Source organism: Ambystoma mexicanum, chromosome 11, assembly GCF_040938575.1.
Source record: "Ambystoma mexicanum isolate Mex_15411 chromosome 11, UKY_AmexF1_1, whole genome shotgun sequence".
In the NCBI taxonomy this organism is placed as follows: domain Eukaryota; kingdom Metazoa; phylum Chordata; class Amphibia; order Caudata; family Ambystomatidae; genus Ambystoma; species Ambystoma mexicanum.
Window position 1 is genome coordinate 140,681,362 of NC_090934.1, and position 144,179 is coordinate 140,825,540.

The window sequence follows — 144,179 nt, forward strand, 5'->3', positions numbered from 1 at the left end:
GTCATATAGGCGGAGTCAGTATATACTGTCACTTCCTCATCCTCAAATCTCTACAGTGTGACGATGAGCACCATTAATTCTGCCACCTGTGCTGAACCATGTGAAGACAGCCTTGCACTTGTCACTACTTCGAATTCACCATTCTTTTTAACTTTACTACTGCCATCCCATTATGCCTTTCTCCCACTGTTTGGACCATAAATTAAGAGAACTTCCTCCCCTCCAAGAGCATTTTCTCTAAGATGGGGAATATCATCATAAAGGTCTCTATACATTGTGCAGTCATGTACATAGCCCTCCTCTCCTACTGGTTCTACTATACATTTCACTAGATTAACTATTCTACATCTAACCATTTTGATTGCTGCACTCAAAATAATCCGCTTGTATTCTGCCGCTCTTTGTATAGTCAATGTACTTTTGTGTTTCTCCAATATGGCAAATAAGGAATGCTTGACAAATAACGTCATTGAGCACTTGATTATAATACTTGCAGCTTTTTCAATCGCGAAAGCAGCAGCAGCTTACGCTTGTTCACAAGGATAATGTCCTTTCATTGCTGGGTCCAAAATCCCACCATAATAAGGTAACGGTTTGTGTGCATGTCCTAATGTTGTCTTCTGCATAAGAACTACAGTCATTACTTCTCCATTTGAATGTGAGAATAAGAAAAACTGTTAGTTGTAGTCGGGTATTCCCAACACAGGCCTTTTTATTTCTTTGAATCCTTCAGTCATCTCATCTGTCCATGTTATCTTATTTCTACATATCTGTGCTTCCCTGAGCCCTTTTCAAAGTGTTTGAATATATGTACTGTCATCAAAAACCCTGGCCCTACAATAATTACGTAGGCCTAGGAATTGTTGCATTTCCCCTACTGTTTCAGGTTTTGGGGTTTTCATGTTTGCTTCTGCTCTCTCAGGTGTCACCTTTCTCCCTTCTTGAGAGATCAGATGTCCTATGTACATGACCTCTTCCTGACAGAATTGTAGTTTTTCCTTGTCTACCTTTTATCCTTTCGCTGCTAGTATTGTCATTAGTTGAACTGAGTTCTCTCTGCACCTTTCCTTTTTCTCACTGCACACTAATATGTCATCTCAAGTTGTACGTATTAGGTCCAAATGAAGAACCCTATTAAAGATGGATGGGGACTCAGAGTACCCCTGAGGTAATCTTGTATGTTTACAGCACTGGTTCCTATACTAAAACGAGGTCCAATCTTGTGAGTCTTCATGAGGAATGAAAAGAAGGCATTTTTTAAGTCTATGACTGTACAATATTTGTTTTTAGCTGGGACGTTACATAATATGGAAGCTGGATTTGGAACGAAAGGAAACTCTGCTTCGACAAACATTTTAGGTGGCAGAGATCCTGAAAACATCTTCACAATCCCATATGTTGATTTCCTCACTGTGTACACAGTCGAGTTATGTGGGGATTCCGATGATACCAATATTCCCTGCTGTATTAAAGTGAAAATGGTCTCAAATATGTCTTTATCTGCTTCTCGGGACATGGGATTCTGTTTTGCGTGTGGCAAAATTGCTCCTGGTTTAAGCTTATTTTGACAGCCCCTGCTCCACTTAAAAGCGCCACTTCATATGGACTATTAGTCCATACAATGCTTGCCACATTTTCTCAATCTTTCACGAAGAATGGTGGCTTCTTTTGTTACCAGTGCTATTCTCTGTAGTATTTATCTTTTCTCAATTTCCATCCAATAAGTGAGACTTATGAAAAATACTAATTCATCATCTGGATATTCATCTCTAAACAAATCTTCGTCTGTTAAATCTGTTAGTCTGTATCCTTCCTTAAGGGCTATTAATTTTCTCCATGCTCTTCCCTCATCATCTGTCCCATGAACAGCCACCCTTTCCTGTTTACTGAAGCTACCTCTAGCTCTGTGGTGATGACCTGTCATTCTTCATCATCCATACATATTTATGGCCTAAACAATACTTTGTCAGGTATTCTCGACACTTCACCTATCAGTCCAGGAAGCCATGTCAACAAATAATTTACTCCATACAAATATATTTCTGGGTCTAATGGGACCCCTTAAAATGCCCTTTGGCCTGTAAAAGCTAATATAAATTCTCTTACATTTATGTAATGTATCCCTGGAGTGAAATACACTATCCCTTTGTCAGTGAAAGATATCATCATGTTGAGTTTTATCATGATATCACATCCTAGTATATTAACTGGTGTCTGCCGAGAATAAAATAGTGGCATAGACACGGCATGTTCACCTATAGAACATGGTGTCACAGTTTATTGGATGATCACTCTCAACTCATGGAATTCCCCCCAATGAAAGTGTTGCACAACAAAACTCTTAGCAGATTCAAATTTGTTTAGGCTTCCAACCTATATAACACCATTCAACAGATACCCTCTGTATCACCAATGAGCTAGAAACCAGGCTGGTGTATAGAAATAATAATGTATATTTATTCAAATGGTCTGCCATTAATAATATACAACAACACAAGCCACCAACTCCATGGCACAACACAATAATCACAAGTGCAATTTACTTGCACCAATTGGCTGGCATGTATTTCTTATTAGACTTTCAGTTATCAAACACAGGTTGAATTTTAAGTCAAAACACACATAGTATTTCTTTCCACATTAACAGAGAGGACATTTTAAAAACACACAGCTATTGTTTGGGTTAACACAATGCTCTTCTCTCCCAGCAACTCCCGCCCCCAGGCATCAGTTATATATGACAACTTAGCTTGAAGGCAAGGTACATGGAGTGTCAGTATAATGGCAATTTGAAATGCAAGGTCTGTGAAATTAACTCAGTGGGAACATCGTTTTGGGACAACACATTCAAATGAGTTTGGCCAATTTGGAATGAATGGGAAAATGTTTTGGGGCAATTAGTTCTGACAGGGAATGCAGGGTTCTGGGGTTGTCATTTTGGGGACACAAGCATATCCAAATGATCAGCAGGGTTACACAATTAAATTAAAGACTAGAGTAATTTACTGTGCAAACTGTGTTATGTTGCAAACATATCATGCAACTATGGACCAAACATTCAGCAGTTTCCTGGATATTAGTGTAATACCAGACGGCATCTAATTGTTGACAAATCTTTTTAGCACATACTTGTGTTGGGCCATGAACCATGGTGACCATAGCAGTGACATAGGCATTGGGTAGCATCCATCTTTGCTTCTCATTATCCACCCAACAACCCTCATTGTCTAGACCCGCTGGACCCTCAGCCCACTGTTTGATTTCTTTTGGAGTAGCTTCAGCCTGAATTTATTTTACACTGCTAACCCCTTCATCCATCATGCAAGTATCAGTAACCCATCTTGCTGAATCGAGCATGTACATTTTTTAGTGCAAATCAAAAGCAGTCTGTTTGGCTATTCTGTCAGCAAAAGTGTTTCCTTTTCCTACATCGTCCGTCACTTTCTGATGTGCAGCACACTTTATTATTGCTAGTTGTGTAGGAAGCGCAAGTGCTGATAGCAACCGGACTATCAGAGTGCCATGTTGAATTTTTGTTGCATGTGAGGTCAAGAATCCTCTCTCAGCCCATAGTTGGCCAAAATTATGAACCACCCCAAATGCGTATTGGCTATCTGTATATATGTTTACACTAAGCCCTTCAGAAATTTCACAAGCTCTGGTTAATACAATAATCTCTGCAACTTGCGCAGAGTTATGCAGAATTTGTTTACTCTCCACAACAGTGCTTAATGTTGTGATTGCATAAAACGGTAGCTATATCATCCATCAGTTTAAAACAGGAGCCATCACAGAATAGCTCTCCTTGTGGATTCCTTAAAGGTGTATCAATTAAATCAATACTGCCCTTTGTTTCTTGTTCTGTAATAAAGAGGCAATCATGTGACATTTTGTCACTGCAATCCTTCTCTTGTGTAGAAGGCAATATTTCAGCCGGATTCAATGAACAACATCTCTTAATTTGAATATGTGGAGCAAATAGAATCAGCTCGTACCTTGTTAGTCAAGCTGATGTGAGATGTTGCCTCTGCGTTATGTTTATTAGAACGTCTACAGAGTGGGGTACTATCATGGTTAAAGAGTGACCTAAAACCATACCCTCACTTTGTTTCACGGATACAGCAGCTACAGCTTTCAAACATCTCGGCAAAGAGTCTAAAGTGGAGGAAAAATAGCCATACAGTCTATTCTTGCCCCCATGTTCCTGTGTCAAAACAGCCAAAGCACATCCATAACGTTACATAACATTCCATAACGTTCATGCACATACAAAACAAAGCCTTTTTTGTCATTTGGTGTGCCCAAAACTGGTGCTGATCATGACGCAGCCTTAAGGAAATTGAAAGGTTCTGGCAATCAATGTTCCATGGTAAAGGCAAAGAAATGTCCTTCTTTGTCAGTGCCAACATAGGTTTTATCAACAACAACAACATTTGGGATCCACTGTTTACAATATGAGGCCATGCCTATTAAAGCTCTGACCTCTTTCTGGTGTATTTGAAACAGACATATCAGAGATGCTTTGTAACTGTTCGGGTGTCAGTCTTCTTCCCTCCTTTGAAAGGAGATAGCCCAAATAGGTGACCTCCTGTCGACAATACTGAAACTTCTTCAATGAAGCCTTATGCCCATGTTCTGCTAAATGAATTAGCAGCAACACAGTGCCCTCTTTGCAGGCATATTCAGTATCAGCAGCTAGAAGTAGATCATCAACATATTGCAACAATGTGCAATTGGAATGCAATTCGAGCGTATCAAGCTACTCTTTCAATGCTCTACTATAGATACCTGGACTCTCAGTGTACATTTGCGGCACACGAGTAAATGTGAACGAGCGTCTCCCTAGGGTGAACGCAAACAAATATCTGCTATCAACATGCACAGGGATACTAAAACAAGCGTTTTTCAAATCCACAACACTAAAATGTGTAGCGTGGCTGGAATCATAGTCAGAATTGGGGTGACATCGGGTACAATCGGAAACTGTGGACCAACCACCTTATTAATTGCATGTAAATCAATAATAAAACAAAAAGGAATCACATTACCCCCTTTCTTATAGACTGGTAAAATCGGACTATTATACACACTCCCTGCAATTTCTTCAATTACACCTCGGTGTACGAAATCAGAAAAAATACTTTCAAAGCCTGTTCACCTTCGACCGAAATCTTATACTGCAGAATACGCAGCAATTTAACACCTGGTTTCAACACAATTTTAACTGGCTCAACCTGTAAAATTCCAACATCATTGCCATTAACTTCCAATAAACATGTTGTTAACTTATTCAATTTAGTTGGTAAAGGCATAGATAAAAATTGTGGAACGGAAGTTTGTTGGGGCGATATCGTTAAGTACACTCCATCTGGAGAACAGAAAATCACAGCATTCAATTTCTTTAATAAATTCCATCCCAACAAATTTTCGCCACAATTTGTTGTCAATAGAAATGGACAAGAATCAGTAAATGGTCCCAGTGAAATTGGTACCGGCCAAGAGACCGGACTAACCACTGCATACCAGAGATGCCTACAGCCCTGACAGTGGAATATCTGGAACCCATGAATGATTAATAGAACACTTCTGTGCGCCTGTATCTATCAAGAGATGCTCCCTATTCCCCACCTTCATTTCAACATAGGACCCTTTCTGATCGATGGGAATAGGTATCGATTCCAGACCCTGCTTCAGGCTGTCCTAAAGGAACAGTATGTCATCAGATACAAAATCCTCAATTCCTTGTGGCAAAATATTCCCAATACTAACACTCTGTTGCTGATTATCTTGTGATGCTGTCTGTTGGTTCTGTGCAAACTGATTTCTACCAGGACCCACTATCCCAGGACGGCTTCTGGATCATCTACCCATGGCACCATATCTACTATGACCCTCCTGTCTACAATATGCGCACTGGTTTATGTGTACGGGACCCAGTTGTGCGCCACCCTGTGATGTAACTTGGCCTCTGAACTGTGTATTCCCAGCTCTGGCTCCTCTAGCTATCTGCTGCAATAGCACTCTAGTCTTCAGGTCTCCTTTCTTCTTTTCCACCTTCTCCTTCTCTGTATTAACCCTATTTTCATAATACTGAGCCATGTGTAACACTTCAGATTGTGATTTCGCTTGCCACACACTCTCAGAAGTCATGATCTGTGATTGGATTTCAGGCAACAATCCACGCGCAAACTTATCAACAAATAGCCTCTTTCCTGGCTCTGTACTTCAATCTTGACCACTAAAATCCCAAAATACTTGCTCAAATCTGTTAAAATACTCTGTCGTACCTTCTGACTTCCTTTGCATGCAAGCCGTAAGCTTATCCCATATAATTCTTTTTTCAGGAACCAGAGTTTTTAATTTAGTCACTATTCTGTCTGGCAACATCAATATCACCTGTGGCGGTTTTGCACCGGCATTCCTTTCCCCATCTTCTCATACTAAGGCAACCCATGCATAACCCATCCCTGTCTGATCATCTACAGTTCTAATCTGCTTCCATAAATCAGCAGGAAGGATCACGGGAAACATCAAATCTATATCATCCAGCGTGAAAACTGATGAATGCAAGACAGATTCAATTTCTTTATAAAATCCTGTTGGATTCTTCCTAATATCTGGATTTGATTGCCTAATGGTATTCACATACTGTCTAGAAAATGGGACATGGACAAACTGTGAGACATAATGTGCTTCAATAGTGGTGGCAGGTGTTCCTGCTGAAGCATAAGCAGGAATCTCTACTTTCAGAACAAATGTTGGAGGAACCTCCCTCATGGGCAAATTGTAAAGAAGACAAATCTGAACGTCTATTAAGCAACAAGGCTAAATCAAGTGACAAAGGAGTCAATGCAGTATCAGGTGAAAATGCTCTTTTATAAACAACCATCAAATCTGCGGGACAACATACCTTTTTCTTTATAAATTCATCTTGTAAATACTCAACCATCACCTGTAACACTTTCCTTTGCATTGCCGGAGCATACTGACTAAACGTGTCACGCACTTCAATGGGAGAAATCGAAACATCCGAACTCCATCTAAGAGCGTCTCTTGTGCAAATGTGCATTTCTTCACTCATTAGTTTCAATGGAGGAGGAAATCGTTTCTGCACATATGAAGCCTGCCGACCATTATCATCCATCTTATCTTTCTGTAAGCAATCTAGCTCCCTTTTAAACTCAAATACCTTCTCTGCATGCTCATATACTTTTGCCGCAGTGTCCCTTGAGCGGGCAGGGACATTCAAATCCCTCAACCCCTGTGGGACATTCATGTCTGTCAAATCACTCCATATATCAACTAAATACGTTCCCATCCATTCTATCAAAATATTCTGTTCAGGAATACCCCCTTGATCAGAAATCGCAACTAAAACAGCCGATTCATCACCCTCTTCTATGTACTTTTTAGCCCGCGTATACAATTCTCTCTTTCTGTCTTTAGATACTGCCACGAGTCACTATTCTTGGATCAGCTCCTGCCCCTTCAACCACTACAGCTGGAGCAGAACCACCTGGAAAAGAAGGTTCATACAATTCTTGTTCAATAGGTAGCGAGGCAATACCGCTGCTGTTGCAGACAGAATTACGGGGACGGCAACTGTTGGCACGGGTGGAGGTGCAGGAGGGGGAACAACAATGGGAGGAAGAGGAACAACAATGGGAAGAGGAGGAACAACAACGGGAGGAGGCACATATGTAGGTGGTGCAGTTGAAACAGACTTACGTTCATTCAATAATTTATTAATTAATTCGTCTGATGTATGAAAATCCTGAGAGGGATATATCTTTTGCACATCTAGTTGAAAAGCCCTGTCCATACCTCTAATGGATTCTGACTGATTCTGCTGATGATGCAATAATGCTTTCCCAGCATTCGTCATGCGTCTACACACATGCTTTTCTATACTTTTGTGTTGCTGCATAGCTTCCTTGCTCCAATCTCTAACTGCATCAAAAGCTGCACACCTAGCCTTTTTTCTCAACAATACAGATTCTTAATGCTCTAGGCGGGCAATTTCAAAACTACCATAAACTGGCCACTGAAGTTCGGCAACATGCCTGATCTGTCTGTGCCAAATAGCATTAAATACAATAGCTCCCAGGCATACTTACAATACATTAAATAAGCCGGCGACCCTTCGGGTGGTGCTGGTTGGCCATGTTTCAAAGAATGTCTTTCCCTGCGGAAACAAACCATGCAGCAGGATTACAATTTCCCAAGCATAGTTAAATCGCGATCTTATCTGGCTACGTTTGCTTCTGCAGAGACAACACTGGCAACAGATATCAGGATTTTTTAGGAATAGGGGTACGACTCACCTGATTTCAAATGAATCCAAGGGTCCAATCGGACATCAAATCATTGTGGCTGGTGTTTTCGACAAGCATGCCTCGATACAGGGACCCTCGTCATGATACCCACTAAACGCTGCTCACGTCCAGGGATTGGGCGTGCAGTACTGCAGAGGAATCGCGTCTCACTTTGCAGGGTGCTCCGTCACTCTCTGATCCTGATCCAGTAGACACGTCTTCATCTAGTGATGTGGCATCGATCGTGAGGGTCCCTATTCGGGCGCCATCTGAAAGATTAAAGAATATCGAGGCTTAATACCACATAATAGAAATACGCCAGTCATGACTCCAAAGGTACAATGTACTATTTATTAACAGGCAGCTGTCTGGCTCTCAACACCTCACAATGTGTGCAAGCAGTCACCGTGAGATGAGAGACTGCTGGACATTTGAAAAACAAAAGTATTTATACAGGTTTTCCACAATCCTGGACACATTGTCCGGCCCCTCTTCGTGTAATACATTTACCTAGGTTTCATGGCCTATCCACATAACTAAGTCATGCTTAAACATCTTTGAATAGTTTGTTGTTTTCCTTTCACATGTTTTCCAAATATAAGACACAAAGGTAACATTTCTTATTTTGCTCGCTTATATTTATCTATCATTTGTTCTTGAGTTTAAAGTCAGCTTAGTTTCACGGAGCGAAAACAAAGATTTCTGCAAGAAGAGCACGTTCAACTATTCATCATTCTACTTTGCTGTTTGAGCGGAGAAGGCACTATTGGAACAGATGGTATCTAAATTACTGATTAGTACGGCTTTTGTTTAACTCCAAGGTTTCTCAGTGTAGGACAAACAATCCACTTTAGCAGCTTCAACATTCTTATCTACGTTGACGTCATGGAAACAGTACAAAGTTCATTTTGCTCTGCTGGAGCCAGCCAAAAACACAATTCTAAACATGGGACAGAAAGCAAGAGTCGATCAAAATGGAGGATAACTCAAAATGGCGGCGTAGTCAGCCTGTTTCAGGTGCAAGCAATGCAATTTATAGTGTGATGGGAATGTGCTTAAGCCAATCGTTTCCTATCAGGCGGTATTCATGCAAAATATACTTTTACAATGACACTCACATATTATGAATATTTCCATGCTACAGATTAGACATATCTCATTCTGTCCCTCCAACTAATCTGCCCAGTTACATCTGATAGGATAAGGAGTTTAGAGATCCAGATTATGGATGATGAAGGGAGGAGAGAAAAGCATAATTTCAAATTTCCGTGTTTGTTTTTCTCTAAATGTTACATCATGGCAACTATCTGCTCCTTAAAGATAACTGCATCGACATGTATAATTTTGAATTCTACATTTTATGGTGGATCAATGAATACTAATTTGATTTTGGCATGACCCTCCTGGAAGAAGCTATTATTTTTCGTGGTTTGTTCCTGAGCTGAAATAATTACAAAAATGACACTTCCCAATCTAAACATTAATTTTTTTCCTCTGAATGATGAGAAGGCAAGGATCATGATTTTCTTCCTAACTGAAATGCTATACCTCACATAAAATTAAGAGATATATAGAACTGGCAGGACATTTGTGATCTGTACTATGTGTGCTGGATGAGATCACTAAGATGCACAATTCTGTTTTTATTAAGGAAAAGGAGTCCAATGTTAATCAAATGGCAATGCATACTATGGAGAGTCGTAGTTTCATATTCCAAGCCAATCCACCCAGTTCTGTTTTACTCAAAAACATGTGACCTGAACATCTGCTTATCAGTACTGTCTGTTTCTAAAACAGTCTTTGAAGATCCATTAGCATTCTCTAAGAAGCATTTTATCGGGCTATGATAGTCTATGAGGTCAATTCATCTGGCCGGCTTATCTGACCCTTCCCCAATTTTTATCTAACTCTTTGTATTTCTTTTGCATTTCAACCTGAAAACCAGAGTTTCTTGGTGGGCCCAGCCCAAAGTTCTTGAGGTCAAGGTTTAAGAGGCACAGACCTTTCAGTTCAGTGGGGAAACAAGCTGCATCCATAATTCTGAAAGGATAGCATTTTAAATCGATGCAATGGGCCTCATTACGACCCAGGCGGTAAGTTACCGCCTGGGCCGTGACTTTACCACCATGGCGTAAACTACGTTTACGCCATGGTGGTTGGCGGACTTACCGCCCCATTCCGACCTTGGCGGGGCGGTAAGTCCCCAATCCCCATTTACCCTTCCCCATTCCCATTTTTGCCCCATAGGGCATAATGGGAGTGGGGAAGGCGTTAATTACGCCACCGTAAATTACGGTGGCGTAATTAACTCCATGGTCCCTTAGCGCCATGGATTTTAACACCTGCTAAAAGCAGGTGTTAAAACCGCCATGGCGCTAAGGGACCTCGTAATCAGGCGGTAAGGGTCGGCGCTGTTTACGCTGCCGAAAACCGCCTGGGTCGTAATGAGGCCCAATGTGTTTAACATGTAACATTTTGTATTGCATCAGGGCCTTCCGTCCAGGAATGTAATCTTTCTTTGATACAATAATTAAAAAGATATGAGTCTCACTTTCAGTATTATTTACACACAGGCCACAGTTAACATAGGAAACTAGTGTTAACTTCTACAACAAGTAGGCCTCTCCTTTCAAATTATGTCATTTTGAATGTTGAAAGGTAAGTGTTTTATTTGTGAGAAATGCAAAGTGCTTGGCTTTAATTTAGATTTCTGAATCACAGTCTTGTGCTGCATTGCCGTCAATGTGACATGCTATTATCTGTCTCCTTAAATTAAATGGTAGCTTTTCATATTTTATGAAAACAGCATTTTCAGCCACAACTGTCTTTTGCAATGTATTGGGCACATCCATCAGTTTTCATTTCTCAGGCACATTTTCCTTCACATGAGTGCTTGTCCATTTTGATAATGTTGAGACAGGACCATTTTTGGTCCATCACTAAGACTTAACTCTGAAATCAATATTTGAACTCGCCTGCATATTCCAATGTATTTCAACATCATCCAGCTTCATTCTCACTATTGGGCCTTGCATAGACTCTCATTCTCTGTGATTCAGGGCTGAATTTAAACCCCACAGTTGTATTTGCTTCAGTAATAGGAACCAAACATGTGGCCCCAGAGAATCCCTGTGCATTCATGGCAATCCCAGATATTGGGTACTTTCCCTCTCGAACACATGAACGAGTTGGTCCAGTGTCTACAAGGAATGAACATGTCTCCCCTCCTATCATTACACTGACCCTTTGTTCCTTTTGTGGGTATGGTGTCATTGATAGTACTGAACACATCAGGTTGCTCTGTTGGCTTTCCTATTGTGGATATAAATTCATCCCTGTACCCGTAAAAGGATTCCCTCCCACTACTGTCACACTCCCTATCCTGGGTGTGGACGCTTGTGGGGCTCCTGCATTCACCTTCCTTTGTGGCACCATTGCTTGTTGCATTGGAGCATACTGTGGTTGCTGTGTCTGTACTTGTGTCTTCATGGGTACTTGCAGTGGTTTTCCTTGTGGCATTTGTGTTTTGCTGAGGAATCTGCTATGTTTCCTGTGTTTGTGGTGCGTGTGACTGATACTGCATGTGATTTTGGGCGTAATACTCCTGTGGCTCTGTGTTATACTGCAGAGAACAGCTCATCCCCCCTCCTGGAGATTGACAGTATTCTTGCATGCCTCCTCCTCTGCTTCTACACGTTTAGGCTATTTGTCCTGTCCTCCTACAGTTCCAGCATTGTTTTGGCTGTCCTCCATTTAATCCCCCCCTTGAGAGTTTTGAAAATGTCATTGTCCTCTAGACCCATTCCCTCTACCTCGTGGCCAAAAGTTGTATCCACTTAGATCCATAGGGTGCACAATATTGTTTTGCTGTGCTGACTGTACTTCTTGTGTAGCCACACCTTCACCGCTCGTCAATACTGCTCCTTCTATAGTGAACTTCGAAAACAATTTCTGAACTAACTTTGCTTCCTCCTGCTTTCTATTCTTGGATTTCTTCTTATTTTTCTCTTGCAACAATCGACAATAGTGTATGATAGTCAACTGTATTTCTGCCCATGACTTTGCTTCCATCCATACCTGTTCCTTCATCTGTGACATAAAATATGATAAAACAATGCTACTGTTTTATCCCATGGTTCTTTCGTCTCCAGATGCCAATGTTCTTGAATCTCCTGAATAATAGAAACAAGATCTTCATACGCACTCATTTTCATTGTCATAATCACACCCACGTCTGATGTATCATGTCTCTAAGTGCCCTCAAATGGCGCTCCATTGTGTATCATGTTTTGTGCTGTCACACTCACATATCCTACTCATCTCCAAATGTCGTCAGCTCTCTCCCCTAAAATAGCTGCCAGTATGCCTTTTACGTCACCCACTGCTAACATCATTCCCGCTGTCATTCTTTCTTACTAATACATCAATTTTCCTGCACCTGCAGTCAAACTAGGCAGTTTACATTTCACATTCTCTTTATACATTTGTGGCCACAAAATATATTGTGGTCATCCTCCCCCTTTCTCTAATAACAGGAATTGTGTGAATCTTGGTCCAAAATGATATTCATATTCAAATCATATTCACCTACACTTTGTGTCTTCCAGATAGGGCTAGTTTCGCCTGTTTATCTTTGCCTGGCAAGGACCTTAGTCTACTTACATAAAGCGGGGACATATCCCCTGCACTACACGACCGCGCTGATGGTTGTTCAGAGTATGGTGTAAGTTCTGGTGTCTTTTCATTCCAGTCTTCTAAGTCTGACCAGTTTATCCCTCTCTCTTTGTCTGGGTCTATTGAAAATGAACATGCCTCTTCTCCTCGTACTCTCTAATTTTCCTACCTTTCTTTATATAACATCATTATATCCCGACTGGTATGGCTATTTTCCTGTCCCTCATCATCAAGTTCCAGTCTGCTTAGGGACAGCGTAATATGCTTGTCCATGATTATGACATCTGATTTACTTCCTGCATCTTTCGGTGGAGACCCTTCGATACACCCTCTGGTCTCGTAACCATCCTTCTCTCTCATCTGTCTATATAGATCTCCATTCCTTTTCTCTATACCTTCTGCTTCATGCTCATCGGCCCATGTTTTTTCTCTCTCTTCTAATCTCTCGTTCTCTTTTTTCTGTTCTTCGTACCTCCTTCGTTCTTCCTTTCTCTTCCTCTCTTTTTCCTTCTCTTTCAGCTTTCATGTTCCTTTTCCCTCTTCCCTTTTTCTTCTGTTTCTTCTCTCTCCTTAACATCGTCAATTCCTTTTCCATCTAATTTTAGCAATATCTGTCCTCCCATTCACTCATTCTGTACTATTGTCATTCCACTTGCTCTGTCTTTCTCTCTTTTCTGTCTTTTGGATTCCTCTACTATCTCTATCTCTATCTTCTATCTCTGTCTGTCCCTTCTCTCATCACACTCCTTATGTTCCTTATGTTGGTTGCATGTGGACATATATTTACATTCTTTACTCTTGCTGTCTTCGATGTTGTACTCTGTTGTACTCATTATTGTAAGCAGCTGCTTTTAATTCCTTTAGAAGATAGATTCCCTGTTTGTCTTCTGTTGAGCTATCATTTTTAGGAGGAGAAAGAGGAGTCAAGGGTATTATACCCTCCTCTTTATGCTGATTAAGCATCACTCCTTTTCAGGCAGATCTGTTACATCTTCAATAACTCTAAAAGATCTAACCTTTTCTGTAGCATCTTCCCTTTGTTTGGAGCATGCAAGTATGTGGTCTTGTGCCGCAATATTGTTTTTGATAACAAACGTTCTAAAGGTCACGGTATAAGCAAATTATTATTCGTGCCTTTTACCCACTCAGTGTGGTATTTCCTAATCTTAGGTGTATATCTCATTAGTGTCCTGCATAGCTGTAAAAGGGGAGTGTCTCGCATAATGACAAGTCATTGTTAACTGTCAATACTTACCAGCTTTTTTATGTTTATTATTTAATTTAATCACACCACAACAATCACTTTAGACCCGCACTATCAATCCTTGCTCATTTCCAAGACACAATTCTCCAAACAATTTCTAAGACCACCCAACAATATCCATTGTATCTCTTTGTTTATGGTTCTTATCGATTCGTACTATCCTATTTTCTATTTTTATTGATAATTTAAGAATTATTTTATTCTGTTTTTTTCTCAAATGCTACCCTCATAGGTTTGATTGGCCCGATCACTTGTTTTTCTAGAGTCTAATAATCTGTTGAATTTATCACTATCATTTTTATAGTTTAAAGCCTACAATCTACTTTATTGCCACTAATACAAAACATGTACATTTTTTACACTGATATATATATATTTTTTTCAAACCCTCAAATATGTGTGCACACTTTTTCTACAAACCTTTTCATACATGTATCTCATCTCTATTTTACTCCATTTTGGAGTGTGTTGTGCACCCTTCTTTGGCTGTAGCTGCAGTAATCCCTTAACTAATACTCTGTTCAGAGTTTGGTGCGCTCCCTTCGCCTCCTTGAGGACAGGTATCTAGGTATCTCCTTTTTCCTAAATAATTCCTGTTACGTTCCACCACTATGCACTACAGCCCCTCCCCTTTTATTTGCCACTTTCAATGTTTGTACGTACATCCATTGTTCAGTTTGAGCCCTACAGTATCGACTCTTCCCCAATAGACCACTTCGCCTTCAGTCCATGGGGGCGCCTGCTCTGACCGGACAGGAATTTCTTCAAAGAGGCACATGCCCACCATCTCTGGTCACACGTGTTGTACTACCGCTCTCCACAGGAACCTCTGCAGTCTTCCAGCTGGTGGTGGAAGATGTCAAGAATCTGAGCTTCTGAATCTGAACTATCCGCACCCCCATCAAAATGTACAGTAGCACCTTTGCGTGTTACTATGTAGAATGGGATTACCACAATAAATCATCTAAGACCCAAATAACTGGACAGACTCAAAGAATATGGCAAAATACTACTTTATTATCAGCTCAATAGTAGGAAAACCTGGCGGGCAAATCAAATAACAGCTCACACACTCTCGGATACATTTAGATTACACAAAAGCTTTACACCTCAATGTACTTCAGCTATGATATCATCATACGTGGAAAATATTAAAACCTATTAGATGGAGGGATTGGTTAGGGGACATATTACACAGCCACGGTAGTGGTTGTGTAGTTATGGTTAAGTTGCTGTTTCATAGGAAGAACACTTTTTTGGCAGCTTATAACTTCGCTCCCCCTGGACGAATCCTCACCAAACTTTGCAAAAAAAGTATATGGGCCACTCTGCAAAGTTTGGTGATGTTTGGTCCGGGGGGGGGGACATTTATAGGGGGTTCCCAAAACTTCTTTTTTCCCATAGACTGAATGGGGGAAAAACATTGCGCATGCCTACAGGCCAAACCGCTGGACAGAATTTCACCAAATTTGCGGCAGGAGCAGCGGCATGGTCCCAAAAGCGTGCTTTTGTAAATTTGGTGAAAATCGTCTAATAGTTTTCTTTAAAACTATCAAAAAGTAGGTCTGAAAAAATGTTTGATATCTATGTCCACTCTGCGGTCACACTTCCCTGTTTGCTCCACGGACAAGAAATCGATTGGCTAATCCATAGCATCATGTCTGTGTACATGTGGCGCTTTCAATGATTAGTTGTGGAACAGCATGAAGTGCGTCAGATTTCTTCGCTGTCTCTGCCATCTTTTGTTCATGTTTTGTTGTACACGGATATCGCCGGTAACACATACAAAACAAGACACCTATGCACTTGTTATATTTATGAAATACTGTTTCCGAAGGTGAGCTTTAATTAGCTTGGGATGGAATGTGGCAGCGCAATCTCAAAAAGTGGTGTTTTCTTGCCACCAAATTCATACAGTAAAGTGGAAGTTGGCGCTCAATGTACGGCGACCAATGCCTGCATCTGTGTTACAATGTTTTCAGATTAATATTGCAGTCGGACTGGCGTACTACGTTTTGAAATCTATGCCAGCCACCTCGAGTGTTTGATGGAAACAGTGGTTCTGGAGGCGTATGGGAGTAGCGGTTCTCATGATTGGATTGTCATATGTTGTTGCAAAGTGAGAATGTATCTGCCTTCGGAGTGAAGGTCAGTTGATTTGCTTTTTTGGTTGCGAGCTCAGTAGGCCCACGCATCCAAGTCAATCCATAAGGGGCTATTGTTTTTTGACCTTGAGTGAAAGGGAAACTTCAATAGATATGCAAGCAATGAAAGCTTGGAAAATAATATCATTTGATAAGGTTATGTTTTAAAAACGTTTGTAAGGAACATTCGGGCCTCATTACAACTCAGGCGTTAAGGGTTAACGCCGTCGTTAACCCTTAACGCCTGATTCCGATTTTAACGGCTGCTTTTAGCAGCCGTTAAAATCCATGGCGCTAACCTGCCATGATGCTAATTACACCACCGTAATTTACAGTGACGTAATTAGCGCCTTCCCCACTCCCATTATGCCCTATGGGGCAAAAATGGGAATGGGGAAGGGAAAATGGGAAATGGGGATTTACCGCCCCACTCACCTTGGAATGGGGCGGTAAATCCGCCATCCACCATGGTGTAAACATAGTTTACACCATGGTGGTAAAGTTGCCGTAATTACCGCCTGGGTCGTAATGACCCCCGAAATATCAGTTCATGAAGATTCTTTGATGCGAACACAGTGCTGTCTGACTGCAAAAAACAATGGAGGCTGTCAAGATCATGTAAGTTTAATTTTGACGACTCTACACCGACCCACATTTTAATTTTATATTAGCAAACACTAATTGTGACAATGTAACTGCAGTATTATCTTTTTGCACAGTTCTAATTTTCCTCCAATAACAGAGAGGGCACATTGTTCGCGTTTGCAGGCTATGACTAGAGTCACCTTTGTTGACCGTTATTTCTTCTTCTTTCAAATGTTATGCTTGCCCACATAGCTTTGTGTATCAGTTTGCACGTTCTTTTGGTCTTGTGTAACATCAAGACATGTAATTTTTTCTTGCTTATCCATTCATGTTGGCTTCATATCTGAATTACCATTTCACTGTGTTGTAGAACTGCTGTTTTTCGGCCTTTGTAGGTTGTCACTATATGTACCCATGGTCAACGCTAATATTTCCTTAAAATGTCATGTTTGTCCACTTCCTTTTGTGTACTACTTTCCACAATATTTGTGTCGGTTTTTTAAAAAAATTCCTAAAGGTTGGTTATTGACACAGATTTTCTCTTACGTTTTCCGCCTAGCTACATCTTGCCGTACTGTGCATGCCATGGTTTGCAGATGCTGAGTGACGGCTTCTTTCAACGCCAGATGCAACTGCTCGTGATCGGCTGCCTGTCCATTATAATGTTATGGGATGACCGGCCAGGCCCCCTCTGTCCCTATGCTGAACTAGGCATTAGGAGTGACATAACCTCATTTATGGTGGTGTAAGGCAACGGTCATGGCGCCGTCTTGGAAATACCTGTGGAAACAAAGCGGGTACTTTAACAGAAACGCATACTTTGTGTATGCAAAAACAACTGTGTGTGTCTCACCATGAACATTGTCAATGTCGGCCTTAGCACCATTGTTACAATTTAATTGGAAATGGGATTAGTCCGTTAGTCTCTGACAGTTGTTTGTTAAATAAAAGTACTTTGCAAATTCTAAAATGTTAACGTTTTCTTTTAAAATCCTGTGTATCATTTCTAAATGTAAGGTACCACGTTATACGTCGCTGTATGTTTATTTACAGGTTCTGCGTCACGGCACGTACTGTTGCTTTTTGGAGGCTGTCATGGAAAGCGAAGAGGGGCAATGTATGTAACAACCACTTTACCTTTCTATGGTGGCCATCTTGAAAAAGGATTTTGTTTTGTAATCGCAGTATGTTTATGTACAGGTTCTGCGTCTCGGCAAGTACTTTTGCTTTTTGCTTGATGCTATGGAAAGCGAAGAGGGGCCATGTATGTAACAACCACCTTTCCTTTCGATGGTGGCCTCTTGAAAAAGGATTATAACCAGAAATCCTATTTTTCCGTAGCACACGTTACTGCTTTGCACATCTATACTATTACTGACAAATCTTATTGCGTCTATATCCTTTACTGAGAAATATAAAGTACATGGAGTGAATGCGATTTAAAAAATATATATATTTACATTGTGAAATGTGGTTGTTAACACAACATTTACTTTGTTAGCGGATGGCTTTTTTTTTGGTAGGACTGCTAATAAGGCGATTTGAGAATGAAATGAGGAAAGACGCATCAAACAGTGATATGGCGGGGTGGGTGGCCGGTGCAAAAATATTATGCGTTTGTTATTTCTAAGGTTGGGGCAGTGTTTGTCATGTTCCTTCATTACAGTAGTGCTGCTGTTTCTTAGGGAGGAGGGATGGCCTTAGCTGATGTCATTTTCAGATAACTAAAACATTTGCTAAAATTATGTAATGTGTACTACATTGTTAATGGCTGACTACCAATACGTGTTGGCGCTGTGCAAGGCAAATGTTGCAGGTGGATGTTCCTACATCAATATAAAATCTGTTTCCACATTGTCCACAAGGCAAACATATTACTGTTAAGTGTTTCTGGATTCTGGGATACGTTACAGTGCTGTACACCAGCATATTGTTAAGTGTCATTCTCCGCAAGGTGTTTAAATAAGTCAGAAGTTGCTTTACATTATGGTTATGTGGCACTATTACAAACCAATCATCTTTAGCAAAAAAACTTTGCAAAAGGGACGGTATGGTTAAGTTGCTCTACTAAAAACCTGATAAATTGAGTAAAAAAACGTTGTTAAAGGGACGTTATGGTTAAGTTGACCTACTAAAAACCCGTAAAATTCACTAAAAAAACTTTGTTAGAGGGACGTTAGTAAATGCAAATGTGATTTCATCAGTGATGTCATCAATGACATTTGTGATGTTATCTTTGATGTCCTGGGTGTTAGTGTTAGCAGTGCACAGTGGTGCAGGCAGTTATGGTTGCTTAGCCTACCATAACTGGTGAATTTCAGGAGTTTTTCTGTTTTACTTTGAACAATAATGTCACATTTATAAAGTTTTTTAATGAATTTCACAGGTTTTTAGTAGTGCAACTTAACCATAACGTCCCTCTAACAAAGTTTTTTTTTAGTGAATCTACTTATAGTTAAGGTATGTGATTATAACATGATTTGCTGCCACTCATCTGGTAGGCACACCTTGACCTTCCCTTTAGCTACAGATAATACAGATTATAGCAGAGTAACAGAAGCAAATTGGACTTTGCAACAATGTATGTTCACCATTGCATAGGCCCTCGTGATTGGTTGGCATTGTTTCCCAACCATGGATATTCGGCTCAATAGCAGCATGTAAGCAAAGTGAGCCCCAGGTGCGAGGAACACCTTCAGACAACTACCCACTTTGATCAATTATTCTACCATCTCTTATCAGTTAGGCCCTCAGACAAGGCTTCTCCTTTGTAGTTGACCTTGCTGGCTTTTCTCTTCTCCAGAAGTTTTAGGGGAGTCAAGGTACATTACTTTCTTCATCTGAGGCTTATGAATAGGCCTCGTTTTCTGGTCTTCTGCCATGTATGAGGAGACCATGATTATGCTTTCTACACCTTAAATTGTACAATACTTGGCATTTGCAAATGTTCACTCATTTATGTAATCTAAGAATCTAAGAGAAATATGGCCTGTGTGCATTGCTTATCCTTGTTGACTCCCTTTGTACCTTGCAGTTGCTTCTTGCTGTGGCATCCTTGATCTTTAACCAATAGCTATAGCGTTTCTCATATACTCAATGCGTTATTGGGATGATACCTGGTGTCATGCACAGTGTCTTCTTGTTCATTATCCAGTATGTCGGAGGTGAGGTGCTGGGCTCTATTGATGACATGAACATCTGCTTATCTACAGGTCACCAACACCCCCTGATATGAATCCACTCCCATGTGATCCTCACGCATAATATTACCTCTAGGGTCCTAGCAGCTGCCTTTTGCAGGCCACATGAGAGGAGACCCATACCACGGTCTTAGTGATGTTCTCACTGGATTCACCATAGTGAACACTGATCTTTGCTTACTAATTTTATTCTTCACTTATAATGTCTTCATTACTGTACGCGGTGGTGCATATGTGGGATTAGTATACCCCGCTGCTGCTTTTAATGCTCATAATGGATACAATCCCTGTGCTTCTGAAGATGTTACACTACTCGTGGGCAGAGGAGGAGGAGCTGTGGGTGCTATGCCCTCTTCATCATGCTTATTAAGCATCCATTCTTTAGCAAGTGGCTATTTTCCATAGTTTCAACATGACTAGCCTATTCTGTAACTATTTTACCTTATATGTGGCATGTAAATAGGTACACCTGTGTTGCAGTACTGTCTTCAAGTGAGTGCCTTCTTGTGGGCTGGGCATAAACATTTTGCCCGGCATGTCCCGCATTCCACTGTGTGTGTTATTTAATGATTTTGTCCTTATACCGGGGCAATGCTTTGCATAGGTGGATAATGGGAGTGTCTCTCATGATAATACGCTTCAACCTAACTTACTAATACTTACACAATTTTATTTAAATTCTCACTCGCCCTTTTTTGCCTGCCTTTCACACCCTTTCCCTAATAATGCTTTTCCACAAATTAATACTTCTGTGCCTCTCTCTCTCTGAGACCATGCCTCCTGTGTCAATCAATGCTTCAGAGTGGCACAACAAATGCCATTCATGCTCTGAAAAGCCCCACCTCACTGTTCCCTTCAAACCTTCTGAGTGACACTACAACCATCATGCTCTAAGAAGCCCCACCTCGCTGCTCCCACATCGGACCACCCACATCCGTCCACACCACAACTTCACGTCCTCCATAATATTTACCAATATACACAAAAGTCCACTTCTACAAAGCCTAAGCTATTTTACAACATAAGGCTGGCACATTACTACACAAATAAATACACTATGGCCATATGCTCAACTACTCGTGAGGTATTTGTCTCTTCTTTTTATTACCCCGTAACAAGGTTTACCAGGTGATCATTCCTGACCCTTGTCAGAAGCTATCTCCTTTATTGTTTCTCTCTTAATTTCATCACAATTCCCCGATATACAAACAATCCACTTCCCCGTTTTGCCATGCCCATGTCAAACTTACATCTAAGGCTCTTCTGAAGGTCTTTGGTATCGAGTCTCCCCTAACAGCCAGCTGTCCTCCGCCTTACAGGGTTCCTGGCGGGGACCGGACTTGACTTTTCTCCAAAGGGACTCCTGTTGACCTCTCTCTGTTATGTATAATTCTGCTTTCCACAGTCCACCTCTGCAGTCTTCGGGCCACAGCGGGGAACCCTCGACAATGCAATGACTCCGAGCAAATCATCACCTCTGCTACCATATGTTAAAATGGTCTGGAAAGTCCAAAATTACACAGAGATTCTGGAGCCAGTTCAAATTGGACACATTCATGGAAATAGACAAAGTGTAAGGCAAAACCCAGCTTTATTATCAACAAAATAAAGGAGGGACAGCATACTAGCACAGAATTCTTGTCACTCTTGCTGGATACATAAAAAACAATGGTTTTTATTTTCAACATTTGTCGTAACTTACATTAAACTATAATCTAAGTTACCAAAACATACAGGCAACAGGGATTGGTCAATAATGGTGATTACTTATACATTCTATAGGGGTTACATTTCAAATTGGGTAATGTTTGTCTATTAAAAACTTTATTTAAGTAACTGGCAGACAGATCGCGCCCAGTGTTGTGCCACACACACTTCTTTTACAATATAAGTACATTCATTGGTTAACACTTCATTTGACATTATACACATCAATCTACTGTTTGTTGATAAGGTAGTCCCTGAATGTGCCCCATATGTCCTTGGGTCTACTTGTTGTGATCATTGTCTTGACATACCCTTCTTCCCTTTTGTTTACATAGGTCATTTCCCTTAACCATTCCTGCCCAGTAGGCACTGTTCTGGATGTCCATTTCATTAAAAATGCATTTCTTTGCAATGATGCAGCCCATATTAAACAATCTACGTGTTTTGGTCGAGACGTTGCCTATGTAGCCAAGAAGGCATTTCAAGGGTAGGAGCATAGGTGGTATCCCAACCATTTCATGTAGTGTCTTTGCAACCTCCTGACAAAACTGCTTTATCATAGCATCCAGGGATGGATGGATGCCAATTACCTGGCCCGGGAAACACCAGCAAGCCTGAATTCTTGCTGGTGGGATCGAGTCAACGCCTGGGTAATTTGAGAGCAGATACACGATAGTCGTTAGCACAATCCAGGTGAGACCCTGGGTTATAACGCTCTGGGCCCACCTGGATTGTAACTTGAATATGAAAAAACATGTTTTACAGATTAAAGCGGCATGTGCCTACACGATAAATCTCCTACAGCAGATTACAAAATATCTATCCCCAAAGAATATATTCATGTTGACTACTGCACTTATAAATTCACAATTAGACTATTGTAATAGCCTCCTTGCTGGTACCTCAAAAAACAATCTGAAAATCCTGCAGGTGGCCCAAAATGGTGCTGTTAGAGATGTTTTTGGTCTAGCAAGAAACGACTGGTTCACCAATGCTCAGTGGTCCCTTCACTGGCTACCGGTCACCCATCGTATCTACTACAAAATTCTGACATTGACTTATAAATGTCTGGCAAACATGGCCCTCTCCTATCTTTCAGAAAGGTTAAAGAAAGTCCCTGTTGAATGATATCTCCGCTCTAATGCTCATGACACTCTGTCTCTCCCCAGACACAAAGTAAAGAACTTTGGAGGCACTAGTTTTAATGTCCGTGCCCCATGTATTTGGAACTCCATTTCTCTACACCTGAGGAATAACCAAGATATATAAGGCTTTAAAGCAGCCATTAAAACACTAACATTTTATTGCAATGATTAGACTAATGCTACCCACCTTGTTATACCCTGGATTCTTTACCATGGATCTCTCACTCTGGGCCTCTTGATGTACATCCTTTCAGCCTACTCCCAGTTCTCCTTACTTGTGCGCACTAAGGTCTCCGGGCATGTTGTGTCCTAGAAATATTAGACAATGAAATGGAAATAGGACAATTCCAAACAATTCTAAAACATATGGATCGAGTCTGCCCCTTTACCGCTGCATTTCATGCATTTATCGCCTGTGTTATGAGAAAACCATGCAACCCTTGCTGGCATGTATTGTAGCTGGTCCAATACTTTAAATAGTATACATTGTAGACACGCATTTAGTGAGACGTCCTTTGTTAGGAGGCAGAACCTCTGCCATGAAGTCTCGCCTATACTCACTCCCAGTTCCCTTTCCCATTTTGCCCTCACCTTATTCTGTTGCCCCTGGCCAGTCTGTATTATCCTGCAGAGCATAGATACTTGTCTTCTCTGCTCTACTACTAATATTTTAGTGTCTATGCATTCAGTGGTCTCTGGTTCCTGTGGGAATGATGGCAATTTCATCTGCACTGCCGCCCTCTTTCGACAACATTGCAGCAATTTTACTGGGCCTCCCCCAAGTTTGGCTATATACTCCTCCCTAGTTACAAACCTCCCATCAGAGAATAGGGCACCAAACCTCATTATTCCTTCAGGATCCCAGGACCTCTGCACATCCAGATCGTACTTTGGGGGCAGTCCTGGACAATTCCATAATGTAATCTTGCCACTATAGGGGGTTATTAGTCCTAAATTTCTAAACACCCTCTACCAGGCATTTACTGTTGTGCGTACTGGATCAAATGCACATTAATCAGCGTACCTGTCCTCAAGAATGACCACCTTAATGTTCGTTGGGGCTGCCCCCGACCGTTACAATGCTAAGTGCACTGGACCAGGTGCTGGTGTGTACCAATGTCCTGCCTACTGAGCCTGTGCCACCAAGTAATACAGTTTGAAGTCTGAGGCAGCTAATCCCACTCTGTCATACAGATCTGCCAGCCTTTTCCATCTCATACAGGGCAACCCACATGTACTGCACCACCATTGATTGAGGTTTCTCAGAGAATCTGTGGCCTGGCCATAACAGGATTGTGGTGAAATAGTACAGTAGTTTGGGGACCACTATCTTCTTTAGTAATGACAATCTGCCGTACAAGGACATGGGAGTCTGGCCCATAATTTCAGTTTTATCACTAATTCGTTAAAATACGTCTCATGATTTTCTTCATATAACATTTGCTGTTTGTGAGACACCTTCTCTCCTAATTATTTAAGACTAGTTGGGGCCCATTTAAATCCCATTAAATCAATCAGTTTGGTTGTACCCTCGGCAAACAGGAATAATTTGGATTTTGTGGCATTTATTCTATATCCTGAGTGTGTTGTGAACTCGGCCACCTCCTCCATTACTTTTTAAAGATTCTCCACATGGTTCCACAGATACAACAAACTGTCATCTGCATATAAAGAGATGATCTTAGTTGGTCCCACTATGTATATCCCCTTGTGTCTGTGCCGTTCCTGCATACGTCAAGCAAGGGGCTCTATGATGAGTGCAAATAGCACAGGGGAAAAGGGGCATCCCTGTCACGTACCTCTAGCAAGTGGGATTGTCTGGGATATTACCCCATTGGTTCGGACATTGGCAGTTGGACTGACGTAGAATAACCTAAAGTACCTAATAAAATTATCTCCCAGCCCATTGTGTTTGAGCACCCAATAGAAGAATTTCCAAGATACCGAATGGGCTTTTTCAGCATCTAAGGAAGCCACTTCTGCCTTAGCTCAGGGGTCTATCAGTGAGATCATACCAAAGAGACATCGTAGATTGAGGGCTGTTGACCATGTAGGTATAAAGCCTGATTGATTGATCTGGGTGCACTAACTGTTGCATATATGGGAGGAGTCTATTTGCCAACACCTTGGCAAATACTTTTGCGTCTGCATTGATTAATAACAATGGGCGGTAGGAGGTCGTCTCGCCTGGTGGTCTCCCTGGCTTAAATAATAGCAATAGTACGGCTTCCGACAGCGAGGGTGGTAATCATCGATCCTTGACTGACTCCTTCGAAACCTTGAGTAATCGAGGGGCCAGGACCTCCTTGTATGTTTGGTAGAGCTGAATCCCCAGTCAATCGGGCCACAGGGCTTTGCCTGAGGCTAATTGAGTGATTGCTTCCACTATTTCAGTTGCCTCTACTAGTTAATGAGCTCCTCTATGGCCTCAGCAGGGAGACACAGGGAGGTGCCCTCTCTTAGGTATTGAGTTATTTCCTCTCTTGTGCTCGTGTCTATGTTTGCATATAGCGCTGTGTAATACTTCTGGAATTCTTCATTAATTGCTTTGGCCGTCATCAGGAATTGGCCTGCAGTCCCCTCTATCAATGTTAAAATCTGAGCCCCTCTCTCGCCCCTCACCACTCTTGCTAGCATTCACCCAGGTCGGTCACCCTCTCCATATCTGCAAGTTTGGCTTGGTTTAACCATATGGCGCACCTCCCGGTCTGGTAGTTCGTGGAACTTCATCAAGTTCCATTTAATGACCCCTAAAAGCACTTTATCTTTAGTTGCACCATACTGATTCTCCAACTTAGGTAGTTCCTGTTCTATTACACCCAATTCCCATCTAGTGTCCTTCAGCACCCCGGAGGTGACAGAGATCAGTGTGCCTCGCAGCCATAGTTTGAAGGGTTCTCAGATCGTGGTGTATCGTGGCACCGTTCCCTCGTTCACATCAAAGAACCCTTCTATTTTCTCTTGCAGGGAAGACACTAGCGCCTCTTCCAGCAACACTGACTGTGACATCCTCCACATGGTATGGGGCCTCTGTGTTTCATTTAATGATAACCACTGGTGAGTGGTCAGAGAGGGTGCGCAGGAATATCCTGCTGCCCCGCAGCCTCTGTGCCCACTCCTCTGAGAGCAACCACAGGTTGATCCAGGACAACGCGTCAGGGACCGTCGAGTAGTATGTGTATTCCCCGTTCTAGGATGTTCATTTTCCCATACACCGATTAGCCCGAGCTGGTTCATGATATGTCTAGTCATCTGGACCGCTATAGTGGGTTTGCGCAGCATAGCATTTGACATGTCTCTGGCCACGTCAATGATTGTGTTAAAATCCCCTCACCATATGATGAGGGCATCCGCCTCTTCCGCAAATATTCTGGATTTGTGACTATAAAAGTCTGGGTCATCTATGTTTGGTCCATACGTGTTTGACAGTGTTACTTTTTGGCTCAGTAGTACCCCTTTGATTATTACATATCTTCCTCCAGGATCTACCTGTATCTCATTGGCTTGGAAGGGTAATGACCGATGCACCATAATGAGTACTCCCCTTGATTGGGATGAATAGGAAGTATAGTATCTGTGTCTTCCCCATGTATGTGCAAATCCGTTGTGTAATGGTCCCAATGCGTGCGTTTCTTGCAACATTAGTATCTTGGGGGAATGGCGGTCAATATATGTTAACACTTTTCTGGCTTTGATGGGGTTGTTTAGGTCACATATATTACAGGACATTAATACTATTGGGTCACTCATCAGCTTTCTAACTGTCTGTGCTTTATGTATGCATGTGTCCCCATACATATGCCCGTCAACTTTTGTAGAACCAAACTCCCTGTTATTCCCACCTCTCGATCCATTTCCCTTAACTGCCAAACGGGGGCATATGCACATTCCCCTCCTTTTCCCCCCTCCCTCTCCATCAACCCGTACATGATGATGTATCCTCTTTATAACCTTGGAACTTTCCTGGGGCACGCTGTGAGTGGCCATCTCGTACAGTCGCGAGCCTGGCGGCTGTTTGCCACAGCTTGCTTTAACAGTTTCTCATGCTATATTGTTCTGTTGTTTTGTTAATTCTTTGCAGCATCTTCATGTTCAATCTCCCATTTCATTCCATCCGACCTCTGCTCTCGGGTCATGATTTTGATCGTTACCATGTTCCTTTGTTGGGAGCGGAATCGATGCCTCCAATATGTGTCTGAAGGATTTTCGAAGAAGTGCGCCCTGCCAACATGTTGGATATGCAGCTTTACGGGGAACATTGGGGCATATGGAACGTGTACAGCTCTCAATAGTCTTATTCCTGGGTCGTATGATCTTCTCAAGACCCTGACCCTGGCCGCAAAATCTGGGTAAATATGAATTTGCTAGATACATACCGGAGAGTTCCTTGTTCCCTGGATAATTTAAAGATGAGGTCTTTATCTCGATAGTTAATTAGCTATGATAGTGTGCGACAGGGGCTCCAGGTCTAGGCACCGGGTGAGGGTGCAATGTGCCCGTTACAGCAAAAACTGAATTGAAAATGCGGCTGCTCTGAACAACGTTTTTAGGAGGTCTTTGGTGAACTGTTCCATGGGCCCTTTGCTGGCCACCTCGGGCACTCCTACAATGTGTATGCTGTTTCGCATTAAGCATGATTGGAGATCGTCACATTTGCCACATACTTTTGTTAGCTCTGCCCTTAATTCTGCGATGTCGCAGTCATGCCGGCCCGCCTTGTCCTCTGCTTCTCCAATTCTGGTTTCTGCTTCATTGATATGGCTGGTTTATTTCTCTAGTTTTGATTTCAGTGACCCAATAGTTGCCACTATATCATCCAACTTGACATTTACGGACATTAAGCCACTCTGCATGGCCATCATTAACTGGTCCTGACGGGCATCACCAGGCATGTTGCTTTGGCCTCCTTCCTGTCCTATTTCCACTGGTCCAGGGGCCGCTGTTTGGGAGCTCATGAATAAATCCATTGGTCCACGTTTCTTTTCTGCCACTTTTGTCATATTGCCAAATTGTTTTAGAGCGTTCTTTATGGTCTCTTGAGTGCCACCAGGTGCCTGGGCGTTCTGTGTAATTTCTCTAATATTAAAGTCCTGCTGTCAATGCCACAAGCCCTGGCTGGTGATCACAATTAATTGTCTATCAGTCATAGCCTCTCTGTGTTTGTTTAGTGATGTGCGTGATGCCCCCTCTTCCCACTAAGCCTTTCCTTTCAGGCTGAATGGGGTATCACTGGAACCAGAAATGACAAATGGACAATTATTTCACACCTGGGGAGCCGGTAGCATGCAGCTCCAGTCTGACTCAGCTGCCTGAGGAGCTTGGACCCTGTGGCGCCGCCGTCCAGGTCCCGGTAGGCCGCACCAGCTAACTCCTGATCTTCTGTACGTACAGGGTCTTAGGCGGTCGTCGACCCGATGAGTCACTCAGGGCCAGAACACCACCAATGTCTTGTGGTTTTCTGCGTTATGATCGTCCCAGCTCCCCAAAGCCGCCTAGTGGGATATTAGAGATCGGGTGGACCCTAGGATTGTGTATCTGTTTGCCACTGGCATCCAGCTCCCAATTCTAATCCCACAGATTATGGCACTTCACTGACTGCAGTCCAAATTCAAAGGATTTAAGAGGAAAATGCATACGTGCACTGGAGCACTCTTGTTTCTTGTGCCTCTTAATTAATATCCAGGTTTTGGCACCCTATGGCACCCCAGCTGTCCGTTATTGCCTTCCAGTACGTGTCTTTTGTGCTTGGATTTAATGTCAGTGACTAATATTGTTTATCATGGGAGGAGTGCCACCCCTCTCATATGCCTGCCTCTGCCGTGTCCGGTGGTTCCACGCTGTAATCCTGGCTTCCCCCTCATAGGGAAGTTGGATGTAGCCGAGGTGTGTGTTGCGGGTTGCCTATCACAGGGTTGCACCATGGAGAGCGGCTCACCTTCTTCCCGTCTTCCACTCCATTCTCACTTTTGCAGGGTCTACGGCTTCTTGTATTGGAGTTGGTGAGTCCCTGGAGCTCACCCGCCTCCCCATGCGTATTCCCCAGTCTGCTGTGTCATTACCTCACTGGTGCAAAGGCCAGGCGAGGTAAGGAGCAGGCTTTGGTGTCTTCCAGCCACTCCCCCTGCTGGGTTGCTCTTGTCACGGATAAAGGTAGCTGCTTCTCCCGACCGGGTCAGGCTAGGCCTCCGCACTGGCCAACTCTGCATAGGGCCCATTCCTCCTTCCTGCTGCACGGATCGGTTCACACAACACCTTTGGCCCCCGACGCATTCCTTCAAACAACATTGATTCCGGCACTTAATGGGTATTTATGCGTTTAGGATAATGTCGGGGATGGAGCTCGCTCTCAGGCATCCATTCCTCTCGCTGCTCAACAGCGCCCCCGGGTAGCGATTGTCTGATGGCTTCTCATGCGACCACCTCTAAATTGATAACAGTAAAAAGACATAGGGCCTCATTATGACCCAGGCGCTCCCATAATGAAGGGTGCCGGTACGGGACCGGCACTGTTCATTACGGGATGCCCTATTACGAGGTCCCCTTGCAGGACCCGCTCAGAACGTCTGGTAGGACCAGAAGTCCTTAGTGGGTCCCGCAAGGGGACCAGGGAGCTAATAACGGTCCCGTTATTAACGGGCCCGTTATTAGCTCCCTCCCCATTCCCATGGAGCCCTATGGGGGATCAAATGGGAATGGGGATGGGTTTTTTCAATGAATTACCGGGTCCTCCAAGGTTGGAATTGCCAAGTAACTCCTCCTTGAAGGAACCCGGTATGGAGGCAGCCATGCCCTTATTAAGGGCATGGCTGCCTCCATAGTCGTAATGAGGACAATAATCTCTGCAATATATAATTGGCTGCCATCGTACTTCATGGGCAGCCTAACATTGGAGATTTTCATTGCTTGGTCCCTCACCAACCACCCTTGGACAACTGACAGGTTGTCAAGACATGAGCCAGGCAGGAGTAGGAGGAGAGATGTCCACGGACTGCTATCATTTCAATTAAAGAAGATACCATACCTCATTTCTAGGCCATGACCCAGGGTGATCTCTTTGTATTTGGCCTTGTATGGTGTCCTGTGTCTGGGGATACATGTAAGGAGTAAGGCAGGTGTCCTATCTGTGTTCATTGCTAATGAATAGACAGTGTTCTTCAATTATGGGCCACGTGTGATGCAACCATGTTTGGAATTATTTCACCCTTCATTTATTGGGAGTTTAGCCAATATTGATATGAGTGTTATGTTTTCTCTTGCCACTGGGGACACTCTTGAGTTATTCTTGATGGAGTTTTTTGGCTTATAGTTGTCCTGCACCTGCCTCACAAAAGCTGGTCGTACTCTTATAAAACTTTACAAACATGTACAATGGCTGAGGGTGAATGGCTTAAAGGACATGGCTAATGGGCCCAGAAGAAACCTATTTGGACGTGGATACTGGCTCTATCCGAGGTCAATAGCTTGTGAGCCCCAAAGAAGTATAGTAGAACAAAACCCTTCAAATTCAGTGAAAAAGCTTTAGTTAATAGAGGGTTAAGGTGCTCAGAGGTAATTGTTAAGCGGCTTCACTTCAACACTACAGCTAAGTCAATGCCTAGTCTGGGATGCTGAGGAAAACGCTTATTGATATATATTTAGGTCCAGTTCATGTACTCTGGATGACAACCCTTATATAACACACCTCTCTTTGAATCTCCCTCACCCCACTGAGCCAAGAAGTAGGTCTGTTTTGCAAATTTAAAAGGTTTATTTGAGAAATATAAACAATATATATATATATATATATATATATATATATATATATATATATATATCACACTTCTATAAATAAATTGATAATGGATATTACACTTGTGAATATGAGCAGTAATCAGCAAGAGGTAACTTATGAATAGGAACAGAAGAATAAGGTGGGAAAGAATGCTTTATATGGTTCAAGGAAACGCAATGATGAATGAAATGCAGTACAGAAAATAACTTGATATGGCTTCAACAAAAGTCAATGTAATCACTTTTCCCCTGGTGGCAATTCACCCCCCCCTATATGCAATGCAAGGAGATGGAAGTAACACACTCAGTCTTCGGGAATACAATCAAATACAATACAGAATTCAGTCCCCCCCCGACCCCCCCCCAGCAAGCTTAGAGGAAACAGGCAGAAGTTTGAAACACAGGCCCAAAATGCTTTTAAATGTGATGGCAATGGATGGGAAAATGTGCTAACTGATTTTAATTCCCTCTAGAGATTCAGGGTGAGTGAGACATGCTTGTTGGTATTAGTTCAGGCTCACTTTAGCAATGCTCTATGAGTTATTACCAGGTTGCAAACGGATTTTTAACAAAGGAAAGAATGGAGCTGCTATTTTGACAAGTGGAGAAATTGAGCCAAAATCACAAATCGCGGTAAATTTTCGCGAGTGCGTAAATCCCGATCGCAGAAAAAGTATAGGGAGTAGGAAGTCGGTGCTAGGTTCGTTGGAAAGCCTAGAATCACAGCTTTAAAATGAAAGTTTCGTTCCTAGCCCAAACGGTTCCAGAGAGTAAAAACGATTTAATAAAGGTAGATTTTCGGATTTAAAGTAAAACTCAAAATGACAGGTGACAGCTTGCAGCTGCAGAATTGACAGGTGACAGTTGTGCAGCTATAAAAATGACAGATGACACAATTTCTAGGAGGCAGTTCTACTTAGGTTAAAATAGCTTGAATTAGATTATTTTAACTAAGAGATTGGTTCTGCACAGTTCTGCTAGGTACTCACAATATAAATTTGAACTAGGCCTCGTCACGGATCTGGTCAACACGTCCGGCGGCGGTTCTGTCTGCTCGGCGGGTCAATCAGGCACCGGTTCTGCTCACAGCGATCCGGATCTCTGGTTCTGCTCACAGCGGTCTGGGTCAGCTCTGCTCTGCTGGTCTAGCCTCTCTGGATACAGCGGCCTCTGGTTCTGGATACTGCTCTGCTTTCCGGTCCGTATCAAGTGGATTCTGGATGTAACACTGCTTTCTGGGTACTGGCAAAAGTTCTTGGCATAAGAATTCAGACAGCTCGCCCGGCTGTGGAATAGTTTGCAAATGATTTTAAGGATGCTGAGGCCTGCTGAGAAGAGTTCTCAGTTTGTGGGTTTAGGCCCTTGCTTTAAGTTCTGAAGTAAATTTCTGGTCTCTGAAGATTGATGGATGTGAAGTCTGGAGTCTCCCGGCAGAGCGTCCCGCAGAAAATGGAATTGAATGTCTCTACCTGTCCCAGCAGTCTCTTTTTATGTGTTTTGGAAGTGGGTGTGTGCGTGGCATAACTGAGCCTGCCCCTCTCTACTTGTCATTGGCCCAATTCTCCCCTCTCCCATGATTGGGGGAAGGAAATGGATTGTCATCATGATGAGGTCTGTTTATGGGTCAGAGGATCAGATCCTCCCCTGGTCAATTTGCCCACAAATCTATATTTGATTCAAATACATATTTCCCAGATACACAATTTGTTGAAATTACATGTACACATTATATATTCCTTATGGTCCATGCTTGTCCGCCTCTGATCTTCCTGGGGGCTTGCATTAAAAAATGACAAGATTTTGCGCTTTTTGACTGGCTTAACAATATCGAACATTTACCATAAATTACACACATGTGCGCAAGGAGTATGGACATTAATTGATGAAGTGTCAGATTTTTAACATGCAGACATTTGGAGTAAGACCTATTTTCCGCTAGCAACCCCCCAGCATACACCACAGGGTCCTAACACCTCTTAAAACGTGCACAGAAAAATCACAAGAATAATGATATTACTTATATAATTCTGACAAGTCCGTACTATGAATTATCCATCTTTTTTTTAAATTATGCTCTGGTCCAGATGGGTGTGGTTTAAGTTCCAAAGCACATGGGGGAAGCTTCTGTCTGCCCCCGCCTCCAGCTCGGGTGGCTCCCAGAGGCACTTCTCCTCCCACTTCTCCCAAGAGGAAGCCACTTTACGGCCCCCCCAATATAACATTTGCCTGAGTCCAGGACAAGGCTTTGTTCAACCTCCTGCGGTGCCCCTCCCCTATTCTAATCAGAGAGGTGTCAACTCCTTTTGGTGGGGAAGCAGGATGCAGCTAGGCCTGGGAAGAGTGGCTAAGCAGGTTTCTCCTGTCGGGGGTAGTTGTCAGGCAGAATTCAGCTAAATGTCACTTTAGTTCCCAGTTTAAATCAAACTTACAATTTTTCCCTATACATTAAATAATTACTTCCTTCAAGTCATTTCAGAATATAGTTTTACATTGTATCCACCTCTTAGCAAGTCTTTCCTTGGTCTGGTTTGGGTTCCTCTGTTCAGTTTTACACAAAGGTCTGGTGGTTTTAAAACGCCGGCTTTCTGATAGTGGTGAGTACCGGTATTGCAACCATTTTTGGGATTAAGAAAATGAATCCCCCACAGTTCTGAGTTGCTTTTTGGCAATCAGCATTGCCATTCCCAATGGTTTCAGGCTACTGTGTGTGTAGCCCAATGGTGGTTTTAGGCAGTGCCCTCCTGTGCTCACAACATAGGCAAAAATGGGTGGCAGCCTATTCTTCATGTTTTCCCTGTGCACTCTCTGGGGAGTTCTGGCCATCATGATGTTTTCCATGCCAGTACTGCACAGTTTTATGGTAGGGCTTGGATGCATGGAAAAAACATCCCACATGATGCAACAAAACCCTTGAAATTCAGCGGATGTGGGAAGTGATGACCATCTTAACTCTGTCATCACTTCCCACATCCGCTGAATTTCAAGGGTTTTGTTGCATTAAATCTGATCACCTTAACTCTGTCTTAACTAAATATTTTTCACTGATATATATAATGCTAGTACCTAGCATTGTTAGGTTATGGAAGATTGTGTATGGGTTTTAGAAAGTTTATTTTGAATACATTTTAAACCCTTCCATACATTCATTTAAAACAAATAGAATGGGCTGATTCTCAGAGATTCACGTGTTAATATGTATCTGTATTTCACACATACGCAGAACTAATATACATCTTTTATACGAACTGTGCATGTACTTGCAGATGTCAGTTTCATACACAACTATATGTATGAAAACTAACATCAGTCCGGACTGACTTTTATGTCAGATTACATATGTATATGACACTTATAGGAGATGTACATTTCATGCATGTAAGAAATGTATAACACCAATGTGATGCTGACAAAATAGTTAGACCACACTTTAATGTGAGTGCTTATATACATCTAGGAGGTATATATGACATGAGCAGAATGAATGAACATCTTATGAAAACCTGTACACGTATGTGTAGAAGATGCACATGTACAATAATGTACGTATGGAAACTCACATCAAAGTCGGGACTGACTTTGATGCCATGTTTCATGAGATGTAATATACGTGTATGTGTGAACTATACCACTCCTAGTTGGCTCCCGGACACATAAAAAAAACATGAACGTCAAATCACACTTTAATGTGAGTTTTCAGACGTGTAGAATGCATTTCATGACTTTAGACTAAACACTCATATGCTATTTATACCCCACACACTCATATAGCACACACTTACATACAAAATACTCATACGCTTTACACCATGCACTCTTATGATACACACACTAATGACATGCAAGGTAATGGCACACGCTCTTACACTAAGCGCTTTTAAGATACACACACACACACACACACACAAATAACACTCACAATTAAGACACACACTTAAGACACATGGAATTATGACACCCACACTTATGACCCATGCTCTTATGACACATGTTCTTATGACACACACTTATGACACTTACAATTGTGACGCTTAAACTTGTGACCCACATACTTGTGACACATACACACACTTATTACGTATTTACGAAAGGGTCTTACAATGCATACACTTACACCATATGCTCATACGCCACACACACTTCAGGCAAATGCCTTTAAACCACAGAGTATTATGACACATGCTCAGAATCAATGTACATTTACAGAAACTGTACACGTACCTGTAGCAGATGTACATTTCATACATGTTCGCTAATATACGTATGAAAGTTCACATCAAATTCAGGACTGACTTTGAAGTCATTTTTCATATGTATATGAAATGTATAGCAGATGGTGCCCTTTGTGCACATGTACAAACTGTAAATCAACTTCTAAATGTATAAAACCTCACCTCAAATGGACACCTCACTTTTACTTGAGGCTGCATTTGTACAGGAGGTGTATCAGATATGTGCATTTCATATGACTTCATGCCAAACACTCATACGCTACATATACACACACAAGCCAAACACTTACACACCAAACACTCATGTGCCTTACCCCACACACTCTTGCTACACACTCTCTTATGACACATACACACTACACTCATGACACACTATTATGCTATCCAGATGACTACTTATTGAAGGACTAAAAGTCATGTGCATAATGGATGGACATCTTGTTCACAACTGGACTTTAACATGCATACGAAATGTAGGTTACATATATGTACACTAATATAGATATAACATCTCGCAGCAAAGACAGGAGTAACTTTGATGTGCATTTTCATATGTATATAAGAGGTATAAGAAATGTAAATTGCATACACCATGAGACCGATTCTCAAACATGAGCGCAAATGAAAAAGGCGTAGAGGATGTGCTTTTTTCCTCAGCGCTCATTGCTGAAAAGTACAGGTCACCTTATTCTCAACAGTGTCCTGCGCAGTTCAGAAGGGGCTGGTCAGAGGCGCCAAGATGTGCATACAATAGTCTCAAGAGCCGCACTACACACCCTAATGAATGACAGGCACGTGGTTGCTAGGAGCACATATTCGGGGCAGTCTCTGTGAAATGATCGAGAAAAAAAAGCATTTCCACCCCTTTTTCGGGGATAGAAATGCAAGTTTGACAGCTGCAGTTTAAACCGCTTCTGTAACATTTAAAGAAAAAAGCATGACAGGATTAGAAATGACCCTGCTATGATTTGCTCCTCCCCCTGCGCCTGTTGGCAACGGGCACAGGTAAATGACGCATTTCTGCGCATTTAAAGGCATATCCTGTTTCTCAATTCAGGGTGTACTCTTAAATGCGCAGAAACACTCTTTCCCTATGGCTGGGCGAAAAGAAAATCTGAACGAGCACCTCTAAGATGTGCTCATTTATATGACAGGGGCGTTGCTAGGGGGGGGCTAAAGGGGCTATAGCCCCTGATCTTTTGGTTGTAGCCCCGGATAGAATCTCAGGAGCTACAGCCAAAAGTCTAGCTAGCCCCCAGTCCCAACAGTTCCGACATCAGCGTAGCCCCGGGTCTTTTCCAGACCTAGCAAATCCCCTGTTAGATGACCTTTGTGAATTGGGCCTCTACTTTTTTAGCTCAACTGAAAAGATGCGTTAGCTCATCTCCTCGCCACCACTAAAAAAAGGTTTCGAGGATCTGGCCCACGGACATACACTCACATGCTGTACGCCATACTCCCCGCAAAAAGACACTGCTTTAGATATTAAAACTAAGTTTTAGAGAAAGAGCTAAGGTTACTCTATCAAAAACGAAAGTATTTAGACAGTGCAAATAAAGTATTTAACATACAAACACTTAACAAATGCAACCGTAAAAGCACAACTAGAAACACTCACTCCACACCACTACTAATTACTACATACTACTGCAAGTTCAACCACAAAACTACAACTAGAAACACTCACTCCACACCACTACTAATTACTACATACTACTGCAAGTTCAACCACAAAACTACAACTAGAAACACTCACTCCACACCACTACTAATTACTACATACTACTGCAAGTTCAACCACAAAACTACAACTAGAAACACTCACTCCACACCACTACTAATTACTACATACTACTGCAAGTTCAACCACAAAACTACAACTAGAAACACTCACTCCACACCACTACTAATTACTACATACTACTGCAAGTTCAACCACAAAACTACAACTAGAAACACTCACTCCACACCACTACTAATTACTACATACTACTGCAAGTTCAACCACAAAACTACAACTAGAAACACTCACTCCACACCACTACTAATTACTACATTCTACTGCAAGTTCAACCACAAAACTACAACTAGAAACACTCACTCCACACCACTACTAATTACTACATACTACTGCAAGTTCAACCACAAAACTACAACTAGAAACACTCACTCCACACCACTACTAATTACTACATACTACTGCAAGTTCAACCACAAAACTACAACTAGAAACACTCACTCCACACCACTACTAATTACTACATACTACTACAAATTCAATCACAAAACTACAACCAGACGCACTCACTCCATAGCACTATGAATCCAACTTTATCACTCACTTAGGCTTAATCAGTAGCATAGCCAAAGTGAGTGTGACGATTGGATTGGTTACAGGGAGATTCGCGGGTTTCCTATGCAAAGCTATATAGGAGTACAAGATTGTGGTAGGAATTATATATATGCATTTGTCTAAATGAATAGGAGTTTATTAGGAACAATCTCCCACAAAGACGCCCTCCCCAATGGGTAGTCATTTCCAAGTGGTGTGTTTTACGGTTGTACCATCCTCAAAGAATTCCTCTAGCAATAACCCCCGCGTTCGGGGGGCACACATGGCCAGTAACGGCCTGCAAGCGCAACCCTGGCGTTGCAAGGTTCTCGACCGGGGCTCAGGCCTCTTACCAACCCAATGAGCCTCGAACACAGTGGTGATCACTATTCGCACTCCGGGGTTCCATCCTGGATGCAGACAGTTTAAAAAAAAGAATACATCCATGGGAGATGGACTCTTCCCATATTGAACATGCCCAATCTCCCATGGAAATAAATAAATAAAAATATGCTGGATGCCATAGAAAAAATGTAAAGGAAGTAACGACCTTTTCTATGTCCATGGTGGTGTCATCTGAGTGATGTGGATGGGTGGACAGGAGGACGAGGGCTGCGCAGTGAGCAGGTACGTTTTTTGGGTGGGGAAGGTTGAGGGGGGATGATGTGGAGGCCAGTGAGCTGATGCAGGGGGCAGGTGAAAAGGAGCCTGTTGCACCGGCAAAAACAACATGGCGGACCTCCGAGGGAGGCACTTGTGTGGCTTAGAATGCTGGTGATCAGTGGCAGATTGGCAGGACGCACTCGCCTGGGTGCAAATACAAGAATGCTATAATCAATTGGAATTGGTTATTTACAATGCGTTTAATACCCTTAGGTTTCTAAGCGTGGACCGGGGATCGAACCTGTGCTGCTATGGCCTGAGCTATCCTCCCAGGACTGTTTTAGGATCAATGGGAAAATGCATCCAGACCATTCCTACTGGAACTTTTACAAGAATATGTGGAGCCCGTTCTATTGTCTCCAGAGGATCGCCCCGGGGCAGTGCTCGCCTTGAAAGCAAGACAATGCCAAGCAACACAGGTTCGATCCCTGGTCCTGCGCTTAGAAACCTCTGGGTATTAAGCGCGTTATAATTAACCTATCATCTCATATAAGAATTGTAGTATTGGACTTTTTGACCGTGCACCCTGGTGTTTCTTGTGGCCTTGTAAAAATCCACAGGAATCCTCTAGGGACCAAATAAGAACTTCTTGTCAGACAATGATCACTCCTCTGATTTGCACGCACATCTACGTGGCTCCTCAATAAACCCTCTTTTTATGAGGAGAGCCCTCTCTTGCAATTGCCCATCACCTGACTGTTCACAAAGGGAAAGGGGGAGGGATTTTTGCATCCTCCCATCCTTATCAAGTCTTCTAATCGAAACATATTATTTCTCGAGAGTTCTTGATATCATTTACAAATCAATACAACATTATTTAAATGCGGAAAGGAAAAACGCAATCACTCGCAGGTCGTAGATAAACTCGTCATGGCTGCCAGAAATAAATGTTAGTGTTCCGCGGTGGCACTTGGCGCACGCGGGCTCATTACAGATGCGTATCATTTGGCTCCGGTCCCATCCCTTCCAGCTCGTTATAAATATGCAGCCGCCGCTGGCGCTACCCCAATCATCTCTGCAATCAGAGCTTTTAATTAGGTTAATTAAATTGTAGCAAACCTCGCAGGGACGCGGTTCAGCGATGCTGATGAGGCAGCCCAAACAGACCCTAACTCTGGCTCTAATGAAGGTCCTGCTGGCGCTAATGACGGCGCATAACAAACGAGCGCGTCCCTCGAAAGGGGCGCCGGGGCTCCTGTTGGAGTAAATGATGATGTGCGTGCGCCAAGCCCCCTATTTCTGGCTCGGGGTCCGCCAAGCCAAGAGACGCCCGGGGAATAGGCACGCGCGCTAAATAATGGATGCCTCCGCCTCTTCGGGAGCCGGCGGCTTAACTCTGGCGCTTGCATATGCTGAAAGTGTGCGCCGAACAATACATATTTTGGTTTCCACGCACTTGAGACCTAAACCACCAGACATACAAGAGGTGATAGCCGTGATATGCACTTGCTGTGTATATTTTCTTACTTTTACGCACAGAACGCTGCTCAGTCTACCACGAAATCCCATCCACAGCGTGAACATATACAATTAAAATACAGTGCTTGCTGCAATGGAAATGTCCTTATTAATGCTGCATGTATAAATATACATACAGCGCTGTGAATTGAGCAGTCACTGAAATAACAATCACTTGCAGCCTGATGAAGGCTAGAATCGAAACATTGTAGTGTAAATATACCTTTTGTTCTAGAGTGGATTGATCTGTTTGTGCAATTGCTTTATTGGATGCATGTATATATTTAGGGGCTGATTCATGGAATTTTCGTGCCGAAAATAGACTACTTGCGCGCAATCTGCGTGCTCAACTCTGTCGATTCATGGATTCGAAATGCGTGGGACTATTCCCGGACTTGTGTGGATTTTGCGCTGGCCAGGCACGCCTGTGCAAGCCATCGAGGGCCTTGCGCGAGACTCCGTGCAGTGGGTGGTTCTGCGCAGAGGGCTGGGAAGGGGGCTGAACACCAGAAATGGGGACTAACTTGCAAAGAAGTGGACATTCTGAGGGACGGCTTTTAGGCATTTCCTCGCACGCCCACTATTGTGCAGCAAGAGACATATTCATGGAATTGATCGCGCAACGTCTAGGCTGGGAAATGCCCACGCAAGTCGTTCGTATGATCCGCCACCCGAAGGCTGGCGTAAGTACACTTAAGCGTAGGATTTCCAGCGCGCAGGTGGGATTGCATGTGTGACGAATCCACTTCCAGGGCACCAGTGGGCCAGGGATGAATATCGGCTTCTAAACCATCAATCAACCCCAAACATCTAGTACATCAGAAGAGATCCAAATATATTGGAGTACACGTGAATTATAAACCTCCTTGTCCAATTTTGGTAACGTGGACGGAACGGCAGGGTTATCTCCGCAAGCTAAGTAAAACAGAGCTGATGCTATGTGGATCCAAGTGTTCCCACGAAAAGTTGGGACAGGAATATCTCAGTTTTCATATAGATGGAGGCCTTGTCCCAGTGAATGAGAAATAAAAAAACACTGGGTACCTTTATGGAGGCTTCCTAAATGGTGATGCGCATGTGAACTATACTGTTAGGAATTCTAACTATTATCTTCAAGTCCTGAGACAGATTTGCCCTATGATTTCAAGGGATAATCGAGAAAAGCTGGTGCGTGCGATTATCTTACCACAGCTTGATTATTGAAACTCCTTGTTAGCAGGAGTTAGCAAGCAATGCTTTTATAAGCTGCAGAACATTCAAAATGAAGCAGTGCAGATCATTTCTAACATCCCCCGCAGAGACTCAGTTGCCATGGCTCGCAGAGAACTTCACTGGCTTGCCGTGGTGGCTAGGGTTCAGTTCGAAATACGGACACTGGGACATGAATGCCTATTTGAGATTGACCCATGTTATCTAAAGGAACAACTGGAGATTTATAAGCCCAGTAGGAGTTTGCATTCTGAGGAGACATGTACCTTTAGGATTAGCAGGTTTAGGAGAGTACTGGGAAATGGTCGTTCCTTCCCTATTCGGGTAGCACATGCCTGGAATGAGTTTCCAGAGTTACGGAGGAAAGAGAGTAACTATTTTGCCTTCAGGAAACAACTGAAGACCAGATTATTTGTTTAGGAAAGATTTTTGATTCTTGATTTTCTGTTTCTGGTTTGTCTACCTGTCTGCCTTTAGCGCCTGGATGCCCGAGGACTTTGACACTCTATACATATATAGAAATAGAAATAGAACGGTCGTGGATCATTGGCTAGTTGCAACACAGCAAAAATACAATTATTAACTAATGATAAAAGCGACTGTCTAGTCAAGGTTGTATACAAATATCTACTTTATTATTCCTGCAACAGGCAGTTCTAGCACACTACAAATACGACACAGCAAGTAAAGGAACGCAGAGGACAAACAGTTTCACGAAGGAAAGGGATGCACTCTGGATACTGACAGGAGGGTAGTTGGTAAAGTAATTAGTCTTACTGTTCAAGATTGTTTGGTTTCAGCACCAAGGGAGCAAAGGGTCCTAACTGTCTCTAGGGGCCTTAGGAGAAGGTCCAAGGGGTCAGAACCACAATGTGCCTGGTGCTGAAGAAGTTCTTGGTGCTCAACAGCGTCAAGGGGGTTCCATGGTGCTTTGCATCCCTTGAGACAGAGTTAGTGGCGGGAGACAGCTGCCCATACCAGGAGGCAAGCAATTCGGCATGCAAGGCTGGATGGACGTCTGCAGGCTGTCCAGCCCGGCGGCTCTGGGCCAAGAATTGCGGTCTTTGTGCTGGTCGGCAGATCTGGAATACTGGTTGAGGCATCTCGGATGGCTCTGTTGACTGCAGCATGACAACAGTCAGTGTTGCAGCCAGAGGCGGGTCAAGGACTCGACTGTCTCGAAAAGGTCCTTAAAAGATGGACACTGCATGATGCTTGTGTGGCACTCATCCTAGCTTCTTCGCAGGGCTTGTGTCCTTTCAAAGCGGACGGCCCAAAGCTCAGGAGAGTGTTTTGCAGGCAACAGTCTTATCTTTAGTTCAGATACTCTCTGGCTCTTCCCACCTAGGAAGCTTGCTATCAGAACCTAGTAGGGCATACTGTGTGCTGGGTTTGTCCCAGTTCTGGAGCTACTGGATGGGTCCTCTGAGCCCGGTATCTCCCTCTGTTCTCTGGCAGATGTTTCCGTCTTGGAACTCCTGGCCTTCCTTCACTGGCGGAAGATGTAAGGTAGACTGTACCTTCAGCTAGGGTCCAAATGAGTCCTCCTTCTTACTCCTTTCAAAGTCTTCAGATGATCACACCAACAATCTTCTGTTATGCATGAGGCCAGGACCAGAGTGCTCTGCAACAGGACAGACAAGGGGGTGACAATCTATACCTAAGTCCCACCCATCTCACTGTCTGTTGTAGATCAATGTGTCTCTCTGCTTAACTAAGCCCTCTGTGATTCTTGATGAAAGCCCAGGGTTCCCTTGAAGTTTGTGCTTGGAGCAGACATCCTGTCTCCCCCAAACCACATACTTCTCCCCTCTGAAATGTGTCAGCTCTGCAGGGGTTTGCCTATGTTAAATAGTGCACCCAGACATGCATTTCACTGCCTTTCATACAGAGGGGTGGGAACTAGCTTCAAGTTGACACATTGCATACCACAGGGGTGTTAGCTCCGCCGTTTATGCTGTCTATTCCAGCAACCAAGCCCCTTCAGGCTTGCTTCAATTATCTCAAATTAGTATGCACTGCCTCCAGCCGGAGGACAACGGAAAGCATATTGTTGGGTGTTCTGACCCACGTTTGGACTATTATGCTACAACAATTGGTGCTGTGGGCTTAGGAAATCCAAGATGGCCGAAAAAGCCCACATGTGCGCCAGAATCTATGAAAACCGCGCAGTTGTGCACACTAAAATGGTTGCCTAACTTGCCACCCACCAGTGCGAGCAGGATGGGCCGGGGTGCCATGAGTGAAATGTGTGCCAAAGGAAAAACCGCACTTTAAAATCACCTTTTGTTTCTCTGAATGTCAGCTCAAAATGCCTATTTGCAACACATCCAAAAATCTCACTGAACACCAGCGGACATCTGGCAGAATAAAGTCTTGTGGGCATACAAAATCTGGAAAGAGGATGAGCCTAAAACAAGGTTATAACAAGACTGGCTGAGCTGTGGATTTCAGCAGTTTAAGTAAATTTGGACTGAAAGACACTAAAAATCTAAATGTTTAAATTAAATGAGTGACCTACTTTTGAGTGTCACATAGGTTGCAATTGTTTAAATGTCATAGTTTTGAACTTAGAATCAGCATTCTAGCTGCATATGTAAACATTGTCTTGACTTAAACTGGGGAACAAAAAGTGACATTTTATCTGAAACCTGGCTTGAGAAACTGAATTCTGCCTGACATCTACCCCCACAGGAGTTGAAAACCTGCTCAGCCACTCTTCCCCTGGCCAAAAGGAGTTGTCACCTCTCTGATTAGATTAGGGGTGGAGCAGCTACAGGGAGTTGAACAATGGGCCTTCCAGGGCCCAGGCAGATTGTTTATTGCAGGTGTCGTAAAACAGCTTCCTCTTGGCAGAAGCTGGGAGGGGCAGGGTCTCTGAGCTTGGCAGAAACTGGAAAGACTGGTTTCTGTACCATGTGACCTGAAAAGACACACTGTTAGAACACCGATTCCTAGTACACGTTCCCGATTACCCGACAGACTTTCGGGAGTTAGAGTAACGAGGAACAGCAACAAGCGTTCCCAAGGTTTATTTCGAAGGCATTGGGGGTTGCCATGGCGACGATGGCCACTACTACGTCTACAGTCACGTATCGATCCGGTTTCCCGGTCACGTGACTCTCGCGTTGTGGTCACGCATATTTAAGTCCGCCCCGTTTGCTGCTTCGGTGCTTCTGATTGTTTTCTTAGGATTACTTCTTTGGCGCTTGATATTTTTGGATCTTGTCCCGTCTTGACCTCTTGCCTGTCTTTTGGAATTGCTCTTGTCTTGCCCTCGGTACTTTTGCTTCGAACCTTGCTACTTACCTTGCTGACCCGGACTTCCTTTGACCTCGATTCTTGCCTCCCCCCTTGTTTTGGCTGCTTTCCTGGATCCGACCCACAACACTCGGAGTGCTTCTCTCAGTATACTAAAGGAAGGATCAATCTCCTTAGGCGTACGCGTGCCGGCGGGAATAGGATACAAGTGCTGGACTAGAGACTGCCTTTAGCACTTCTGGATTGTTCTGTACTGCCTAGGCGTACGCGTGCCGGCGGGAATAGGATTTGCACGGACAGATACTACCACCTCCTTGGATTCCGTGAGATTAACTTTCATCTTCATTGCTTCCTGTCTTACGGAGATACAAGTAAGAATCCTTATTTTGTTCCTTTTTCTAGTATTGGTTCGTTTGCATATCCTTGTCTTATCTAGTCCTTGTATCTTTACAGAAACTGTCTACTTCTCAATTGTTGTCATTCTCAAGTCGGAAATTGCTGCAACTACTCTACTGTCATCAGTGAGCCTTCAATCTGTCCTGCGAAATCCGTCAGGAAAGAAGTTGCAGCCTTCAGGAGTTCCGGAGGGTTCTGTTTCTTCATCAAAACATCTTTCAACCAATTGACCGCTCAGATTGTTTACTTTTACACAACTGAGTGTTACATTGGTGGGAAGAATATACTACTGCACTACGGGGTCAACAGCTCCTTTCTCCAGGCGCTTACCCTATTAAGGTTCACGGTTCTGACAGAATCAGAAGCCTTTAAAATGGACACAGCCAATGATCCTTTGGCTACTCTGGTTCAATTAGTGGCTGATTTACGTGCTGACATGCAAACTGCCCATGATGCTACTCATCGCCGTATTGATGATATTCAAGCGGGATTAAGGGTCGGCGCCATTGAACCTCCATCCATTGCAGTGGCTTCCGGGTCTGGTACGGTCGGTGCTCAGGCCAGGGCAGACCCGGTTCCGGTAGTTATGACTGCACAATTTCCGTTGGCTCCTCCCGAACGTTTTTTGGGCGATCCAAAAACCTTTAGAACGTTCATCAACCAATGCAGACTGCATTTTCTTTGCAGACCTACATCGTTTCCCGATTCAACTACTAAGGCTGCTTTTGTATTGTCAAACCTAGGGGGTACTGCTGCAGTATGGGCTAATCCTCTCTTGGAGCAAGGTAGTCATTTGTTATTTGACTGTGACGCTCTTATAGAGGCGCTTACGAGAGTTTTTGACACTCGATACAAATCTCAGACAACCGATTTGGAGTTACTGAATTTGCAGCAGGGCGATTCCTCGCTATTGACGTACCTGGCTAAATTCAACCAATTGGTTGCGGAAACCAACTGGCCAGAAGAAAAGAAGGTAGCCCTGTTTTATAAGGGTTTGTCAGACTCGCTCAAGGATGTTATTGCAACGGTACCTGTGGTTCCCGTCTCCTTTTCTGACTTTTTGGATCTGGTTCTTCAGATCGACGCCCGCAGATCAGAAAGGAAGGGGGAGAAGAAGATATTACCCCCGGTTCCTGTTAGTCTGACAAATCCGGTTTCAAGTAATGGGGAACCGATGCAAATAGGGGCCATAAGAGGACCACTCTCTAGTGAGGAAAGAGAAAAGCGTAAAAGGAACAAATTATGCTTTTACTGTGGTGCTTCTGATCATTTCTTGAGTCTATGTCCCAAGAAACCCGCTAAGTCGGGAAACTCCAAAGCCCGACAATAGAGGGAGCCCCTATGTCGAGCATTGATCTTCCGGGCTCCACTTTCGCAGTTCCTTTCTCTATTAAAGTCGTCCTTGCATCTCCGGACGGCGAAACCTGGTCTTCTGAAGCGGTTTTAGACTCTGGGGCTACGGGGAATTATGTTGATCTCCAGTATGTGAAAGACTGGAACATTCCCCTGATACCAAAAGAACAACCCGAAGTGGTCAACGCAGTTGATGGGACCACACTCCTCTCAGGGTTGGTAACGGAGTCTACAGTGCCCTTGAATCTAGTCATAGACGATTGTCATAGCGAAGTCATTTCATTCGATGTCATTACTGCACCACAGTTTCGACTAATTCTGGGTCTACCATGGCTTCGGCTCCACAATCCTTTAGTGGATTGGGTTGCTGAGTCTGTTTCGTTTACCTCAGCTTATTGTTTAGGACATTGTAGTCCATCAATCCAAGTGAAAAACAACCCATGTCAAGCCTTATTGGAATCAGTCTCAACGGTAGGTGGTATTGTCAATACTATTTTACCCCCAGAATACAAGACTTTCTCAGATGTCTTTGACAAAGGCGAGGCAGAGAAATTACCACCTCATCGTGCCTATGACTGCCCCATAGACCTGAAGGAGGGAGCTAGAATCCCCTCTGGGAGGATTTACTCCCTTACTTTGAAGGAAGATGCAGTATTGAAGGAATATTTGGACAAATCTTTGGCTTCTGGTTTCATTCGCCCCTCCCGTTCTCCTGCTGCATCTCCCCTGTTCTTTGTTCCGAAAAAAGAGGGGGATCTGAGACCCTGTATAGATTATCGGGATCTGAATGCAGTCACGATACGGAATCAGTATCCCATACCACTGATTTCAGTTCTTTTGGATCAACTAGGATCCTCAGTGATATACACCAAGTTAGATCTCAGGGGTGCTTACAACCTAGTGAGGATAAGAGAGGGGGACGAATGGAAAACTGCATTCAAAACCAGATACGGCCTTTTCGAATATTTGGTCATGCCATTTGGGCTGTGTAATGCCCCTGCCACATTTCAACATTTCATCAATGATGTATTTCGGGACATGATTGATCGCTTTGTGGTCGTCTATTTAGACGATATTTTGATATATTCTCCTTCTCTGGAACTGCATATTCAACATGTTACGGAAGTACTTCAACGTCTGCGTAAAAATAAACTATACGCAAAACTAGAGAAGTGCATTTTCCATTCCACTTCAGTGGAATTTTTGGGCTATGACATCACTAACCAGGGTGTTCAAATGAGCCAAACCAAGGTCAAGGCTGTATTGGAATGGCCCGTTCCGATTACACTAAAAGCCTTGCAGTCCTTCTTGGGGTTCGCAAACTTTTACCGGCGGTTTATCAGGCATTTCTCTAGTATTGTGGCCCCACTTACTACTTTAACTAGTAATAAGCATCCGTTCCAATGGAATCCCGAAGCACAAAAATCATTTGATACACTTAAAGAAGCCTTTACTTCAGCTCCGGTCCTTCAACATCCAAATGTCAAACAACCATTTGTTGTTGAAGCCGATGCGTCTGATGTAGCTGTGGGGGCAGTTCTCTCCCAGTTTTGTCCGGACACAGGGGTTCTGCATCCTGTAGCTTACCACTCACGCAAGCTGACTCCGTATGAGGTAAACTACACTATCACCGAACGGGAACTGCTAGCTGTTCGGGAGGCTTTTACAGTTTGGAGACATCATCTCTTGGGAGCAGAAACTCCGATTCAAGTGTTCACGGACCACAGAAACCTACTAGCCCTTCAATCTTTGAAATGCACTACTGCGCGCCATGCACGCTGGCATGAATTCTTCTCTATGTACAACTTTGTACTGACATACCGTCCGGGGTCATTGCACTCCAAGGCAGACGCCCTATCGAGACTGTATGAAGACCCAGTACATCGGCCACAGGAGGGTCGGTTACTTTTACCCAACAAGGTTGTCTGTGGTTGCACATTGCAACCATCCCTTAAGACTGCCATTCAGCAATGGGTCGCAGAAAAACATCCGGAATTAGAGGAACTTAATCTGGATGTTATTCAGTCCTTGCCATATTTGCAAGGTAAAATTTATATACCAGATTCTCATACCCGCAGAATAGCTATATCTTGGTGCCATGACTCCATGTTGGCCGCACACCCCGGTCATCGGAAAACTTTGGAATTACTCAAGCGTTGGTGTTGGTGGCCTTGCATGTCAAAAGACATTGTGTTGTACATCGCAAACTGCGCAGTTTGCGCTCAATGTAAAACCGCCCCGGCCAAACCCATGGGTCTTCTTCAACCTCTGCCAGTACCTGCTAAACCCTGGGTTATGCTTTCCATGGACTTTGTTGTGGAATTACCATTGGTTGGTGGTTTTGACACTATTTGGGTCGTAGTCGACAGCTTTACGAAACTGGCCCTTTTTGTGCCTTGTCGGGGTCTTCCATCCGCCACCACCCTGGCTGATCTGTTTTTACGTAATGTCTTCAGATTTTTTGGCCTTCCAGAAATCATAATAACAGACAGGGGTACACAATTCACCTCTCGCTTTTGGAAACATCTTACTCAGTCCTTGGGTATCGACGAGAGGTATTCTACGGCCTACCACCCGCAAACTGATGGCCAAACGGAGCGACTCAATGCCACCATGGAGCAATACTTAAGATGTCTTATTCTAGAACACCAAGAGTCCTGGTTCTCTGTTTTATCTATGGCTGAGTTCGCCTATAATAATTCCATGCATTCTTCTACGGGGGTCTCTCCTTTTTATGCCATGTATGGACAACATCCACGCTCCCTACCTCTGGATTTCTGTATATCTTCAGATTGTCCAGCGGTCCAATCTTGTCTTAGAGACCTGACGTCTTTGCGTAGGAGCATTTTGGAACACTTGACACATGCGCAGGAACAGGCTAAGAAGTATGCCGATCGTCATCGCCAGCCAGCACCACAGTATACTACGGGCATGCGTGTTTGGCTCTCTACCAAAAATCTCAATATCCCAGGTCGCAAGACTTTGTTACCTCGCTTTGTAGGCCCTTATGTTGTCAAGGAGGTGATTAATCCCCTTGTGGTTAAATTGGAACTACCCTCTGCCTGGAAAATACATCCCGTTTTCCACGTGTCTTTAGTCAAACCTTGTTCTGAGCAGGTGAGGTTACCTGTCCGTCCCCCCCCCCTGTTGGTACAAGGGGTGGAGGAATACGAGGTCAATGCTATCTTGGGTACTAAAATATCTCGTGGTGTACGTTTGTTTTTGGTGGATTGGAAGGGTTACGGTCCGGAGGATCGCACTTGGGAACCCGAGTCCAACATCCATGCACCAGTGCTATTATCCGAATTCCTGAATTCTCAAGGTCTGAGGGGACCTTTGGGGGAGGATACTGTTAGAACACCGATTCCTAGTACACGTTCCCGATTACCCGACAGACTTTCGGGAGTTAGAGTAACGAGGAACAGCAACAAGCGTTCCCAAGGTTTATTTCGAAGGCATTGGGGGTTGCCATGGCGACGATGGCCACTACTACGTCTACAGTCACGTATCGATCCGGTTTCCCGGTCACGTGACTCTCGCGTTGTGGTCACGCATATTTAAGTCCGCCCCGTTTGCTGCTTCGGTGCTTCTGATTGTTTTCTTAGGATTACTTCTTTGGCGCTTGATATTTTTGGATCTTGTCCCGTCTTGACCTCTTGCCTGTCTTTTGGAATTGCTCTTGTCTTGCCCTCGGTACTTTTGCTTCGAACCTTGCTACTTACCTTGCTGACCCGGACTTCCTTTGACCTCGATTCTTGCCTCCCCCCTTGTTTTGGCTGCTTTCCTGGATCCGACCCACAACACTCGGAGTGCTTCTCTCAGTATACTAAAGGAAGGATCAATCTCCTTAGGCGTACGCGTGCCGGCGGGAATAGGATACAAGTGCTGGACTAGAGACTGCCTTTAGCACTTCTGGATTGTTCTGTACTGCCTAGGCGTACGCGTGCCGGCGGGAATAGGATTTGCACGGACAGATACTACCACCTCCTTGGATTCCGTGAGATTAACTTTCATCTTCATTGCTTCCTGTCTTACGGAGATACAAGTAAGAATCCTTATTTTGTTCCTTTTTCTAGTATTGGTTCGTTTGCATATCCTTGTCTTATCTAGTCCTTGTATCTTTACAGAAACTGTCTACTTCTCAATTGTTGTCATTCTCAAGTCGGAAATTGCTGCAACTACTCTACTGTCATCAGTGAGCCTTCAATCTGTCCTGCGAAATCCGTCAGGAAAGAAGTTGCAGCCTTCAGGAGTTCCGGAGGGTTCTGTTTCTTCATCAAAACATCTTTCAACCAATTGACCGCTCAGATTGTTTACTTTTACACAACTGAGTGTTACATTGGTGGGAAGAATATACTACTGCACTACGGGGTCAACAGCTCCTTTCTCCAGGCGCTTACCCTATTAAGGTTCACGGTTCTGACACACACCCCTGTAGCCAGAATATGGTTTTAGAAAAAGATTAATAACTCATAGTACGGACTTGTCATAATTATTTAAATGATGCCATAATTCTTGTGATTTTTTCGGTGCACATTTGAAGACGTGTTAGGACCCGGGGGTATGTTCAGGGGGGTTTTAGCGGAAAAGAGGATATTACTCAAAATGTATGCATGTTCAAAATCTGACACTTCATCAATTAATGTCCATACTCCTTGCGCACATGTGTGTAAATTTGGGTAAATGTCCGAAATTGCAAAATCAGTTAAAAAGTGCAAATGTTGCCATTTCTGAATGCAAGCCCCCAGGAAGAGCAGATTTGGACAGGGTATACCTCCTGGGATATGTGATGGGTGCATGTAATTTTAAACAAATGTGTACCTGTGCAAATATGCATTTGGGTCAAAATATAGATTGTGTGTAAACTGACCAAGGGAGGATCCTCTGACCCATAAAACCTACAGCATCACCCTGACTCACAGTTCCTTCCCCAATCATGGGAGAGGGGAGAATTGGGCCAATGGGCAGTTGAGAGAGAGGCTGGCTCAGTGATGCACACACACCCACTTTCAAAAACACATAAAAGCAGACAGTCAGGACAGATAGGGACCTTCAATTTCCACTTGCAGCTGGAAGCTCTGCCAAAATTCATTCCATACCTTACCTCCATCAACCTTCAGAGAGCCAACACTTAGACTCCAAGATAAACAGAGACTAAAGAACCTTAACCAAAAAGGCCACTGCCAGCAAGAGTATTTGTCAGCAGGCCTCAATATCTTTTTGCAACTGAACTCTTCAGACAGCCGGGCGAGCCGTCTGAATTTTGTCAAGAACTTTTGCAAGAACCCGGTGACAGAAATATCCAAAGAGAAGGCAGGACCCGACCCAGAGAACCGGTGCCTAGCAGAACCCAGGACAGGAGTGCAGTGCTGACCCAGAAAGACTGTCCGTGGCCAGAAAACTGGTGTCCAGGGCAGAGAGCAGTTCCAGAGACCAGACGCTGTGTGCCGAGATCGTCCGTGGCGCGACCCAGATCTTCTAAAATATTTTGTGAGTAATTAGATCAGATTGTGCCAAACCAAATCTCTTAGTTTTAAAATAAATCTAATCCAAGCTATTTTAATCTAAGGAGAACTGTCCTTTGCAAGCTGCACCCCTGTCATTTGTTAATTCTGCAGCTGCACAACTGACACATGTCATTTTCAAAGCTTCACTTGTCAAATTGAGTAACTTTTAAAGTTGCAAATCCGAAAAACAACCTTCACAAAATCGCTCATATCTCCGCGACCGTTTGTCTTAGAGACTTGCAGTAACTTTCACCTGGAAGCTGAGATCCTAGGCTGTCCTAGGACCCCAAAACGTTAGTGCTAGTCCTTGTAGTTCCTCTGTAATCGCGCCCGGTGCACTCGGAAAAATCTGCCGCGATTTGACATCTTGCCGCGAATTGAAAGGTAGCTCACGTGTAAAAATCTGCAGCTGCTTGCCTTCCGTTGCAAAAATTCGTTTGCAACCTGACAACCATTCATAGAGCATTGCTAAAGTGATCCTGAACTTATTCAAAGTATATTTCACTCACCCTGAACCTCTAGAGGAAATTAAAAGCATTTTAGCATATTTTTCACTCACTTCATTGCCAGCACATATAAAAGCATTTTGGGCCTGTGTTTCAAACTTCTGTAGTCTAAGCTTGCTGGGGTGAACTGAATCACATTTGATTGCATTTCTGAGAACTGTGTGTGTTCCTTCCATTTCCTTGCATTGCATAAAGGGGGGGGAGTGCATTGCCAGAGGAAAGTGATTACATTGTTTTGTTGAAATCATATTGAGTATTTTCTGTATTGCATTTCATTCAACATTGCATCCATCTGAACTTATATAAAGCATTCTCTACCGCCTTATTCTTCTGTCCCTATTTACCAGTGTGCTACCTTATCCATTTCATGTCAACTCCTTAGTGATTATAAAGAAGTGTTCTAGTGCCAGATTCTCCGTTGTTAATCTTTATCATATCAGATTAAGTGTGATATTCAATTATTAAATTATTATAAAGTGTGATACATATATATATATTGTTTAAAGTCTCAAATAAACCTTTTAACTTGCAAAACAGAACTACTTCTTGGCTCAGTGGGGTCAGGAGGATTCCAAGAGAGGGGTGATATATAGGGGTAGTCATCCAGAACGCATGAACTGGACATAAAGATATATCAATAAGGGTTTCCATTCAGTATCCCAGACTAGGCATTGACTTAGCTGTAGTGCGGGATTGAATCCTCTCACAAATTGGGGGCTCGGGCCGGACGTTTGGGTTAGATCTATCACTTGTGCAGATTAATACAGTGTGCCAGCTGACCAGATACACATATCCGGTCGGATCACCACGCTGTGTTACGCTGTAAAGCACTCCTCAAAGGAACGCTCCAAGGAAACGGTCTGTTTTGCAAGAATAAAATACTAACTCTTGTAAGTCAGGAAGGAAATCAAATTTCCAGAATGACGACACTCGTGGACATGAAAATAGCCAGAGAGCACCTCTTACATAAGCTATTTGTGAGAGGTGAATGGACCGAACAGGGCCAGGATGCGTGGTTGCAGGCAATCACACAACAGGTCACTGAAACAGGGTCAGATATATATAGAGATCAGGGTCCCTTACATGTGGCCCTGAGTGAACTATACATGGCCCCTAAGGCCAAAGATGAACACGATAAGATTGTTAATATAGCGGCATACCTGTACCTATATATGGGAGACATGCAGGATAGATGTGCTGAAAGCCAAAATCTGGCAAATAGGCAACAGATGGCGTTAGAGAAGGTCCAATCTGACCTGGTCTCTTCTGAGCAGAGGCTGCAGAGGAGCCAGGAGTCAGAATATGATAGTAGGCAGTACATCTTTAAAATAAAAGAGGATATGGACATCCTGCAACAGGAAAAGGCAGAACAGGATACCAGATTTCTGGCCTTGCAGAAGGAATACCAAGAAGGTTTGGACTCCCTACTGCAAAACCAGAAAAAGCTGGAGCAACAACTGGCCTTCAACAGGGTATGTGCTGAGCAGGTAGTCACCCTGCAAGGCCACCTAGATAGAGTGAAGGCAGAGAGCAACAAACTAATTCTGAAAGACCTGGATACCCAGGCAGAGTTTGATCAGGAGCGCCAAAAAGCTGGTGCCTTTCAACGGCAGAGGGATGACCTGGCAGCACAGATGCAGGCTCTCAGTCAGGAAAGAGACACTTTAGGCCAGGAAGTCTGCCACTTAAAAAAGGAAATTGAAGAAAATCACCTGGCCCTCCAGGGGCTGGGTGACCTCCAAAAAGAAAACCAGAACTTGGTAGAGCACACCAGAAGGGTGGAAGAGGCTCTGGCAAGAAAGGAGCAGGCCAGTAGGGATGGGACTCAGGAGGTAAACCTCCTGCAGCAAAGACTGGCCCAGTTCTCCAGGACCAACCAGGAAGCACAGAGGGAAAATGAGGCCCTCTGTCAACACAATGATAGGCTCCAACAACAGGTAGCGATGCAGGAGAGACTGATAGAGTCTAGTAAGGCCTTAACTGAGGAACTGAAGGCACAAATGCAGGCTCTTGCATTGCAACAGGGAGCAGGGGCGGATAGAGATGAGGTTCGCTGGGAAAGGGAAACTCCGGAGCATAACCTCAGGAGCCCTAGTACCAGAGGCCCTCATACCTCTCAGTCCCTGGACTCTGCCACCCCCATGTTCCCTGGCGCACATGAGCACCGGGCCACAGGGATGGCAGACTACTATCCAGACAAAAGTATGGGGCTCATAGGCCAGTACCACCCAGGTATGGAGGGGCGGGCATCCGGGTATGGGCACCCAAGCACAGTGCAATTTAGTGGGGAACCCCAGGAGAGTAGGCCCATTAAGGGCATTCTGAAAACCTCTGCCCAGTTAGGTCAGTGGGGGGGGTACCCAGCAAATCCTGGCCGCAAGGAGGGATCTGAAGACTCCTCTGAGCACCACAGGAAACAGGAGACCAGGTCCCCACATTCTGCCAGCCATTCCCAGGCTCGCAGAATCCGGGAAAACCTGGAAGATCTGACGGGAACCTCTGGGAGCAGTGCCTCTGAGTCAGAAGAAGAAGGGACCAGGGTTACCCGAACCAAAAGGGCCAGTAAGGCAAAAAGGGCCTTGCTTAAGGACCCCTTAAAGCAGATTAAGGCGATCAGGAGCGTCATCACGCCTTACCATAAGAACGCTAAGTATTCTGTTTGGGAGCACTTAGAGTTGTTTGAGCAAATGATGGAGACTTTCCATTTGAAGGACAGCCAAAGCTGTATTCAATATGTAAAGTGGACCTTCTCCCCGGAATACTCCAGTTTCTTTGCGGGGCTGGAGGACCAAAATCATTTAAGATGGTCCACCTGTAAGGCGGCCATCTTGAAACATTTTTCTGTTCACAGAAATCCTCAAGAGGCTCGCAAGGCAGCCTACAATTTGCAATGTGGGGAGGATCAGGCCCCACAAGAATTTGTGCAAGAACTGAAACGTGCTTTTGCGCAGACCACCAGAAGGGTGCGCACAGACAGTAGAGAATTCATTAATACATTTTTTCATGCCTTGCCCAAATACATAATGACCCAGCTCGTGAGGGATTTTCACGAGAAAAGATCTTTAGACTGGGTCATTGAACAGGCTACCCGGATCTATGAGGTGCAGAAACCGGTAGATAGCAAAAGTATGGCCAGAAAAACCCCAAAGCCAACAGCACCCCTGCTGCTGTCAAGGTGGCAGAGGTAAAGGTCACCCCCGTTTTGGATTTGGAGATGGGGGGGCCTAAAAACCTACCTGCACCTAATAATCCTAAACCCAGAAATCCCTCGGGACAGTCACAGACAGGGAGCCAGGGAGGCAGCCCCACAAATGGAGTCCCTCGCTCTCCTGATTATGTAAGCCCCCGTTACAAGGGAAACAAACCCATCCTGGGTTATGTGTGGACTCCTCCAGCCCAAGGGGGGATCCAGCCAAGCACCTATCCCAGGGAACTTCCCTCCTAACTTCCCACAGGAGGGCAGAAATTCTCCAAACCCTGGGCAGAACTTCTTCCCCAGGTATCCACCCAATTTCCAACCCCAGAATCATCCATCCTTCTTTCCCCAATTCCCTGAGCCCAGACAACCGAATCCGGGAGAGGGGAGGCCAAGGGTGGAGGGGTATCCAAATCTTCCCAACCAGGGGTACTACCAAAGAAGGGATAGCTACCCTTCCCGGGATCAGTCCAGGGGAGAAAACAGGGCCCCGTATCAGCCTGAGCGGGTTTCCCAGTTAGAGTGCCAGGTTCAAAACACGGGATCTGGGTCACATACTGAGGGCTCAGCAGAACCCTCAGATCGGCATGCCGGCGCAGAACGCACCCAACTCTGGACCTGGTGCTCCAGAACAATGACGGGGGAAGCACCCCGATAAATCACTGGTTCCCAGGGAGGAGGCACAAAGGGAAGGGGGGTGTAAAGCCTTGGAGGAAGCTTCCTTTCTCACTTGTAAACAGCCCCTGGAAACCCAGGAACCGGAAACAAAATCTCTTGCCCCTGAAAGTCGGCCTCCTAAGGAGCAGAGGTGGGGTAGGAGAAACAAAAGACCCAAACAGACTCAGTTTGAGGAGGAGGTACAGGTCTTTCAATTTGAGGGAGAGGGATCCTCAGAGGATCCTGGGAAAAGGATCTTCTCCTTCAGAGAGGGGGGAACTCCTCCCAAAGAAAAATGGGTCCCTAGGGATGCAAATCCAGACTGGGGAGATGTGGAGACTGAGCTACAGCCACCCACCATCTCATCCCAGAACCCACAGCAAGAAAATCCCCTGGTTCAAACCCATCCTGGTGACTGCCTCCAAAAGGGGGGGGGGGCGGCCCTGAACCGGAGCCAGGGGAACCCACAATGGCTCTGATCTCCAGTTGCCAACTTTTTCTTTCAGATTCCCAAGGCTCTCCACCAAATTCTGCCCAAATTTCTTCTCTTGCAATGTCCAAAACCAGAAAGTTAGCCCACCAGTTGTCCAAAAATGTGCATTATCTGTGCCCCCTTGAGGAGAAGGAGGGAAGATATTATGCCCCGGTACAAGTACAGGGGCAGGGTACGATTTCAGCGCTGGTGGACACGGGATCTCAAGCTACCCTTCTGTCCAGAAGGGCCTTTGACGAACTGAATGCAGGAAAGGGACAGAATTACCAAATTCCTCTCACCTCTCTTCCTGGACAACTGCAGAACTTTGACGGGAAGGAAATTCCCGTTGAGGGGACTGCAGACTTGAACATTAAGATCGGGCGACACAAGGTGAAACACCCGGTCATAGTAGTGACCCCAGAGGGCACCCCTTGTTTACTAGGGAATGACCTCCTGAGAAGGTTGTCACCCCTAATAGATTGCGTAAACAAGGTCCTCTGGACCCAGACTAGCCGACCAATAAAATTAAAACAGAGTGTCAACCATGTTAGTTTAAACAGCACCTGCCACATGGTTGAACAAAAATCTGACCAAGTAGAATTTCACTTCCAGAATAACCAAATTCCAGACATGACAGTAATAGCAGTAGGACAACAGACTGGTGATGGGGGGTCCTCTCTATTTCTGAAAATCAACCTTCCTTCCAGTTTAAGGTGGTATTCCACACTGGAAGGAAACACCCTGAAATTCTTTACTAATCCACAATCAGAAACTCCCACTCCTATAGTCCAGAAAGAGGTGAAATCAGCTCAGAGCCTGGCTGATATTCAGCAAATTGGAGAGCAGTTGTTCATCCCTGTTCAGTTAAATGATGGGAAGGACTCTGTTCTCGCTCGAGTGTGCGTGAACAATGGTAAGAGCTTCATCAGCGAAGCCCTGTTTCGCCAACTCCCAAAAGATCCAGCCATTCCCACCTTCAAACTGATAGACAAATGGGAAATGGACCTGGAAGCACCTAATTCCAAACATCTCCTGCCAAGCAGGTGTATGCTCAAAATCTCCATTGGCAACAAGAGCATAGTCCACAATTGTTGGGTCGTGCGAGACGTCGCCGCCGCCTTTTACTTAGGCAGTGACATTCTCAATCGCTTTGCCATTAGTTTGGACCTAATAAACTTCAAAGCTTGGTCCCGATTAGCAGATAATCCCATGGGCTTTGATGATCCAGAAAAAGCATTTAGGTCAGCTCAATTGCTACCTTATGCAGTTGAAATTCAGATTAAAGAGGAAGTCACCATCCCAGAAAGGACCCAACAATTCTTCCTGGAAGTGAAATTTTAAAAGAGGACAACATTTGAAAAACCCTGATGCTTACATACATCTAAACGCTTCTCTCCAACAGCAAGGGTTGGGGGTAAACCCAACTCCATTAGTCAACATAGAACATGACACCATTCTAATAGAGGTGGATAACAGCGACTTAAAGAGTATTACTCTAGCCGCAGGCACCATTATTGGAATGGCGGTTGATGACCGACATTTTTCCATCGACTTAGGAAATGAACTGTTAGGACCAATCCCCAAGGACTGTTTTGACAGTGACAGTGATGACAATACAACACCAAACAGGATTTTTACCCGGCATGGGGGGAACTTCCTGGTGTACACTTCCTGCCCCTATGGTAAGGAAGATGTGACTTGTGACTTCAGGAGGGATGAGGTGATTTTCCAAGTCCATGAGGGCTGCCTTTCCCACCTGAAGACTCCGGTCCAAATCAGCACTCTGACCAGGGACTTCTCCACCAAGCTGGAGGAGGCCGCGGAGATAGCCAAACCAGAAGTCTTTCCAGGCTTCAGGCAGATAGTGGAAGAGAGAGTCAACCTAGCTGATGCCTGTGTGACTCTGGAACAAAAGCAAAAGTTGAAACAAGTTTTCTTGGATTTCCAAGATCTCTTTGCGGTAGACTCATATGACTGTGGTCGCACTGGCATCCACACAACAACAATCCCCACGGACCCTGGCATGACTCCTGTGTTTGTGAAGCAATATCGCTTGCCTCTCGCATCAATGGAGTCCCTTACTAAAATAATTAAGAACCTTGAGTCCCGGGGAATAATCCGTCCAGTCCACAGCACCTTCAATAATCCGGTGCTGGGAATATTGAAGCCAAACGGCCAGTGGAGACTCTGCGCCGACCTCAGGGAGCTCAACAAACGGGTCCATACTTCCCGATGGCCTCTTCCCTACATTGACCAAGGGCTGGCCCAGATCCAGGGGTCACAGGTATTCACTGCAATAGACCTGACCAATGGATACTGGACCGTGCCTGTCAGCAGGGAGGACCAATACAAACTGGCTTTTACCTTTGGGGGCCAGCAGTACACATGGACCCGGACTCCCTTCGGATACCTTAACTCCGGTAATGAGTTCAATATTTTCCTACATAAGGCCATGCCCGACCTGGGTGCGAGGGGTAACCTGGCTTATGTAGATGATGTCTTCATCAAAAGCTCAACTGTTGAGGAACACATAGCGGAGATCCGTTATGTTCTGACACAGTTGAGGGCCGCCGGAGCAAAACTTTCCTTTCAAAAAGCACAGTGGTGCAGAACCTGTGTTAATTTCTTGGGGCATGAGATTACTCCTCAGGGTCTCTGTCCCCAGGAAAAGAAAGTGGAAGCACTTCAGAAACTGAAAGACCCCACAACTCTGCGGGAACTAAGGAGCCTCCTTGGACTGACTAATTACAGCAGAAAGTTCATTGAGGGCTACGCAGAGATCACCAGACCCCCGATTCATCTCCTGAAGGGGGGGGGGTCAAGTGGGAATGGGGTCCAGAACAAGCCGAGGCAGTAAAACAACTCAAAAGAAGCCTCTCAAAAGCGCCTTGCCTAGCTTACCCTGTCAGAAACAAGGAGTTCTTCCTGGAGACGGGGTTCTCTAATACGTGCTTGACGGCAGTATTATACCAAAAACATGACAAGGTCAATAAAGTAATCTCCTATGCGAGCAAAACGTTATCCTCTGTGGAGGAAAAATTCAACGATTGTGAGAAGGCACTCCTGGCAACGGTGTGGGCATTGAAGAATTACCGCCCGTTTATCCAGGGGGAACACATCATAGTGGAGACTCCACACCAGCCCCTGCAATATCTCCAAAGTGATAGAATCCGGACCGGAAATGTGAGTAATTCCCTAATTACTTCCTGGATTCTGTCAATGCAAGGCTTTCCTGTGGAGGCCAGATATGGCCAAAACAAGAAGAGTCCCCTCGCGCAAGGTCTGGCTGACTTGCATGATTGTGCCAGAGAAAACTGTCTCGAGGACGAAAGTCTAAAAATAAAGGACAACATGGAGGCATACCTTAATTCCCCCCACAAAGTCTTTGAAGAAGACAAGTGTGAGGGAATGCCCACTGTGTATATGGATGGATGCTCTTACCATGTTGACAACAACGGGGAGAAAGAACTGGTGGCTGGCGTAGGGAATGCATGGGTGAATGAGTCCCCAGAACCCTCCGCTGGATACAAAATTGGTCCCCGAAGTAGTCAGGTGGCAGAATTGATGGCTGTGCATCAGGCCATCCTCACTGCTGTCCAGCATCAACTCCACGAACTGGTCATAATCACAGATTTGATTATGTACGGAACGGGTTCGTGGAGCACCTGGTTAATTGAAAAACCAGAGGCATGTTATGTGCTAACAACAAACCCTTGAAACATGGGAAGTTGATCCAAAACATTGATGATCTGGTCACCTCGAAGGGAATGACCATCTATTGGAAGAAGATCAAGGGTCATTCCAAAGTAGAGGGACCAGACAAAACTGGAAATGACTTAGCTGATCAGCTGGCCAAAACCGGGGCCATCCAAGGGGATCTAATTGAAATTGAGTCCCTGTTGGGGGAAATCCAGGTCACTGCTATCACTAGGTCCCAGACAAATGCTCACAACGACCTTTCAATTGCACAATGGAGTAAGGAGACCCCTGATGCTGATTTGATTACCGCTCAGAAGGGGGATCCAATAATTGGTAAATTTTACCAACACCTTGAGGACCCTGAGAACTTTCCCCTGACGGATACCGATTATATTGGGAAAGAGGACCTAAGAGTGTTGATGAAATGTCCAAAAATGTTCCGAATCCAAACGGTTTGTTGGTAAGGAAATCCAAAGCTGGCCACGATCAGTGGGTGGTTCCTACCTCATTCCGAAGCCTGATGTTAAGTCACACCCATGATGCGGCCACCGCCGGTCATAGGGGGTTTCACACAACATTGGAAATCTTAAGAGAGGTTGCATACTGGCTACACATGGGGCAGGACCTCGACCAATACTTGAAGGGGTGTCTTGTGTGTGCACAATTTCAGCCATCATCCCTCACGCACCGCGCGCCTCTCCAAAAGCGGGGGATGACACTGCCATGGTCAGATTTACAAATCGACTTTGTAGGCCCTGTGATTCGCTCTGCTCGGGGGAATAAGTACATGTTGACTGTGACATGCTTGTTTACCAAGTGGGTGGAATGTCTCCCAGCCCCAAACTGCAAGGCAGAAACGGCAGCTGCCTTGATGATTAACCACATCTTTTCCCGTTTTGGTCTTCCTCAAAGGATTGAGTCAGACAGGGGTAGCCACTTCACCAGTGAAGTAATGACAAAGATGTGGGAGATACTGGGGGTCAAAAGGAAGTTACATATTGCTTACAGGCCAGCTTCTTCTGGGGCAGTAGAGAGATATAACCGGACAATTGTGAGCATATTAAAGAAGTTTGTGGCAGATTCTGGGCCAAGTTGGGATATCCGATTACCTCTGGTCCTAATGGCCATCAGATCTACCCCTTCATCTGCAACCAAAATGTCACCATTTGAGTTGATGACTGGGCGCAAGATGGTGCTTCCTCAGCATTTGCTCTACAGGACCCAAGAGCAGACACTAATAAATGCCTCCACAACTCATGAGTATGTGGAGAATTTAAGGAAACACCTTCAACATGCTTTTGCTTATGCTCAGCGGAATCTAGAAAGATCAGCTGATAGCATGAAGACCCACTATGACCTGAAAACTTCCAGGAAGGAATATCAGGTGGGGGACCGGGTCTATTCATACAACTTCCAAAGAAACCAGGCAAAACAACGAAAATGTTTGCCTACATGGAAGGGACCCTTTGAGATTATAGACAAAATCTCCTCTGTGGCCTACAAGATCAGCATCCCCAAAGGCGGTTTGGCAGAGGGGGAAGACAAGTGGGTCCACATTAACCAGTTGAAGTGTTGCCATCCCAGGCCCACTCTGCAACAACTGGAGGAATCCTCTGGAATCCTAGCGGGTACTGTCTCAGACTAATTCAGTTCCAACCATAAAACATACCACATCTAGTCTCTAAAATATTGTGATTTGCATGAAACTGTCTCTTAGTTATACTGTTTTTTTTTCAAAATAAGAATGTGCATGTTCATATGTTTTGACTATAAATTTATATGCCACCCCACTATATCAATGGTGGGGGAAAAAGGTCCATGAATAGGTATTGCCGCTCTTCCTTTGTCGTCCTAGGAGAAAGAAAAGCTGGAGACGGGCCAAGGAGGACGATCCGGAGACTGGGAGGATGATCCGGAGACTGGGAGGACGATCCGAGGGGCCCAGGGTACCGCCCAATATTCCCATCAGGACCGGCGAGGAGAAACGATCGATCAATACCGGAACGAGGAAAAGATGCTGAACTGTGCCATTTGCAGAATTGGAAGAAGATTAGGCGGACATATCAGTGCGTGGGTCAAAACCCTTGTGCACCCGACATCCCCTCGACTCAATCCAAGTGCCGTCGGGCGGGGGGGGTTTGTTGGGTGTTCTGACCCACGTTTGGACTATTATGCTACAACAATTGGTGCTGTGGGCTTAGGAAATCCAAGATGGCCGAAAAAGCCCACATGTGCGCCAGAATCTATGAAAACCGCGCAGTTGTGCACACTAAAATGGTTGCCTAACTTGCCACCCACCAGTGCGAGCAGGATGGGCCGGGGTGCCATGAGTGAAATGTGTGCCAAAGGAAAAACCGCACTTTAAAATCACCTTTTGTTTCTCTGAATGTCAGCTCAAAATGCCTATTTGCAACACATCCAAAAATCTCACTGAAAACCAGCGGACATCTGGCAGAATAAAGTCTTGTGGGCATACAAAATCTGGAAAGAGGATGAGCCTAAAACAAGGTTATAACAAGACTGGCTGAGCTGTGGATTTCAGCAGTTTAAGTAAATTTGGACTGAAAGACACTAAAAATCTAAATGTTTAAATTAAATGAGTGACCTACTTTTGAGTGTCACATAGGTTGCAATTGTTTAAATGTCATAGTTTTGAACTTAGAATCAGCATTCTAGCTGCATATGTAAAAATTGTCTTGACTTAAACTGGGGAACAAAAAGTGACATTTTATCTGAAACCTGGCTTGAGAAACTGAATTCTGCCTGACATCTACCCCCACAGGAGTTGAAAACCTGCTCAGCCACTCTTCCCCTGGCCAAAAGGAGTTGTCACCTCTCTGATTAGATTAGGGGTGGAGCAGCTACAGGGAGTTGAACAATGGGCCTTCCAGGGCCCAGGCAGATGGTTTATTGCAGGTGTCGTAAAACAGCTTCCTCTTGGCAGAAGCTGGGAGGGGCAGGGTCTCTGAGCTTGGCAGAAACTGGAAAGACTGGTTTCTGTACCATGTGACCTGAAAAGACACACCCCTGTAGCCAGAATATGGTTTTAGAAAAAAATGAATAACTCATAGTACGGACTTGTCATAATTATTTAAATGATGCCATAATTCTTGTGATTTTTTCGGTGCACATTTGAAGACCTGTTAGGACCCGGGGGTATGTTCAGGGGGGTTTTAGCGGAAAAGAGGATATTACTCAAAATGTATGCATGTTCAAAATCTGACACTTCATCAATTAATGTCCATACTCCTTGCGCACATGTGTGTAAATTTGGGTTAATGTCCGAAATTGCAAAATCAGTTAAAAAGTGCAAATGTTGCGATTTCTGAATGCAAGCCCCCAGGAAGAGCAGATTTGGACAGGGTATACCTCCTGGGATATGTGATGGGTGCATGTAATTTTAAACAAATGTGTACCTGTGCAAATATGCATTTGGGTCAAAATATAGATTGTGTGTAAACTGACCAGGGGAGGATCCTCTGACCCATAAAACCTACAGCATCACCCTGACTCACAGTTCCTTCCCCAATCATGGGAGAGGGGAGAATTGGGCCAATGGGCAGTTGAAAGAGAGGCTGGCTCAGTGATGCACACACACCCACTTTCAAAAACACATAAAAGCAGACAGTCAGGACAGATAGGGACCTTCAATTTCCACTTGCAGCTGGAAGCTCTGCCAAAATTCCATACCTTACCTCCATCAACCTTCAGAGAGCCAACACTTAGACTCCAAGATAAACAGAGACTACAGAACCTTAACCAAAAAGGCCATTGCCAGCAAGAGTATTTGACAGCAGGCCTCAAAATCTTTTTGCAACTGAACTCTTCAGACAGCCGGGCGAGCCGTCTGAATTTTGCCAAGAACTTTTGCAAGAACCCGGTGACAGAAATATCCAAAGAGAAGGCAGGACCCGACCCAGAGAACCGGTGCCTAGCAGAACCCAGGACAGGAGTGCAGTGCTGACCCAGAAAGACTGTCCGTGGCCAGAAAACCGGTGTCCAGGACAGAGAGCAGTTCCAGAGACCAGACGCTGTGTGCTGAGACCGTCCGTGGCACGACCCAGATCTTCTAAAATATTTTGTGAGTAATTAGATCAGATTGTGCCAAACCAAATCTCTTAGTTTTAAAATAAATCTAATCCAAGCTATTTTAATCTAAGGAGAACTGTCCTTTGCAAGCTGCACCCCTGTCATTTGTTAATTCTGCAGCTGCACAACTGACACATGTCATTTTCAAAGCTTCACTTGTCAAATTGAGTAACTTTTAAAGTTGCAAATCCGAAAAACAACCTTCACAAAATCGCTCATATCTCCGCGACCGTTTGTCTTAGAGACTTGCAGTAACTTTCACCTGGAAGCTGAGATCCTAGGCTGTCCTACGACCCCATACGATAGTGCTAGTCCTTGTAGTTCCTCTGTAATCGCGCCCGGCGCACTCGGAAAAATCTGCCGCAATTTGACATTTTGCCGCGAATTGAAAGGTAGCTCACGTGTAAAAATCTGCAGCTGCTTGCCTTCCGTTGCAAAAATTCGTTTGCAACCTGACAACCATTCATAGAGCATTGCTAAAGTGATCCTGAACTTATTCAAAGTATATTTCACTCACCCTGAACCTCTAGAGGGAATTAAAAGCATTTTAGCATATTTTTCACTTCATTGCCAGCACATATAAAAGCATTTTGGGCCTGTGTTTCAAACTTCTGTAGTCTAAGCTTGCTGGGGTGAACTGAATCACATTTGATTGCATTTCTGAGAACTGTGTGCGTTCCTTCCATTTCCTTGCATTGCATAAAGGGGGGGGGAGTGCATTGCCAGAGAAAAGTGATTACATTGTTTTGTTGAAATCATATTGAGTATTTTCTGTATTGCATTTCATTCAACATTGCATCCATCTGAACTTATATAAAGCATTCTCTACCACCTTATTCTTCTGTCCCTATTTACCAGTGTGCTACCTTATCCATTTCATGTCAACTCCTTAGTGATTATAAAGAAGTGTGCTAGTGCCAGATTCTCCGTTGTTAATCTTTATCATATCAGATTAAGTGTGATATTCAATTATTCAATTATTATAAAGTGTGATATATATATATATTGTTTAAAGTCTCAAATAAACCTTTTAACTTGCAAAACAGAACTACTTCTTGGCTCAGTGGGGTCAGGAGGATTCCAAGAGAGGGGTGTTATATAGGGGTACTCATCCAGAACGCATGAACTGGACATAAAGATATATCAATAAGGGTTTCCATTCAGTATCCCAGACTAGGCATTGACTTAGCTGTAGTGCGGGATTGAATCCTCTCACAATATCCATGGGGCCTTTGATATTTTACTTAGGCTGCCCATGCTGAAGGAAGGTGTGCTATCCCCCTCCTTGAGATGCTTTGATGTACCCGGGGCTGTCACTTTCCAGCTGAATATGACAGGGGAAGACGGCGCCTGTAGGCTATTTCTTCCCAGAGTACATGTGACTATGCGTTTTGTGCAGGAAGCAGATGAACTGTGTGTGAAATGGCCTCACAAAGTGCTTGGAGGTTGGTCTCCTATCATTCCTTTGGCACGCTCTTTTCCCGGGATTTTGCAGAGATATGATTTTCATTTGCATGTTGTCAGATACCATTATGGTGGACCCTGTGCACTGTTTGAAGGGTGTGTGTATTCACACCTGGGGTACCGCGTAAAGGTAGCTGATCTGTCAGTTTCCAGGGCCATTTTAAGCATTTTTGGGGCCCGGGGCAAGGACACCTGTGAGGCCCCCTCCACCGAACAAAAACGAATTAAGGGGTCTGAATATCTGGTCACACCCTCCGCCCCATCGCAATCATCACTCATAGCTTGATATGCTGCCTAGCAAAATAAGCATAGGTTCTCCCTTTCAGTGCCATTACCCTCTTTATTCTCGCTGTAATCAGAATGATAAAGAAGTAGAATTTCAAGGACAACAGTAGCAGTCCACAATAAGGGAATACGGGTACTTGTGTTGTAGCATAGGTACAGGGCACCTTTCATCAATAGAAGCCACAAGGAAGGTATACTGGCCATAGTATGAGTGCAGGACGCAGATCATATGAAAAAGGTGCACATAATCCAGAATAGACAACTCAGATTAGCCGCCTCACATAATGCAAAACTGCTTAACCATGGATACAGGAGACTAATTGGAAGCAAAAAGAAAGCTACACATATCATTGCATAGATAGTGAATGAAGATTATAAGATTCTAGGAAGGTGTCTGAGACTGAGATTAAAAGGGCATATTTTTCAAGAAGTGTTACCATTGGAGAGCAAAGAAACAAGTGGTTGAGGTGTGCAATATATACATGCTCACTATTATTATAGGGGAAGTAACACTAAAGCCATTGCAAGCAAGTGTAAGGTGTTTTTGAAGACCATACACTGAGAATGAAATTACGCTGAAGGGTGACATTTTTAAAAGGTAATGGGACTGGTAATTTTAACAGATTAGGCAATATGAGATTAAATGACACATTGGTTAGGCATTGATGCTGGGATTCGGGCCCATTCTGCAAATTCTGCCATTTTCTTTTCCAATTCTTACCATGAATGAAGACAATGTAATTTTATGGAAGTGACATGGAAAGTACACAAATCGCATAACCCAACATGACAGTATTTTAAAAACAAAGTTTTATAGAAGCGTATTATACAAATGGCGATGATTCTAGCTTTATTGTCTCCATCATCAAGGGAAGTGTAAAAGTACTAGCAGTACTATATCTGGTCACTTTCTTCTGTGTAGAACCCCTCCCACTCAAATGGCCTATTCCAAAGGAAAGATCAGGTAATGGGCTAAACAATGCTACCGCCATGTTAGAAGGCAAACCTTTTTTTCACAGAAAACAGCACAGCACTGTCAGTGATATAGATGATTTGTCCAGGATCACTGTATCATCTACTTACAAAGCCCGGACACGAGAATGAATGCACGTATGCTCATCATTAGGGGTGGCTGCTTAAGTTTTACAACCACCCGTCTGAAGAAACCGATTTCTGATTTCTAGACCGTCACCATACTGATGTTTTTTGTTTTTATAGCAACTGCTATCTGGTGCAGATACATTGCCGATAATAGCACCCGCTGTGCTACAAAACAAAGTACATATACATGCAGGTTTATTGACTTCAGACATAGGAAAGGCTGAGTCGGCCTTACTGGAATTGGTTTTGTAATCTTGCATATGAACACAGACACCTCTGCAATGAGTGCTTAACACACTAAGGTATCATCTGAACCATTGCAGCTCTGAAATGTATCAATATGCATTTAATCTTTGGCTGTTGCACATGATCAAGAGGTCCCCACAGAAAGGTGAGAATGCCACAGGAGATGTGCTATAGTTAGTGCACAAACTATGTATACTACAGTGAACACAGAAAGCATTAGAGGATGAATTAATCAGAGGAGAAAGTTCTCATCAACAAAAGACAGGCAAAAGGTTTAACCTCAGCAGCTTGCTATAAATTTCCCAACGTGTGACATTTCTGTTTGGTGAACAATGCAAACTGACTTCAAAAGATCATGCAGCCTGGTGGAACCCACTCCAAGGTGGGGGTCCGAGGGCAGTGGCCGGGGCAAGTGCACCGTTTGCCCTCCCATAAAGACGTCTCTGCAGTTTCCTGCTTTGCGTGCCCTGGGTCAGGGACGTTCCAGCCAGGACTTGCAAATACAGTTACTTTGCAGAAACAATTCCATGAATACGCATTTACACGCACATTTTTGTAATCGCGCAGGCTCGCGCAGTGGCCTTTTCAACGCGAACAATTGCGTGATTTCTGCACATAATTCCATGAATCGGCCCCCTAGTGTGCTAATATTTGCCCATTGGAGTTAAATATACGCTGTTATCTGAAAGGGGCAACTGAAAGATCTAAATGCCCGCTGCTGAGTCCCGTTGAGCTCAGTGCAAACATTTGTTTAGCTCCTGGCACTGATTTCCCTTACACTTACTTATTGGCAGTCGAGCACTCCCCAAATGATCTCTGCCAGTCACTTAACAGCTTGCAACTTACTCCTTAGCACTTCCCTCCTTATTACTCCTAGCACTTACCCCCTGCCCCCTCACCCCTCTCTCTCGCTCTACCCTTGCATGCTCTGAATGTTCACAAGGCCTTGTAGGACCGCCTCTCTCTTTCATTGATACGTTCGCCTTTCATTTCCATGTTCCCTCCCTCTTGCCCTGTGGGCGCTGTGAAACTCAACTTACTTGATGTATAAGCTCCTTACAAATGCACAATAAATAAATACTATAGCTGCCAAAATGGCAATGCATGTAAACAAGAGCATATGACTATGACGGGCATCGCAGGCAGACTAGTGGCTTAGTTTCTTCTTGAAAGAACATATGCGATGCAGGGCCCTGCAACCCTGTACCTAGGACTTCCACCGGGTCAGCACTGGGACACTGCGAGGGTCATCATTTATCATTTTTCTGCTTAATCTGTACCCATATCCCCTGCCAATCCTTATTTACAACTTTTTTAAAGCTATTTTGCATATACGGGTGAAACTCAAATTTGTATTGTGAAATGTAGCTTCCTGATCTTACCTCCATTACTAGCAGAGGTTTAGTGGTGGATGTCAATACATACTACATGGACTTAAGGTGCCACATCCGAAATCTAGACCTTCAGTGGTAAGAAGGATCCCTGGACACCCAATTTTTGGCCTTATCGTCTTGGGCTTTATTTACTCCAATTACTTCTGACACTCAGGCCTTTAAATGGATGAAGAATCAGACACATATGTTAAAACAAGAAATTATCAGATTCCTAATGCATTCGTTCTTAGGGGTTTCTTGGAGGACGTTTAAGACATAACTAGGTGAAGAGTAGGACGAATGTATGCTAGGATTCCATAGGATTTTCATATAATCCCCTTGTAAGATTTCCTGTACAAATGCCACATTGTTCTCATTTATATATGTAGGATTCCTATAGGTTTCCTAGTACCCTCAAATTGTACGTCCATTTCAGTTTCCATAAGAAACAAATAGACCTCAGACAGCTCAGTTAATGAACCCTCGAGTGCTCCGAATTTTTTTCAACTTTCAGGCTGAAGGGTCCAAGCTCATCTAGGCAGAGCTTTTATCCTACCAATGTGTTGAGTACCATTAAACTGGGTAATTGTAGACCTTGCTTGATTCGCATCACTATTTTATGGCATGAACTGATGCAGTGAGCGCTATGTAGAAACCCAGCATATTGTTGTTATTTTTATATCATAAGTGCCCTGCGGGAAATAAGCATACAAATATCCTATGGGTTTCTGTCCACAGGGGCAAGGCGCTGGCCTTGGAAGCAAGACCACGCAGAGCAACAGAGATTCAAATTCCAGATCCGCGCTTAGAAATCGAAACTCAGGTACGGTATTAGGGGCGTTATAAAAAACAATTAAATAAATAAATACACCTCTTGAAAGATTCCGACTTGATTTCCCATGGGATACCAATAAGATGATTTTTATAAAGGTATATCTTCTCTGGCAATTTGAAGCTATATTTAAGTCGTTTCACTGTCACCGAACAATTTAGGAGAATTCAATTATATACCCAAATATTCATAGGTAACTCCCACTATTGCATTGGCATAACTCTACTGCTGTAATGAGATATTCCAGCCCTGGGTTGAGGGCTGTGACAAGTGTCATTGGCCCTCACCTCAATTATGGGGCAGTATCGAAGTTGAGGGCACATATTATATATCTTTTAATTGTACTGTAATTCTATATATCACCAAGCCTAAAGTCTCCTTGTACTGCTCACGCTCAGTTACCCTCGGGTTTGGTGCACCATACAAAAAACAATAAACAAATAAACAAACAAACAAACATGTGTTAACAGCTTTTAGCACTCGTGTCGGTTGAGCAGCCAATCGGGTTCTGCAGCTCGCAGGCTGAAACCTCTGTTATCAGGTTGTGTTCCACGTAACCCACAGGCTGCTTGCCCCACCCCACAGCGCCATCTTTCCTCACCCTCCTGTTTCTATTCCCAAGACCCCTCCCCTACTTACCTGATTGTTTCTGCGGCAGCAGTTCATCTTGCTTGTCTGGCCACCATGGAAATGGAAGAGGGGCTCCATACAGAGCCCCGTCTTCGTCAACCATGGTGGCCATCTTGGAAAAGTATTTTCATTCATTGAACGCAGCGTCCCGTTTAATGAATGAAAATACTTTTTTTTTACACCCCAGGTTACCGCTTTCATAACCCAGGGTACCAAAGCATAACTCCTTTAGAGCTTGAGCGAAACGAGGTCCTATAACTCGGGCTGCTGGTCCATTACCCCCCTGTTACAGCCCTTGGAATGGGGTGCTAACACATTTTTAGAGCACTTCGCCCCAGGGCTGCATGGCCATTGTAATATGACTAAATCATGACACAGGTTAAAAGAAGAACAGTTGGAGAAGGTGCTCAGAGCTATGATGATCATGAGTCGCCCATGCTGGTGGAAGGATATACTCTACATAAAAGCTATGCCTACATTTAGGCATAGTGCATGGTGCTACTATGATCACGACCGCCACATTCCAATTGATATCGCACATGTGTCAGGTCCTGTGAGCCAGCTCTGCTGTGGTATGTGATGTGTATTCTGGTGAGCCTGGTGTAGCCTGCAAAATGGCAGGGCGAGAACCTGGAGGGTTCCCCCTCATTCTTTTTGTGAGGGCAGGCAATACCATCATCCTGAGACAGCCACACAGCAGGCCATTGTCCTAGACCGGGGCATCAAAGGAGCATACCCATTCAAAAGGTTTAGCCTCACACCAGGGTGCTGCATCTCTAAAGACCTTAGTTCCCAGTGAGAAGGGAAGGAGCAGGCTTATGATAGGCAGGAGGGTTCTGGTCGCTAGCAGAAGACATCCACCCCCTCTCTCTCTCTCTCTCTCTCTCTCTCTCTCTCTCTCTCTCTCTCTCTCTTTCTCTTTCTCTCTCTCTCTCTCTCTCTCTCTCTCTCTCTCTATCTCTCTCTCCCTCTCTTGCCTGCCCCCTCCATGTCCCCTGGAGCAAAGCAATTTGGGTGTGATATATCAGAAGGGCAAAGTCCACTCCATTCAAGAGCAGGAAATGGACCACTAGGGCAGGCGAGCTTTAAGCCGCCATATTTGTTCTGAACATCTCCCTGGACTTCCTTTTGAAGAGTTGCACTCTAAAAAGCCCTCAGCCTGAGGTGAAGAAGGAATCATTTTGAAGCTTGAGGCATAGCGAGGAAACATTTGAGAATGCACCAGTTAAACATTGAAAGTGCCCTTTTCCAGGAAACCTACAATGTCCTGACACTACACGCAAAGGAAAATGCAATACTGACCCTGTTTCCTAATCATGTATATTAGCTACACGTGAAAAGGATATGTTTTTTTTCTCTTTTTTGTTAAATGCAACTCACAGATTTGTTCTGAACATCTCACTGGACTTCCTTTGGGAGAGTTGTACTCTCCAAAGCCCTCAGCCTGAAATGAAATGGAATGTGCAATGACATTAAGGGCAGTGAGGCATTTTGGGAAATGTCGATGATGTATGGATAGGAACGGTGTTTGCTTTAGTAGAGATGTTATACTGTGCAACTGCATACCAATGTTGAAATGTTTTGTTATGGTATGGATATTATGTGATGTGTGTTGGTATGTACCACCAGGTACCGAAAAGTATGGATGGGTGGCATTTCACCCATGATGTAGAGAAAAGTTTAAGCTCTAGTAAAAAGTATGTAACTACATCTTTTTGGTTGGTCTAAGATAAAAGTATGGCAACAACAACTTTAGGTGGGTCAAAGGTGAATGCATGGGACTACACCAGGGGTGTTGCTAGGTCTGGTAAAGATCTGGGGCTATGCTAATGTGGGGACTGTCGGGACTCGGGGCTAGTTAGCCTTTTGGTTGTAGCCCTTTAGGTGGATCAAAGGTAAAAGCATGGGATGAAACATTTAGGTGGGTCAAAGGTAAAGGCATGGGACTACACATTTAGGTGGGTCAAAAGTAAAAGCATGGGACAACACATTTAGGCGGGTCAAAGGTAAATGCATGAGACTACACTTTTAGGTGGGTCAAAGCTAAAAGTAATTTTAGGTTGGTCAAAGGTAAAAGTATGGGATTACACATTTAGGTGGATCAAAGGTAAACGTATATCACTACACTTTTAGATTGGTCAAATGGCTAAGCATGGGACTGTAAATTTAGATGGGACAAGTGTCAAAGTATGGAACTACACAGGGTGGTGGGTCCCAAGGCATGAGTGCATGCCTAGTTGTATTTACAGAGCACACCGCTCTTTAGAAATGTGTGTGGGGAGTGGTGTGAGTGAGCGATTAGTATGTGTCAGGTGTGGTTTAGAGTTGTGTATGTGAGTGTCAATGATGTCTGTATGTTAGGTAAGGGAGGATAGCTCAGGGGCAACGTGCTCACCTTGGAAGCAAGACGACACGGAGTACCACAGGTTCGATCCCCCGGTCCGCGCTTAGAAACATTTGGGGAAGCGTGTTATAAATAACCAATCAAATCAAATCAAATCAATGAAGGGAGGTGTATTGTGAAGATGAAGCATTGATGGTTTTTTTTGTTTGTTTATTTATTTGTATGTCACACCCAACCCAGAGGTATCTGGGCGCCTTTCACACAAAGGTCATAAATATACTTTCATCTTAGCTACGGTAGATACAAAAAATACAATAAAAACAATGAGTTATACAACATAGGTGAGGAAGTACATACAAAAGTACAGGTACAGTTGAGAATAAATTGGTAGTCAGGCAGAGCTTACTTGGCAGAGTCAGAGAAGTCAGATATCCTTGTATGTACAAGACTGGAGCTAACCATATGTGTCTTTCGTAACAAGCCACTTTATGGTATTGCGCCTGAACAAGAGGAAAGGTTAGTTGGCCTTCAGTGAGGGAGCTAAGGTGTTACATGCTTGCGCTGCTATAACAGGGAAGCTACTTTTAGCTTATATCTAGGCACAACCAGACATGCTGAATGGACTGTCCTTGTAGGATGTGTAGTGGATTATTTAGTGATTCTCTCAGTGAGGTAGATGGGGGCTGCTTCATTAAGGCATTTATGCATAAGTGATAGAGTTTTAAGCATAATTTTGTCCTTAGGTCCTTAGTAGATAGGCATTTGTTCTGTCTCCTCAGGTGCGAGGTGTGTTCTCTCCTGGGTATGCCCTGAGCTGCTCTAAAATCATTGTTTTGCGAAAATGTGATTTTATTGGTGATGTATTTACTTGCCCCCAAGTACAAGGCATTGCAGTAACACAACTTGGAGAGGATAAGTGCTCTATCTAGGATTGTACAACTTTCTTTGGACAGAAATGGTTTGCAGGCCCTAAAAATCACTCCACAGAAACTGCTCTCACTTATGCCCTCAACTCCCTCTTCACTGCTCGCTACTCTAAGCAATCCTCAGTACTCATCCTCCTAGACCTCTCTGCAGTCTTTGATGCCGTCGATCACCTCCTGCTTCTCAATACTCTTTCTTCCAATGGTTTCAAAGGGTCTGTTCTCAACTGGCTCTCCTCTTACCTCTCCTAATATTCATTTGCTGTCTCCTGGGGCAATTGTACCTCCTCCTCTCTCCCCCTGGACTATGGAGTTCCCCAAGGCTCTGTTCTCGGCCCCTTCAATTTCTCCCTTTACACCCCCCTTCTCGCCCTTATCATCTCTTCCTTTGGTATTTCTGACCACTTTTATGCTGTTGACACCCAGCTCTTACTTTCCTTCTCCTCCTTCACTCCTGACCTCCATTTTAATCTTTCCTCCTGTCTCACTCCCATTAAAAACTGGATGTCATCCCACTTTGTCTCCCTTAACACTGAAAAGACTGAAGTCCTATTCTTTCCCTCCAACGCTCTTCCCCCTCCATCTCCCTCTCCTTTTATCCACTTTCCCCCTTCTAATCTCACCATTTCTGCCCACCCCCGCAATCTAGGCCTCTACTTCAACTCTTCCCTCTCCTTCACCTAGCATGTTTCTCTTACCTCCCGTGCCTGTCGCTACCACCTTTTCAATATCCGTAAAATCCGTTCCTCCCTCACCTTCCATGCCACAAAACTCCTAATCTCCTCTCTTATCTTCTCATGCCTCTTCTGCTGCTCTTCTCTCCTCTTTGGCTCTCTTCCTCCCATCTTGCTCCCCTCAAATCCCTCTACCACTCTGCCATCCGTACCTTCTGTCTTCTTACTCCTCATGACTCCATTTTCTCCTCGCTTTCTCAACTTGACTGGCTTCCCTTTCCCTTCCAACTTAAATTTCATTTCCTCTGTCTTGTTTTCAAAACTCTTCACAATCTTGCTCTACCCTACCTTTCCTCTCTCCTCTCATTCTACACTCCCTCCCGCTCCCTCCGATCTGCTTCTCTCCTTCTACTTACAGTATCCACGTCCCCATGTGCCTCTTCTCGATTCCATTCCTTTCACCTTCTTGCACCCCTACATTGGAACTCTCTGCCTCTCTCTATTTGGTCAATTCCCACCAACTCCTCCTTCCGTGCCTCCTTGAAATCTCTTCTTCTCTATCCCCCACCCTGATAGTCCTCATTACCTATCTTACTTCTCTCTCTCTGTTAAGGGGCCGGGTAGCGGGAATGAGACACAGACACCAGCGTGGAGGTTTTGTATCTTCTTTATTCAAATACAAGGATTAACTGCCTTTCAGGCGGGCACTTCCCCCATTTCCCACTTCACTTCCTTCAGTGACGTTTTCCCACACAGGAGCTGCCTTAAAGGGGAAGTTACCTGTAACAACATCCCGGACAAATGTCCTGGCAACAACTTTAACTAGGCTGTCTGGCATTCTGTCAACATTCCTCCACTAACCTGGGAGGCCTCTTGATGCTTCTCTGGGGTTGTCCTCGTGGCTCTGGGTGTGAGCCGCTGTCAGCGTCTTCTTCAGGGTTTGGCTGACATTGAACCTGTGGTCCGAGGGGGACCCAAGCTTCATCATGAATGAATGTCTATGTCCTCTGGGTCTGGATCATCAGGTGGGGGCTTGCCTTCTGCACCTCTCGTGATGTGTTTGAACCTATAGCTGTTCTGAGCCACTTCCTTTCCTCCATTTGCCGCCGTTATCAGAGTCCCTTTTACGGCAACTACTTGTTGTGGCTCAAGTGAGAACTGCGGGTCTGTCTTTTTTGTTATAACATTTTGGAACCACACTTCATCTCCTATTTGGAACTCTTTTGTCTGTGCCCTTCTCCTTCTGTCAGTCTGTTCCAGTGTTTTTTCTTTCATTTCTTCATCCCGTCTGATGACTTTCGGGTCTGCCTCGGGCCGCGTGTTGGGTTATTGACTAGTCTGGTCCTGACTTGGTACTTCACCATAAGTTCTGCTGGGGTTCTGTTGATGGCCTCATGAGGCGTATTTCGATAATCCCTCAACATTCTGCGTAGTGCTTGATGTGTGTCGGTCCCTTCTATGCGTGCCCTTTGTATGGTCTTCTTGATGGATGCCATAAACCTTTCTGCCATCCCGTTAGCCTGTGGCCATATTGGTGTTACTCTTTGGTGGCGGAATCCCATATGTTTTACGAACACCCCAAATTCATGTCCTCTGAAGGGTGCTCCATTATCTGATTTTATTGTGTCCGGTATTCCTCACGCGCTGAAGACATCATCGAATGTGGCAGCGACATGGGCAAATGCTGTGGATTTGACATGTTTTACAATGTGAAACCTGGAGTGTTCTTCGATGAACAATAGTAAGTAGTCTCCTTCCTCCCGTGGTCCGTAGAAATCGACCGCGACTCTTTCCCATGGATGTTCCAGAATTGTGGTTACTCTAAGCAGCACTCCGGGTTCTGGTTTTGCGGTGCACTTGCATGCCGTGCAGTTCTTAACCTACCGGTCAACCATGTTGTCGACGAAGGGGAACCAGACGTTGCATCTTAGCTGTCTTTTCGTGTTCTCCACCCCATGATGACCTTCGTGTGCAGTTTTGATGACCTCTGAGCAAAGTGTAGTGGGAATGACTATCTTGCAACCCCTTAGTAGAATGGACTTGTCCTGGACCGCTAGTTCCGCATGCACTCTGGCCAGCCTCTCGATCTCGTCTCTGCACGCTCCCGGGTGTCTTTGGACTGCTCTGCGGAAGTCTTTCCATTTATTATTTTCCGTCAAGCTAATTGCCAGAGACATGGATGGGTCTGCGGCTGACGCAACAGCAATGGCTTCAATGGATATAGCAGGAGGTAGTGCGTTCACAGTGCCGTAGCTGATATATTCTGAGTCACCTTGCCTTGATGTTGGACTGCCAACTGGGTGCCTTGAGAGGTAATCTGCGGGGTTGTTCTCACCCCCTGGTCGGTGGATGATGTTAAAGTCGTACTCTTGTAGGCAGATTCCCCACCGTTCAATTCTGGTGGGCTTCTTTGTCTGTGGATTGCCGAAGAGGGATAGTAAGGCTTGATGATCTGTGATTAAGGTGATTTGTTTTTCCAATGATGAAATTATGAAAATGCTTGCATGCCCAGACAGTCGCCAGACTTTCTTTCTCTGCCTGAGAGTAAGCAGATTCTGGGGGAGCTAGGGCTCTGCTGGCATATGCAACCACATGCCTCGAATGAGTGTCTTGTCCACTGGTTTGAGCAAGGATGGCACCTAGACCCACTGGACTGGCGTCTACCACTATTTCAGTGTGCCACTCGGGGTCAAAATATGCTAGTTTTCTGGCTTCTGTCAGGGAATGTTTGATAGTGTCGAAGGCCGATTGACACTCACTGGTCCAGGCGAATGTGACATCTTTTTGTAGTAGGTGCCTGAGGGGTTCAGTTATGATGGCAAAGTGTGGAATGTATCGAGGGCAGTATCCGGCCATTCCTATAAATGATCTGACGTCGGCAACTTGGGTAGGATTTCCTAAATGAAAGATAGTCAAACCTTTGACGGGGTCAGGGATCATTCCGTCCACCGAGAAGATGTGGCCAAAGAACTTGAGCTTGGCCTTACTGAAACAACACTTCTCAATGTTGAGGGTTAGTCTAGCTTCTTGTACTGCCCTGCATGCGGCTCAGAGGGCCTCATCATGTTCACTGTGTGACTTTCCAAAAACTAGGATGTCGTCGCTATAGTTGAGAGTCCCCTTAATGGGTCGTATTATTTGTCGGATTGTTTCATGAAAAATTTCAGCGGCAGAGGAGATTCCGAAGTTTAACTGCTTGTAGCTGAACAGTCCATCATGTGATGCGAATGTGGTGATGGGTCGTGATTCAGGGTGAAGCACGAGTTGGTTGTACCCTTGATTCAGATCCAATTTAGAAAAGAGAACTGCTTTGTTTAGTTGGACAATCATGTCCTCGATTTGTGGTCCCGGGTGACGCTGCCGCTGTATGGCTGTATTGGCTACCCTCATGTCCACGGATAGCCTTAGACGACCACCTTCTTTTGGGACGATTACAAGGGGGGAAACCCATGGAGTCGGGCCAGTGGCTGGCTGAATGATGTCATCGCGTAACAGCTGGTTCAGTTAATTTGAGACTGCCTCTTGTAGGTGGAATCCAACTCTGCGTGGGTGTTGCGGGACTGGACGGATTGCTGGGTCTATGTGCAGCTTTGGGCCTTTCATTCTGCCTAGGTCATGACACAGTTGTGGACATTCTTTGACAATGTCTTCCTTCGTAATGGTGGTGGTGACAGGTGATTCCAGGTCCATGTTGTATACTTGTCCTTGTTTTCTTACCTGTGGGTCGGATAACTCGATGACATCATTGTCTCAGACGGGTATGTTGATTAGCCCTAGACATGACGCCGTTTTGTAGCTCAGCAGACATCGCCCTTTGGTGGGGCTCCTGATAACGTGAATGATGGTGTTGGCAGACTTGTCTCCAAATGTGAGCCTTCCTCTGAATGAACCTACACTGTGCAACGGGGCATCTGCTCCCCACTGATATATCTTTGAGATTGTTGGGGTTAGTGTGGGCTTGCTGTGAAGTAGTTGGAACTCCTTCTCCCCCATTATGTTAACTGTCCCTCCCGAGTCAATCAGAAAGCAAAATTGTTTATTGCAGATGTCTGTCTGTATTCTGGGTGCCTCCTGGGCTTCCTGCTCGTCCATAATGAGGTTTACGAATTCATCTTGGGCATACAGGTCATAGTGGTCACCTTCATAGTCAAGGTTTCCTTGTGCTTCGAGCGAAAGTCTTTGTCGCATCAGCGGTGCGCCGTCATACTCATCACACAGTTGCATGTTTTGTTCCTGTGTCACATACTCCTGACTGTCATCCTCAGGATATATTTCTTCAACCACTAGCACGTATCTTCTCGGCCCTTGCTGGTAAGAATGTGACTGGTGAGATTGATTTGGGAATATTCTTTGGATTGTTCTGTATTGCGGGGCTGCACCCATACGTGGTGTGGGAAACGGTTTCCCTTCCCTACACACAGACTGAAAATGTCCTTCCCTGCCACACTTGCCACATTTTTGGGAGAGAGTGGGGCAAGACCCGGCATGTGGAAAATATTCCCACATCTGTAACATTGTCTTTGAATTTGTGAGGTCGATGTGCTATTTAGGTTGCTGCTTCTTTCGTTACCTTTGAGGTTGCCTGCATGGATAGCTGCAATGATGTCACTTTTGTCGTGTTTGGTGACTGTGTTGTTTGTCATGTGTGTGGCTTGTTTTTCCAGTCTCTCTAGTATTTGTGCCATCTCACTCACCTCCTCAATGGTGACAGGTTTTTTGAGAAATTGTTTCTGTAGTGCTGTTGACACACAACCCTCAATTACTCTCAGTCGAATCGCTTCATCTAGCGAGAACGCGTCAAATTGACAGTGCGTGCCTTTGATGCAGAGCCTTGTGATGAACTCATCCACCGTTTCGTCATTGCACTGTGTGCACTGGTTGAAGACATATCTTTCATAATCCCTGTTGGGGGCGATGACAAGACGTTTGTTTAGTGCTGTTATCAGGCTTGCAAAGTCAGTGATTTCTGTTGGTGGAATAGTTTTGATCAATGTCTTTATTTCGGTACCCGCGGTGTTAAACATGCTACGCAGGCGTGGGGAGGTTTCTTCCCCTGCGGCATCTATAAAGTTATTGAAATCCTCAAGCCATTCCACCCACCTTGCAACTTTGTCAGCTTGTGGCGTCATGGAGAAAGGAGGAGGCATGCGCCATGCCGTGGCAGTGGACCTCGTGACTGTTGGTGCTGGTTTTGAGCTGGAAGTCACTTGGTCACCTGAAGTGCTCATCGTTTGGTTAATTGGTGCTTCACCGGGCACTCACTTTGTGATGATCTTAGTATTGTTTTTTTTCCGCTTGTGGTTGAGCCAGTGTTGTCTGGATGGCAAGCGCAGTGTTTGTCCTTGTTAATGGCCCTTCTGTCAGGGGTTGGGCCTGGGATTACTTTCTGGTGGTATCTGGCGGTGGGGGCACCCCAGTTATTCCCTTTGAGGGTGTTTGCAGCCACTTCTTATTGGTGGGATCACCACAGTAATATCCTTGTGGCTCCCAAGTGGGAGGGGACTGGGACTGGGACGAGGAAGATGGTTTCTGTAGAAAATAAAGAATATATATATTTCTTTTTTTGCAGGCTCAGCGAGTTCCTGAATGTGAAGGCTCTGTGTTGTATTCGGAAGCGCGACACGGCAGGGCTGCACGTGTCTTCTGAGGTTGAAGAGGCAGGACACAGCGGGATCGCTCGTGTTTCCTGAGGCTGAGGAGTTCGTAGACGGCGGGATTGCACGTTTTCTTGGAGGCAGGAGCATCTGGGCACACGGCGGGATCGCGCGTGTGTGTATATAGAGGAGGAGGAATCCGGGTGCATCACACACGTGGCCGTGTTGCTGGCAGTAGGAGTGGAGGACCGTAGGCTAGTGGGATCACTAGCGTCCGTTGGCAAACACACGCAGACGTACCTCGTCGCCAGTTGTTAAGGGGCCGGGTAGCCCGGAATGAGACGCAGACACCAGCGTGGAGGTTTTGTACCTTCTTTATTCAAATACAAGGATTAACTGCCTTTCAGGTGGGCACTTCCCCCATTTACCACGTCACTTCCTTCAGTGACGTTTTCCCACACTGGAGCTGCCTCAAAGGGGCAGTCACCGTAACACTCTCCTCCCTCATCTTTTCCCTGCTTACCTTTTCCCTCCCGCTCCTCATTTTTATCTCCCTGTCCTGCCCCCCTCATCTCTCCCCTTTCCTCCTCCTTCCTTCCTCGATTATAAACCAGGTAAATTGCCCTACATACTGTTTTGTTAGCTTGTTTCATGTTTGTAATTTGCTTCAATTCATTTTTCATTATATTCTATGTATTATTGTTGTTATAATGTAAAGCATCTTGGCATAAAGTGCTATATAAACAAAAATAAATACAAATAATCAGTTTACAAGTGTAAGCTGAAGATGCTATGGCGTTGACTTGTTTGTTGAATGTGAAGGCAGAGTCAAGGTAAAAAACAAAAGTTTTTATTTCTTTTACCACTTTGATGGCATTGCCATCGATATTGAATGAGGTATAGTTCGAGCTCAATTTGTTGAGGTTGGTTGTGGTGTCGAGTATTAGGAGCTCGGTCTTATCTTCGTTCAGGCATAGACCGTGTGCGCCCATCCAGGCCTTAACTATAAGGTATATTTTATTCACTAGAGCCAGGTCCTTGTCATACTCTCCTGAAAGAGGTATGAGGATCTGGGTGTCATCTGCATAGTTAGTGTAGGTGACACCCAGATGGTCTAGGTCATTGAACAATGGCTTTGTGACTATATTATACATTGTAGGAGAGACACAGGAACCTTGTGGCAAACCACAAGTTATCAGGATCGGGTCAGCAGCTGCTAGTGGAGAGAAGACTCTCATAGTCCTGTTGTTCATAAAGGATTTAATCCAAGTGATGACGTCTTGGGAAAATTGCGCGAGGCCAGGTGTTTACAAAGTACCTGGTGATCCACCAGATCGAAGGCGGCAGAAAGATCAAGAAGTAACAGCAAGGCTGTTTTGCATTTATCCTTCAGTTCATCAATCTGTGTTTTTAACTCTATTAGAGCTGTCTCGGTACTGTGACGTGGTCTAAAGCCAGATTGGTGGGCTACGAGGAGGTGGTTAGACTCTAGGTTCTCCTATATATATATATGTTGGCCACTTGGTAAAGGATTTTGAGTAGAAATGGTGCAGTAGTAATTGGCCTATAGCTGGTTGGAATAGAGGGGTCCAGTGATTGTTTTTTCAGGAGGGGTAAGACCAAGAACCCCATTAGATTACTACGGACAGTGCCAGAAGTCAATGAGGAGTTGATTAGCTTGGCTATAAATGGCGCCAGGTCTCTAGTGGCGTCTTTAATTATCTGAGCCGGGCAGCTGTCTCCTTGACACCTTGAAGGTTTGAGGGAGGAGTTGATTAGTTCTACCTCATGGGTGGAGACTTGAGAGAAGCTAAACTGATGACGAGGTTTGCTGGAAGAAGCTATGGCTGTACTATGCTTACCTATGTTAGGTCTGTTAGCTTTTTTGTTAGCAATCTTACTTTGGAGGAGGGAGATTTTATTCTTTAAGGCATTCTGGATATCAATGCACCAGAGTTTGTCTTTCAGACACTTGTCTGTCTGAGGAATGGGAGCTTCCATTTCCCTTAGGATGGTAAACAGTTCCTTGGTACTTGAGCTAGCTTTATTAATCCTTTCATTATAGGATTCCTGTATGGTGCATATTATTTTGTTTTTGTAAAAGGTAGCTCTGTTGATTAGGTTGGTTTGTTTTCTTCGGTCGGCAGGAGTTTCCACAGAGTTTCAAGCTTTCTTTTTTTTGTTCTCAAAGTTTTTAAGTGGGGGGTGAGCCATGAGTTCAGAGGAGCTTTAGGTTTGCTTTTCCACATCTTAAGTGGAGCAATGGCGTCTAATGCCTAGAATGCATGAGATCAGAGAGAATGTTGTGATGTGAGAGTGTTAATGCATGAGTGAGTGAATTCTGGTGTAGTGGAGGTTCCAACCCATGCTATTGGAAGATATAGCCTGGGTGGTGGGAGCCCGTGTGTTCCTATTAAGCAGTTCGATGTCACTACAATAAAGGAACTTATGAAGTAACTTTCTTGAAGCATCACAAAGTATCCTTTATAACAGTTTTAAAAGTCGTTCTGTCCAATACCACATAAAGAAGAACGTGGGAGGTCTAGTGCCTGATGATGCTTAAACCAAGACAGCGGTCGAAACATAGATATTGGTTTTATGGCACACTATGGCCAACTTTAAGACCAGGTCTAGCAAAGCAGTTACATCAACAAAGTCAGACGACACCCCTCCAGCATGCCATTTCTCACCAACAGCTGTCCGGCACTGTTGTTCAAGACCCCTAAAGAGTGAAAAGCACAGGACACCAACCACGGAAATCTTAGTTGTCTAAGCTCAAATGGGTGGCACCCATTACTGAGCATGAGACATGCTGAGATAACAGCAGACGCTGCACCCTTCCAAAATGAGTAAACTATTTCCCGTTTGCCACACTGTGTGCAAACGAGGAAACTATTTTGAAGCTAGAGGAATAGTGAGGTAACATTTGAGACTGCACCAGTTAAACACTGAAAGTGTATTTTGCCAGGAAACCTACAATGTCCGGGCACTGCATGAAGGCTGCAAAGTACATTTTTTTTAGACCCTACATAAGGAAAATGCAACACTGACCCTGTTTCCTAATCATGTGTTTTAGCTATATGTGAAAAGGAAAGGCTTTTTCTCTTTTTCGTTTAATGTAATTCTCAGAATGTGTACTGTTTCCAACCCGCTGAGTTCCCTACTCCCAGGTGCTTTTATGGTCTTTTAGATCAGACAGTAATTTCAAATCCCCATTCCAGGCATACTGTTCCTTCAGCCAATCAAGTTTGAAATGTTCCCTTTTTCCCTTCATTTTGAGAATTATCTGTACTGTGGCATTCTTATTCTAATGATTTTACTCTGCAACATCTGATGAAGAAATCTGTGGGAGTTGGAATGCTAATGCTTTATTTCCATCTTTGCATAGTAATTTCGGTTAGTCCAATAAAAGGTATCAAATCCTGCATCTTGTATGGTTTTAAAACTGGACTAGCACGACATCAACGTTTTCTTTGCACTACACAGAGCATGTTAGGGCCCCAGAGGCTGCCCTTCTGGTGGCCGGCTTGCTGCATTTAACGATGATTTGGGAGCAAAAGAAACTATATGCAGCATTTGCACGAGGGTATGCTAGAGGTAGGAGTTTCTGTCAATGGTAAGCCTATGCACATCGATTAACTTACACTGCAAGAAACCTTGAGTAACCTTCTTTGATCCTGATATGTAGAGGTTGGATTGGGTTGCACCTTGTTACTTGGATTTCTGAACTGTAACTGCCCTGATCTGGTCCATCTTGGTATTAACTGTCATGGTTACTGTAATAATGGCTCCCATGTTACTAAAAGAAGTTTCATTTTGTGGGTGGAATTCATGCATTGATGGAATTTGTTTATGTAAAAAAGGTAATCTTGCTGCGACTATCCCTACCAACCCGAGCTGACATTGTGGCTCAATTGTTTCAACTATTGATTACATCTTTGTAACTAAATCTGTCTTTGTGAGTTGCTCTGCTCTGAATATTGTTGAAACAGCTCAGAGTGACCATGAATATCTAACCTTATATCGGACATGCCTAGCTACACTTTTTCTTCCAATGAAAGACTTTTTTTATTTGGAAATAAATCCCACAGGTAATCGAACTTTGGGGGTCACTGTCCGCATTTGATACATTTAATGCTAAAATCTGCTCCTATTGGAACACATCATCGAATATGCAAAAAAAGCTCACCCTTTCCACTGACTGTTTCTCCACTTTTTTTGTTAAAGGGACCACCTTCAGCCTGCAAGATATGTGAAAGCAGAACATCAGTTGTCTAACTCCACACAGGCCTGCTTTTGATCTTTCAGTGCAAGTTAAAAAACAGTGTGACTTGAGACAGAATTTAAGAGAGATTTAGAGGGTGGACATTCTTCCCATAAGAGATTGCCCAAGCAAAGTTTTAAGAATGGTTACTTTTTCATAGACATAGTTTTGCACATTTGGCTTATTTTGGAAGTGGGGCCAGGGGGCCATATCTCTTATCATTGTCCCAACAGACCTCTGCATCAAGTTCCACAGTTTAGCTGGGAGCAGAGAAGTATGAGAGAGAAAAAGTCTCAAAGAACATCTGGGCAAAGATAGAAAGTTGGCGTAAAGAAAAGGGATCTTCAGAGAAGGGATGGAGGTATGTGACATGGTCAGGGTCATGACCCTATCAGGGGGACCCCTCCCAACTTGGGGTGGGCAACCTAGCACAGTGTATGTCTGAGCAGATCCTACTTCAGAAGTGGGGTGAGGGAGTTGGGGTCACCCCATGATATGATATGATGTGATAGGTTATTTATAACGTGCTTAATACCCAGAGGTTTCTAAGCACAGACCTGGGGATCGAACCTGTGGTGCTCTGTGTCTTCTTGCTTCCAAGGTGAGCATGTTGCCCCTGAACTATCCTCCCATGCACCCATCTGAGATTGCATTGAATATGTCTTCTGGTAGCAATGTCCTTTCAATACTGCCTGTCTTTTTCAGGAAAGCAGCTCTCAGAATGTACCTGGGCCTAACAAAGAGAACCTGGACCGGAACTAGGGAATGCAAAGGAGAACAGAAATGTAATGGACTGGCATTTTTCTTGCTAATCTGATGAGACACCAAACACCCGACCTACCAAGCCATATGTCCCCAGGGCTAATAGTGGGACAACAGAAAATGAACTTAGAGCAAGAATGGGCTGCAGGGGAGCAGAGAGATAAAGCAATTCTTCCCAAACATAATTGGATGCAAATGTTACATGAAGAAAGTCACAAGGAAAATGCAAAGCTTAAGATCATGGCTGCTACCCTGCAAATGGAGATTGAAAAGGCGACAGGGCTAAATCTTTTTGAAGCCTTCCAGAGATATCTTAGCCAAGGATTGGGGAAGAGGAGCATATGGTTGACAAATGGGAGCTAGGGGGAGTGTCAGAAGGAGGAATACTGGCTTTAAATACCCAGCAGCACAAACGGGATTGAAAGGTGTTTGGGTGAGATCAGGTGTAGCTGTGGTGGGTCAAGAGACCAAGCGGAGGGTGGACAGTGGACTGAAGTGTTGCATGGGCTATGGCAGTGTTCTGCAAGTGTGCTGCTATGATATTTTGTGTAGGAGAGAGTGGTATCAATTGAGTGAAGTATGGTGAGGGGGTGTAAAAGGTGAGTGAAAGAAAGGTGAGTGATAGAGAGAGAGGGTGATAAGTATGGGTTATCTAGAAGCAGTGTGATTGTGAGAGTAAGTGACGGAGGGTGTGTGACAGGAGAGACGAGGAGAGAGTGAAATGTGTGTCCTGAGGCCTGAGGGTGTATCAATGCATCACACATAAGAACGTAAAGTAAAGTGTGACAGGTAGTGGGCAGGGGGAGAGAAGGAGTAAGGTAATTGGGAGAGACAGGCAGAGAGAGTGTGTAAGATCAAGAGACACAGGTGTAGAAAGAGGTTAATGAAGGAGAGAGGTGATAGAAGATGGGTGCAGGTAGAGAGAGAGAGGTGTAAAGGAGAGGAGAAAGTTGCAGACACTGCAAGGGTGGCGTAAATGAGGGAAGAGAAGACAAAGAGCGGAGCAGATAGACAGGGAGGGTGAAGTTAGAGAAGTGAGAGGTAAAGGAAAGAGGTAAAGGTAAAGAGGCAGGAAGGCAGGGAAGGAGAAGGCAGATATATGATATGATATGATATGATATGATATGATATGATATGGCATTTATAACACGCCTATACACAAGTGTTTCATATAGATACTGTCAGAGGTAGAGAATGAGAGAGTGAGAAGGGGAGAGACTGGAAAATAAACACTGCCAGCATTTAACAGTCCAACAGACCAGAGATGTCTCTTAGAAGGTCCCAGAGAGATATATATATAGAAAAGGCCACCGCGTTTAGATTTCCCCTTCAAGATTAGGAAGAGTGTGACAATAGGGGTTACCTGGCTTTAAAGTATACCAGGGAGATTCAGGGGGTTAGAAATGCCTGGGCTAGGGCAGAGGGAGCCAATGGGGAGATAGAGAGAGCTTTAGGTGCCCCCTTAGTTTCAGCCATCCAAATACACTCAGACCAAGTTGTTTATAACTTTAATTAGCCCCCGAGCAGGGGGGAGCCAGCCAATCAGGTGACTAGGAACGTGGGCTTGAATCGGCAAGGATAGCCCGCGTTCGATGCCGCCTGATGGCCTGCTTCCTCCGCCATCATCTTCCCCAACCCTCCGCCCCCTTTATTGATTTATTTTTCGTTTCCCACACTCCCTACTTACCATATTTTGGGGGTGGCTACTGCCACCGCCAGGGGTGTTGCTAGGTCTGGAAAAGACCCTGGGCTATGCTGATGTCGGAACTGTCAGTACTTGGGGGTAGCTAGCCTTTTGGTTGTAGCGCCTGAGATTTTATCCGGGGCTAGAACTAAAAGACCAGGGGCAAGAGCCCCGTTAGCCCACCGTAGCATAGAATCTGGCCACCGCAACAGCCGCTCCTTCCCCTTGGCTCCTGCAGGCCGCCATCTTGGAAGAGTACTTTGCTACAATCAACAGGAAGCACGTTGCGTCCCACTGAACAAAGGAAAATACGTTTTTGTTCGCACCCCCGGTTACCGCTTTGGCAAACCGGGGTGCTAATAGCCTTAATCCCCCATTCCATGAGCTGGAACAAGGGATAACAGCCCAGAGCCCTCATTAATTGCTCTTGCTTTGCTTGGGCCAATAACATGCTAGTGGGAGGAGAGGGAGATTACAGAAGTGCTTTTGTTGTTGTTTTGGTAGTTTCAGTTCACACAAATTGGTCACTGTGTGAGGTGATGCTTGTAGGTGGTATGGGTTGGTGGGCATGCAGGCGCTAGAAATCTTATGGGAGTCCTTGTTTGCTTGTGGTGTAGGGGTGCATTGACTGTGCTGCGATTATGTGAATTATTGGAGGAGGTGTGGAGTTTTGCTGGTTTGCATCATTGTGGGGTGTTACAGTTGTAGTGTGTGGTTAGCATAGTTGGTTTATGTGTGGTATTTTTGCGAGTATGGAGAGTTTTAGTAGTGCTAGTGGGGAGAAGAGTGTGATCTGAGTAGCATAGTTTTGCACATTGTATCACAGGTTGTTTGTCTAATAATAAAAATAATAATTTTGCATTTATATAGAGCTGCAAACCCTCAGGTATCTGAGCACTGCTTATTATTACCCACGGTGTGTGGTGCTCATTTATCGTACTCGGAAGGAGTTTGGCCCTGCCAGGATTCAACCCTGCGTCAGCAGGCTCTGCACAGATACCAAAGCGAGCATTCTACTCGTTGTGCTATTTGACTGGCTGTTTAGTAATCTGAAACCTACTGTGCAATGGTTAATGATGTTAGATCTCTCTTTTACTGGCAGGCAAAATCTGCTTGGATCACGTATCCTGGGAATCCGACATGAGACAAGGCATTTCATGCTGTTCCTCGCTGCATTGGAACTGCATGCTTTTCTTTGACCATGGGCCATGGTTTGGTGAGTTAGCGCGGCATTTACATTTTACTGCTTGCATGATGTTCAGGTTTTCCTCTATGTACATATTCCATTAGGGAGGGAGTTCCAGAGTTTCATTGAGATGTTTGAAAATGCTGATCTGCCATATTTCATTTTCGAATATTGTTTGGGCTCAAGGCACATATCGCTGCATGAGGATAGAGGTATTTTCGTTGTGTAGATGAAGATTGTTTTCTGCAGGAATTCTGCTCCTTGGCTGTGAATTGCTCTATGAACAATGCAAAGTGTTTTGAAATAGATCCCTTTCTTGACTGGCATCCAGTGTAGGGAGCTTAGTGCTGGTGTGATGTGCTCTTTCTTGCTGAGGAATTCCATGGTAAATACTGGTGGCATTGTCTATTCTTGACATTATGGTGAGGGGTCTTTGTTGGAAGGTGAGAAAGGATAATATAGATTTGATAGTACGTTGGTGGAAGAGCTTTTCTTTACTTCTGCAATAACTTGAGATTCCAGTGTTAGGCCGTTGTCCATCAAAATTCTGAGATTTACGTACGACAGTTCAGAGGTCATAAGTGTGAAACCCTGTGTTTTGGCTCTGTTTTTCATCCTACTCTGGCTGGTTACATGAGAACCAGTGAGTTGGCTATGACTAACATGACAAACACACAAAACAGTGGTAGCAAACATTGACAAGAGGGTTGGTGAAGAGTGAGAGAAGGAGGTGATGGAGGTAAAGGGAGCACCCACTATACTACTCTTCAGCCAGGACCAGAAGAAGCTACTCTTCAGAGAACATTACCCTCCAGAGCTCTGGCCCTCACAACCCTCCCCCAATTCAGACTCTTCTGCTACCCCTACATGGTGCCTGTAATACCCTTCTTGTTTCCACTACATACAGCACTCTACTTCTTGCAGCTGGGTTCACGCTTCATAAATCCTATACATACATGCAAGGAGGCCATGGGAGGTGAGGGAAATATGCATTGAGGAAAGAGGGATGATGTAGAGTGAGGGAAGGAGGGCTGGGGAGTAGTGAGGACAAGAAGGATTGGAGGTAGGGAAGGAGTGCTTATGCCAGAGCACTATGGTGTATGGACGGAGAGAGGGATGGTCATGCAGTCCAAATTTCTTCATAGTGGCTCTGGTGATGTACAGAATCCTATCTGACAGCAGGTGGATCAGTAGAAATGATTTGGAAATGGTGAAGCTGAATTCCCACTGGACACTCTACAATAATGAAATTGAGATTGCTGAGTCTGGTTATGGTAGCAGTGGTGTCTCTCAAGTGATTACATGCCAGCTGAAAGTAGCTCATGATAGTGACGCAGTATCTGCCATTACTGCTAAAAACTCTTGAGCACACCTCAAGGTCATCACGCAACCACAACATGACTTAACATAATGCCACCACCGCACTAGTGTAGGCCTCCATAAATGTTCTCCCGTCCAATAAGAGAATCTCTCGTCACTTCTTTAGAATACATTTTCTTCTGATCAAAACACTGAAAACTACACATTCATCCCAACGATCACTAACCCTTATGTTTCTATTTCCCTACATGTTGTGAGTTAAATTTGTTTTTTCTGTGTCTCCCTGACCACTCTTCACCTTTCCTGCTCTCCTTGTCCCTGCTTCTCCCACCAGGCCACGATCTGGGAGCCACGCGGAGCAGAGTCACAGTTCTACTCTACACACACATAGATCAGTGTTTTAAAACAACTAAGGTGATAATGGGTGCCGTATAAAAGTAAAATAGTACAAAATCCAAGAAATGCTTTCTAGGGGATCCATCAGTAGCATATAGAGTTTGAAACACAGGCCTCATTCTCCTGATAAAATAAAATAATCCATGCAACTGTTTAACAGCAATTCAGGAGATGCACAAAACACGTATGCGAGCAAACAGATCCAATAGAAAACATTTGGTGATCTATGGAAGTGAACAAGACCCACGTGTCCAGCAATATCATCATGCAAAGTGAGGACCCGCAAACAATACTTCTCTTGTCATGCACCCACCCTCTGGAACTCGATCCCTTAACTGGCTTGGAATGCCCCCGCAATTCCAGAATTCTGCAATGCTCTCAAAATGTGGCTTTTTCAACATTATTGAAACCAATTCCCTACTTGTTGATTCACCACTTGCTGATTCACCAGAATCTCTCGTTCATAAAATCCGGGTGCTCCTGAATAAGACAGCCAGGACTGTGCTGACCCACCCTTTCTATCCAAGCATTACCCCTGCCCTGAGACAACTTCAATGGCTTCCTGTTTCTGTGAGGATTCATTACCCCCTAGCCCTCCGAGATACAGGATACAGACTAAATTCTTCTTGGGGGCAGTAAAATGCAGGCAAGAAAAATAAAGTAAGCAAAGAGATCAATGCAGCGAAACAGTCTCTTATGCTGTTGGTGTCACATCTACCAAAGAAGCAGCAAGGTTTATCGCTAAGTCACATCGAGTTCTAAGCCACATGAGCAATGCGTTGTGGGGATGAAAAATTGATCAAGTGCAAGCCTTTTCACTACAGAAAATTCTTTGTCTTGTAGGGCAGTTCTACTTTGTACACACTTTCAATGCTTTGCTCATACGACCTTAAACTGGAAGTGAACTTCCAGTGATGACTACTTTGTGTTGCTGTGGGTTGGGTCATATGGCTAAGCTGAAATGGCTTATTTTACATTCACATTTTAGGTGGAAGTTCTTTTTCCAAGGCTTTATAAACCCACCGTAATTGTGCTTGTGTATTCCAAACCTACCCCAATTCTTCTGACTAACCGCACTGGTGACCCCTAATAACGGTGAAAGTGGTGTGCAGTTGTTTGCATCATTGAGAGTTTTCTATCTTCAATTGAAAAATGCTATGTATAAAATAGCGCCATACGACAAAGAATTTTTTTTCTGGAGCAAACAGGCTTGCATTTGAGTTAATTTGCATACCCACAATCCATTGCTCATGTGGCTCTCGGCTGAAAGTGAACCTCCAGTGCTGGATACTTGTTGGAGCTGTGGCATGTTTCATTTAGCTAAAATGGCTAATTGTACTTGAACATTTAATGCGTGGAATGTTTTTTTAAAGTTTCATAAAGCCACCATAACCATGCTGGTGTAATATATGGATATATACACAAACAAATATACATCCATCCATACATCTAAAAATAACAATGACGATTTAAATGATTACATGAAATTACCACTGCAACTTCATTCATAGCAATTCATGATATGTACAAAAACTGACATGTCAGCAACTGGATCCAGTAGAAACCATTTTTTACGGTTTTTTATCGGAACCAGTCCCTGACATACTGGTTTTCATTTCACAATTAGGTTACCTATACACGTCCCTAAAATAATGGACATGTTTTTGTGCTCCAACAATTTTTGTTACTTCAGTACATGATGTTCATTGTTATTCCATTAATCGTGTTATGATTATGATACGCAGGTGTTTATATCCTTAAGCAAAAAGGCGAAATGCATTTTATGAAAAATAGATCATTTTACATACCGTGCTTGCTTTTTGGAAACAAATGCAACACAATCTGAAGCTGACTTTCTGTCTAATTAAATTCCTTTTATAGAAAAATGTTTAACTTTAAGTCAGGGCACTTATTGTTTCATGTACACTTACCTAAATACAACATAGAAACAACATGTAATCTGCTAAACTGAATTTTCCAAAACACCTTAGAATAATAATTGGCATACAATTCTCAAAAATGGCGTTCACTAAATCAAAAATGAATAGACAGCTTAATGAATCACCATCATTATTTTCCTACAATACAAATATTATTCCACCATAGGCTTGTTATTTTTTCATTAAACACTGACCCTAGAATCTCGCTATGTATAACACAGAAAATCTGTTTGTTCGTTTCTCATACAATTCCACACTGTTGCACCATTCTGCACCAAATTATCCATAGTTGCCTGTTAGGACCCTGCGTCATTACTGGCTACATGACATTTGGACACCCCACACCTTTCCTGGGAGTTCAGCCCCTTCACACATGAGACGGTTGACTGAAATTTGCGAAACATCAATATGGTAGTAGAAAGACCGGCCAGAGCTCATTTTAAGCGTCTCGACACGAGGAATACATCTCAAAGGCCCCACATTAAAAACCACGTTTCAATTCCCTAGGACGCACTGTTTCTGAGTTATTTGCACCACAACGCACTGCTCCACGCCAGCGTAAGACAGCAGGTGGGGACAGCGCACGGAAGGTCACAGTATGCTGCAGCACGCCGACTCTTGCCTCCACTCCACATCTGCTCCGGGGTATGTCAGACAGCCAAACATGCCGATTATCAGTTCAGTTCACTTCAGATTGTAAAGCACATCATGCGAGAAGCGTCTCAGAACCTACAGTATTATTTATTTTCAACAATTGATGATTGTGTTATCATGTCTACAGAAACCGTGTGGAGTACGTTTTGCCAGTAGTAAACTAAATGGTACAATCTATAAAATCATATACAGAAAACCAATACAAATTCATATCTATTCTTGCTCAGAGCTGTTAGATGACTTGGCAAGGTAATCTTTCCCCACTTTTGCAACCCATTATGTTGACAAAAATGTATTTAATGCAACTAGGACATGAGATAATGAAATGTGACCTACAGCCACACAGCTCCCTTGAACAGCTTGCACTTGGAAAATCTGAATGACAGCCACAAAGGGATAATGGCAGATGCTACCCATGTCCCATTGTGAAGTGGGCCACCAATATCTGCAAAGCATTGGTGTGGAGAGGATGGGAGCATGAACAAAGCAATGGCTTATATATATCCACCCAGGAAGGTAACCCTCACCTCTTCACACTCATAGCATTCGTTTTTGACTTAAGTAGGTGCCACTAAAGATCCACATATGAGCCAAAACCTAACAAGTCTGCATTTTTCACTAGGGTCTCTCCTATGCTACACTTTGTGTAGGATTCCTATTGGCTTCTTAGGGGTTATGTAAGAGAGGACAGGAAATCCCTGGGCAAACTATTCGAGAGGTATATTCTAAGATTCTCCTACGATAGAGGTATGGTATTTTTGTATGAGAAGACCCCATGTGGTTTTCCCACACTCATTTCTATAGGACTACTATAAGATTTACATCACCTTCCAATGTTACTCCTATATGATTTTCTTTGAGAAACCAACTGTACTCCCTGAGAAGTCTTAATAAGTCCATTCAATATAGAGCTTGTCAGATAGCTCTGATATATTGCACTCAATGCTGTGATCTGTGTTCAACTTAGAGTCGGAGGATCGATTCTCAGGTGTGCTAATCCGGATGTACCCTTCTACGGTAAATATGCTTAGCCCTCTTACATTGGGTAATAGTAACATTGATATTTAAAGGACTATAACCTGTCTAGAACTGATTTTGCATCTTAGCAAGCCCTATGTATAAAAAAAGTTGTTGAATCTACTATTTGCATACTGTCCTGGAGGTAAATGGAATACCAGAGTTGCCTCGGATTCCCTCTAGAATATTCTGTAGGATTCTTCAGATACAGTTCCATGGGAAACCAATGAAATTATGTTGTCCAGTTGGTTGTGCTTCCGGTCAAGCTGTGCAAATGTCATCGATTTGCATTGACCTCAGCTCTCTGCAAAGTCAAGACTTTTCTATGAAAGATGAGCATTTTCTACATCAAGCAATCAGCAATTGACCTATGGCAGGTATCATAGGCAACATACCAGGATCACCCATGACCAGGTGTTGAGAATCCACACATGAATGCAGTTTGTCAATGATTATAAAAACAGGATAGTATTGTATTGTATTTTAGTCGTCATTTACATAGCACAATTATTCAAATTTTATGGCCTCAATGCGCTTTGTGACTGGAATACCATCGGGACCAAAGTCCAGGTATGGGAAAATGTTATCAGATTAGATTGAACTGTATGTGCATTTGGCCTGGACTAGGATTTAGGAGGGCTTGTTAGGTTCCAGTAAACAACCGTCTGGTACGTGGGTGGATGCTTTGGGTGGTCATGACAAAGCGCTATTGCAGGAGACTCGATTTGACATAGGTTGTTGTGTCTATGCTAATAACAGAGGTGTTGAGGCAAGTCTGGGTTATCAGTGTGATAATTTATGTGACCAGCTAGACCAAATTTGCCATAGCCGTAGCTGCATTTTAGAGTGCGTGGATGGAGAGCCATGCATGCGGCAGATGTCCACGGAAGTGGTGGGTTTATACATACCTTTAACTCAGAAGGAGTTTATCTTAGATGTCGCTGTGACAGATTTTTCTGGCACTATGGGCTGGCTACCTCTAAGACTCCCAAGGCGATATGCTGATTGTCCGCAAGTATCTTCTAGTAGGGGTAGAATGCTACCATGGAAAGGACCAGGCTAATGGAATTCTTTGAGTGCAATAGGCACATACATTAAATAGAACATAGCTACTATGTGTCTTCCTCGTTCTAAAGAGGCAAAACAGGTAATCTACTAAGCACAATGTCAATGGATAATGTGTGTTTCAACGGCATTCGTAGGCAGGCTAAAGCAACATAAATCACAATTACACAATATAAAAGCAAAGGTCGATGGGAAACGAATTGTGTAACTCTACGAGGCTAGAGAAATGAGTGAAACATAAGGGTGCTAGGAAATAAGGCACACATTTCATAGCAGAACAGCAACCAAGATTTCTGAGCCAATGAGAGCTGTCGATTGACTGTTCTATAAAGAAATCACTTCTGCTTCTAGTATTTGTCTATGCCGAGCATAGAAAGAGTGCTAGTCAGGTAATGCCCTGCTTTAATGTCAGTTGACAAAGCATGGCTCACCATGATTATTCCATGGTTATTCCCAGGGTTTTTACTCAGTGTAATTGTGTAATTTTCAAAGGACATTTGCCCTAATCACTGTATATAAACAAGCACTGGCAACGCCAATTCTTTTGGCGTTGACTGCTGTTCTTTGCATTTTGCATTTATAGATATCAGGGTACAAGAAGGTACAGTACAACGTTTCAAAGGAGGATGTGGTAAGGGGCGTGGGTATGGAAGAGAATGAGAAGAAAGGAGAATATAGAAAGGGAGAAGCATTTGAGAGAGGTTGAGGGGGTAAGAAATCAAGTGAGAGTGTGAGAGCAGGGATGGAAGGGGTAGAGAGTGGGGGGTAGGGTGGATGGAGGTAGAGAGGTGGGGATAGAGAGAGTGGGGTTGTGGTGGGAAGGAGTAGAGAGAGTGGAGGTAGAGTGGATGTGTGGGGGTAGAGAGTGGAGGTAGGGTGGTTGAGGGTAGAGCGAATAGGATAGGGTGGGATAGAGAGAATGCTGGTGGGGTTGGTGGGGGTAGAGATAATGGGAGTGGAGTGGGTAAGTGGGGTTAGAGAGAGTGCGGTGTAGGGCGGGTAGGTGGGGTTAGAGAGAGTTGGGGTAACATGGTTAGGGATAGCGAGAGTGGAGGTAGGTGTGGGTGGATGTAGAGATAGTGGAGTTAGGGTGGGTGGGGGTAGAGAGAGCGGAGGTAGGGTGGGTGGGTGTAGACTAGAGAGAGTGGTGGTAAGGTGAATGAGGGTAGAGAGAGTGGGGGTAGGGTGGATGAGGCTAGAGAGAGTTGGGGTAGAGTGAAGAGAGTGGTGGTAAGGTGGATGAGGGTAGAGAGAGTAGGGGTAGGGTGGATGAGGGTAGAGATAGTAAGGGTAGGGTGGATGAGGCTAGAGAGAATTGGGGGTAGAGAGAGTGGGGGTAGGGTGGGTGGGGTTAGAGAGAATTGGGGTAGGGTGGGTGGGGTAGAGAGGGTGGAGGTAGGGTGGGTAGGTGGGGTTAGAGAGAGTGAGGGTAACATTGGTGGGGTAGAAAGAGTGGGGGTAGAATGGGTGGATGTAGAGAGAGAGTGGGGTAGGGTGGTTGTAGGGAGAGTGTGGTTGGGGTGGTTGGGGTTAGAGAGCAGCAGTACAGACATTAAGTCCCTGAACCTTTGTATTCGCTTTAGACCATTGAGAGTTAATTCACTAAATCTCAATGTATATACATAATTGGTTATATATATATTCACTAACAAAAAACGTTGTTAAAGGGATGTTATGGTTAAGTTGCAGTACTAAAAAACCTGTGAAATTCAATGGAAAAAACGCTGTTACAGGAACGTTATGTTTGCAGGTAAACCCGAACCCCCCCTCCCGAAATTCCACAGGTAAGCTAAGCAACCATAACTCGCGCCACCACCATGCACTGCTAAGACTAACACCCATAACATCAAAGATGCCATCACAAATGTAATTGATGACATCACTGATGACATCACATAAGTGGCCCACTTATTTTTCCGTGAATGGTACCGCTAACAGTAATGGCGTAACATAATTTGTTTGTACTGCATGTGACGACAGCTCAAATTGAAGGACAAAGAAGCAGTGGGCCGGCTATCACCTTTCAAAGAATGACGTTGGGTACTTTCATGTACAGCATTTGCCACATCTGCTGCGGGCAACAAGAGGGGCACTCCTGTAGGGCAGCGGAGCTGTAAAATAACCTTTCCAAAGCATATGCTGCACTACACGCAGTTACCTTGTAAAGCGTATTGTATTGTATATGCAGTGCAATGCACTACTGTGCACAGGGAAGGTACTTGAAAGTGCGTTACAGGAGCATTACAATGGGCCTCATTACGACCCTTGCGGAAATGAAGAAACGATGGCGGAAATGCAATACCGCCATCGAATACCGCTCGTTGCGATTATGACCCGTCACCGTAAAGTACGATGCCATTAGCGACACCGCAGTGAACGGCAACGCTAACTGCACCAAGTACGCGCACGCGCGCCCTGCAAAACCGGAATTACCGCCATGGCGCAACGGTACGCGAATTCTGACCCTAGCGGACATGTACTGAACGCCATCAAGCATGGCGGAAAGTACCATTCCGCCATGGTGAGAAATACGGCATCGTGAACCAACCGTAAATGGCCCTACTGAGTGCCTGTACTCCACTCCCTGCCCACATTGCACAACTCCTCGCAGGCGCAATTAAGCCACACCATGCAACCAGTGAAATGTACAAGTCACCCATGCATGCCAACGTAGAAATGCATGCAGGGGCTCCAAGTGCCTCGTGAGTGGCCATCCATATTCGGCATGTCACCATTGCCGTACCGATGCAGCACAGGCATGTGAAGGTTCAAGTACAGCAAAATGAACATTAAGATTACATGACACAAAACAGCAACAGTCCCCCATCGCTTGCCACCAGTGTAAGGCAACATCCAAAGCAGTACCCTGAGGGAGATTGCACCAGCCCTGTACCCTTGCCAGTAAACAAACCAACCATCAGCACAAGCATGTACCACACAAGTTGGCAGAGTGACTGAGCAGCCAGGCCATCTCAAGAGAGGCCGATGGGAGCTGCAGGGCACAGATGGCACGAATACAGAAGCTATTCCAATGGACATGACCCCAGTCTCCCGCCAACAAACGCACGCAAACACAGGCACCTGTGACCAGCCATATACTGATAATCCCATCATTCCACCAATCGACCTGGCTGACAGGCACCAGTTGGGCAAAAGCGAATCCCCCGCCCCTGAGCAGCACATCATGAAAACAGTAACAATGGCAGCCCCTATCCGTGACCATACTGTGCTACGTAGGCAAACGCGGCCAGTACAGTACCACGCAACTCAACTCAGAAGCCGGAACACAATGCAGATCATCTCACAATACATAGCGCCACAAATCGGAAATTGCTACATCACCTGCAAAGAATTACGCAACACGGCAAATATCGGAATACAATTTTAATGCACATCCAAATAACAAAGGCCATACAGCAATTTGCACATGAACACCAAAACATCCATCATCACCGAGGGCTGCATCCGCAATAATTGACCAGCTTCCACTTGTGTGACGCCCTGTTCCTTCATGGCACACAGGGCCTACATTAACGTTCCAAAAGGCAACATGGAAGCGCCTAGAACCGCAGGTCCGTCCCATGAGGTAGGCACTAGTCCAGCTGAAAGGCCGAAATGTTGCACCTAGCCACCAGTACTGCGTAAGGGCATGTGGCCCATTGGCGATCGTCCCATAAGATCGTAATGGTGATCCACTGATTTACCCGAAGCTGCAGGTGTCGAGAGTAAAACCCATCTGGAGGAGTGGCGTACAGATGGCATCTGCAAAAGGGCAGGAGATACCTGTCACCCAAATGAAAGACAAATTAACCGTATGGCCTTCAGGACTACTGATGCATCACACACTTCATTCAACACACCAAATCCACACCCATATGCATGCTAGCCCACTCCAAAGGAATATATACACCCCGAAATCACTAGCGAATCATAACGAAATTAATCGAGGTGAATACACCATTACTAACGTCTGTTACTGTGCATGCGTCCGTCAAGACAGAACCCATAACATGGGATTAGTAACGTGCTTAGACACAAGTGTATGAAGGCGCGTTGAGACAGGGAGGATCCAACAAGGGCAGATAGACGTTGGTCCCACTATGGCAGCTTTGCATCACATAGCGCAGGGGAAGGGGATCGATTCATAAAACCCATGTACATGGCAGATTCAAATCAAATCAACTGTCCATGCATCCATTCAACATCCCCTCATCCCGCCATGAAAACGCATGAAGATTCACTCACATAATATTTGAAACTTCCATTGCGTCTGTGCGTAATGCAGTCTGCAAAAACCACTGTGCTCCTGGCCGGATCTGTAGTGTTGTGAAGCAACATGGATTTTGGAACGTCCTGCCTTATCGTCCACTACGCTATTGCGCATCCCATTCAATTCATATCATTCATTGCTTGCTCGTTATGGGCCCTGTCCCAAGGACATTCTACAATAGAACGTTACATTTCCAGGCAGACCTGTGGGCGTATCCTCGCCGCTACTTCAAAACCAAAAGCGCTGTCCTTCAAATTCCTCATTTGCAACATTACGTCGAAAAGGCTTCTGTGAACGCTTGCATTCACAATCACATCTATGTAGTGTGACTGTGTGTGATAATGCTAACTGGCTACAATCACGAATGGGACGCCACGCCCGTCGGTGAAGTTCGGTACAGTGCTGCATGAGGGTCCGCCGTCGATCGAGCCCTACATACCACTGACCCTTCACAAGTTTGTTCGCGACTGCAAATATAGTATGTGTAACAATGGGAGCATAGCATAATATTCATTCAAAGTACATTACAATGCCATCGGGATTTGATACATGATTGCAATTGCAAGATGCCATGCGGCCAAATGCAGCGTTTCGTGCGGGACGTGCTCGCCCAAAAGGGATTGCAGCTGCCACAGGTTCAATCAATCAGCACAGGTGGAGCCCATACAGCCTGACAGCACATAAATAGCACACCCAAACCCCTCCCACAACCACACCCACTCCAAAATGCTACCGGCAGGACTAGCGATGTTGGCCCTGGGGGACCAGATAGCACTGCAAGTACTACAACTACAAGAAGACGACGAACACCAACAGCTACAACAACCGGCCGCACAGAGGAGACGCAGGAGAAGGAGGGCAGGGCAGGGTCAGCAAGGCCCACAAGCACTGCCACTACCACCACGCAGGCAGCCCGCAATCCCACGCCTCTGAGCTAATCCGTTCAACCTCAGTGCTGAGCAGATCCACACCCTCTACCGTTTGGACCAGGACACCATAATCGCCATTGTGGACATGACACACGCTGACCTTGTCAGCATGATAGATAGCCCAACCGCCATCCCACCCCTACTGAAGGTGGTGTCTGTACTCCACTTCCTGGCCACAGGCACCTACCAGCACACAGTCGGACAGTTGCATGGCATTTCACAGCCACTGTTCTCACGGACACTCTTCCAAGTGCTCGATGCCCTCCTGAAGCACGCCGACGACCACATCACACTACCACGCACGGACCAGGAGATTACCAACGCAAAAGTGGGATTCCATGCACTTGGCGGCATCCCGGGTTGCATTGGTGCCATCGACTGCACCCATGTTGAATTGGTTGTCCCACATGCCATGGAGGTCCAGTACCGCAACCGGAAACAATATCATTCAATCAATGTGCAAATGGTGTGTGACTCCAACAAGATCTTTACACATTGTTGTGCCCGATTTCCAGGATCTACCCATGATTCAATGGTCCTGAGGAACACAAGAATACCACGCTACATGGAGCGACACGTAGGGCACAGATCCTGGCTACTCGGTGAGTCTCATTCCATGCATGACATCGTGGCCCATTTGATGCGTCAATGACCTTGCAGGAAGGGGGGGGGCGTACATAGCACTCTCATTCCACTAACAGATGGCTCCTTACACCAATCCGGAACCCACAGAACCAGCATGAGGAGGAGTACAACCATGCCCACTCACGTACCCGTGTAGTAATTGAACAGGCATTCGGCCTACTGAAGGCTCGTTTCCGCTGTCTCAGCAGGTCTGGCGGGGCACTCATGTACAGCCATGAGAAGGTTTCAAAGATGGTCATGGCATGTGTCATGCTGCACAACATGTGCGTACATAGAAATGTGCCCATGCCCCCTGACGCTGAACTGCATGCACCTGAAGATGGTCATGATGAGGGTGGGGATGTGGCGGCACCTCAAGGAGTCCATGAGGCACAGGATGCACGTGAAATCCGACAGAGCATCATAGATGCATGCTTCTAGCAACCACGCATGGTGCCTATTCCATGGAAAGGGGACCTGTGGCACTGTGTGTGTGTGTAGTACAGGCACATTTTGGACTGTACGCCTATGAAGGCCTCGTACGCAAAGATCAATGTCCACACATCTCATTGGATGATAATGATGAACTGTATTGCTAATGTGAATTGATTTATACACCCTATGGACCCGCCACCCAGAAGAGCCCAACACACCCCCTCCACCCTCCTTCCTCCCCCCCGAACACCAGTGTCCAAATATGCATATTGTCCGTGGGTAGACGCTATTGCAAGCCCCCTCTACGGGTATCAGGGGCACCCCTGCCCATGGAGCGCAGGTTCCTGCCAGATCTACGTTGGGGGCTGCCCTGGACGGAACTTGCAACGGATGATGTCTCTGCCTGCTCACGTCCATGCATGTCCCTAAGGGTTTGTGAGAGCTCAGTGAGCACACGGCGCACAGCGGCAAGTTCACCACATACGTCTTTGGACGTCGCATGCAGTTCCCCCCTCAGGCTCTCGGTGCTTTTCTCCATTTGTGCTCTCAGGCTCTCGGTGCTTCTCTCCATTTCTCCCCTCAGGCTCTCACTACTTTGCTCTATTTGTGCCCTGAGTGTCTCTGTACTTCGCTCCATTTGTGCCCTAAGTGTCTCAGTGGATGTTTCCATGGCTGCCCTAGAACCCCCACATTCATTTGCATGATCCTTGAGTAGCGTGGCCACTTGCTGCTGTTGCTCGATCAGCTGGTCGAGGGACTGTTGCCTCTGCTGGGCCATGGACATTTGCAGTGGTGTGACGGAGGGGCTGCTCAACACATGTTGCCTTGGCACAGGGCTTGTGGGGGTTGGCCAGTCGTCGTCTTGTGGGTGCCCCTGCGTGGTTTCCTCATGGTGTAGGGGATGGAACATACAGGGGGATTGGGACAGGTCATGGATGGGTCCTACGTCGCCAGCACTGTTTTCTGTGTCGGAGCATGCTGGCATGACAGCTGTGTCACCTATGGTGCTGCTACCACCAGAAGCAGTGCCATCTAATACATCCTTTGGGGGGACCTGTGGTGCTGGTGTTGTGGACATGCTGGCTGCTGGGGTGCCTGTTGCAGTCCCCTCCAGTGTGCTGCCACTTGATTCCTGCTGCTGCCGTGTCTTGATCCGTGCACCTGAGGTGGAGGGTCTTTAGACGTTGGTCTTGGCCCTCTTTGCAGGTGTGCTGGTAGGGGTGTCCTGCAGCTCGTCGTTGGAATCGGACCCTGTGGTGGAGTAAAGGAGGGCGAGCGTTAGTTATGGGTCTGTGGATATTGGAATGGCAATGTATCACATGCATTGGGGTGGTACATGAGGGTGACTTGGGACTGGGCCTTGGAGGTGGTCTCATTTTTGTGTGCATTGATGATGCTTTTATTTGGCAGCCTGCAGTTGGGGGTGCATGCTGCACATGTAGGGGGTGTTTTTAGGATCTTAATTAATTTGTTTATTTATTCTGAGTTTTAGAGGGCGCTATCAGGCCAAAGTATGTATTGCACTATGGGCACACATGGTACTGCACATGTTCGTACTTTGTGGATTTGGCATTGTTTCTTTTGGCCAACCTACCTGATTCTCCGGATGTCGGCACTCCTTTCTCCATCCCTCCGACTCCCTCTATGCTCTCCATTCCTACGGTGGAGGCACAGATTTCCTCCCAGGGGGTCAACTTGATGGGCGAATCTGATCCTCCCCCGGTAGTTGTGGCAATGTTTCTGTTAGCAGAAAGTATGCTCCGGAAGCGTATCCGCAGGTCGTCCCATCGCTTTCGACATTGCTGTGGGGTGCGGGGTGTGGTCCCCACCGCACTTACGTGCTGTGCCACCAGGGCCCATATGGTCTTCTTGTTGGCAAGGGCCGTCCTGGTCATTTGACTGGAGAAGACGACGGCGGCATTCTCCTGGAGGGTCTCTGTGAGCACGGTCAGTTCCTCATGGGAGAAGTGGACCTGCCGCTTGCGATCACACGCTTTCTTAGCTACTTTTCCCATATTTATATTTTTAACTGGAGTTGCTAACGGGTTGGGATGTGTGTCAGGGTTGGATTTTTAATGGTTGTGTTGGGATTCTCATTTTATAGTTGTGCGCCGTGCTGTTTCCCGTTCCGGCTACATGCTTTTACTTCCGTTTCCGTATATTTACGGTGGCCGTAATTTGCGGTGCCCGCTCATTACGGTGACCGCTAAGATGGGTGGCGGAATTGCACCTAGTGAGGCGTACGACGGCGGTAAGGGGCGTTTTGGGGTCATTTCCGCCATCGCAACCTTTCGGATTCCGCCATGGCGTAATGCTCGTGCCCGATGGGTCGGAATTAGCCGCACTTTGCTCCATCGTGCAATGGCGGAAACGCTATTTACGCTATGGCGGTCAGGTCTGTTGATTTCCGCAAGGGTCGTAATGAGGCCCAATGAGTACCGCCTATATAGGTGATGGCCACCCAATAATTCTGTCTCCTGGCATGCCCCCTATAATATCTAGGCAGGTGCAGCCCCTTCTGTACCAGACTTTTCCTGGTTTTCCTTCTGTGGCGTGTATGAGAACACGATAATAAATAAAGATGCACTGGGGAACGAAAAAAGGTAAACAAAGAAAGCACCTTTCACAGATGAACAACGGAATTGCCAATGAACACATGCAGGGCGGGAGGCATGGCATTTTGGAGAACATTGTACTGCAGTCTGTTAGAAAGGAGTGTGCTGTACAAAGAGGTTTCTTAAACGTGTTGCAGAGTGTTTTGAAGACAGTCACAGCACAACACTTACTACAAGAAAATATCACTACTTGCAAGAAAGGCACCAAGCCAATTGAGATGGGGTGTGCAAAAATCGAGGTAGCTGGCACATTAAGTTGAACATTGTAGGTAGCGAAAGGTATTTGTGCTGTGAAATGTCATAATGGCATGGGCGAAGTATGCCATTGGCACATGACCAAGAAATGCATAAATACACTTCTTTGCAATGTATTGCGCTGTTTCCATTGACAGACCAAATAGAAAATGACACTGTCACATCGGTAGCTGCATACTGTGATAGAAAATGTATGCAAGAGAGCGGAAAGAAATGCATGAACTGGGCAAGTGCCTCCTTCATCGCAAACGGCACTGAAACTCTTGTAACATGCTGTGCAATGTTCCCTGCACAATGAACAACAATATTGTCGGCATGTTTGCGTATCACACACACAAACCAGAATCAGGCACTTTGATTGTACCTAGTCCATAGCAGTCAACATGTACATCAAAGATTGGTAAATGAGTAGCGAGTGCACAATGTTTTGCATTCATTTTCACTGAATGTATGTCGACATATCCTGAAATCTGCACGCTGTGCCTCGTAAAACACACACCCATAACGGCACCCTCTGCATTTCTGTGAACAAATACACAGTGTTGCTCCATTGGTCCGTACACACTACACCCACAAACTTCATTGCCCAATCCCGTAGCCTCTGCAGGCCAATTTCTATGGCTGTCATCTGCAAAAGGGGCATATGTACCACGTGCCAGCCTGCAACTATCGCAATATTTGCAGACTTTTCATGCTGCATGTGCACGGGAGTGGGGGAATAACTTTGTACCAGGGCAGCACACGTCGTTGGGTGTGGTGGCTCTTAAAAGAACCTTAGTTTTTGGTGTTTTAAAAAAAATGTTTTTATTTTTTTAAAGATGCTTCCCTGGAAACACTTTCTTTGCGGTTTTCATACGTGAATGTGTCTTTTGAACTGCAGCTCACAATCCTACAGTAGGATATTCAGTGCAGTCTGTAGATTGTGCACAAACATTTAATTGCCACTGGCCGACAAAGACATGCCATTTCCCTTGAAAAGGTGTATGTATCGGGAACCAATGTTCTCATTCTCACAGGAGAACATCCCAGCAGCACTCAAGAAGTCACACATGCTTCTGTTGATGAGACCCCTTCCGACCTCTGGCTGCGGAAAGGAAGCATTGGAATAATTCCACGCGATTCTCGGCAGTATACATGAGAACAGCACCTTGGCAGTAGGAAAAATGTGCTGCACTGCTTTCATCAAAATCTTCAGTTGACTGAAAACATGAGAACAAGGCATGGAATCTAAAAAGAAGCCTCTAAAGTGCCTATCACAACATGTACAGTTGCTGAAGAGGCCACGCGTCGACATTCTAGAAGCAGTCCGCCGACACAGCATGATTCCATACCACTCCACAAAACGTCCACTCCCTCCAAACCTAAATTGCTAGACAAGTCTTCTTGGAGGGCATACATGCATAGATCTTCCACAAAGTAATCACCCACAACGAAAACTATGCACCTTGCCATGTTTGCCAGCCACAGTACACAAAGTTCTAGAAAAGTAAATGCCTCCATTTCCTGTGACGCACACCCAGAGCACCTGATTGGCAAAGGCCATAGTCCCATTTCCATTGGCCACCATGGTGAGAAGGGCAAAATGTGGCACGTGCCTTTCCCCAATCACCGCGAGGGAGGCACCCCGGTGAAGCAGGAGCACTTCTTCTCCCTACTGGTGCTCTTTTCTGTAACGTACACCCTGACCACCTCATTGGCCAAAGGGCATAGTCCCATTTCTATTGGCCAGCATGCTCACAAATGCAGAATGTGACACGTGCCTTTCTCCAGGTACCGCCAGAGCTGTGCACCAGTAAATCCAGAGGAGTCCTTCTTCCTATTGGTGCGCTTTCCTCTGACGCACACCCTGAGCAGCACATGATAGGGCAATCTCTACAGTCCCATTTCCATAGTCCAGCATGGTGAGGAGCGTTGAATGTGGCACATGCGAGTGCCCAAGTACTTCGAGGGCCAGTCCCCAGTGCAGCAGGAGTTCCTCTTCCTATTGGTGCACATCCTAACCAACTCATTGGACAATCCCCACAGTTCCATTTTCATGGCCGTCACCCGCAAAATCCCTGCATGTGACTTTCGTACTTCGTGCAGCCATGCGGGAATAACTTGCATCCAGGGCAGGGGGAGTTTGTTATAAGGGGCGAATCTTAAAAAAAGTCTGTTTTAATTTTTTATTTTTTAGCTCCTTCTACAAAAACACCTTTTTTGTCTGTTTTCAGTAGCATTTGTGTTTTTCTTCTACGCACATTAGTTCAGTAAACTCTTCACTGCATCCTGTAGACGAGCAAACAAAACTGCTTTGCCAATGGAGGACAACTAAATGCCATTTTCTTGGAAACACTCCACATGTCCACAAGTAATAAGGTAATTGTTGCAGAAGAACATTTGACGAGCGGAGAACAAAGTGTACATGCTTCGGTTAATGTGACACCTTCCTTCGTCTGGCTCGGCACAACATCCATGAGTAGTAGGCCATACTCTTTGCCGTGTTGTGGATGCGAGAAGCACCTTGGTGGTGGGAAAAGCATCCTCACGACACCCAGCAACCTCCTCAGTCTACGGGACAAATGTAAGCAAGGCAGGTAACCCATATGCATGCTACCGTAAGAAATTACGATAACATCTACTACTGGAAACGTGGCAAGGTCTTTGCAAAGTGCATGCATATCAACAAAATGGCACTCATACACAGCGGTCCACAATGCGTCCACTTCTTCCAAACCAAAATTGCCATCAAAGTTTCTTTGCACAGCACAGTTGTGCACATATATTACAAAGGGAGCACCTACAGGCCACAGAATATGTTCCGCCATGTCAGCCACCCTCAGTACGCAGAGTATAATGTGAAACCGTTTCACCTCCCATTCTGTTAACCACACACACACTACTGCATTTGCTAATCCCCACACTGCCATGGCAATTGGGCAAGGTGGTGTATAGGGCAGATTTTGCCATGTGTGCCTCCCAAAGTAGTGCATGGGCCACAACCCTGTAAAACTGGAACAGGCCTTCTTCCCTTTGCACTATCTTCTCTGCAGCTCTACCTCATTAGATTACTGGTAAATAGGCACACACGCATCCACCAATCGCACTCAAGCCGCCATCATCTAACACTGTCACTGCTGTGCAACACTTGAAATGTACCGTTACACATTCACAGTACAAATGTCGGGCCATTCCAAAGCACGTCCACTGCAAAAGTCAATGAAAGTATATACGATTTCTCCATCCACATAAATCCACATGGCCTCCCAGGATGTGGCACGTGCCATCCTGAAAATACCACGTGATCCACTACCTTTTAGTGATAGTGAAGGTGGGGGGGTGTGGTGGGTGTTAAACAATATGAAACTAGGCAGTGGATTCAGTCTTCCAGCATATATATATATATATATATATATATATATATCAATGTTTTTTTTTGTTATGTGCATGCAAGCAAATTGTTTCTGTATTTCTGTATTTCTCTTTGTATGCCTTTGTTTGCCTGTCCTCACATTTTTACAACATTCTGGTCAATGCTTCAGTGTGAAAGAGAACGGCATTGCCAATGGGGCTCAAATAAATGACATTTCTACGGAACCACTGCATATTTTACGATCTCGTGATCTCCTAGTGAGTGGAGAGCATGCCAGCAGTCTGCATAAACCGATGCTTAAATCTATTTATAACACACCTTCTGACCGCTGGCTGGGGACAAATTACACCATCATGGACCAGCACTGCTTGCTCTTGGTGTGATGCATGAGAAAACCACCTTGGCAGTAGGGAAAATATGCATCACTGCGGCCAGCAACCTCATCAGTAGATGGATTAATCGTCCACACAACATGTAACCCAAATGTGCACTTCCATAATGCACCACGACACAGTCCACGTTCATGACTGAGAGCTGCAAACCCAAACCATCTCGCTGAAACTGCAGTCACCCTGACAGACCCAGAAAGCATCCACTCCATCCAGCCCATAATTACCAGCAACGCCTCTTTGCACACAACACCTGTGCAGATGGCGCACAAAGATATCACCGACTATAAGTACTGTGCATCTCTCCAAGTCGACCACCCTCACTACACAGTATTGTGACAAAATCGTAATGCCCCTTCCTATGAACCACGCCCTAAACTCCTATTTCCCACAATTCAATTTCCATTTCCAGCCTGCTCATAATGGGAGGATGTGCATGTGCGCTTTCCCATCTACAGTGTGGGACACGGCCCAATAAAGCTGTGCCAATACTTCTTCCCTTTGCACAGTCACTTTTTACAGCACTCCCCAAATTGGGTGTTGTCACATTTCAAAACATGCATGCACCAATCGCATACAAAACCTCTGCGTTGCATAGTGTCATTTCTGTACACCACTCCTTTTTTACCTTTAAACACTCTCAGTGCACGTTCTGTTTGTTTGCAAAGCCCCTCCATCAGAAATGTCTGCTAAAGAAGGTAGTATTTGTCATGGTCATGAAGTCAGGGGCACAGGCATGCAGAGGTCGCATGCACAGGAGACCTGGGTGGACACTGTCCTGGCACCTTTGGCACCAGACTCATGAACAAAAGTAAACAAGAACATCCATTTAACACCATAAAGCTTTTATTATGGACATAGCACTTCAGATGCATTAACCTTGAACATTCCATCCATTAAGCAGGATGCATTAACCTTGAACATTCCATCCATTAAGCAGCCCCAAGTGTATTCTTTGGTGTGGCTGCTAATGAATTGCCTTTGCACGTGCTCACTCTCTAGGAGTGGCAGGGTGTGGCTGGTAAGCCGGCCGTAATGGGCGTGCCCACGATCTCAGCTATATAAGCTGCCCCGATCCTCAAGACAGACGCTTTGCGTTATTCTGCACTTGCAAGCAGCGTAACGCTCACCGTCGCCTGAGGTCAGACTTACCTTTGAAGATCCTGCTTCCTGGACATCCTGTTTCCTGCCAGCATACTTACAAACTGGGAGAAGCTGTTCTTACCTGTACATCTCTTCGGCAAACAAGTATTCATCTTTACACTTTATGGAACGCCAAAATCTTCATCCTTGCACCGCAGCACGACACGCTCCATCGTCGACAGCAGCACCTGCAAGGAAAAACAGAAGACAAGATTAGACATCGAAAAAACTGTCAGTTTAAGGTTGCGCTTTGCCATACTTCGCGCTTTCCTTAAACCATCCCTTGCCTGCTGTCGAACATTGCCGTAGCATCCATCTTCCATCCGGCCGCGTCTCGCCTCTCACAGCTGCACATAGAGGCCGCATTTCCATCTAAGGGAAGAAAACAGAAGAGAGACATTATTGGGGCATGAATAGGAGCAACACATAAAGACATTAAACAGAACAAACAGTATCACAAGAGCTCAAGAAAGACTTACCAATCATGAGGAGAAGCATAGTCGCAGCTGGACTGGACTAATCCTTATCAAGGATCAGTGAAGGAACTAGATCCCATTTGACGCACCCCTGCCAGAAGTAGCAGGACGGAGAGCTTATCTTCTATAATTCACAGGAGCAGTAGCACCACGTTCCACTGGTCACAGCATTTCTACTGAGGGAGAGGCCTGAAGGGGGTATTCCAAGTTCAGGGAGGGCTGCAACCGTGCCCCAACACCTCCGCAGACACCAGGTGAGCATAACAGAACGCAAAGCCTCTTATACTCTCTGCCTGGGCATTATGGAAACTTCAGAAACAGATCAGTTAGCCCTCTTAGTAGGGGAATTACGGGCTGAAGTACATGCCTCAAGACAGGAAACCAATGCATTACGGAGGGATCTTATTGTAACTTGAGCGAGAACTGACAAATTGCCAAGACAAATGCTACAAGCATAAACTGGACAGGTTCCACTGCCTGGAGTGACCCCTTCTTCTCATTCTTCCACACCACAACAATAAACACTGGTTCAGGTGCTTCTTCCAGGAGCAGTGCCTCTAGCCCCTCCCGAACACTTCATCGGCGACCCAAACAAGTTCACTGTATTTATGAACAATTATCGCCTTCATTTCTTGTGCAGACCAGGAGCCTTTCCAAATGACCAAGCCAAAGTGGCGTTTGTACTCTCGTATTTAGGAGGTAGTGTGGCGGACTGGTCTATTCCTTTGGTAAATCAAGATGACCCTTTACTCCGGAACTTTGGGAATTTCCGACATGAGATGGAGAAATTGTTTGCCTGTCATACTCAAGGACAATCTCTCGACAACGAGTTGTTGTCGCTCAGACAAGGGAGTCAAGATCTATTAACCTATATTGCAACCTTCAATCGTCTCATAGCCCAGACCAACTGGCCAGAAGAAAAGAGGACTACACTCTTTCACAGAGGGTTACGTTGAGAACTTAAGGATGTGTTGGCACAAGTGGTGAATCCCCCTGAGAGGTGTGCGGACTACATAGACCTGACGGTGCAACTCGATCATAGGTTGCAGAATCGGAAAATGGATCGAGCTAGATCAGAGGTACGGTCAGTTTACGTACGAACTCATGAGAATCAGACTAAACCACATAAACAGTGAGCCAATGCAAATTGGTGGATTACGAAGTCCCCATACCAAAGCAGAAAGGGAAAAAAGAAGACAACAGCTTTGCTTATATTGTGGACAAGCAGGTCACTTCCTCCGTGACTGCCGGTAAAACCACCCAAGAAAACGGTTGGGGCAACAGACAAAACTGATGAAGAAGAAGAACAGAACTCGGGAAATGCCAATGCCCGGCAAGTGTCAGGGTCCGCTTGTCGAGCATGAAAAAGGAATCTGTACAGACCTCACATCTAGTCCTTCCAGTGCTTTTGGTGAATCTCAAGCAACCATCAAAAATACATGCCTTGGAGGCATAAATTGATTGTGAAGCTGTGGGTAACTACATTAACCAAGATTTGGCTCTCTGAATAGGCCTTCCGTCCGACAGAAGTAGAAATCGGAAAATGTCACTGCTGTGGATGGTTCTCAGCTATCATCCAGCCTGGTGACACTATACACCGAGAAAGTCAAGCTTCTGTGTCAGGACGGGCATCAAGAGGGCATTACTTTCGATCTCATCGGTGCTCCTCAGTTCCAGATGATATTGGGAATGCCCTGGATGGAGACCCACAATCCTGGGATCGACTGGCGAAAATGAGTTCTGACATTTCCTCATGATTGTGCTGACACATGTTACAAAAAAGATTACACCAATCTGAAACCGAAAGAAGGGAACCATGTTGGGCCTCATTAGCTCCTTAATGCTTGAATACCAAGATTACCAGGATGTCTTCAAAAAAGAGCAAGCCAACGTTCTGCCCCCGCACAGACCCTATGATTGTCAAATAGATTTCTTACCCCTAGCCTAGATCCCTTGCAGCTGAATTTATGCTCTGACAGAACAGGAAAATCAGTATCTTAGAACTTACCTGGATCAGTACCTGGCAAACGATTTCATTCGCCCGTCCAAGCCACCTGCCTCCTCGTCCTTATTCTTCGTGCCTAAAAAGGAGGGGGACTTAAGAACTTGCATCGACTATATAGCCATCAATCAGATCACAGTAAAAAATCAATATCATTTACCACTTATACCAGAACTCTTGGACCAAGTGAAACATGCTCAAATCTACACAAAACTGGATTTAAGAGGAGCATACCATCTTGTAAGAGTAAAAGAGGGAGACGAGTGGAAAATGGCCTTCTGCATGAAGTACGCCCTCTTTGAATACCAGGTCATGCCATTTGGGATATGCAATGGCCCCGTGACGTTCCAATTCTTTATGAAAGTTGTACTCCGTGAACTACTGGACGTTTGCGCTCTTGTTTACATTGACGACATTCTTATCTACTCAAATTCCATGGAAGAACATGTAGGCCATGTCCGGGCAGTCTTAGAGAAGCTTCGACAACACCAATTGTATGCCAAGTTGGAAATTATTTTTTTCCATGTAACGGAGGTTGAGTTTCTCGGTTTCATGCTCACACCACAAGGCGTACATATGGCTACACGAAAGGGGGATGCAATCCTCCAATGACCCTCACCAACATCCATGAAAGGAGCGCAAAGCGTGCTCGGATTCGCCAACTTTTACCGTCGGTTTATACCTGGGTTTTCACAAATTGTACATCCAATTACCTCCTTGTTAAAGAAAAATCAAAAGTTCCATTGGTCAACAGAAGCTGAAGAAGCCTTCCAGAAGTTGAAACTAGCATTCACTACAGCATCAGTCCTTCGACACCCACTACCAGACCTACCTTACATAGTTGAGACAGATGCTTCAAAAATTGCCATGGGAGCAGTATTGTCACAACGAGACCCTGAAACAGGACAACTACACCCCGTTGCATTCTGCTCCCGCAAATTTTCAGCCCCCGAGTTGAACTACGCAATCACAGATAAGGAATAACTGGTGATTAAAGCAGCATACAAGGCTGGAGACATTACCTTCTTGGGGCGTGTCATACGGTCACTGTCATCACGGATCACCGTAACTTGCAATACTTCAAAACCGTCAAAGCACAATCCTTGCATCAACTTCGTTGGGCTCTCTTTTTCACGGAATACGATTTTATTATCACTTATAGACCTGGAGTATGCAATGGGAAAGCAGACGCTCTATCACGCATGAGTGAAGAAAAAGAGGCTTTTACAGCATCCGACCCCGTGGCCATAATTCCTGAGGAAAGGATTCAAACCAGAATAGCTGCCACCACATGTGTGGATGACCAAAGAACCAGTTTGCAATCACCGATGGATCAATCAACACAACAGGGATGGCTGTTTAAAGGTGACCAGTACACCATCAAAGACAATCTACTGTATTTCCAAGGATGATTATCTGTCCAAGACCAAGAACTGCAAAAGTAAATCATCACAAATGACCACGATTCATTAGTGGAAGGACACCCAGGAATAGCCAAAACTCAGGCTAAGGTAAAACAAAACCACTGGTGGCAAACCTGGCGAAAAGACATTTCCCAAATTATTTAAACCTGCAGTGTCTGTGCACAACACAAGTCTCAGAAACAGAACCCCACTGGCTTACTACCTCCCCTAACAGTACCGCCAGCACCTTGGCATACCCTGTTGATGGACTTCATCACAGATCTTCCACCCTGCAATGGATACAACACCATATTAGTCATTGTGGATTTATTCTCCAAAATGGCCCATTTCATCCCTCTGAAGGGACTCCCAACTGCGTCAACTCTCGCTTCTGTGTTCCTAGAGCAAATTGTTAGATTGCATGGATTTCCCTCAATATTAGTATCTGATCGCGGAACGCAATTTGTTTCTGCTTTTTGGAGAAAGTGTTGTAAAATTGCCAAAATCAATCTCCTGTTGTCCACAAGCCATCACCCTCAAACTGATGGGCAAACTGAACGAACCAACCAAACTTTAGAGCAATATCTCATGTGTATGTTGCAACAGTCGGAGTATTCTTGGAAAAATATACTCTGGAAAGCTGAGTATGCATACACAAGCACAGGGCAAACTCCATTCTACACTGTGCACAGAAGACATAAGAGGACATCAGTATTTGATCCACCCGATACCCTGGAAATCCCAGCCATAAAAATAACTTGCATAAAACCATCACTCAGGTTCTTAAGGAGGCGACAGAGCATCTGACCAAGGCTAAGGAAAGACAAAAACTGTTTGATGATCGACATCGGAAGGAAGCCCCTAACAGATTGGAGAAAAGGTGTGGTTAGCATCCAAATATATTCCCCTGAAGGGGCCAAGAGCTTTCCGCCCAAGATACATAGGTCCCTATACTATAACATCCATGATCAATCCTGTCGCCATGAAATTGGAGTTACCATCTCACATGAAAATTCACCCCTTATTTCACGTCTCTCTCCTCAAACCAATGAAGTCCAATACACAGCTTAGTTCTCCGCCAGAGTCCGAAGTAATAGATGGAGAACCAGGATATGAAGTCAAATCCATCCTGGACTCCAAGGTGGTTCGATCAAAATTGTATTACATAATTGACTGGAAAGGTTAGGGTCCTCAAGACCGAATTTGGGAACCCAGTGAACCCGTCCATACTCCGCGTTTAATCAGACAGTTCCATCGCAATAATCCCACCAAACCAGGACCGGGAGGAGAACCACCCCTGAGAGGGGCTTTGAGGGGGAGTGCTGTCATGGTCATGAAGTCAGGGGCACAGGCATGCAGGGGTCGCATGCCCAGGAAACCTGGATGGACACTGTCCTGGCGCCTTTGGCACCAGGCTCATGAACAAAAGTAAACAAGAACATCCATTTAACACCAACAAAGCTTTTATTATGGACATAGCACTTCAGATGCATTAACCTTGAACATTCCATCCATTAAGCAGGATGCATTAACCTTGAACATTCCATCCATTAAGCAGCCCCAAGTGTATTCTTGGGTGTGGCTGCTAATGGATTGCCATCGCACATGCTCACTCTCTAGGAGTGGCAGGGTGCGGCTGGTAAGCCGGCCCTAATGGGCGTGCCCACGATCTTAGCTATATAAGCTGCCCCGATCCTCAAGACAGACGCTTCGCGTTATTCTGCACTTGCAAGCAGCGTAACACTCACCGTCGCCTGAGGTCAGACTTACCTTTGAAGATCCTGCTTCCTGGACATCCTGCTTCCTGCCAGCATACTTACCAACTGGGGGAAGCTGTTCTCACCTGTACATCTTTCGGCGAACCAAGTATTCATCTTTACACTTTCCGGAACGCCTAAATCTTCATCTTGGCACCGCAGCACGACCCACTACATCGTCGACAGCAGGGCCTGCAAGGAAAAACAGAAGACAAGGTTAAACATTGAAAAAACAGTCAGTTTAAGGTTGCGCTTCGCCATACTTCACGCTTTCCTTAAACCATCACTTACCTGCTTTCGAACATTGCAGTAGCATCCATCTTCCATCCGACCGCGTCTCGCCTCTCACAGCTGCATTGAGGCCGCATTTCCATCTAAGGGAAGAAAACAGAAGAGAGACATTATTGCGGGCATAAATGGGAGCAACATATAAAGACATTAAACAGAACGAACAGCATCACAAGAGCTCAAGAAAGACTTACCAATCAAAAGGAGAAGCAAAGCCGCAGCTGGACTGGACTAATCCTTATCAGGGATCAGTGAAGGAACTAGATCCCATTCGACGTGCCCCTGCCAGAAGTAGCAGGGCTTAGAGCTTATCTTCTATAATTCACAGGAGCAGTATCACCACGTACCACCGCTCACAGCTTTTCTACTGAGGGAGAGGCCTGAAGGGGGTGATTCAAGTTCACTGAGGGCTGGGAACCATGCCCCAACACCTCCGCCGAGACCAGGTTAGCGTAACAGTATTGCAGCATCCATAAACTTCCTAACATGCCCCCAGCACACCTTTAGGTATGCAGACAACATTGCGACCCTTTCCACACGCATCGCAACACTGCACATTCAAACACGCGATCATGTGGGCACCTAACATTATGCACAAAAGTTACATACGTATCGCCAGTTCTACCCATATTCCTCAAACCATAAAACACCCATTCACGAAAACATGTCACACTTAGCAGAAGCCACGACCATAGTTCAGCCTGCACCACCCCTACGCACTACCAATCACACACTATTCTGTCACTGCCAACCTATGCACACCACCTTCACAACATTGGGCCTACTTGAATATATTTGCACACAGCACAGTCACCGACCATATATAAGCTGCCCTTCAATCATACCCACTTCCATAATCACATTACGTACGCACTGCTCCCTGTGGCCACACTACCCAACTTCTCACTACACCATCTCCTGCTGCACACAAAATACTGTGGCATGTTCCAACTATCACCACAACCATACAATGCACAATTCAAGCTTTGCAACTCACTTGTTCTGCTGTAGCACGTCGACAATGTGCTCCACGCGCATTTCCCAAAGATCACCACCCTGTGCCGCATGCACTGCTAAACCTGCATTGCTCCAGTGGGTCTGCTCCTTGCACACATTCCCCCCACTGTAAATGAACAATACATGTCAGCATATCGCCAACTACCACTATGCACATATGCACCACTGGCACAAGCATTGCACCCAGTGCCCACACAGCGTGACTTTTCTCTGCAGCAACTCCAACCACAGTGCACCGCCATGGAGGTATGCAGTAACAAATTGCAACAGTTACCATAATGTACAAACAAGACACTCTCTCCTGCATCCCTGTGCACTTTCAATCACATACTATGGGCTACCGACTAGCATTCACAAAGTATTGTACCACTCCCAACATACCCACAATCTACTTGCAACAGGGGCCTATAACGGCTGAAATGGGCTCCACACCCATTCCTTACATGTCACCACCCTCTTACTCATGCACATTGAAAAATGCATTACTGGCTTGCGTCTCCTTAAGGCCTAGGCTCTTGAATGCCTGGCCTACAGCCTACGGCCATGCATCCAATAGTGTTGGTCTTGACCACACTCACGGCAACGTAATGCCACCATGCATGTCTCCATGTCAGCTTCTGCGACAATCCACATAGACACCAGTGCCATCAACACTCCTACCCAACCTGTACACTGCCATGGCATTACGCAGCAGCAAATGTCAACAGTTAACATGATGGCCATGTGGGCAGCTACCATTTTGCACAAACGTACCACACATATGTAGCACCACTTCACCCCAACTCCCCCACACCATAAAACATGCAATCACGAACGCAGGTCGCACTTACCAGAATGCACAAACATACCGCTTCCTCCACCACCTCTACCCACAGCCATTCACAAAGTACTGTGTCGCAGCCAACCTACCAACAATCAGTTTGCAGCACTAACGCTACTGGAACCAATTGGCACTCACTGCACTTTGCAAGCACCACCCTGTACCAGATGCAGACTGACACATGCCTTCCTGTGGTGTGTATGATACAGCCCTGCACTCCTCAATGCATGCCCTACAGCCTACGTGCTACGGCCTTCACCCATGCACCCAATTGTGTAATCCTTCCACAGACCCAACGCACATTCATTCACCCATGCATCCCTCCATGTGACCGACTACCGCATTCCATCCACAGCGCCCGCCACCCACGCTCCCACCCAACCTATCTCATGTGCAATTCACTCCTCATTTGCAAATGACATGCCACCACTCACCAAGAAAACAGTTCGCCGTGAACAGGTCGCGGCAGAAACTAAGGGACCATTACTACAGCTTCCTCCAATCACCACAGAAAATAGTAGCCTAGGTATGTCACATGAACCACTTCTCACTCCCCCAGGCATTCCTTTCTTTATGGCCGTCGACAAAATGCGTATGGTACATTTTGCAGACCCTGCTGACCCTGCCGCCGCAGCACTGTCCTCCGATACACCATGGCGGCTTTCCCAAAAAATGTTGACGCACAGCACACTTCCCTCCAGCCAACCACCGACCGCGTCCAAACTTCTCTGACACCCCGCTGTACCGCGATCCAATGACACTTCTGTCCATGGAGCAAGCAGGAAAATGGGCCCGCAGAGCGGACCACATATCACTAATTTTTTGAGACGTACATTTCAGTGTTTGTAACAAACTTACTGGTCTGATTTCCACCGAACATACAAAAGCACACTTTCTGGCCCAAGCCCCTGGCGCAAATTTGGTGAAAATCTGTCGAGCCGTATGACCTGTAGCTGTGGCCAATGTTTTTCCCTATTCAGTCTATGGGAAAAAAATAAAATGTGGGACCCCCCTATAACTCCCACCCCCCCGCACGAAACCTCGCCCATCTGGGCGAAAAAAATAAGAGCAACCCACATACTTTTTTTGCAAAGTTTGTGAGGATTCGTCCAGGGGAGGCAAAGTTAGAAGCCGCCGAAAAAGTGTTCTTCGTATGATTTTAGCAACTTAACCATAACTACACGGCTGCTACTGCGGACCGTGTAATACATTTTCCTGATGACCTGCTGAGGCCTTATTTGTTTATTGTAATTGCATCAATGTGCATGCTGTTATCTAAGCCAACCCGTCCACTTCTACAGAGTACAGACTGAGTGCTCAGACTCGCTATCAAATGGTGAATGGGATGTCCTCAAAAAACTATTTGTTTGAAATTAGATGAAGGGTTGCTGGCGAATTGGGGATCTTAAAGAGGCCTTTCCCAGTTCTACCTGGGGCTTACAGAACTACATATAGTCTCACACTACATCACAAATAATATGAGAGAAGTGAGTTCCTGAGGGAAAGAAATAATAGATTTACTGTCGGTATTTAGGGGACACAGTCTCATTGAATGGCATTGGGAAGCAATGCTTCACCAAAGAGAGGGGGAAGTCAGGGGGCCTCCTTACGAGGAAGGAGGTAGCTATGCCGCTTTTTGCGGCATGGCTACCCCCATTCCGGGTAGTGGGTCTGGGTTCCCTGAATGGGGAAATACCGGGCCACTTCGACCTTGGTTGACCCGGTATTTCCCCATTCAGGGAACCCGGAACCGGTCGATCCCCATTCCCATTTGACCCCACATAGGGCTCAATGGGGATGGGGAGCATGCTAACAACGGGCCCGTTAATGACGGGCCCGTTGTTAGCATGCTGGACCGCCCGCGGGACCCACTAAGGGCGTCTGGTAAAACCAGGCGTCTTTAGCGGGTCCCGCGAGTGGATCTCGTAATGAGGCGGCAGGGGGTTAACGGGGCCGGCAGCTCGCCGGCTCCGTTAACCCCCTACCGCCTTCCTCGTAATGAGGCTGAGGGACTCAGATAACCATGCACCCTGTGTCCTCGCCCCAAAAGTGGAAGTTGAAAGTTGAGGGCTTCCTTCTTAGGGAGGTGATGATGATGTTGTCTACCAAGAGACGGGAAGGTATAGCTGGATTTGTGAGGCCTCGATTGCCAGACCAGTGACCCAGCATTCTAATTCTTGCTTTTAAGGAAGTGCCACATAGTGTGATACTGGGCAAACGCGGAACCTTGCAGTGACTCAGACCTGGCAGCCGAGATTGGGAGCACCGCAGAACAGGATAAACATCGTATTAAAATACTATGTAAAACTGTAGGCATTTACTGCTAGTGTAGGCACACCTCAGAATAACTCGATCTCCATGGATGCAGCTCTCCACAACAAAAAGGGCAGGTCAGGCTTCAAGGCAAAGCGGGCCAAAGGCCACAACGGAGCCTCGCTGCTGGCTTCCATGAATCCCTGCAATTAAGCATGCAAGCTCCACTCTTTTGCTAACAACCCCGCCACCAAGTAAGACGCAACTCACCCATGAGGTGCAGAAAAAAGGCTACAATAAATAAAAGATCCTAGTTAACCTGTCAGGGAGAGACACATCCTTGCTTCATGCATCAGGACGCTCTTGCAGAGGCTGTGAATAGTTCCTCTGTATGTACAAACGTTTACATTTTACTGGAATGATACAACTTCCAAGTTAACCTTGCAGGGAGAGGTACATCGTGCCTCATGAAGCAGATACCGTTATCCGGCGCGGTTGAGCAAATCTGCATAGCAGGCACTCAACACGATGAGCTAGCTACCTTAATGAGAGATCCATTTTTGAGTTCGCTTTTTAAAACATAAAATACAGAAGCAAATAGTCTCATTTAGTACATCGCTCCAACGAGGGGTATTAAAAGTTACGACATGAAAAATTGCTAGGCAAACAAATACCACTATTACATTAGTCACTGCTACGGGACAATATACTGCCAGTGAGGGCTGCAGGAAAGCAACGCGAGGGAGAGAGAAGTGAAAAAGAGAGAACGCTAAACCTAACATTTCGAACAAACTCACAAATGGAATTTTGTGGGTCATAATACAAGTTTCTAAAACAAGTTGATTAAAACAAGTACTCATCAAGAGCTAGCACCAAAAATAAGTCTTGCACCGAAAATATTATTTTCACTACTTTTCTTAGCTCTAAACAGAAACTTCTGCACAAAATAAACAACGACACAGTACGCAGATGTGCACTAGGACCCCAACCGGCACACAAAGCTGGGGGTTGCCCAATAACACTTTAAGATGAGTAGCAGCACCCTTGAGATGGATGGGGATGTAGATTAATACTCTAGAATCAGATCAATAATGACAACTCAATAGTTTGGCAAAGGGAGTCAGTTAAATGACAAGTACAAAAAACGGGGAGTTCATGAACATCAGCTATCGCTCGATCTTCCTTCTCGCTTCAACGACTCCAACGAACTTCATAAAAAACACCTCTTTTATACTAAAAACCCGTCATTACTGACGTGTAACACTTAAAATTTGCATGCAATTCTATTGGTTATAGGAAGGTAACTTTAATATAGGTGCTATATCTGTATATGGTTACGAAGTGAGGGGATTGGATAAACAGTGTCAGGTGGGGCATCTAAGCCCTTCCTTCAAAATGGCTACTGTAGATGTCATTAAAGGTACGACGTCCCATTAGTTCTACTAACTATAAGAACCTAGATTACTTGGTCCGCTATGATTGGGTTGGCATCAACCCCACTCATACTTTTCCACTAGCTTAGCAGCGTGCAGAATAGCCGGCCATGTGCAGGGAGTTTGTCTGCACCCCCAGCCTCCCTCCAATTATTGCAACAATCAATCATCACTTCAGTGGTCATGTGTCAATTATTTATTTGTATTTTGGCCTCAAGACTGCTTCTTGGTCTGGAAAAGTGAAGGTGGCTTGTTATGGTACAACTCCATGCATAGGTGTGAAAGTTTCCTCCCTTCTGCTTGCTCGGTCACGTGATTCCGACACTGTGAAATTGTCTTATTCTTCATTTAATTCTTGTATTTGCTTTAATTTTGCCAGCCATCTGCCTCCTGTGGCTTATCTTGACCTTTCAGAATAGAATACTCTGTTCTCTTCATTAATTGTATCCACTGTTGGGCTATTTCAGCTGGTACGACCTTGGCTTCTTGGCATGACTTGCCTTCGTCTGAGTTTCTCTCTGTCTTTAATTCTCGATTTGCTTGAACGGCTCCTTTCTGGCAATGTTGGAGGTTGCTAGGGAAACAGAGGTTGTTGTCACGATGTTACGTGGCTGATCAGCTGACCGCCACGTTGCCAGCTGGAAGTTCGACACGCCTCCTGGATTCACATCCCACATCCCACTGTCCATAAAGGAGTCTGTAACGCCAGAGTTGGCGCTTCTGATTAGCGTTTCTTTTAACCAAATTACTTACTGCCGAACTCTTTGTGAAACCGTCCTTGGATATCCTTACTCAACTACCCTTTTGTTTCTCCCTTGTACTTGGTTTGACCTGTTGGCTTTCGACCCAGTCCGTCTTAGCCCCATTGCTTCACTTCCTTTCCGAAGCTCCTTAAAACGTACTCCCGCTCTGAGCTTCCCACGCCCAGCACAAATTCCGACTTCAAACTGCACATATTTACCATCGAACCCGCAGCTCTTTGCCCTTCACGGGACCCATGACACAAATGCTGCCAGCGCAGAAAGTCATCACTGCACCCGAGGCGTACTGCTCTTCTTTCTCGGGACCCAAGGCACGAATGCTGCCATCGCGGAAACAACCCACTGCCTCTCTCGGGCATTGATCAATCGAAGCCAGTTGCAACCCCTCCGCATCTGATAACCCGTAAGAATGGAACTGTGTTCTTTCCATCTGGGTGTGTTTCTTCACAACATTACCCTCTGTACCCATCACTCAGAAGAACCTTATACTAAGGATTCAACTTCAACGTAACGGGACACATTCTATGTACATCCATATCCTGAACCTTTTCATCTTCGACTCATTGGATCTTGCACTAGAATCAACAGTGCAATTATTCGAACCCTCTGCTGTAGAATTGCACCATCCTGTCTCTAGTAGCGGCCCTCATTCTGTTTGGGGAGTTCCCTGTACTAACCTTCCCTTTTCTTATTTTATCCTATCGTTGATTCCATTCTTAGGGACTCCTTTAGGCCACAGAGGGTAAGCATTGGTAATTCTCCTATTGTTCTTTGCAACACCGCATCTCTGATCCTAGCTAATAACATCTTTGTTCTCTTAGGTACTGTCAGCCTACTGTCACCTGTCTTACAGGTATTAACCTTAGCAATAGATCAGTGTTATATTGCCTTCTTATCCACTCAGTTCTAACCATCTGTCCTTCCTTTACAGCTTGGTGAAAGCAGTGTGGGTATCCCCGCTCTTTTGGGTAATTTACCATCTTGGCTGTTATCCTAAACAGCAAGAGGGTCCATTGCCATAAAGAGTTCCCTCAGTGAGAGGGAGTCCGGTCCGGTTGTTTCCCCTTTGGGGATTACGCCGACAGTGACAGAAGTATCTGGACTCATTGAACAGCTCTCGTCTGGTCCTGAGGCAATGCCCCAGCCTGTCTGCATGGTGGTGAGTCTAACAATGAACGCTATCTTTCACAAAGTGTCTTATTTCTTCATCAGTCAGGTCTTTGGGCTTCCATCCTGGTTCAATATCAATCATGATCTTCATCCCTGTGTCCTTTTTTGCAGTTTTCTGGCACTGAGAGATTATTATCTTGATAACACAGAATCCGAGCAATATCATCACTAGTAGGGCTCCTAGGAACTTGAATGCATCTGCCATCCATTGTGCAACCCATGAAAATAGTGATCCAAACCAGCTGTCGTCATCTACCTCGTCAGCTTCATCGATCATCTGATTCTGTAATTTCATCAGCATACATATAACCTCTGTTAAAGTTCCATTTTCTTCATCATGGGATGGTATAAATGTGCAACATGATTCTCCAATTTTTGATCAAACTCCTCCATCCATACCTGTGATCATGTCAAGGACATACCTGTTCGGTAGAGTCATTAGTTGAATTGCCCTCAGTTCTTCTCAGATCACATTAAATACTTTTATGGTCGTGTTGATGGTCTGCAGTAACTCCCATCTGGTTATCTGCAACCATTTAGTATTTTCTCCAACCTGAATTCTCGGCATGAAAATTGTTGTGAACACGGAAGAAGTCTGACTGAACAGTTTATGTTCATATGGGATAGCATCAAAAGCTTCTATGGATTTGGCAGAAAAGTAATTATCTCGCTTCATTCGGCTCATCAGTTCCACAGATCTCCTTTTCCTCAGGTGAGCATCTGCTTTCGGGAAAGTGTCAATATTCAAATTACTTTTTGGGATCACCAGTGCTGGAACATGGACATTCACTATCGTGCATATACCTTCCCAGTTTCTCGGCAGCCTGATATATGCTTTGGATCCACACGCCCAATAATGATCCATGATCACTGCAGTACCGTGTACCATTCCTGAGCGTCAAATACTCGGCCATAATTCTGATTCTCTCCCATCTTTCTGTTACCATTATTCCGGAAGCAGAATTTCGGATTCTCCTATGGCTCTATCGTTAAGAGTCCTCCTCTGTCTTCGACCCATGTCAATAGTTTAGAAAGTTTTGGCCATAATGGCTTGCATCCATTTCACACTATGTTGATAGTGGGCTCGTAGTGACCGAAGACCATCCATGCCCTGAAGATCACTACTCCTTTTTCCCATCCGTCTGGTGAAAGCACTGTTCGCCAAATTTGCATATGGCCTCTGTTCTTCCACTTTCGAGCGTCTTCTGCATCTTCTCTTGAATTTTCAGTTTGTGATTTGCTTCTCTTCTGATCTCTGCTCCTTTAACTCCAGGCTTCTCATATCTGATCACAATGTGTTTTGTTTTTCCATTGTTGCTTGGCTTTATGTCTTGGATATAATCGTCTTCATTTGGATCAGTTGCTTCAGTTGCCCATTTCAGTGAGGCATCACTTCCCATGAACTGGCCTCTGGTCATGCACATTGCTACATGTGATAGACAGTGTGCTGTCTGGACATCAATTTCCACAGCCACGAAGATCTTTGACTTCCCAATGCTATTAGGTAGGAGTGCACAAACAAAGCATTCCCCCTCTGAATTTCATCGTCCAACTTCTTTCATGTGTTGGTACCATATGTTATTTCCCATGTGTGCTGTGCTGTGCTGTCCAGGTAGTTCATTGTCATCTCCTTTCATGCTTCTCTTTATTCTCAAGGTTTTCATGTAGTTTGCTAGTATCACATCCTTAATAGCATCAATGTAGCTTCTTCTCATTGGAGGATTCTCAGGTACCTCAATCCATGGTCCTGGCATCTTCATCTGTACTAATTTAGTAGGCGGAAGTCTGGCAATTCTTTCCTTCTCCTCTTGCATCCTTTTTCCTTTGGTTATATGTGTTGGTACCATATGTTATTTCCCAAGTGTGCTGTGCTGTGCTATCCAGGTAGTCATTTAGTTCTTTGTCATCTCCTTTCATGCTTCTCTTTATTCTCAAGGTTTTTATGTAGTTTGCTATCATCACATCCTTAATAGCATCAATGTAGCTTCTTCTCATTGGAGGATTCTCAGGTACCTCAATCCATGGTCCTGGCATCTTCATCTGTACTAATGTAGTAGGTGAAAGTCTGGCAATTCTTTCCTTCTCCTCTTGCATCCTTTTTCCTGTGGTTATAAATGTCCATATCCACTCTGGCATTGGTCTAGTATATGGCTGTAGTATAGAACTTGTACTTATCCCCTTCACTGGAACATATGTGCTTGTCAATGCTGTCTCTGTTGGTTTATTCTCCAACTCCTTTTGTCTCTTTAAATGTTCAGCTTTTTCCATTTGTCTTTTTACTTCACTTGTAGTAGAACTTCTCATAACAAGCAGCTCAAACTTTTCCCTTTCTTTGGCCTGTGGTTCTGCATTTATTGACAGTAGACCTGGTGCAAGTGTATTCACTGTTTGTGCGTGTGTATTTTTCATTACCCTTTTCTTAGGCTTGCTCTGCCGACCCTGTCTCCGGCTTTTCAATTTGCTTGTTACTTCATGTGTGTTATGGCTAATCACATCCATTTCAAGTTCACTCTCTCCTTTGTCAGACATTCTAGGAACTGGAATCACTATAAAGGGTCTGGGTGCTTTTGTGGGTGTCATGCGTACATCATTAGGTGGGTTCACTGGAATCGGAACACTGTGTGCACCAATAAAAAATGCAGTTTGAATTGTCAGTGACAGTAGAACAATGATGAATACAATGCACAGATACATTATGTCTCTGTAGGTTAGGGGGCAGCACTTAGTTCTGGAGCAGTATGATTGCCTCTCCTCTTGAGGGATCATGACGTTAGTGTTTAAGTTGCCCATCTCTATCATTTAAGGAAAGAAGACTAAGTTTTAATACATTCTATGTAACAACATCTCTGGATTCTGCTGTTTCTGTTTGTCAGTTGCAGCTACTAGAACAATTGTCCTCCTTTGTCTGGACAATGGATTGTCTATTGTCTCTGGATACAGTTCTCTTTTCTGTATTCGAAAAATGTCAATTAAGGCAATAAGTTGAGCAAGTCCTATTTACTGTACGTGTTCAAAATACACAAGCTCCCAATCTCTTCCTCTTATCTGTTTCACTCCGGAAGACATGTCATGTCCTTGATAGTATAAACAAGAGTGAAGTCTCTGGCAACACTTTCTCGATCTGTCCTTCAGCAGAAAGCCTTACAGTCTCCTCCAGAAATTCTGATGATGATTAGAAAGTTCAACCTGCATCACAATATGATGAAGGTAGAGTTTGCTGGGTCTCTGATGAAAGTGAGGACGTTAACACCGGCAGGCCTCCCCACTAGTTCTGAACTTCAAGAGCAACCGGGATATGATTCCATTCAAGATTATGCTCAAACATTCCTGTGTTTGCTGGATCTCAGAGAAATGTCAAGACATCAGTGTGTCTCCCGACAAGATCTGGGCAGTCTTCAATTCATCGAAAGAATAGCACGCTGACAAGCCTATTTGCTTCTTCTTCTGCTTGGGACATTTGTCTTTTCCTCTCTGTTCTCCGGCAGCAGGAGGAACTGATCGGTGTTCACAGTGAGCAGCCTCCTTGTTGTCTTTTCGTTTTCTGGGTCTTGAAGAAATTTAGTGATGCTAGTGAGTCTTCCCACTAGTGATGGGTACGACCTCAAGATTAAGTCAAAATATTTCAGAACGTCTTTAGTGATGTCACTGCTGTGGGACACCATAAGTGAGTCCAAATAATACTTCTGTTTGGAATGATTCTGGATACTGTATTTTCTTCCAGTTTGTGTGACCTCGATCAAAATGTGGCATATCCATTCTTTATCAAGACTTCAGCATGCCTCAGTCCAAAGTTCAAAGTCAACAGAATATGTTGTGGCTTATACGTGCAATTATCTTCTTCACCCTGCAACTAGGATGCAGAGTGTCCATATTTTTATGTCCTTATCCCCTTTTTTGCTCAGAGGAAATGTCCAATTCTAAGCCACAAATTGCACAAGAGTTCCTTATCTTTGTTTTGCTGGTCATGCGTCCTTCTTCCTCGTCATGGATCTCGTCTGCATGTGCTGTGGTTCTTCCTCGTCGTCTGTAGTCTCTACATGTTGGGGTGCGGGCAGGGGGCCTTCTCCAATGTATGGCTTGATGTCACCCAGAAATAGCCAAGCTCTTCTTCCTTCTAGCTTGACTGCAGAGGGAGTAACGTTCTCTACTCTAAATTGACCGTTGAACCTTGGCTCGTCCCATTTCTTTCTCGTGTGGTTTCTCACCAGGACCTTGTCCCCAGGAAAAACAGGTGGTAGATGTAGACCTTGAATTGGGTCTGTTGTAGTATCTCCTTCTGTGTTCTGTGCGGCTCTGCAACCTTTTTGTCGTCGCTGCAGCTGTCCTGAAATTACAGTAAGACAAGATGTCATGCAATTCAAGTCATTTTGCATTTCAGATCCTAAGATTTCTCTTGTTGGCTGGGCATCCCATCTAGCTCTAGAATGGAGTGTGCATTCTTCTGCCTGTTGCTATTTCGTGCGGCGTAAGATGATGGTGAGAACCAGGTTGGTTTCTGAGTGTGTACAGTGCCAATGGAAGGCAGTGTAGCCATCCCTTCTTTAGAGTAAGCTTCAACTTGGCTATCCTTTCCCTTAACAAGCCGTTGAGCTTCTCACATATCCCATTACATTGCGGGTGATACGCCGACGAGAACTTGTGCTTTATACCAAGCAGCAAGCTGATCTGCTCAAATACAGCATTAACAAAGTGAGGACCATTATCTGACATCAAATACTCCCCACCTGGGAAATACCTCTTTAACCAGAAATGTGGCCACACAGGTAGAGTCTGGGTGTGTACATGGACCTGCTTCTATCTACCTAGAGAATGGACACACCACAACAATTAGGTACCTGTAATCGTTACATACTTGAATCATATCAACATAATCAACATGCAAGTGCTGAAAAGGCACATTAGGCCATGGGATGACTCCTCTAATTACTCTTAGTGTATGCCCAGCCGTGAACTGCCCAGCACTGAACTGTTGGCAGATTATACAGTTCACCATAAAAAATGCAACGTGCTCCGCTAAATTCAGTATGAACCAGTCTTCACCGATTGTTGCTGCTAGATTCTCTTTTGTCATATGTGCTGGATAATGCAACTGTTCCATTGCTATCTTCAACAGGGCTACAGGCATCACCAGTTTACCAGTGATGTCTTGTTGCCACAAGCTCTCGGAGGGGTTTAAAGAACACCCTTGCCACTTCCGGAGGTTCTTTTCCTCCTGTGGTGCTTCTCCTTGGAGTTCCATTAACTGGGTTTGCCCCATGTTACTATACCCCTCAGGTTCACTTTGTGCAACAATCATTTTTTTTCATGTACATCAGTTGTTTCCACATTCATTATTGTTTCGCCCTTGGTTGCCATACGCTTAGCCTCCGTTTCTGCTGCTTGATTTCCTCATGAGATAAAATCTATCCCCTTCACGTGGGCGGTGCATTTCACGACCACTTTGCTCACTGGGAGCTGTAGTGCCTTAATGAGCCTATCCAATAGGGCTGCATGCTGCACTGGCATGCCATCTGCTCGGAGGTAGCCCCTCCTTTTCCAGCGTGCTAGGCCAGCATGCACTGTTGATGTCACATAGGCGGAGTCACTGTACATCGTCACTTCCTGGTCTGCGTGATTCTCAAGTGCGAATATCAACGCCAATAATTCTGCAGCTTGTGCTGAATAATGAGATGGTAATCGTGCACTAATGAGTACTCAGAATTCTCCATTTGCCATGTGCTTCATCACAGGGGTGCCTGTATATCTTTTTTCCCATCATTTTGATCGATTCTCGAAGAACTGCCAACAAAGGCAATTTCTCCTTCTGCCAATGCGTTGTCTTTCACTCTGGGAATCTCATCATAGAATTCCTCATAATTTGCACAGTCATGGATTGGCTCTCCTTCAGTGACTGGCTCTGCTATGAACATAGCTGGGTTCACTATTTTGCATCAAACTATCTTAATCGATGGATTCAATATGATCACTACATAAGCAGAAGCTCTCTGAGATGTCAATGTGCCATTTGGTTTCTCTAGAATTGCAAATAGTGCATGCTCAATGAACAACGTCATGGAGCATCCCATCACAATTTTTGTAGCTTTCTCTATGGCGAACGCTGCGGCAGCTAAACTTTGTTCACAAGGGAAATTACCTCTGTTGACTGGGTCCAAATTCCCACTGTAGTATGCCAGGGGCTTGTACCCCAATGTGGTTCTTTGTGTGAGTACTGCCATCATAACGCTACCATTTGTGTGTGAAAACAGGTAGAATTCCTCTGTATAATTGGGAGTACCTAAATCTGGTGCCTTGCAAATGGCTCTTTTGAGTTCAGTAAAACCTTCTTCATGGCCTTAGAACATTCAATGTTTTCGTGTGTCACCTGTGTCTTCTTCTGGGCCTGTAACAAGGGCTTAGTGTATGAGCTGTAGTCAAAGACCCATGCCCTGACATAATTGCAAAGTCCTAGAAAACTCTGCATCTGTTTTATCGTGTGTGGCTTGGCTGTGTTCAATATGGCCTCAGCCCTTTCAGGGTTAACCTTTTTCCCCTCATACACGATCAGATGGCCTATGTACAGCACTTCTTGCTGACAGTATTGTAACTTTTCTTTGTCAACTTTATATTCTTTCTCAGCCAATATAGTCAATAGCTGAACAGAATCGTGTCTGCACCTCTCCTCTGTTGTGTTGCAAATTAAGATGTCATCCACATATTGCAAGGCAACACTCTCTAATGCAACATTGCTTAAGTCCATCTGCAGGACTCTGTTAAACATCGAAGGAGACTCACAGTATCCCTGGGGCAACCTTGTGCTTTTCAGAAGCATCTGTCTGAATGTAAATGACGTCAAATCTTGTGAGTCTTTGTGCAATGGGATTGAGAAAAATGCATTTTTCAAGTGAATCACTGTGAAATATTGTGCCTCAACAGGTATATTACATAAGATTGTGAACGGGTTAGGGACTAGAGGGAACTCGGCCTTTACAATATAATTTATCGGGTGTAAATCTTGAATTAGTCTCCACGAGCCTCCCTTTGATTTTTTAATCAGATAAACTGCGGTGTTGCATGACGACTCTGATGTCACTGAAATGCCCTGTTCCATCATAGCAGAAATTGTCTTGAAAATCCCTTCATCTGCTTCCCTCGACATGGGATATTGTCGTGCTTTTGGCAAAATTGCTACTGGATTCAATGTAATCCTCACTTCTCCGACTTCTTTCAATAAGCCTACGTCATAGGAGCCTGTGGTTCACACTGGGAATGGCACCTGGGCCATATCGTCATCAAAATATTCAGGACAGTTCTGTGCCAGCATCATTCTCTGGGGCACCTCTCTTTTGATCATCCTCACCCAAAAGATGAGATTTACCTCAACTGTTGTTTCCTCAACATCTGTTTGTTCATCAAACAGATCGTCATCAGTGATGTCAGTCAATCTGTACCCTTCCTCAATGGTGTTGGGTGTCTTGACCCACGTGCAAGTAATCATGCTGCAACATTTGGTGCTGTGGGTTTAGAAAATCCAACATGGCTAAAAAACCCACAATTGCGCCAAAATCCAGGAAAACCGTGCAGTTTGTGCACACACCAAAATAGTCGGCTGACCTGCCACCCAACCGTGCAAGCGTGCTGGGCCGGAAGAGCCATGGGTGAAATGGGGTGCCCAAGGAAGAACAGCAGCGCCTGTTAGCTTCAAAGCGCTTTAAAATTACCTTTGGTCTCCCTGAAGGCAAGCCAAAATGCCTATTTCAAACATTGCAACATGTGCAAAATGTTCACTGAACACCAGCAGACATTTGGCAGAATGAAGTTTGTGTGCCTACAAAATCTGGGAAATGAAGATCATAAGACAATGCCTATAACAAAAACTGGCTGAGCTATGGAGTCAGCAGTTTAAGTTTAACTGAACTACAGACACTAAAAATCCAAATGTTAATATAAATAAGTGACCTACTTTTGACTGTCAGATAGTTTGTAACTGTTGAAATGTCATAGTTTTTCACTTGGAATCAGCCTTCTAGCTGCATGTGTAAAATTGCAAGTTAATTTAAAAAGCAACAAAAAAACATGACAGTTAGCTGAAAGTCTGGCTTAAGGAACTTGATTCTGCCTGGCAACTACCCCCATCAGGAGTGAAACTTGAGTCACAGCTGTGTTCCCAGGCCTATCTGCCTTTTGCTGGCCACACTAAGGATATGCCATCTCTCTGATAATTGAATTAAGGGGAGCCCCACAGAATATAGGAGCTCTGAACAAAGCCTGTCTTGACTCAGGCAAAGGTTTTATTACAGCGGTCGTAAATGGACGTAAATGGAGCTTCCTCCTGAAGGACAGGGGAGGGGCACTGCCTGTGAGAGCAAGCTGGCTTGGCAGAACTGGAAAAACCAGAAATTCAACCTTGTGCTTGGGGGAAACCACACCCCTTTGGGGTCAGAACATAACTTTAAAAGATGGATCATTCATAGAGCGGACATGTGAAAATGTTATAAATGATACCATAATTCTTGTGATTTTTCTGCCCATGTTTTAAGACATGGTAGGACCCGGTGGTATGTTCAGGGGGGTTTTAGCGGAAAAGAGGATATTACTCTAAATGTGTGCATGTTAAAAATCTGAAACTTCATCAGTTAATGTCCATACTCCCTGCGCACATGTATGTAAAGTTGGGTCAATGTCAGAAATTGAAAAATCAGTTAAAAAGTCAATTATGTGCCATTTCTGAATGCAAGCTCTTAGAAACAACAGATTTGGACAGAGACATGGCTAAATTCAGCCACACCATGTATATGTAATTTCAAACAACTGTGTAACTCTGAAATATGTATTTTGATCATATATAGATTTGGGTGCACAGATGACAGGGGAGTTTTTTTCAAGAGATCATAAATGGATGACATCACTCTGACACAACTTAGCTTCGCCAATCAAGTGAGAAATGGAAGCTTGACCAATGACAAGTGAGAGGGGCAAGTTTAGTTATGACCAACACACACACCCACTTGCAGAACATATAAATGGACCACTGAAACTTAGGTAGAGACCTTCAATTCCATCTGCAGCTGGAAGCTCTGCCGGAAAATCCATACTTACCTCCATCAAACTTCAAAGAGCCAAACTAGAGACATCAACCTCCAGAAAGCCAAACTAGAGACCAGACCAGAGAGAGAAAGCAGTGCTGTGCCCAGAGACCGTCCGAAGTCCAGACCTGTTGACCAGATCGTGACAAAGCCGCTTTCCTGTTTAAAATCTCTTGTGAGTACCGCCAAACTGTACCAAACCAAAGCTCTTAGTTTAAATTCATCTAATTCAATCTATTTAACCTAAGTAGAACTGCCTGATAGCTCCAAATCTGTCACCTGTCATTCTAGCTGCAAAATCTGTCACTTGTCATTTTGAGCTTTTAAAATTTGCAAAACCAAAAACGACCTCTATTAAATCGGTCATAACTCTGTAACCGTTTGGGCTAGAGACTTGCAGTAACTTTCATCTGAAAGCTTAGAACCCCCTATACTTTTACCGCAATCGCGGAACACGCATTCGCGAATTTTACCGCGATTTGCAAATTTCTCCACGTGTAAAAACAGCTGCTGCTTGCCTTCCATTTGCCAGAAATTCGTTTAACCTGCTAACTATCCCTGCATCATTGCTAGTGTGAGCCTGGACTAATATTAACTAGATACCACTCACCCTGAACCTCTGAAAGGGAATTAAAAGCATTTCCAGCATATTTCTCATCCACTGCTAGCACATATCAAAGCATTTGGGCCTGTGTTTTCAAAACTCCTATCTGTGTTCTGTAAGCGTGCTTGGGGGGGGTGAACTGAATTACAGTTGATTGCATTTCTGAGAACTGTGTGCTTCCTTCCATTTCCTTGCATTGCATCAAGGGGGGGAGGGGATTGCCAGAGAAAAGTGATTACATTGTTTTGTTGAAATCATATTGAGTATTTTCTGTATTGCATTTTCATTCAACATTACATCCATTTGAACTCTATAAAGCATTCTCTACCACATTATACTTCTGTACCTATTTACCAGTGTGCTACCTTATCCATTTCGTGTCAACTCCTTAGTGATTATAAAGAAGTGTGCTAGTGCCAGATTCTCCGTTGTTAATATTTATCATATCAGATTAAGTGTGATATTCAATTATTAATTTATTATAAAGTGTGATATATATATCTATTGAGGGGTGTTATATAGGGGTAGTCATCCAGAACGCATGAACTGGACATAAACATATATCAATAACGGTTTTCATTCAGTATTCTAGACTAGTCGTTAACTTAGCTGTAGTGCTGAATTGAATCCTCTTACAATGGCGATTACTGTGCACCATTTTCTGCCTTCATCATTGCTACCATCGATCAGTGCCATTTTCCCTCGCACTATGGCTGTATGTATTGCCAAGGGAAATACTTGTCCCTTTTGTTCATGCATAGGTATTCTTGGCCTAAATAGAAATTCATCTGGGGTTCTCATGGTTTTTTCTGCGGGGTCTGGTAGCACTGCCATTAGTATGTCTATCCTATATGCAAATGTTTCTGGTTCCAATGGAACAGCCCTCATAGCTGTTTGTCCTGCGTATGCTCTAATCATTTTGCATACGTTCAAATAATGCATTCCTGGAGTCGAACATTCTATTCCCTTCTCCATGAACGAGATTGTCATGTTTAACTTTGTCATTAGGTCTTGTCCCAATATATTTACTGGGGTCTGCCTTGAATATAGCAATGGCACATTCATGTCACATTCTCCTATAGAGACTGGGAGCTCATTTGTAAAAGGAACACGACTTGTTGCTCCTGTGATGCCCTGAGTATTTATGGTATCGCTGGACAAGGAAAACTTGCCTTCACGTATACACGAGCGTGTTGCACCTGTGTCTACTAGGAAGGAATAATCTTTATCCCCTATAAAGACATCTACCCTTGGTTCCTCATGAGGGTCTGGTGTCACTGATGGGATAGAACACATCAGGTTTCCCAGTGAGCTGTCCTAGTCTATTTCACATTGTTAATTCACTTCAAACTCAGGATGTCACTCATCCATTGTGTTTCGTCTCTTTTCTTATTCATAAGTCGTCATATCTTCTATATGTGAGTCAGTCCGGGTTCTTGTGATGTCACCATTCATCTTCTTTTAGGACTTTTTGGTTTCTTCGGGCATTGCGTTTTGACAATCGTTATTCTGTTTTACTTGTCGATATGGTTTTCTCAATGGGTACCTTACTGTCCAAGGTTTCTTATATGCCAGTACTTCAATAGGTTCTGTCAGTCTGATAGGCACTGGGCAGAGCCCCAATGCGGCTCTCTGCTGGTTTATTTGCCCATCATACATTACATATTTGGGCGTGAACATTCCTGGTATTTCAAAATGAGCGGTGGGGGTGCAAATCGTGCTTGGGATCTCCTCTACACAGATATAATTCAGGTTTACTTTTTTAACCAAAGTTTAAATAGCTTCTCTGGCTAAAGCACTTTAGTTTCACTAACTCTCATGACCTATTCTGCACATGTCTCCCAGGACCTGCTCGCGCCCTCCCTTTTCATGCAGGCCCCCGTGCAGACCCACTCACCAGCGCGTCTTGTCGTAGTGGTGCTCCAGCACTGATTACCCAAAGAAGGACCCGTTGGGCCCTTGGTAAATCACGGGAGAGTCGAGATCGATTTTGAATCTGCTTTTGAAAGCAAGTACTTGACAAGCAAGGATGACCCCATTTACAGATGCTCCATTATAAGAACAGGCTCTCCCCATCTCTCTTAATCTATTCCTAGATTTCAGGTGCAATTGAGGAGAGGAGCTGGGCAAGCCACAACATCTCATAGGCCCTCATTCCGAGGTTAGTGCTAGTCGTGACTCTATTAGCACCATGACTAGCACCAATACCGGTACCACCACCGACTTGGTGGTATGGGGACTTACCGGTCTATTCCGACCTTTGCCAGTCCCCATTTGAAAAGCCATTCCCCATTCCCATTTGAGCCCCCATAGGGCTCAATAGGTAGGGGGAAGGCGTCAATAACGGTACCGCAAATTGCCCCCGGTATCCCTTTGCGGGTCCCATCCATAACACCTGGTTTTACCAGGCGTTAAGGGAGGGACCCTCAAAGGGACCTCGGAATAGGGCGCAAAGGGATTACAGCACCGGTGTCATTACCAGCGCCCGGTATCCCTTTGCACCCAGGTCGTAATGAACCCCATACACTAGTGGATTCGACTTGAAAGTTCTGGGCTCCATGCAGATGCGAGCAAGTCAAGGACAGCACCACCGAGGTGCACCTACTGCAGGCCCCATTCACAGTCCCCACCCTTCTGCAGTGCACACACATCACTCTATCAGCCACTCTGAAATCCTGTGACTCACCAATCCAATCCAGAGGAGGGAGCATTCTATGAGCGGGGCTGGCGAGGGAGCACCCCACAGCGTCCCCAGGGATGACGGCTGCATCTAACCCTTGAAGCTCGGCTCCCGCCTCCATGTAATACTGCAAGGAAACGACACAGCTAAATAACAGAACTCACTATTCTAAACAAATTCGGTCTCCCTTTTGCAACTTCGGACTGCAAACAAATCAGGGTTTGGTGAAAGAAAATTGCTGCTGTTTAGCAAAAAAGCACATACTATAGACCCAATCACATCATAGTGACATCACACTGCATATCCAATCAAGTACTACTTCATCACAACATACTAGACACACAACCACAAATAAGTACATGGACATTTTCAGAGATATTTAGCAAAACATGTATAAGTATTATAATCTGTAAGAGTAACTTGTATATTTTTAATACAAACTATGTTAAAATATGTAAAGCATCAATCAAGTCAAATGACTCTTTATTAACATCAACACATGGCAGCCACCATTTTGGAAGTAAACATGGTTGCCAAATTCAACACACAATACAAATCCAGAAGCGGTGTAGTCTTAGGAGGAGATGGGTGGCAATGGGGGGAAAATCATATAGATTTGACTTAGAGATGGGCATTAAATGAGTGGTCACATAGCCAAACAACATAAATGCATCCTCGTATTCCATCTGCATTGAAAAGCATTATTGCTTTTTATTCAAAGCCCCTATTTGAAGCTCTTATGTTAAAGCTCTTATTTTATTGACAATAGTTTCAGCTTAAAGGTAGCACTATCAGCTCCACCTAATAGCCAACACTACAAATGACTTTATGTCTTTCATTGTACCACATTTCTTCAAACATAGTAGGGATGGGTGAATTGAATAAACCTGTGTTTAAAGCTACCTAAACAACAGGCTCAAATGGCCTGGAAGGATTTTAACTCGCTGGAGCAGAAACTCTAAAGGGTTTGAAAGGCACTCAAATCAAGATCTGAGTGTCACAAATAGATAAGAATACCTATTTACTGGGATCATATTTGTGGGTGCTTTTTATGATTACACTTAATTTATTTTAAATACATGTTGTCTTTTTTTATCACAATTTCAATGCACCGCAACACAAGAACAGAGCCTTGTCTGTGAAAGGACCAAACACAATAATAGACTTGAGACGATTCGAGCGATGCCTTGGGACGTTTCTGGTGGTCCTCCTGATCATGGTTGGCAGAAAATTCATGATATATGTGAGGGAAACGGGGGCCTGCTGGAGGCATCCCATTAGAGCCAACAGGCTCGGGCATTGCGGTACCCGGCAGTCACAAACTGCATTTCCCAGGTTGCTCTGGGGCCACGTGCGCAGACATACCTCAGCTGCACGCAATCAGCTGGGTGTCTTTTAAGCCAGAACCCGTCCGGGCCTGGTGCGGGTTAATGAGGATTCCGGCACGGGCAGATGCGGCATGGAAGCAAGGCAGGAATGCTGGTGCACTACGGGGAAACAGAGAGAGGAGCAGCAGAATCCGGGCCATGAGGCAGTGATTTCCAGTGGCTCCAGTTCTTTTGGCGGCTGTTTGATTGTCCGGGAAGTCTCTTGGTGCTCCCGGACTTCAGTTAAGTGCTCACGCCATATAAACGGATTGGTTGGATTAAGTTACTAAAACTCGCATGGCAAGCATTTGTATAGGGTGAATGAAACCTCGGATTGTGTTCAGTCTTTCTTGCTAAACTCTTTCACTACTTGAGGGAACGTGTGCAGGCAAACATGTTTCTACGTAAGAGTGTGAAGGTTAACACGTTCTCAGTTAAGGAGAACAAGTTTAAGAATTAACTCTTTTTTTTGTTGCAACATGCTATATGTTTTGTATGTATGCTTATACCTTGCTTTGCTTTTTAGGCCATGAGTCTTGTGTTTCACGTGGGCAATGACCAGCTCTATGTTCCATTACGCTTGTTATGTTCATTCAATGTGGCTAGCAAGCGTGTGCTCTTCATGCTTAAGGGCGTAACATGTGTGTAGGTTATTCATGTCGGGAAGTGAAGAAAGGTGACATTCTGGGGGAAACTATGTGATGTGTATATATTTAATTCATGCTGTGAGTCAGGGAGAGCGGTTCAGGAGACGAAGTATAATATGACTGATGTATCAAACAGAGGAAATGGTAAATCAGATTACAGGAATATGCATGGTATGGCATGTTAGGAGTTTTTCCATTGTCCCCCTACCCATCCACTTTTGCTACCCTAATCCTCTTACCAGTTACCCTAACTCCCCCTCCCCATCAACAATCTCTACCATATCCCTCTTCCCCCCATTGGCTGCTACGTGGTCACCTGTACCGTGGTCAGGAACCCGTGCCAACCACAGTGGGAGGGTCGATCCCATTCGGCTTCTGTGGTTCGGGAGAAGGTGTGGATAGCTAACTCCCTTCTGGTTTGTGACAATATGTTTAAAAGCACTGGTGACTTCACCTTTGCTTCTGTCGGCAGACAAGTGTCTTGTCCAGTGTTGGTCCCCCAAGCTGGCATAGCCTACTCAAAACTCTAACCTTTTGACCAAGGATAATGATGAGTAAGTAGGAAAAAACAATGTTTCAAAGATCAGCCTCTCTCAACACTTATCATGCACGCAATGCTGCTTACCATAACATTGACCGCCTACTAAGTTCTAGTACCGGAAACACCAGCTCTTTGCATGTACCCTTGCTGGGCAGGCCCATTCGGTAACCATGGGAGAAAGATGTTATCCCTTGTACGTAGTCTGGTGCATTACTGATGTAGCCAACAATTGGGACAGCTGAGAATGATTCGTAGTGACCTCACCAGCGATAGTATTGGTTCTGTCAATACCCAACTGGTGCAGATACTCAACTCAAGGGTCCCACTACGTGATAAAAGTTTCCTACGTTGCCTCAGCAACAGGATGAACATCCAACTATCCACATCATATTTATCAACTGATGAGAAAATATGTTAACAGAAGAGCAGGACTAAACACCCACTATGTGGCTGCCGCGGGGATCAACTTCATTGCCTGCAAATGTCAACCTGAGCCTTGCATTGTGCCAAAATACATGTTTTGCCTGGAATGCACTTATCCACACATATGATTGCATCCTAGCCCTAAGCTGAACGGCTCTGGAAGTCTTTTTGAAGCAAAGGATACCACATATGACTGCGTCGTAGCCCTAAGATGAACGGCTCTGAAAGCCATTTTGAAGCAAAGGATACCACATATGATTGCGTCCTAGCCCTAAGCTGAACAGCTCTTGAAGCCATTTTGAAGCAAAGGATACCACATATGATTGCGTCCTAGCCCTAAGCTGAACGGCTCTGGAAGCCATTTTGACACAAAGGATACCACATATGATTGCGTGCTAGCCCTAAGCTGTACGGCTCTGGAAGCCATTTTGAAGCAAAGGATACCACATATGACTGCGTCGTAGCCCTAAGATGAACGGCTCTGAAAGCCATTTTGAAGCAAAGGATACCACATATGATTGCGTCCTAGCCCTAAGCTGAACGGCTCTGGAAGCCATTTTGAAGCAAAGGATACCACATATGATTGCGTCCTAGCCCTAAGCTGAACAGCTCTTGAAGCCATTTTGAAGCAAAGGATACCACATATGATTGCGTCCTAGCCCTAAGCTGAACGGCTCTGGAAGCCATTTTGACACAAAGGATACCACATATGATTGCGTGCTAGCCCTAAGCTGTACGGCTCTGGAAGCCATTTTGAAGCAAAGGATACCAGGTTGTCCTCTACTGCGCCAGAGGGGGGACCAGCGGCACTGATTGGAGTTTCCTCCTTCACATTCTCTAGGTATTCAAGCCCGCATTCCAGGGCGCTATTCCCCTTCATTACTGCCTCTGTCACTGACCCATCAGTTTCATGCCTGACACCAGCTGGGCGTATGACTTGTCAGCCTCAGTGGTTCCCTGCTTCAGAGTAGAAGTTCTAGATTCCACCTGTACCACCTATAGAACCATATTATTCAATTTGTCAAATATACCCTTGAGGTAATTTCTTTCTGCAACTAAGAGGAAGCTCAAACTCAGTGCTCTCACCTTGGGAACAAGACGATGCCGTGCAACATCTTTGCGAGGTTGATAAATTGATTATCATGAGTGGGTAGCCGTGGTAATATGGTCATATTATTACAGTGCTTAGAAACTGGAAAAATCTTGGTCGAAACACTAGATATATCAGATTGGTTCAAAACAAATTCAATCTGAATGGTTCCCATAGTTTGAATTCGTTCGATCAAGAAACAAGATGGATCAATCCTTTTAAAGCTTGGCTTCAATCCTCTTATGATTCTGATCTGGAAGGGCTTAAATTATCCAATTCATTTCAGACATTATTTTAATAATGAAATCACTTTCGGGGTCATCCACAGGTAACATCTACTGTAAGCCAAGACGCTCAGCTTTTTCAGAGTTGAAAGAATGATATTGCACTGTCTCTGGTGCATATATATACAAGAATCGGTAGAAAACAAACAAAAAAGTACAATTTCAAGAATTTAAATGGTGCTGGATCATAGAAGGAGAGTGGCGAAGGGGGAGGGGAAACGTCCAACGGGATCTTTAATCACATTTTTGCATTCGAAATGTATTCGCTGTACAAATTCACATGAAAGATTTAGGCAATACGCGTCCATTTGAAATCTTCTTCCTCGCAAAAATGAAATAAAGGCGTCCCTTTCTGTTCTCTAAACGAGAAGCGCCTCGAGATAAAGGGCCGAGCTCCTTTGAATTGGTGGGTGGTCGGCCACCAGTAAGAAACCCATTGTGAGCGAAAGGTTCAGACACCCAGTGCATTAAACTAATTGGATCCTCTATTCTGAAGAAGCCAAAAGACTCCTGGGATACAATCAATCTGTTTGCCCAAATTCCGTCTGATAGCAGGCATTTATGTCATTATTGCGAGCAGGCAGTTTTTCTGAACTTGGCACAGCCCTTCTCGCTGGGGGGGAGGAGGGTGGATCAAGCATTGGCAAAGCCAATAGTTTGGTTTTGTGTGTAGACAAAATCGGCATTTGCCAGGAATTGACATAATGCTACTACTTGGCCATACAATGGCAATAGCTGGAACATTGTGGGATTGCCTGGGCACATAACATTGGGCCTCATTACAACCCTGGCGTTAAGGGGTTAACGGCGCCGTAAAAGGCTGCGGCGCCGTTAAACCCTTAACGCCAGATTCCCACTTTAACGCCTGCTTTTTGCAGGCGTTAAAGTCCAAGGCGCTAAGCGACCTTGGTGCTAATTACGGCACCGTAATTTACGGTGCCGTATTTAGCGCCTTCCCCATCCCCATTGAGCCCTATGGGGCAAAAATGGGAATGGGGAAGGGGCAATGGTGAATGGGGATTTACCGCCCCGCCAACCTTGAAATGGGGCGGTAAATCCGCCATCCACCATGGCGGAATCCGGCATGGACCATGGTGCTAATAGCACCATGGTCAACGCCAGGGTTGTAATGAGGCCCATTGTCTGTCAAAAGCCTCCTACATGTTCACAAGCCCAAACTGCTGACTTTGTTCATTTGTGTTTTTACCAGGACGTCAGCACAAGGAATACATATAAATCAAGTGGCTGAAGCAACACTTGGTTAAGGCATTTTTATTACACCAGCAGAACATTTACATCTGATACTAAGCCATTAGCTCTTAGCAGACTGCTTTGAAGTAACACTGTCAAGCTAAAATTTGATGTTACTTCTCGAGAAATCTAGCTCCAAGGGAACACAAGGGGAGGTGTTTTGAGCAGGTAGTAGGTTGGAATGGCCATAACGACGAGCAGTCCACGGCCAGTCAATGGATGGGTAAATAACCAAACGACGCCCACGAGTTCTGTATCCCTCCTCACGTTTTATCTCCCTCCTAGCTGTACTCCCAGGCAATAGTTTCAACTTCTAAACAAAAAACCAAAAAAAAACACTGCCATACATGTTCAAAATAGGCAGCAGTCCCAAAGTTATCACAACTTCCTGTCGGTACATAACATACACATGGGTAAATCTCATTATGATATCAATTCCCTTTTTTTATTTCCTTTAACCAGTATTATTAAGCGTCATGTAGAGTTAGTGAAAAAAGGTGTTGTTTGGTTTTGCCATAAGGAAAATGGTGATCAAAAGTTAAAAAAATATTTAGTTTAAAATCTATTCAGTTGTTGCATGTAGGTCCACCGAAAGTGACCTCCATAAGGAGGGCGCCTACACAGAGAAGGCCTGGCCACACATCTTTACATAGTGAACACATGGTATAGTGAAAAAGTGTGACACAGCTGAGCACCAGTTGGGACTTGACAACCTTTGCCTCGCCAGATGTTTTGCACTACATCTCCCATCAATCTTAGCCATCATGGTCAATTGTGTGGGATCATGGAAACTGAAGTCCAAAACATCTGAAGAGGTACAGGTTGCTGACCCAAGCACATTCTGGGTGTTATAGCCAATGAAGGAGCTAAGCGATAATCAACTGTAGGTAGGACATACATACTGGGGAAGCTTTACTGAGCCAGCAGAGACTCCAAAAGAAAGAGGCGTTACGGCTGGCCAGCGGACGCTTGCACTAACAGAGTCCTAAAGGCTCAAACAAATGATTTAGCAATTTGCCAAATGGGTGCCAAGGATGTGCAAGCTTAGCACTAGGAAAACTGGTCAAATTACGTTGCCAGTTTTTCTTGGCATATTATTGTGCTGCGTTGAGGACCCGCATCTGGAGAAAACTGTAGCCCAAAATTCACATACTTGTCAAAACAGATGACTTTGGAAATTTCCAGTAAGTACAGTATGCCAGGGAAAATTGAGCGCAACATCAAACCTGGTCCAGGCCCACATAATTGTAGGTGAATAACGAATAGGTTGGTCCAACTGCAGCATAAGGTGTGGTAGGCAAGGGTTCCAAAGGCACTGGCCATTGTTTGCCTACACTGGGGGGTCTGCAACTTGTGGTGCTCCTGATGCTCTGGACTATGACTCCCATGATCCATACCAATTTCCTTCACTGTCTGGGGCAGATGAGTTGTGTACTCCAGAGAGCCCAAAGTTGTAGACCCCTGCCCTACACCATGCACTTGTTGTATTGCACATGGCAGAAGGGATTCTCTCAGTGCATAGAGTGCTCTTCAGGACTGTGCCAGGTACCATAGGGAACCACCACATGAATGGAGAGGATGCCCTTCTAGTAGGGGTCTGAAACAGGAGACTCTCCAGATGTTTTGGACTACGACTCCCATGATCCCTCACCATTGACAGCTTGTTTGAATTCATGGTAGTTGTAGTATAAAATGACTAGAGAGTCAAAGGTTAAAAAAACACACCCTTACAGGATATGAGGTGTACGGATCCTGATGAGAATATCCATGATATCGGGCGACCACGTCGGTCAGGTTAAAATACGAGCCACTCCCACATTCAGAATAATGAGGCTGTAAAAATGTTCCATGCATACTCCAACAGATAAGCACCACATCACCCAACCACAACAGTCCCCATGTAAATAACCAAACTTTAATCACAGCCGTAGATGGTTCAGAACAGCTAGTAGTGACCTTGCCTACTTTCCGAGGCAGGCCACCTAGGCACCCACAAACGCATGCGTGAAAAATACAGCCAGGCTGAATGGAAGTGTATGTTCCTCTTCATGAGTTGCTGGAAGAGCTGAATGAAGATACTCTGGCTACTTGCAATTTAGGAGTCAATGGGCCTCATTCCGAGTGTGGCGGTAAGGGATACCGGTCACCGTTAACGAGACCGGTGCCGGTAATCCCTTACCGCCACATTCCGAGTTCCCTTTGCGCCCTCGTCCCTAATGCCTGCTTTTAGCAGGCGGGCTTTTAAGCCAATAACGGTGACCGTAAAGTACGGTCACCGTTATTTGCAATTTCCCTATTCCCATTGAGCCCTATGGGGGCTCACTTGGGAATGGGGAAGAGCCCTGGGGAATGGGAAATTACCACCCTGGTCAACTCGGAATAGGGCAGTAATTTCCCATTCCACCAGGGCGGTGCCGGTACGGGTCCGGCGTCGATCAAGGCGCTAATAGCGTCATTGGTTAGCGCCAGACTCGGAATGAGGCCCAATGGGCCTCATTACAAGTATGGCGTTAAGGCAACAACAGCGCCGGTATTGCTACCGGCACCGTTGCTACTGTACCGCCATACTAGGAGTTCTGCTTGCGGGTGCCCTTTCAGCCACGAGGTGTGACCTGGCGCCCGTCCCCGACCCGACAGCAGAACATGATGGTAGCACCAGTACCATTATTAACAGTACCGGTGCTACCACCCTCCCCATTCCTATTGAGCCCTATGGGGCTCAAATAGGAATGGGGATGTACCGGGCCTGGCACCCGCAAAAGGACAATTACCGAAAAAGGTAAAACCGGCAACGCTACCTCCAACCTCGTAATGAGGCCCAATGTCCCCTACAGGTGTCACCTTAGGTTTCAACAGAAGGCTCCCTAATGGGTCAAGTCAAAAATAAAATTGTGGAGTCTTGTTCAGCGTGAATGGGTAGCCATCACCAGGTGTGTTGGTCTCCATCTGAATTACTTGGACAGTGGTCCAGACTAGTACTCAACCACTGCCTCAGACGCAATAAGGTAGTGGCGATGCTGATCCGTTACTGGCCGTCGTTTTTCTTGCCTACCCGGGATGACTGTGGTGCTGTAGTTACCTCTAGGCACTAGACAGATGACTGCCTTTACAAAAGTACCCCATCGGCTTCTCCTGGGAAACCAAGTAGGAGCCTGAGAACTTCTATTGGGAAAGCCTTCGGATATGGGTGTGCTATTTTCCTGCAGGACACTAGCTCCTTGATAATCGTAACAATGGATTGCTGTTTACACAGACATTGGTAAAGCAGCAGCTCCTGCCATGCCATCATGCTGCCCTATGTTATATGTTGCGTATATTGACCTTGGAAGGATAAAGGATGACCTGCAGCTTGAACACAGATCACAGCCCGAGGGATTATTTTTTATATGAATTTTTAAAGCGCTCAAACAGCCAGGGGCATCAAGGCGCTGTTACAGATTTTTTTGGTTTGTTGTTGTCTTACTTGCATATTTATAACGCGCTTAGATACCCAGAGGTTTCTAAGCACGGACCTGGGAACCTGTGTTGCTTTGTGTCGTCTTGCTACCAAGGTGAGCACGTTGCCTTTGAGCTATCCTCCTGGGACTGAGTTCACTGAGCTGTCTGAGGTGTGCTGTATTATTGGAAAGCAGTAAGAGGACCTCTCAGACAGACGTTTTGGTTTCTTATGTAAAGTCACATGTGAATACAATTGAAAAGCGCAAGGAATTCTTACCGAATCCTATACAAAATAAATTTGAAAAATAACAAATGGCTTTCATATAAATACTCATGCAAGCAAGTCATAGGGCTATGCTTTTGGAATCGTGGCATAGCGTTTCTGTACCATTATTGATTAGATTGACCAGGGCTGATGGGCGTTGTAGTCTTCCAGTAAGAAACTTCAAGTGGTGCATGGAAACATTTAATGTAACAGGAAGTCTTGCATCGAATGCTCCTGCAGGTCAAAGACTTCCTTTCTCACAATGGTTATGATGGACAAAGTGCTGTCTGTTTCTGGCTGCTCTAATATAGTGCACTTCTTATTCCAAAGTGTGTGTGTCTTCCTGACCCTGAAATCCATCTTGGGTGAGCGCAGGTTGTGTCATCGTTTATGACCTCTACCTGGAAGCACATTCAATGTTCTGAGTCCTGACATCGGTGTCATGTATTTGTATTAATGTAATATGATTAATATTGTGTATTGGAGTTTACAAAGGAAATGCTGTTGCTGCCAGTGATGTTATCCACAAACTCATTTTTGACTTTGCTGCGCTTCAGCTCTCATTTCTAGTGTGACAGAAACAGTAAAATAGGCAGTATTTTTATTAATACAGCCCATTTACCTGCTGTCAAGACGAGGTGGGGGGGTCTGTACTTCCGCTCTCTATATGGTAGAGGAAAGGCACAGAAGACCCCTGCCAAGATTCTCAAATTGGTAACGTTGGACGAGCAATCAAGGCCTAGCTTCTCAGGAGGTGATGCAGGCTGGTTCTTAAGTACAGTGTATCCCCAAGCCCCCACAAAGGAATGTCCACACACTGTATTAACGAAAACACAGTCTTTATATAATTAATATTCACGGTTATGTACACTTATCACAATAACGCACTTTGTGCTCCGGAGAATCGGCAATGATAAATATTTACAGTTCTAGAGTGGTACCACTAATATTCGATTGAAATGAGACCAGCAATAGAGAAGAGAGAAAGCAGACGGATGAGACAATAGGCAGAATACCGGTCCCTACCACTGGACACGGTTCTGAGTGGAGATCCCCCCACCTGGGCAACCTGTAAAATAACGATATATGAAACAAGCCCAGTCCTTATATTGTTCCAGAGTCTCGTTCTCTCCCACAATGTTTTTACCCCCCCAATGTACCTGGTGGAGTAGAGTTCGTCGGCGAGGCGTCGACCGATCCTTCTGGAGTGACTCCCTTTAAGGCAGGAGCCACGGATCATCGAGAGGCGTCGCGGACTCGTGGTTCGGTGTCGGGGAATCGGCGGCCCTTCTTGAATGTCGCCCCTTTCAGGCGGGAGACACGGGGCGCCGAACGTCCGACCGTGAACCGGGTAGAACTATGTCGATGCGGCAGCAGGCTTGGATCCGAGCGGTGCTCGTCGACGACAGAGCGTTGGCGTCCTGCAAGGATGAGGCGTGCGGGGCACCTCGGTGACGATAGTTCTGGACCGCAAAGAGATGAAGAAGAACTGTGGCCCAGCAAGGGCGTCGAGTCGTCGGCGTCTCTGCGGTCTTTGGGTGGCGGGA